Consider the following 141812-nt stretch of genomic DNA (forward strand, 5'->3'; position numbering starts at 1 on the left):
GCTGTGGATTGCCATTTCCTCCCCTAGGAGATCTCCTGGATCCAGGGATCTATCCTGGGTCTATCCACGTCTCCTTCATTGCAAGCGGATTCTTTACTGCTGAGTCACCGGCCCTGACCAGGGATCAAACTGGTAACCCCAGATTGGAAGATGAAGTCTTAACCACTGGACCACCAGGGAAGTGATAGTTGTGGCGTACATGGGTGGGCCCCATGTGCCATCACAAATGTCCTTCTAAGAGACAGGCAGATGGAGATGAGGAGCTTGGAGGAGAAAACAGCGAAGATGGAGCAGAAAGGGATAGGGCCACAAGCCGAGGAGTGCTGACAGGCACCAAAAGCTGGGAGAGACGAGGGCTGGACTCTCTCCCTGAGCTTCTGGGAGAGGATGGCCCTGCCAACACTTTGGTTTCAGCCTTTTGGCCTCCAGAACTGTAAGAGGATATACTTCTATTGCTTGAAGCCACACAGTTCATGGTAACTTGTTACAGCACTCCCAGGAAATTAAGACACAAGATTTCATTTAATCCTCTTGCTTTCAATATAGTACCTCTGCCCTAAAATGTGCTGGGGTCCCCACCCCCAGACCCTCTGTTTTACTGCCCCCAAAGAAGAAACTGCCAGGCTTTTGCTGAAGCAGGTGCCCAGTCACCTAGAGTTGGGTAGGGGCTGGGAGGATCTGCAAATTTGACTGCTTCTTAAACAGACTTCTGGGCGATTTCTTTGATTTCCCAGCCTCCACCCTGAGGCCCACTCCCCTGCCCATTCAATTTTACTTTCAGAGTTACCTGGTGCCACCAACTCATGACCCTTTGGGAGGAATTTCTAGGGGTAAATCAGGTTGGCCTTGACTTTTCCCAATGCTGCCTGACGATTGGGTCTTCTCAATTCTGCTGATTAATCTACGTACTTTCTCTTCTCCAAAATGTTCTCACTCTTGTCTCCTCTCCTGTTCTCCAGTCCTTAAGGGTTAAAACAAACAAACCAACCCTTTATTGTCAACCTAGAGGAGTCAAGGGGTATAGCAAAAGTAGGAATCCAGCGGCTTCCCTGGTGGTGCAGGGGCTAAAACTCTAAGTTCCCAGTGCAGGGGCCCAAGTTCTATCCCTGGTTAGGAGAGTAGATCCTGCATGCTGCAGCTGAAGATCTCACATGCCAAAACATCCTGTGTGCAGCAAGTAAGAAAGACCTAGTGCCGCCAAAAAAAAAATGCAGAAGTCTGCGCTTAGTTGGCCCTTTTTCCCCAAGTCTCAGTGGGTTAACGTCCAGATGCTGCTCTGAACACCTGCTGAAATCCCACTTCCTCCTTCCTTAGAGATCCAAGCCTGACTCATCTCTCTGTTCCCCATGCCAAGAGTGGGGCCCGCCACATGGTAAGCACAGGGATTTTTTTTAAAAAAACAGGATCATCCCCAGCATTTGTTACCAAGTGTGATTATCGTAAGAAATTCTGGAAGGGGATGTCTAAGTTTCCCCAGGTACAGAAGTGGAGAACTAAGATTGGGAAAACAAAGAAGTCAGTATAGGTATGTTGTCTGTCAATTACAGCTCAGTTAAAAAAAAATACATATATATATTTTAAAGTCTATAGGGAGAACATCAACAGTCTTAATTTTAGGACTCTGAAATCAACATGGTTGTAAACTTCGCAGACACAGAAAACAAATCTGTGGTTACCGATGGGGGAAGGAAGGAGGGATAAATGAGGAGAAAAACAGATACACGCCACTGAATATAAATAGATAAGCAACAAGGATTTACTCTATAGCACAGGAAACTGCCCCAGGTGGCACTAATGGTAAAGAACCCGCCTGCCAATGCAGGAGACCTGGGTTTGATCCCTGGATTGGGAAGATCCCCTGGAGAAGGGCATGGCAACCCCCTCCAGTATTCTTGCCTGGAGAATCCCAAGGACCAGAGGAGGCTGGCGGGCTACAGTCCATAGTGTCACAAAGAGTCAGACACGACTGAAGTGACTTACCATGCGTGCACAGGGAACTATGTTGAATATCCTATAATTACCTATCAATGCGGTTCATTCGCTCAGTCGTGTCTGAGGCTTTGCAACCCCATGGACTGCAGCACACCAGGCTTCCCAGTCCATCACCAAGTCCTGGAGCTTGCTCAAACTCACGTCCATTGAGTCAGTGATGCCATCCAACCATCTCATCCTCTGTCGTCCCCTTTGCCTGTCTTCAGTCTTTCCCAATATCGGAGTCTTTTCCAATGAGTCAGTTCTTCGCCTCAGGTGGCCAAAGTATTGGAGCTTCAGCTTCAACATCAGTCTTTCCAATGAATATTTAGGACTGATTTCCTTTAGGATGGACTGGTTTGATCTTCTTGAAGTCCAAGGGACTCTCAAGAATCTTCTCCAACACCACAGTTCAAAAGCATCAATTCTTCGGTGCTCAGCTTTCTTTATAGTCCAACTCTCACATCCATACATGGCTACTGGAAAAACCATTGCTTTGACTAGACAGACCTTTGTTGACAAAGAAATGTCTCTGATTTTTAATATGCTGTCTAGGTTGGTCATAGCTCTTCTTCCAAGGAGCAAGCGTCTTTTAATTTCATGGCTGCAGTCACCATCTGCAGTGATTTTGGAGCCCAAAAAAATAGTCTCCACTGTTTCCCATCTATTTGCCATGAAGTGATAAGACCAGATGCATGATCTTAGATTTCTGAATGTTCAGTTTTAAACCAACTTTTTCACTCTCCTGTTTCACTTTCATCAAGAGGCTCTATAGTTCTTTACTTTCTGCTCCAAGGGTGGTATCATCTGCATATCTGAGGTTATTGATATTTCTCCGGGCAGTCTTGATTCCAGCTTGTGCTTCATCCAGCCCGGCATTTCGCATGATGTACTCTGCATTTAAGTTAAGTAAGTGGGGTGACAATATACAGCCTTGATGTACTCCTTTCCCAATTTGGAACCAGTCTGTTGTTCCATATCCGGTTCTGTTGCTTCTTGACCTGCATACAGATTTCTCAGGAGGCAGGTCAGGTGGTCTGGTATTCCCATCTCTCTCAGAATTTTCCACAGTTTGCTGTGATCCACACAGTCAAAGGCTTTGGCGTAGTCAATAAAGCAGAAGCAGATGTTTTTCTCAAACTCTCTTGCTTTTTCTATGATCCAATGGATGTTGGCAATTTGATCTCTGATTCCTCTGCCTTTTCTAAATCCAGCTTGAATATCTGGAAGTTCTCAGTTCACATACTGTTGAAGCCTGACTTGGAGAGTTTTGAGCATTACTTTACTAGCGTGTGGGATAAGAGCAATTGTTCAGTAGTTTGAGCATTCTTTGGCATTGCCTTTCTTTGGGATTGGAATGAAAACTGACCTTTTCCAGTCCTGTAGCCACTGCTGAGTTCTCCAAATTTGCTGGCATATTGAGTGCAGCACTTTCACAGCATCATCTTCTAATAACCTATAATGAAGAATAATCTGAAAAAATACATATAACTGAATCACTTTGCTGTATACCTGAAACTAACACAATACTGTGTATCAAGGACACTTCAAATATGATTGTATACGTGTTCAGAGTCCCATTTATAAGTTGCATTTTAAAAGTATATAATTTTTATTAAACTAGGGAGAAAGGTATTTGGGGCATTGTCTATTATACAGAATGTTAATGTTTATCAAAGGTATTCTTTCATTTCTTATGTATTGAAAACCTTCTTAGGTCTAAAAACCTAATTAAATGTATATAGAATTTAAATAATCTGAATTACTATAGGCACATCAATATTTTTACTCTGAAAGCAAAAAATAAATTTTATTGTTTCTCTCTGTACGTCACAAAAATTATTCATGAATTAGGCAATGAACTAAATCTCTGTGAAGCCATAAAAGCAGAACATGTTTAGTATATACTACTGGGTATAACAAAATTAGAAATGAATAACAAAAGTTACTCAGTAAGGACAAAATTCTAAAATACCTCCTTGAGTAAGTCTTGTCTCAAAGAAGAAACCCCAAAGAGAATCATGGGTCAAAACTCATGCGATATCCTCAAAGCAGGTTTTCAAAACAGAGTAAACTCCTGGACATTTATATCATCCAAGAATAAATATGTAAACACACACACAGAGAGTCTCCCTTGGTATCCTTAGGGGGACTGGCTCTAGGATCCTCACGAATACCAAAATCCATAGATTCTCAAGTCCCTTGCGTAACATGATGTCGTATCTGCACATAACCAAGGACACCCTCGGCATACCTTAAATCATCTCTAGATTACTTTGATACCTAGCACAATATATTAAATAAACACTAGGTACGTACTTTCCAGTGCACAACAAATTCAAGTTTTGCTTTTGCAACTTTCTGGAATCTTTCTTTTCGATATTTTTGAGCTGCAGTTGGTTGAATCCGAGGAGGCAGAACCCGCGATATGAAGGTGGGCTGGCTCTGGGTGCCTGTGTGTGTTCTAGTGGGTCACCACTGTGGGCAGCTTAATCCCACTGGAGGATTCCGGGACACTAGAATATAACCTCAGATTTGTCTTACCCGAGGGGCAAAGGAGTGAGGGTGTTTATCCTCCAGCTCTTTCCATTCACTGGTTGAGGGCTGCTCTGGGACCATCAGCTGCCCGACACAGCTGGATTGAGTTGTGCTGAGAGGAAGCCATTAGGCTGCAGAAGGCCTCTCCAAGATGTTACGAGCAGGCACTGGCAGAGTCTGAGAAGAGCTGGGGAGAGCCAAGAAATTCAGGTTCCCAGGCTCCAGCCCAAGATCCAGCGGTCCGTGACAGAACTGGAATCTACCTTTTCACCACATCTTAAGCATACCTGTTGCACCTGACTTTACTGAATTCTACAAGCACAGTGTTTTCATTTGTGCCTGGTAACTCTAGTGCTTACTAAATGCTAAGTGGCCAGGGCCAGATTAAAACACTGATGTCAGCAGGCTTTAAGAAATTATCCACAACTCTCTCCCCAGTGTGTAAATGAATGTGAAATAATACCACATAGTAAAAAAAAAAAATTACAGGGAAAGCCAACACAGAACTTAATTTTCCATGGCATGGTAGGCAGAATAATACCTCCCAAAGATGTCCACGTGCTAATTCCTGGCCCCTGTGAATGTATTATGTCACATGACAAGGGGCAATTAAGGTGGTTAAATCTGTTAACCTGGAGATGGGGAGATCCTTCCAGATTATCTGGGTGGACTCAATGTAAACACAAAAGGAGAGCGGGCAGGAGAGCCAGAGTCAGAAATGAAGTGATGACCGTGGCCTCGTGGGGCATTTTTTTGTTTGTTTTTTGGCTGCATCTCATGGCATGAAGGATCTTAATTCCCCGACCTGGGATGGAATCTGCACCCCCTGAGTTGGAAGCACAGACTACGGGACAGCCAGGGAAATCCCCCCATGACACTTCTAACCCACAGAGTTATAATAAATCTGTGCTGTTTGCAGAAACTTCCTTACACTAAATCCCTTAACGAATATTTCCTATTTGTTCTGCTTCTCTGATTGAAACTCAACTGATAACCATTTGGTGGTAATTACTTTGATTTCCTTTCTTTTGACCAAAAAAACCCAACTTTTCCCTGGTACCTCAGTTTCGTTGACAGCTTCAGCATTTTCTAAACTCTGGGAACAGAGTGATGAGTAAGACTTCAGGTTTCCACATGTGTGAAATTGGGTAGCATGAGTGTACTTCATGGGGTTATCGAGTGGACTAAATAAATCACTGAGCATAACGCACTGGGAATAATGCCTGGTACAGAGTAGGTGTTCAAGAAATGTTAGGAGAGCTAGAGGTCAGAAGAAAGACGGGAGAGACTACAAACAATAAATGCCGGAGAAGGTGTGGGGAAAAGGGACCCCTCTTACACTGTTGGCGGGGGTGCAGACTAGTAGAGCCACTCTGGAGAACAGTGTGGAGATTTCTTACAAAACTGGAAATAGAACTGCCTTATGACCCAGCAATCCCACTGCTGGGCATACACACCAAGGAAACCAGAACTGAAAGAGACACGTGTACCCCAAAGTTCACTGCAGCGCTGTTTACAATACCTAGGACGCAGAAGCAACCAAGAAGTACATCGGCGGACAAATGGATGAGAAAGCAGTGGTACATATACGCAATGGAATATTACTCAGCCATTAAAAAGAACGCATTAGAGTCAGTTCTAATGAGGTGGATGATACTGGAGCCTATTATACAGAGTGAAGTAAGCCAGAAAGAAAAACACCACTACTGTATATTGACACATATATATGGAATTTAGAAGGATGGTCACGATGACCCTATATGTGAGACAGCAAAAGAGACACAGATATAAAGAACAGACTTTTGGACTCTGGGAGAAGGTGAGGGTGAGATGATTTGACAGAACAGCATTGAAACATGTATATTACCATATGTAAAATAGATGACCAGCTCAAGTTCGATGCATGAAACAGGGCCCCCAGAGCTGGTGCTCTGGGACAACTCAGAGGGATGGGATGGGGAGGGAGGTGGGAGGGGGGTTTGGAATGGGGAGACACATGTGCCCCCATGGCTGATTCATGTCAATGTATGGCAAAAACCACCACAATATTGTAGAGTAATTAGCCTCCAATTAAAATTAATTTATTAATTAAAGAGATAGTCCAGGGAGTACACACACACACACACACACACAAACTCAGGAAGAAAGGAAGGAAGGGAGGGAGGGAAGAAGGGGGAAAAATACCTGATGGCTATGAGTGTCTCAGAAACACGTTTAAGACTAGACCAGGGTGGGACTTCCCTTGCGGTCCGATGTTTAAGACTCAGTACCTCCAGTGGGGTGGGCAGAGGTTTGGTCCTTGCTAGGGGAACTAGGATCCCACATGCATGGCTGGAAAAAAATAAAAATAAAAACTAGACCGGGGTTGACAGCCCACAGCAGGCCAGATTCCAGTCTGCCAGCTGTTTTTATATGGTCTGTGACTTAAGAATGGTTTCTATATTTTTAAAATATACTTTTAAATAATTTAATCAGTTAATTAATTTGACAGTGCTGGGTCTTCCTTGCTGCGTGGACTCCTCTCCAGTTGTGGCAGGCAGGGATTCCTCTCTCGTTGCAGTTCCCAGACTTACTGCGGCGGCTTCTCTTGCTGAGGATCACAGGCTCTAGAGTATTCAGCCTGCAGTAGTTACAGCACAGGGGCCCAGGAGTTGTGGCTCCCAGGTTCAAGAGTGTGGGGTTAGTAGTTGCCATGCGGAGGCTCAGTTGCTCTGGGGTATGTGGGATCGTCCCAGATAAGGGATCGAACCCGTGTCTCCTGCATTGGCAGGCAGATTCTTTACCTCTCAGCTACCAGAGAAGTCTGCTTTCTACATTTTTAAATGGTAGGAAAAAATAGTAAGAATAGTTCATGACATGTGAAAGTCACAAGAAATTCAAATTTCAGTATCTATAGAGTTTTGCTGGAACACAGCCATGCCTATTTAAACTGGAGATCGCTGCTTTCCCACTGTGATGGCAGGGTTGAGTTGTTGCCACAAAGCAGAATGCCCACAAAGCTTAAAACATTTACTGTCTGGTTCTTTAGCCAAAAAAGTTTGCTGACCCCTGCTTTAGACTGGTCAGGGAGGGCCTCCCTGAGGAGGCGACATTTGAGCTGAGACCTAAACAGCCAAGAAAGATTAGGGGTAAGAGGGCACAGAGAACCAAGGCGAGAGTTTTCTCCCCGATCTTACAACATTCCAAAGAGGGGCTCTGTCCAAAACTAGGACCTTGAGGCTCTGAGGGTGTTGGGCGGGTCTCAGGGTTATGAAACCAACAAGTCCTGAGTTGGAGTGGAAAGCCAGGGCTGCCTGACCCCGGAGCCTGCCCTCGCTCTGCTGACATGGGACAGGAAACCAGAATTACGTGCTGAAAGGCTTTATTTACCTTCCTGAGGGCAGTGACCGGAGATTTTAGATTCATTCCCAGGAATTGTGAGAAGCACCTGGGATTGGCCCACAGTCCTGAGAACGGCCTCCCAGTTGGCAGTAGGTCCGTGACTGGCACGAAGCCTGGATCTGGCCCTGAGAGCAGGACCTGTGGCAAGAGCAGTGGGTGGCATGGTGACTATTGGGTTGGCCCAAAAGTTCATTCAGGCTTTTCCGTAAGATGTTACAGGAAAAAACAAAACAAAACAGGCAGCCCTCGATGAGTTCAGAGCCCTGTGTTCATTGTGACTGGCCCACAGCCTGCAGCCTGATGCAAAGAAACCTACCTCCAGCCCTCGGGAGCCCAAATCCCACCAGGTGGGGTTTTCTGGGGCTAGAAGAAAAGTGACAGCCTTGAGGTCTCAGCTAATAAATGTGACTCAGAGAGATCACTGGCTCAATGGACATGAGGTTGAGCAGGCTTGGCTCCGAGAGTTGGTGATGGACAGGGAAGCCTGGCGTGCTGCAGCCCATGGGGCTGCAAAGAGTCGGACACGACTCAGCGACTGAAATGAGCTGAGCTGAGCTGACCTGAATCCCAGCTCAGTATTTGCTAGCTGTGTGACTTTAGGCAAGTAGCTTGATGTCTCTGTGCTTTGCTGATAATACATGCCTGAAAGAAAAGTAAGGAATCGAGGAAACGATAGTCCAGCACCACACCCACAGGAAGGACAGCAAACGTCGGCTGATCATGAGCCCATTCTCTCAGTCAGCTCGGACAACAAGCGTCAAGAGAGCTTAAATCCTTTTGGCAGAGAATTTGAGCCAGATAGATAGATCTTTTCTCCACCCAGTTCAAGTGCCAAAAACTTGACATCATCCTTGACTCCTTTCTTTCTCCGAAGTCCATCCACAAATCCTGCCTTCAATACCCACCCGCAGCCCAATCATTCCTGCCATACCCACGGTATCACCTTAGTTTAAAGCGCCACCAGCTCTCGCCCAGATTATTGCAAAGGCCTCCTGGTTGAGATCGTCCACCTTTCCCCCCCTTCCCTGCCCCTGACTCTTCACAGCACTCCTCTTTTCAAATCCCTTCTGTTTCCTAACAGTTCTGGAGTTAACAAACTTTATTTTTGGAGTATAGTTGATTTACAATGTTGTGTTAGTTTCAGGTGTACAGCAAAGTGAATCAATTCTACGTATACACGTATCCACTCTTTTTTTCAAATCATCTACTTATTTGGCTGTGTTGGGCTCAGTAGTTGCAGTGTGGGCTTAGTTGCTCTGAGGCATGTGGAATCTTACTTCCCCAATCAGGGATTGAACCTGCATCCTCTGTACAAGGCGGATTCTTAACCACTAGACTACTAGGAAAGTCCCTCCACTCTTTTTTTAAGATTCTTCTGGTGGCTCAGAGGTTAAAGCGTCTGCCTCTAATGTGGAGGACGTGGGTTTGATACCTGGGTCAGGAAGATCCCCTGGAGAAGGAAATAGTAACCCACTCCAGTATTCTTGCCTAGAGAATCCCATGGACAGAGAAGCCTGGTAGGCTACAGTCCACGGGGTCACAAAGAGTCGGACACAACTGAGCGACTTCACTTTCACTCTTCACTTTTCCTCTATAGGCTGTTATCGAATATCTATGCAGCTAGTTCTTACTAGTTATCTATTTTACAAATAGTTGTGTATATATGTCGATTCCAATCTCCTAATTTATCCCTCCCCTACTTATCCCCTGGTAACCGTAAGTTTGTTTTCATCACCTGTGACTCTACTTCTGTCTTGTAAATAATTTCATTTGTATCTTTTTTTTAAGATTCCACATATAAGTGATATTACGTTTGGTTTTCTGTGTCTGACTTCACTCACTATGACAATCTGTGTTGCTGCAAATGGCATCACTTTGTGCTTTTATGGCTGAGTAACCCTGATGCTCAGAAAGATTGAAGGCGGGAGAAGAAGGGGACGATAGAGGATGAGATGGTTGGATGGCATCACTGACTCAGTGGACATGAGTTTGAGTAAAGTCCGGAAGTTGGTGATGGGCAGGAAGGCCTTGTGTGCTACAGTCTATGGGGTCGCAAAGAGTCAGACATGACTGAGCGACTGAACTGAACTGAATATTCCATTGTGTATATATATGTACCATGTCTTCTTTATCCATTCCTCCACTGATGGACATTTAGTTTGTTTCTATGTCCTGGTTATTGTAAATAATAAGTGAACATCGGGGTGCATGCATCTTTTTGGAACTGTGGTTTTCTCTGGGTATATGACCAGGAATGGCTGTGTCATATAGTAGTTCTATTTTTAGTATAGTGGGTGTACCAATTTACATTCCCATGAAGAGAGTAGGAGGCTTCCCTTTTCTCCGCACTGTCTCCAACATTTATTGTTTGTAGATTTTTTGATGATGGCCATTTTTATAGCACATGGTAACACCTCACTGCAGTTTTGATTTGCTTTTCTCTAATCTTTAATTCATTCCAATCCCCAAAAAAGGAAATGCCAAAGAATGCTCAAACTACCACACAATTGCACTCATCTCACACGCTATTGAAGTAATGCTCAAAATTCTCCAAGCCAGGCTTCCACAATACGTGAACCGTGAACTTCCAGATGTTCAAGCTGGTTTTAGAAAAGGCAGAGGAACCAGAGATCAAATTGCCAACATCCGCTGGATCATGGAAAAAGCAAGAGAGTTCCAGAAAAACATCTACTTCTGCTTTATTGACTATGCCAAGGCCTTTGACTGTGTGGATCACAATAAACTGTGGAAAATTCTGAGAGAGATGGGAATACCAGACCACCTGACCTGCCTCCTGAGAAACCTATATGCAGGTCAGGAAGCAACAGTTAGAACAGGACATGGAACAACAGACTGGTTCCAAATGGGAAAAGGAGTACGTCAAAGCTGTATATTGTCACCCTGCTTATTTAACTTATACACAGAGTACATCATGAGAAACACTGGACTGGAAGAAGAAGCACAAGCTGGAATTAAGATTGCCAGGAGAAATATCAATAAGCTCAGATATGCAGATGACACCACCCTTATGACAGAAAGTGAAGAGGAACTAAAAAGCCTCTTGATGAAAGTGAAAGAGGAGAATGAAACAGTTGGCTTGAGGCTCAACATTCAGAAAACGAAGATCATGGCATCCAGTCCCATCACGTCATGGGAAATAGATGGGGAAACAGTGGAAACAGTGGCAGACTTTATTTTGGGGGGCTCCAAAATCACTGCAGATGGTGACTGCAGCCATGAAATCAAAAGATGCTTACTCCTTGGAAGGAAAGTTATGACCAACCTAGATAGCATATTGAAAAGCAGAGACATTACTTTGCCGACTAAGGTCCGTCTAGTCAAGGCTATGGTTTTTCCAGTGGTCATGTATGGATGTGACAGTTGGACTGTGAAGAAAGCTGAGCATCAAAGAATTGATGCTTTTGAACTGTGGTGTTGGAAAAGATTCTTGAGAGTCCCTTGGATTGCAAGGAGATTCAACCAGTCCATCCTAAAGGAGATCAGTCCTGGGTGTTCATTGGAAGGACTGATGCTGAAGCTGAAACTCCAATACTTTGGCTACCTCATGCGAAGAGCTGACTCATTGGAAAAGACCCTGATGCTGGGAGAGATTGGGGGCAGGAGGAGAAGGGGACGACAGAGGATGAGACGGCTGGATGGCATCACTGACTCGATGGACATGAGTTCGGGTAAACTCCAGGAGTGGATGATGGACAGGGAGGCCTGGTGTGCTGCGATTCATGGGGTCACAAAGAGTCAGAGAGGACTGAGCAACTGAACTGAACTGAATCTTTAATGATGTTGAACATGCACTTTTTAGTCATCTTATGTTTTCTTTTGGCCATCTTTATGTCCTGAATATTTATTAGAAGGACTAATGATGAAGCTGAAGCTCCAATGCTTTGGCCACGTGATGCGAAGAACTGACTCTTTGGAAAAGACCCGTATGCTGGGAAAGACTGAAGCAGGAAAAGGGGGCGACAGAGGATGAAATGGTTGGATAGCATCACTGACTTAATGGACATGAGTTTGAACAAACTCTGGGAGATGGTGAAGGACAGGGAAGCCTGGCGTGCTGCAGTCCATTGGGTTGCGGAGTCAGACATGACAAATAGACTGAACAACAACGTCTCCTTTAGAACTTCTGCCCATTTTTTGATTTGGTTATGTGTTTTGCTTTTTTTTTATATTAAGCTGCATAAGCCATTTGTATATTTTGGAGATTAATCCCTGGTTGGTTGCTTCATTTGCAAATATTTTCTCCTATTCCGAGAATGAAATTAGAACACTCTTTAACGCCATACCCCAAAATAAACTCAAAATGGATTATTTGTTCATTTTTAAATTAAATTAAATTACTTTTGGCTACGCCAGTACATGTGGAATCTTAGTTCCCTGAGCAGGGATCAAACTCTCGGCCCCTGCATTGGAAGTGCAGAGTCATAACCACTGGAGGATCAGGGAAGTCTCAAGGTCATCTTTCTCTCTAGTTGCTACTTTATGCCAGGTAGTAGTCTAGGTACTTAAAAGAGAACAAAACTTTGCCATTCAGAAGTTTATGTTCTCATGGAGAGAAGAACAATAAATGAACATATAAGTAAAACATATAATATGTTCAGGGTTATGGAGGAAAAGAATGCAGAGAAGGGAAGAGCACTTGGATTTTAGACAGGTTGGTCAGGGAAGGCATATTGGACAAGAGAACGGTAAACAGAAAGTGGGAAAGGTGGGTGTCAAGAAGCAACCTAGGAGCTGAGTATTCTTTTTTAAAAGGTTTTATTGATTTGGCTGCACCAGGTCTCAGTTGCAGCATGTGGGATGCAGTTCTCTCACCAGGGCTGGAACCCCAGCTGCCCGCAGTGAGAGCGCAGTCTTAGCCACTGGGCCACCAGGGAAGTCCCAGGGCTGAGGATTCTTGACCAAGGGCCTGGCCAGTGCAGAGGTAGAATTGATCCTGGTTTGTTTCAGGTGCCCCCAAGGAAGTCACTGTGACCACAGTGGAAAATCTGAGTAGGAGGGAGGGGATTGACCTCACAAGGCAGAGGGGGCAGGGTTGAGTCCTGGAGCTTCTCCACCTTTTTTCCCCTCTGACTGAGACTGGAAGCGAGGGTACCTTTTAAGCAGGGGAGTGACTGAAGTTTAAAAGGGCCTCTGTTGTGCGTGTTTAGTTCCTCCGCTGTGGGAAAAGCTTAAGGAAGAATAGCAGAGTCAGAAAAAGGGTTTAAACAGCTATCACAGCTGCTGAGCTACGATGGTTTCCACCAGGGAGGGAAGTAGCCTCAGAGCTGGCATCAAAGCCAAAGGCCTCACAAGAAGGTACCAGCTCTCCAGGTGGGGGCCTTCCTACCCCTCCAACTTCACTTTGTTCTTTCCTGTTTCCCCAACCCCACAGATCACTGCTAACTGTGGTTTCCCAAGGACAAAAGAACAGACAAAAAACAAAAACAAAAAACCCAACAAAAAAACAACCAAGGGGGGCCTTGGAAATAAACTTTATTCTCCTTTCATTCTGCCTGGTGTCTGGAAATTCTTTTCTAACCCACACAGACCAGGACACTAACCACGCGCCTGCATGCTCAGTCCTGTCTGACCCTTCGCGACCCTCATGGACTGTAGCTCACCAGCCTCCTCTGTCCATGGGATTCTCCAGGCAAGAATATTGCCCTTTCCTCCTCCAGGTGATATTCCCCACCCAGTGATCAAACCGGTGTCTCTTGTGTCTCCTGCATTGGCAGGCGGATTCTTTATCACTGAGCCACCTGGAACCACGTATAGGCGTCTGATTATTTGTTGAGACAATGAACAAATGAATGAAGGATTCATTCTTAAGATCATCATCCTCTATTTTAAAGACAGGAATACAGTCAGAACTCAATATATGTTTACAGATAAAATACTGCACAATTCTGCAAAACCCAGGTGGCTAGTCCTCTTTCGGGCTGGGGAAAACTGAGACTGGGCGGGTATACCCGTGGGGTCCCTCTGCTCAGCTTACTCTAGAAGCTTCCGTCCCACTTTAACTATGGTCAATTCCTGGACACCGGGAGGAAAGCGCGCGCTTTCAGGATGAGTCACAGTCAACTCAGGAGTTTCCCCTAAACGTCCCAACCCTGTGGAAGGGAACAGCCGGAACTTCGCAGGGCCAGAGGGGCCAAAAGAAGTGTGGCCACACACCCTGAAAGTTCCCCGGGGTCCTCCCACGCGCATCCTCCCACCCTCCGGCCATAGAGACGAAGGGACAGAAATGCCGGCCTCGTGCAGCCGAGACTCCGCCCCGCTGCCGGTCGGCCCGCCCGCGCCTCCAGCGGAAGCCGGAAGCAAAAGCGGGCCCTGCTAGCCCCGCGCTCGGTGGTCTCGGAGGCTCCGCGGGATTGGGGAGAAGATGGCGGAAGAGGAGTGAGTGGGCTTTTTCCTGGGCGGCTGAGGCGGCAGGGCTGGGCCCGGTCGGGTGACAGCGAGCCCTTCAGGCCGCCCTCCGGCCCCAGAAGGAGGAGCTCCTCGCGCGGGTTGGCCGGGACTGACCGTGCTGGCGCCTGCGAGCCGGGGGAGGGGCGGGCCTGGGCCGCGCAGCCCCCTTGAGGTTGGACCCTCTGCCTAGGTATCGGCCGTTGGTCGTAGATCTCGGAAGCTGCCTTGCGGAAACCGCAGCCCAGATTTCACTTTCCAATTTTTCGGGCATCTGCTGATTACGCAGCGCTCCGCCGCCTCCAGAAAGTCCTCCCCCCCCCTCCCCCTTACGTAGCCAGTCCCCTCCTCCGTTGTAACGATCATGTTTTCTTGTTTCCTTCAATGAAATCCATTTATTCGTTAAACTGGTGGCCATCTACTGTCGATCAGGCCCTGGTCACATGGTAGAGAGGGAGACCGACCCGGAGCCCCTCTCAAGGAGCTTTCGTTTTAGTGGAAAGAGAAGACCATAAATAGACAAAATAATTTCAGTGTTCTGAAGGAAGCGGAATGGTACTGGGGTGGAGGAGGCTTCTCAGGAACAGGTGACGTGCCGGATGAAGCCTTAGAGGCCAAAAGGAGGAATAGGAGAGGGAAGACAGGTGCAAGAAAGAGCTTAGTGCCTTTTGACACTAAGGACAGAAAAAAGGGAAGGCTGGAGTGTAGAGAGCAAGGGAGCTGGCTGTGTAAGATAAAGGGAGTGAGGTGTCTCCGTCCTTCAGTTGCCTCGGGAAGGACCACTCTTAGTCTTTTCTGCATACCTGCCCGGCACAGTCTGCTGCATGTTACAGAAGCCCGTCTTCCTGGAAGGAGTGTATGAAAATTAACAAGGAACCAAGCCAACAGTTGAAATTTGACTCCCTCGCCTGACAACTTTTCTAAATGTCTTTTAGCCTAGTGGTCATTTCATTTAGTTAGCTTACTTACTGAGCATCTTGGCTGTCACAGACACTAAACTGGGCCTCAGCAGCACAAAGGAAAAGAGGTGGTATGGCTCAGTGATTTCAAGTTTGGATTCAAATTTCGCTTGCTTCTGCCACTGACTTACTGAGATACTAGCCACGTTAAGCCAGCAGGCATAACAAAAGGGTCTCTGAGCCTGTTATTCACAGGTAAGAAAGAGAAAGTAGCAGTGTCCACCTCAGGCTTGTTAATGCCTGTTAAATGCAGGTTTGTATGTTACCTGGTCCCCAGAATGAGGCTGTACTCAAAAAACATCAGTTGTTACAATCACAGCTGCAATGGTTATTATGTCATTATCACACTAGTTTACAATCCCAACACAATGTGAGGAGATAGCTGTGAGGAACATAGTGGTGGGGTGGAGTGGGGGTGTTACAGAGGGGATTATTTTGGGGCCATTGAACTGAGGTTGTAAAGTAGGGTAGGGAATTCAGACTTAATCAACAATTGAGTAAAATCAGTGGCTTCTTGCACATTCGATCTAAGGAAAAGAATGTAAACTGGAGAAGTAAAGGTGGTTAGTAAATGATGTTGGAACTTGGAATGTGATGAGACTCCAGTTTGCCTCCCTTTGTGCTGTGCTTAGTCCTTAAATCCCCCATTAAGGCAGCATTTGGTTCTACACTGGCCCTGACTCCCCCTTGTCCCTGACCTCTAAGTGGTTGTGTTCGGTGCACCTGAGGCCACCCGTACCCTCGTGCAGCAGCAGGCAGGAATCTTCCTAACCAGTTTCTCTCCAAGGCTTGCCTCTTGGTTGCAAGCCTTGTGAATGCCATAGAGCTCCAGGCCAAAGTTCTCTTTCTGGTTTGTGTATGGGTTGATAACTCAGGGCCCTCTTTCCTTTGTCTAATTCAGCTGCTTTTTATGTTCTCCAACAGGTTCCCCAACACGACTCATGAAGGTTTCAATGTCACCCTGCACACCACCCTGGTGGTCACTACGAAACTGGTGCTCCCGACCCCTGCCAAGCCCATCCTCCCGGTGCAGACAGGGGAGCAAGCTCAGCAGGAAGAGCAGTCGAGCGGCATGACCATTTTCTTCAGCCTCCTCGTCCTAGGTGAATGCAGGTCTTTGGGGAATGTTCTCAGAAACACCATCCCCTGGCATTTTGAGCGTCTGTGTGTGCTATCTGTATGGTCAAACCCGGGTCAGCTGCTGTTGACTTTGTCAAGTCTGCCTCTCATTTGGCTTTCAGTTCATACACGGAGGGTCACTGATCAGTTCATGATGCTCTAACTGTTTCGTCTCATAGTCCTCTTTCTTTATAAAATCATTGAGCTTAGTCATTCTGAAGAACGTCTTTATCATAGGTGTCCTTTGAAACAAAGACAGAGAATTCTTGATCTGGAAAGAGCCTTGAACATCTTCTAGTTCAGTGTATTTCAGATTCTGCTCATGAGTCTCTGTGTGTGTCTGTGTGACGGTGTGGCTGGGGGTTGGGGGTCACACGGCAAAGCATCTGACTTTCTGACCAGAGCTGCATTTTGTCTCTTGTGTCCATTCAGCTTCCATGTAAACGTTCACTTAGTTAAGAGTTTTGCTGTGAGTGGAAGACCAGACCCCCTCGTGTTTGCACACTGTTTTCTTTAACCTCTGTTGTTCCCGCTAACTGTGGTCATGGCTTTTGCCATGTCTGTGTACCGCCTGTGCCGCTGTTTGCTGCTACTGCTAAGTCGCTACAGTCGTATCCGACTGTGCGACCCCAGAGATTGTCAGCCCACCAGACTCCCCTGCCCCTGGGATTCTCCAGGCAAGAACACTGGAGTGGGTTGCCATTTCCTTCTCCAATACAGGAAAGTGAAAAGTGAAAATGAAATCGCTCAGTCGTGTCCGACTCTTTGCAACCCCATGGACTGTAGTCCACCAGGCTCCTCCGTCCATGGGATTTTCCAGGCAAGAGTACTAGAGTGGGGTGCCATTGCCTTCTCTGTGCCGCTGTTTACTCACGTGATATTTTTCTTTAAAGAGATTCACTCTCTCAAACTTAAGATCTCATTTTATTCAACCTCCTTATTTCACAGGTGAAGAAATTTAGGCCCATAGAGTTTAAATTAATTGACAGATCTGTTTTAGGGGAGACTAGAGGCTAATTTTCAGGTTGCCAGACATCGGTCAGGAAGTTTAGATAAAAGGCAATTTGTTAGCTGCCTTGCAGACACTATGGACAGTAGACAAGTGTCTTAGACCAGAAAACCCAGTTAAAACTGCGCAACCACTTTGGATCAGCTAAGAAAGAAAGAACTTCGAATAGGATTCTCCAAACTTGTTTGTAAAGTGAAGTTGGCACGTTTACATTTTATGCTCCTCTTTAATTATATTGAGTCATATTTCTAGTTAGATCTTTTCAGAAGAACGGAAGATACAGAAAATATAAGAGTGCAGAGTATTTCTCTGATGGCTATTAGGATTGTTTTTGGTTTATTTTTTCGCAGAAAAGTGTAACTTCTTTCACATTTGTATTTAGACTGTTAGTTAAGTAATTTTACTACATAATTTTATTTAATTTAAAATCTCAGAACTCATCCTTGTCTTTTATAGGTTTTTAAAAACTTTTCTTTTTTGCCATGCAGCGTGGTTTGTGGGATCTTAATTCCTGACCAAGGATCAAACCCAAGCCCTTGGTCTCACTGCAGAGTCTTCTCCACTGGATTGCCAGGGAATTCCCGTATAGTTTTAAAAAAGCTTTTTTCCAAAAAAGTACACAAACCACAAGTGCACGGTGTCTGTTTAGATTGGATATGCCCAAGTAATTTTTTACTCTGTCAAGGTAATTCTGCTTCTCAGGGATTACTTCAACAATCAAGGACTCTTGTTTTCTTTCTTCCCCCTTTTGTTACAGTACTTGAATACTAAGAAGAAAAGCAGTTGTTTTCTTGACCAAGAAGTCTTTAGTACCGAATCCTTAATCCTGAAGGAGTATTGTTAGTCAGTTTACACTGTTGTCAGCATGATATGTTAAGGGATATAAAAGGCAAGCCTTGGGAAAAAAACTTCCGTTTTGTGATCACCTTTTTCACTGGAGGGTGAGAAATAAGACGTTCAAAGTAACTTTCAGGGTGTGGAGCATCTCGGATTAGCTTGTGCCAGCGATCACAAAGCAGGTTTTCATAATGTGCTTTTTAATCCAGATAAAATGCTGCCCAGTGTTTGTACATCTTTGAGGCCAAAAAGGGCGGAGCTGTATTTAGCAGTGCTGCGTATTTCTCTTGCATTGTCTTCTCTACAAACCCATCATAAGCCTCTGACATTGGTCAGGTGGTTTCTGTTTCCCCTAATCGGTTGACGACTTGGTATCTTCACTTTGCACGGGTAGATTAGCATGTGTTAGCGGAATGGAATGCTTTCTATGTAAATTTGAAGGGAGGTTTTCCCTCTCTTGTATATCAACAAATTATTACGTATCTTGTATATTTATTCCTGATTATATGTCCACACAATGTAAATCTGATAAGGAAAAAAAATGTCTGTTAATAGATAACTAGCCAGATCACTTAATGCATAGACTAGTGAATTGAGGGAAATAGTCCATCAGTTATTCTAGACTTCAGGAGTTCCTAACCTGGAACAGATTCACCACTTTTGTTTACTGTTGTAGTCAAGTCAGATGAGATTGTGACTTGTATGTGCAAAGGATGCCAAAATTCTAATTTTGACTTCAAGAAGTTTGAGGTCAGTTGACCTACACTTTTCCTTTGCTGATCTTTGACTCCACAGTGAACAGTGGTGAGTCACTGTTACTGATTTACACTAGAGTTAACTATTAGCATCATTCGACACATTTTATGGGCCATAAAATTTAATGGAGTTGTTAAAATTGACATGTCTTATGTTTCAATGTATTTTCCATAATTAAAACTTCAGGCATGAAAAATTGGAAATACAGGAATTTGTGGTGCTCATGCCATCCGTATCACACAGAAGGTTTTGTCCCTCCTTGCTCTGTATTTTCTCAAGTGTACTTGAAAGTGTGTGCTCGGATGTGTATGTATACATATGCGCATTCATAAGCACACAGGCAGCGATAGGCACATACTGTCCGGAGTTTGTTTTAACGTAAGAGGGGTCCTATAGCTCGGCTTTTCTTCTCACAGAATGGCTTGGAGATCTTTCCATGTTAGTGCTTTTTGCATATAACTTTCCTTGGGTTTTTTTTTTTAAAGACAAAAATCTGTGTGTGTGTAGTAAAATAGACATCAAGTTTACCATTTCGAAGTGTATGATTTAGTGGCATTCATTACATTCACAGTAATGTAATCTGAATCTGGGCAGCCATCACCATGATCTAGTTCTGGAACATTTTCGGCACCCCTGAAGGAAACCCAGTTCCTGTTAAAAGCAGCCACTCCCCATTCTGCCTCCCCGCGGTCTCTGGTAAACACTGTTCTGCTGTCTCTAGGAATTTGCCTGCTGAGGGTATTTCATACAAATGGGACCATACAGTGTGTGGCCTTTTATGTCTGGCTTCTTTCATGTAACACAATGTCTTCAGGGTTCATCCGTGTTGTGGCGTGTGTCAGAATCCCCTTCCTTTCTATGACTGAATAATCGTCCGTGTGTTTATCCATTCATCAGCTGATGGGCATTTGGATTGTTTCCACCTTTTGGCTATTGTGAATAGTGCTGTTATGAACACTTTTGTTAAGTTCTTATGTGGGCATATAAAAACCCATTTCTCTTGGATATATGTACTTAGGAATGGGATTGCTGGGTTGAGTGGTTACTCTGTGAGGAGCTTTCTCGGAAACTGCCGAACTTTCCCGCCGTAGCTGCGGGCTCCGGTTGCTCTCCATCCTTGTTACCATCCTAAAGGCTGTGAAGTTGTGTCTCATTGTGGTTTTGATTTGCATTTTTCTAATGATTAACGAAGATGAGTACCTTTTCATGTGCTTATTGACCATTTGCATATCTTCTTTAGAGGAATGTCTAAAATATCTTTTGCCCGTTTTAAAAGCGTGTTGTCTCTTTGTTCTTCTTTATATACTGTGGACACTAGACCCTTATCAGACATATGACCAACAAATGTTTTCTGTCATTCTGTGGGGTGTCTTTGCAGATCTCCTCTTTATCTCTGAAGACCATTCTGCGGCATTGCTCGTCCTTACATGCAGCTCTCTCTGCTGATAGACAGCTTTTCTTTTGCTCTTGTTTTGGGGTGGGGGTGCTGCACCAGGTCTTAGTTGCTGCACGCTGCAGGACCTCCGTTCCCCGACCAGGGATGGAGCCCAGCCCCCTGCATTGCGTGTGCAGAGTCTCCATCATTGGACCACCAAGGGAGTCCCTCTTTTCCTCTGTAGCTTCAGATAGTTATCTGATTTACGAGCAGAAGCTTTTAAATTTTGTCATCCAGATTGGTGCAAAGAAAGAGCAGCAACTGATTCAACTCCTTAGATCTATATATTTCTGTCTACTTATGTGCTCGTGTGTCTACATTTTTATACAGTAGGCATTCTCACTGGTTCCATGTTGAGCTTATGCATTGGAACTTCTTTCTTGCTCTTAGTATTTAATGGAGGACTTTTCTAACTAGGCTAAATATTTATAATGAAATCACACCACAGATTGATAGTTTAAAGCACAGAATGAAAGGAGGACACAATTTCCATATTTACAGCTGTTTCCTTTCTCTGGCCACCTGGTGCTTTCTGGTGGGACTAAAGATAACCTAATTTGTCAGCGTAGGCTCTGAGGGTGGCCGGTTCACAGTCATGCAGATTGTTTGAACATTTACTTTTACAAAAAAAGGCAACTCATTTATTTTTAATACTATAATACTCTGATGAGATGGCATACCACCCAGGTGCCTGGTAAAAGAAAATGCACAGTAATACTTGGGCCTTGAAATTACATTCAGGAGTTATTTATGTGAAAGTGTGCTTTTTTTGGTCTGAAAAACCTATTCCTTTCTAACAGTTTTACATCTTTTTGGATCTTTTCTTTCATGACAACACCCCTGTGAGGAAAGTCAGACATTATTCTCATTTTCCTGGTTGAGGATGAAGGCCTCCAGTAGTGGGTGGTGGGTGCCAAGGATTAAGGGGACAGGGTTGGACTTGAGCTTGGGCCAGTGGCACCCAGCGGTGGTGTGACCTCGCTCCGCCTCAGCTTTCTTATCTTTAATCAAAGGAGGCAGAGGTGATGCCAGCTCATTCAGAGGGGGTGTTGATGGTCAGCTGAGAGAGCACTTGGGAAGTGCGCAGGGCCTCCCCTGGCTCATGGGGAGCCCTCAACCGGTGGAAGTCCCAGTACCCAGCTGGGAAGCAGGCACCCCATCTCTAGGTCTCTCTGTTCTTATCACCAGATTAGGATTAACTTTGTCCTGTTTGTAAAACACCCTGACTTCCTTCTGTGTTGAAAGAGAACACATCACAAGGCTGCAAAATACTTGCTGTCAACATATATTCTGTTGTAGCTGTCTTTGCATAAAACTGATTGAGGTCATTGACTTCTTCCTCACTGTTGAGGATCATTTCTCAGAATAAGGGAAATTTGAATAATTTTAAATGGTTGTATGAGATTTCATCACTCAGAAGAAAGATAGGTGTCTGTTGCTCTTTCAACAACTGGAAAGCAGCAGCTAGTTCAAGCGTGTAAAGAAATAATGTAAAATGTAGTGAAGTACCTCCAGATTCAGAAATAAGAAATTGAAAAGACAGCTGAAGTTTACTGTTTCACTGCCAGTTGTCCATTTCCCTGGCGGCCTCCCAGAAATAACTGCTGCCTTGGGCTTGGTGTTTCCATTCAAAGTTGGGTTGTTTTAACAGTGTCTTATTTTTTCCCACAGCTATCTGCATCATATTGGTGCATTTACTGATCCGATACAGATTACATTTCTTGCCAGAGAGTGTTGCTGTGGTCTCATTAGGTAAGTGCTTAATGGTGATCCTATACTTAAAGCAGTAGCAGTACCGTTTTTTGAGTGCCTCCCAAGTGCTCCTAAGCACACGAGATGTGGTTTACACCTGAGCTCATTTCATCTTCTCTGCCAACTGCCCTGAGGGTGTTATGATTCTGTTTTACACATGAGTATACCGAGGGCTCAGAGAGTAGTGATGACCTCCTAAAAGTCACATGGAAGCCCCACTATATGTTTAAGAGCCCTTTCTACTTCTGAAACCAGGGCACATCCAAGGCTCTCATCAATTTATTATATTGTGGTTACTTTATTTCTAGTTTCCAGTAGCCTGCTGCTGATATCTGTGTCTTACCACCACTGCTTTATAAGTTAATTTTATGTGTATATTTCTACATGACAGGCTTCCCAGTGGCACAGTGAGAAAGAATCTGCCTGCCAGTGCGGCAGACGCCAGAGACATGGGTTCAATCCCTGGGTTGGGAAGATCCCCTGGAGTAGGAAATAGCAACCCACTCTAGTATTCTTGCCTGGGAAATCCCATGGACAGAGGAGCCTGGCGGGTTACAGGCCATGGGGTCCCAAAGAGGTGGACACGACTGAGCATCTGAATACACATGCACACACAGTTGTATGTGCTTTATAAGCTTTCTTTGCCTTGTAGATCTGGTTTAGTATATTCAGAAATTCTTTTCCGATGCAGCATTGGTTTAGGTTAGGTTTGGAAATAAGCATTCACACTGTTCACTCTAAGGCCTACTGCTAGGCTGTGCTGTCACTCCACTGAGGCGAGTAATTGACACTTAATTCATAGAATCACTGAATTTTACAGCCAGAAGAGACTCTCACTTTCAGGTTTAACGTTAGTCGCATCTGAAGTCGTCAGAGGGCATTCCCTTCTACCTCACTTACATTTCCCTCTTTTGTTTCCTGTGGCAACTTATTGAAAGGTAATTAGCCTCAACTTAGAGTGTTGAATCAGTGTAATAACAGTTGAGCTCACATGTGAGTTCATTGAAGTGTTGAAGAAGGAAGAAGGAAGAAGGAGCGGCCTCACTCTTCAGTAAGTGTTAAAGTCAAGATGTGGGTGGGGAGGCTTCAGTTCAGTTCAGTTCAGTCGCTCAGTTGTGTCCAACTCTTTGCGACCCCATGAATCGCAGCACACCAGGCCTCCCTGTCCATCACCATCTCCCGGAATTCACTCAAACTCACGTCCGTTGAGTTGGTGATGCCATCCAGCCATCTCATCCTCTGTCGTCCCCTCTTCCTCCTGCCCCCAATTCCTCCCAGCATCAAAGTCTTTTCCAATGAGTCAACTCTTCGCGTGAGATGGCCAAAGTACTGGAGTTTCAGCTTTAGCATCATTCCTTCCAAAGAACACCCAGGGCTGATCTCCTTTAGAATGGACTGGTTGGATCTCAGGCTTACAGGATAGTAAATAGGGTTTCACTAAGGTTAGCTAAAGGTTAGTAGTCAGCTTACTTCGTTGTCGTTACTTTCACTAATTTCCACTTGCCTACTGATGATATTTAATACTGCCTTGTCACCTTTAGTCCTCTGTAAGTTAATTTCCCTTGCCTTAGATCTGGTTTAGAATCCACCTGCAATGTGGGAGACCTGGGTTCAATCCCTGGGTTGGGAAGATCCCCTGGAGGAGGGCATGGTGACCCACTCCAGTATTCTTACCTGGAGAATCCCCATGGACAGAGGAGCCTGGCAGGCTACAGCCCATGGGGCTGCAAAGAGTTGGACAGGACTGAGCGACTAAGCATAGCACAGCACAGGTTAACTTTAGAAATGAATGATCAAGGACTCCCTGAAGGTCCAGTGGTTAAAGATTTTGCCTTCCAGTACAAGGGATGCGAGTTTGTTCCCTGGTCAGGGAGCTGAGGAGCCCACATGCCTTGAGGCCAAAAAACCAAAACAAAACAGAAGCAATATTGTAACAAATTCAGTAAAGACTTTAAAAATGGCCCACATCACGAATATCTCTAAATAAACTGAATGATCAGACTCTGTCCATTCTTCCCCCGCCAGCAGTCCCACAACTCTGGTTGAGCCCTTCCTTTGTCTTCCCTGGACTTCATGGTACCTTCAGTGCCAGGTTCTGGGCTATGAGCTTTCACAGTGTCATCTCATTTAAGCCCCATAGCCCCAGGTGATGTCATATTTTAAGGAAGAGGTACCACTAGAAAGTTTTGATCTTCAGTAAAGAGTTAGAAACAGGTTTTACTCAGAGAGTTCCTGTTCTGTATTGAACAGGCTCTTCATATGCACATCCTGGCAGATTCTAACTTCGCTAACAGGAGCCTTCGGACTCTAAGAAGAGGAAGATCATTCATTAACATTCCTTTCCTGATATTGGGCGTGTTGAAAATAACCTATTTAGCTAATACCTGTTATTCTTGGGCATCCAGTAAAGACGTAAAAAACCACTCAAGGAAGTTACAGTTTTGTGTGCAGTTTACATAGTTTCTTACGAATAAGAACCAACCATAGTTGCCGTGTATCTGGCATGGTGCACATGGCAATTAAAGTGGTGGTTCATATGATTTGGTTTGGGATGTCAGGGTCCTGACCTTTGAATGTTTGAGAGACAGGGGATTGTTGAGCGCCAGCGCCTGTAAGAGGACTTTGAGAGGTGGTGTTAGGGGCCTGCCCAGAGCCACCCCCGTGGAAACAGAGTCCTCGTTTTGAACCTAGTGTCTTGCCACAGTACACTTAAGGAAGGTAGGCCCCTCCGAGTCAAGATTGGGCTTTGCCATCATGAAAATTGTGTTATCTTTTACCAGTGATTGAGAGGGGTGGAGGCAGTGGGCAGTGTGAGACCCAGTTCTGGCCAGTGAGATTGAAGGGAAATAGGCCGGGGTGATGAGTTTTGGAAAACTTTTTTCTCTCTGGTAAAAAGAAATCTCTCCTCCCTTCGATACTGCTGTATGAAGATGTGATGTCTGGAGCACTGGCAGCCACCTTGCAGTCATCGTGGCTCGAAGACAGAGCCAGAATGCTAGGGCTTGCCAAGGGGACAGATGGAAAGCCCAGACTCTCAGCTGCACTGTTGTTCTGTTGAATTGATAGCCCTGAAACCACCTATCTCAGAGCTGCCTGTTATATGAGATAATAAACATCTATTGTTTAAGCCATTTTTAGTCAGGTGTTCTTTTACTTGCAGAGGAAAACATCTTAACTGATACAGGACTCTTTCCATTCTGTGGACAATATCAATTCAAAAAGGGTCAAAGAACACAAATTGGTGGGGGTGTGGTTGCACACGCATTGGCTCAGGGCACGAGAAGAGCTACAGGCGGTGCCAGCGTCAGACTCCACTGGATCAAGTCTCCTGGACTTCCTCCGGTTCTCAACAGCGCTTCTCTTGCTTAGGCTTCCCCGTCAGGCTCTCTCCACGTGGCGAGCCTCTACAGCTTCAGGCTCACTCTCCGTGCAGTGGCAGTCACAGGGGTGAGGTGCCCTGCTCTCCTCCCAGGTCCCACCAGAAGCTGTAAGAGGAACTCACCAGATGGCCACCCAGAACCGGACATGGAGTGGAGTGATGGTGGGGGCCAGCCAAGGCTGTTCGGCCACGGAGTTTATGTCTTCGCTGATGTTACATAAATAACTGTAGCCAGAAGAGCCAGGTCTTAGGATAGAAAGTCCATCTTACTTTCAGTACTCATTTTCTAACTCAGGTGATTGGAATGCTAAAAGCTCTTCTAGGGATCCTGCTGGGGTCCAGAAAGTAGTTTTTGTTATATTAGAGGACATTTGGATAGAATTTAGAAATGCTGACAAAGCTTTCAAAATAGTCCTGTAATTCATAAAGCTATGTAGATGAGAGGAAAATTCTTTTCTCCTACTGGAGCAAAGTGTAACAAAATACTGAGATAGCCACCATTTCAAGAGTTTCCAATTTTTGTGCCAAAACAGCTGCCAAAGAAAATGAGGTTTTCATTCTCTCAGGAATACGTTTTCCTAGCCTACTTCTTCTAACCAGAAGTTACTTTTTAGTCCATAGTCATTTAGAGATATTGTTGACCTTTTGTGTTCAGCATTCAGAGCTCCTAAGAAACTGTTGGTATGGACAAGGACTGTCTGGAGACCTCTGGTGGTCCAGTGGCTAAGACTCTGCTCCCAATGCAAGGGGCCTGGATCAGGGCACTGGATCCCACATGCTGCAACTAAGACCTGGTGCAGGCAAAGAAATAGATTTTAAAATATTGAAAAGAGAAAAGGACTATCTATACTCTAAACAGCACATTTCTACTCTTCTATTTTATTATATTTTCAAGTGAATCCTGAGACTTTCATTCTTTATAAAGACATAATATCAGCGTAAAGTTCTGAAGATATTTCCTTGACCCTTGTTCACAGCTTTCAGATACTTTCTATACTTAGGGAATTCTGTAGTTTGGGCCTTTTTAAGTAAATTTTTTTTCTTTTTTTTGACAACCAGCTCCTCTTATAATGTCTCTTTCTCTCCAAACTACGGTTGGAAGTACACATATCCATCAGATGACTTGACTTGGTTTGAGTTGATACTATTTTTTTGTGTTCTTTACTTTTTCCTGTTCTTTCCATGTATTAGTAAAGTTCACATATTTGTTTTTATATTTGGGACTGAAATTGATAAAGAGTGAAAATAAATAATTATCCTGTCCACTGTTCTGATAACTATAGCAGAAACAGGAGTAGATTTTTTTTCTTAGTCATACTTTACTGTAGAGTGAGGAAACGCCAGAATAGGTTTAAGAGTGGAAATTTGACTACATGTTCCAGGGTTTAGCCTAAATACTGCTGCTGCTGCTAAGTCGCTTCAGTCATGTCCGACTCTGTGCGACCCCCACCAGGCTCCGCCGTCCCTGGGATTCTCCAGGCAAGAATACTGGAGTCGGTTGCCATTTCCTTCTCCAATGCATGAAAGTGAAAAGTGAAAGTAAAGTCGCTCAGTCGCGTCCGACTCTTTACAGCTCCATGGACTGCAGCCCACCAGGCTCCTCCGTCCGTGGGATTTTCCAGGCAAGAGTACTGGAGTGGGGTGCCATTGCTTTCTCCGGGCCTAAATGCTACTGACAGACAAATCAAGTTTTTACTTGTAACTGATTTGATTGAATCATTGAGTAAATAGAAATGCACAAATGTGCTTCCTTGTCACAGTCTTCTTAACTTTGTGCTTTTAGTTATGTTGACTCCTTTAGTTATGTTAAGACTGTAATTTTTTAAGAGTAGGGCTCTTTTTGTCTATGGAAGATTTCAGTGGAAGTTGAAAAAATATCACTCAGTTCCTGCTTTGTTGACCCTGAGTAATTCTGAAAATAGCATATACAGTGATTGTAGTTCTAATTTTACTTAAGGTTTTTTTGCGGGGGGAGGGGGAGGATAAACAGTCTTTATTTCACCAGCAAATAAATTCAGGTCATCTCAGGTTTAGTAACCAAATGGATCATAAAAAAACATGTTTGCCCTCAGATTTTTTAAATTGTAAAATTAAAAAAGGGATTGTAGACATATATATATACACACATAGGCCTTAGAAATTTATATAAGTATAAATGTATAAATAGATATCTTTGTTGTTTAGTCACTAAGTCTTGTCTAACTGTTTGATACCCCATGGAGCATCGCCCGCTAGACTCCTCTGTCCATGGGCTTTCCCAGGCAAGAATATTGGAGTGGGTTGCTATTTCCTTTTCCATCTAATTTTACTTAAGTTCTAAAAAAAGTTTTGTTTTTTTAAAGAAAACTTAAAGCAAGAATCCCGACTGTAATTGTTAACAGCTTTAATGAGCGTTTGACGGTGATGCAACTTGAACTGTCCCATGGGTAAACTCTCCCTGAACCTTAGATACTTTGATTTATGTTAGAGAAAGAACAGGCGTTCATTTGTTGGCATTAAAGTAGCTGTCTTAGAGGTAAGAGGCCAAAATTGGTTGTCAAATTGACAAAATGATCGCATTAGAGTCTCAAGATTTTCCAGGCTGTTGCATTCCAAGAAGACTTCTAACCTCTGTGTTTCTGGAAACATGGATCAGAGGTGACAGTTTATTCTTGGAGCGCCTTGTTGCTCTTTCACTGCCATTAGCGCAGTGGAATACTTGCCCTTCTGCCTGGACTCTTGCTCCTAGTTTTCTGACCATCTTCTCTTGGCTCAGCATTTTTTCCATCTTAAGTTACATTTTACACTTAAATCTTTCAGATATGTCAGAATAGTGAAGTAGTCTCAACTTTAGAAGAGAAACGTTACTAAAGGATTGCATTTTGAAACGTGCTTTTCTGGGCTGACTTCTAGACATTTCCTCTTTGATCACATACATGCTCTCAGTGGGTTAGAGAGGAATAACGTTCCACTGAGGAAGTGCCTTTAAATATATATGTGTACAGGGCTCCCTGGTGGCTCAGTGGTTAAAAAAAAAACCCACCTGCCAGTGCAGGAGACATGAGTTCCATCCCTGGTCTGGGAAGAGCCCTCAGAGGCAGCTGAGCCCCTGTGCCCCAGCTACTGAGCGGGTACTCTAGAGCCCGGGAGCCAGGACTGCCAAGCCCACTTGCCGCAACCCCTGAAGCCCCCGTGCCCTAGAGCCCGTGCCCTGCGACAAGAGAAGCCACCGCAATGCGAAACCTGCACCCCGCAACTAGAGAGTAGCCCTCGCTTGTTACAACTAGGAGAGCAAATCTAGGCACAGCAACAAAGACCCAGCACAGCCAAAAACAAACAAGACCTGTATCAACAGCACTTCCCCAGAAAACAGACAGACGGCCCTGAGGCCCTGACTCTCCTCTCTCTGGTGAATCTCTGTCTTTCAGAATACTATCTTTGGAGTAGCTATTTTAGTATAGGTGGCAGCATCAAGGACAGGAATTTCAAAATTAACCTTATTATAGGATAAGTAGTTCTATGATTATAGCTGACAAAATGTGCTAACAGTATTTTAAAAGATCGTTTGTGGTTAAAAACATATTGCCTCAGTAATTGTATTATTTTCCACTCGTTTATGTAGTGGCCAGACCTGTCTCCTCATGGTGATCAGCCTCAGTCACCCCTGCCAGTGTGGGAGGTTTCCAGGCCTGATGGTCTGTAGGCACAAAGAGCCCAAACTGATGAGGCAGTTTCTGAGGTTAACTCTTACTGTGTGAACCCTGGTAGCCACATCCCCTTCTGGGAGCCAGGTCCTTTCAACACACCGAGCCTAAAGTTTCAGGCTAAGGGAAGTAGAAACCCTCCAAGTGGGAATCTCCACTCCGAAGGGAGTCCCTGAGGGTGGTGTCGGGTTGTGCTCCCGCTGTGTGCTGGACCCACGCTTGCCTGTTGGGTATGTAACCCCCTGTAGTGGCTTAAGAAGTACAGTGCATCTTAGAGGAGGGCTCCGTTCCTCACAGATGTCATCTCTAAGCTGGTGCCTCAGGTTCGTCTTGAAGAGGCCGCTGGCCACTCCAGCTGGTAGCTTCGGGATAGGACCGTGTGACGTCCACGGCTGCAGCCCACTTCTGCACCTCCTTTGTCACAGAGCGAGTCTCTTGGTTTGACGTGTGGTTGTGCAGTACCCCAGTACTTGTACCTTGTGGACCCACACGAGTTTGGTCTTTAATGTCATCTTAAAGTGGGTTGTTCCTGGGCCTGTCTGGCCTCATAACTCGGTAGATGTGGCATCCCAGCTTGTGAAGGATGGTTCTGGCTGTGTGGGCACTTGATGCCGCATACTTAGGGGCTCTGTCTCTGCCACGGCCCAAGAACATGCCAGGAGCTGTTGAGGTTCTTTCCCCTAGGGGGTTTTCCGAGGGGTGTATGGTTCTCTTCTGCATGTGGCGTGACCTTGCTCTAGAACCCCAGGGATCTGTGCTGAGAGACCCTCCCCTGGGGGCTTGCCGGCCTCCCTTTCTAGCAGATACTTCGGTCCCTTGGAGTCAGCCGGATGGTATGGTGGAAGCGGCAGAGCTGCTGGAGCTGCGGCCGGTGGTGGTTGCCTCACTCAAAACCATCGGCCCCTTAAACACCAGTGAATGGGTGGGAGTAGTTTTCTCAAGTGTGGGATGTGTTGCCTCCAAAACCTGGGGGAGGCCTCCCAAGCACTGTGCTTCTTTATTAGAGTAGAAGTTACTGACCTTGTCCTTTACTTGGAGGCAGCGTCTTGGTGTGCTCCAGGCCACTTGATCCCCGAAAACTTCCCAGATGGGCAGGCCCCCAAAAGTCTCCATCCTCTGAAGCATCTGTGTCTTACCAAGACATCTCCTTGCCACGTTGTGCTTATCAGATTAGCATGAGGTCAGTAGTGGACCCGTGTGTTGTCCTGAACACCCGAATGGTCTGTGTCCATGGGGGCTGTATTATGACAGGAAGCAGGAATTAGCCTAAGGCCTCATTTGGGGACATCTGTGTAATCTTGAAGTAGCCTGGGAACTCTGTATTCCAGCAGGGTGGTGGGGCCACTTCTGGAAGGTTCTGGAAGGTCCACAGGAACCTGCAGGTTAAAGGTGCTTGTGTGCATCTCCAGGCTCCCCAACCCACACGTCTGACCCCACTTCTCCCGTATCGGAGCCCTGCTCCAAGAAGGTGTGGGAGGTGTGTCTTCCTGAGTCCACCTTTCTCTGAAGGTCTGCCACTCTTGCGGTTCAGACTTGCCCGGTCTTCAGCTCTGGAGACTGTCCGACTGCAGGAGATGAGGGTCGATGTCAGTGCTGCCAAGGCGGCCCTCTGACTCTCACCCTTTGCTTGAGGTTGGTGATTGTTTCAGCCTTTCGTGTTCTCTTTTCAGAGCATCAGTGGCACTCAGCAACAACCGCAGTTCCTCTCTTTGTCTTTGTTTTTTGGCTGCTCTGCAGCGTGTGGGATCTCAGATCCCCATCCAGGGATGAAACCTGTGCCCCCTGCATTGGAAGTGTGGAGTCTTAACCACTGGACCACCGGGGAAGTCCCACTACTTTTCTTACAGTTATTATTTCAGCCATAACCTCTTTAACACCAGAGATGTGACTTGAGCCCCTGCCTCTTCCAGCAGCCATGACCCAGTCCACCACAAGTGAAAGTCTCAGCAGTGGCCCTGCTACCCTCGGTGAGGGACGAGCAGGGTTCTGCCTCCAGTGTTGGGGCCCTTTGCTGGGCAGCTGTGGAGGGGTCCAACTCCAGAATCCCGTTCTTCGAGTGTGCTTCCCGCGACCACCCCACTCCGAGAACTGGTGGTCCCAGGTGGCTCCCTAAATGCAGAATCTGAGACGGGCTTGGGGACAGGCCATGTATTGCGGGGTGCTCTTTAGGAGTAAGTCTGTAAGGAGGGGCAGGCTGGGCAGGGAGCGCGCCAGACGGTGGGTGTGACCTCAGCGTAGCGCTTGCCTGGCCTCGGTACACAGCTCTGGGGCAAGTCTGCCCGGCAGCCTCTGTCTTTCCTTCAGGCAAAAGGGTGGGACTTCTCTACCCCCATCAGGTCGTCAGTGGCTGTGAGCGAGTGTGGGGCGGGGACAGCTTCCAAGATGAGGTGCCTCGCGGCAGCTAAGGGCAGTTTTCTGGACAAGGGGACAGCTGTGAGCCCTTAGGAGCCACACAGCTGGTCCCAGTGCAGGGAACTGGGCTGGCCCCATGGCCCGGGGTTTACCATGGTAAGCTCTTTACGACATTTAAAATGCCTGGACGCTTGACCCAGCAACCCCCATTTCAGGGGTTTTGCCTGTGGATACCCTTACACATGGGAAACGATGTGTTTGCTCAGATGGGAATGGCAGTGAGAGCGAAGCCTGGAAGACACCTGTGTGTCCATTCCGAGGGGCGGATCACTGGATGGCACAGTGGAAGGCCCTGCAGCCACTGAAAACGCAGAAAGCCTGAGGAAGCTCTGTGTGTTGATATGAGTAGTTTCTAAGAGGTAGTGGTAAGTTAAAAAGGTTGGTACCGTACTACCATTTAACCTAAAATTTGTGTCACACGTGAATGCCTGTGCGCGTATATGATTTGGTTTGATTTTAAAATTCTGTTCCTTTCTGGCTGTGCTGGGTCTCTCTTGCTGCACAGGCTTTTCTCTCCTTGTGGCAAGCGCGGCACTGTCCTCTAGTTGCGCGGCTTGGGCTTCTCACTGCCGTGGCCTCTTGTTTCGGAACACGGGCTCCAGGGCACGCGGGCCTCAGTAGTTGCGGCACGTGGGCCCAGTAGTTGCGGCACGTGGGCCTAGTCGTTGCATCTCCTGGACACAGAGCACAGGCCCAGTGGGTGTGACGCACAGGCTCAGTTGCTCCATGTGTGTGGGATCTTCCTGGATCAGGGATCAAACCTGTGCCTCCTGCATTGGAAGGTGGATTTTTTTTTTAACCACTGAGCAACTAGGGAAGCCTCTCGCATGTGTGTGGTTTTAAATGTACAGACGCTCAGCAGAAATGTATAGTATAACCAAGAAACTGGTAACATTGGTGGCCTCCAAAAAGGAGAAAAGAAGCCAGGATAGGACAGAGACTTAAGTTTTCACTGCGGACTCTCTTGGAGCTTTCAAGTTTTAACACAAGTCTAGACCTGCTCTTTACTGGCTGGGTGGTGCTGGCCCTTGGCCTTTGGTTTCCTTTTCTGTAAAATGCAGGTGACAGTGCCTTTACCTCATAGGCTGAGGACACTGAGCAGGGCAAGGCGTAGGAGTCACTTAGTCTAACGCCTACGTGCTGAGTAGTCAGTAACTGTTACGCGCTGTTATTAATATCTATCATTCATGTTATTATGGTCTATTACCTTGTAGGGTAATGATGAGAATGAGCTGAAGTAATATACATTGTACACTGTAGGACAGTGCCTAACACCGCAGTGTGTGTGTGTTTCTTTTTAACACAATGCAAATAAATACGTGTGTGTGCATCTATATACATAATACATTTCTACTTTTTTAAGGGAACTGGGATCATGTCCTACATCCTGCTTTGTAACCTGATTGTTATACTTGATATATTTTAAGCATTTTCCGATAATGCTCATATTCAAGAGCACTCGTGGTCTACAGTGGTGATGGTAGAGCAGCAGTGCACCCTGGGAGAGAGAAGGCGGGGTGTTAGTCTGTGGCAGCAGGGCAGGTGGGCTGCCGTGGTGCGGTCTGCCCGTGTCTCAGCCTCAGGAGGTGGTAGAATGCACCCGGGAGCCAGCGTCCACTGTCACTCGCTGGCCCTGAGCTGTCAGAAAAGCTGGGTGAACTCTCTGAGCCTTCCTGCCTGAAGCATTCTCTCGAGGATTAAAAATGACTTAAAGTGGAGACTTCCATGGTGGTCCAGTGGCTAAGACTCCGCACTCACTGTGCAGGGGCCTGGGTTCGATCCCTGGCCAGGGGGCTAGATCCTGTATGCCACAGCCAAGATCGAAGATCCTGCGTGCTGCTACTAAGGCCTGGTGTAGCCAAACAATTTTTTTTTTTAAAGGATAATTTAAAGCAACAAACCTGGGAGAAGGGGCTCAACAAATAATTATGAATTGCTCCTGATCCTTTGAATTAATCTAGTGGTATCCATAATCAGGTGTATGTATGAAGATTCATTGGGGCAAAAGGAGATATTAGAACTTACATTTCTATTTAACTTGAATCTCTTTCACAGTCTCTACTTCTGGTGTTATTTTATTTATTTATTTTTGGCTGCACTGCACAGCTTGTGAGATCTTAGTTTCCCAGACCAGGGGTTGAACCTGGGCCCTCGGCAGTGAAAGTGCAGAGTCCTAACCACTGGACTGCCACGGAATTCCTGTGTTATTTTAAAATACAGTGATGAAGTAGCACTTTTTTAGTAATCTTCCTTCCTTATTGCTCAGTTGTGTCCAACTCTTTGCAACCCCATGGACTGTAGCCTACCAGGCTCCTCCCTCCATGGGATTCTCCAGGCAAGAGAACTGGAGTGAGTTGCCATTTCCTTCTCCAGGGGATCTTCCCGACCCAGGGATTGAACCCAGGTCTCCCGCATTCCAGGCAGACGCTTTAACCTCTGAGCCACCAGGGAAGCCCTTTTTAGTAATAATAAAATAAAAATTTGTAACTTGGAGATGCATGCTCAAATTCTTTTTACTGATAGGGATGTACAAAATTGCAGCTAGGGTTTATTTCTAGGGTGTCTGGTTGTGTGATATAAATTAATTTCTTCTGTATGCTAGATTGATTTGACCTAACTTTGAACCTCAATCTCAAAAGGTAAAGGAGGAGTTGGCCAATTTGATGCTACACCGTAGTTAAGTCCTAAGACACCTCAAAGGATTACTCGTGTAATAGTATTAGTAGTAATAATAATTTCATACTGTATTTTACAAAGCTTCCAGTTCCTCATAAATAGTAATACAGAAACAAGCTTAGGCATTGGAATAATCACTGATTCTCAGATGTGATTGCTTCATATGTAATTACAAAAGCATTTATTGTAAGTGTTAAAGTTTGGTATACATTTACAAGGGAAAAAGAAAATTGAGGTTTTAATAGCAACAACAACAGAAAAAACACTGGTTTTGAAAATCAAGTCTGAAATCATGGAAAAAGGATCAGTTTCCCTTGTAATCAGGAACAGTTGCTGAGTGCAGAATGCGCTGTAAATGCAGAATGAAGCCTTAAAAGTACGGTTTCTCACCTGTCTCATTGGCAGAAGAGGCCGATGATTTTCCAGGGTTGGTGAGGATGCTTTGGAGCAGGGGTTTAAATCCTCATAACCACTTTGGAGGATAGTTTGGCAACAGTTTCAGAGATAAAAATGCTCATGCCATTCGTTGTCTCTGGATCTGCGCTAGGGAAATAAATACTCACAAAGAGCCGTGTATATGCGTGCTCACTGCAGCTGTTAATGGTCAACAGCTGGAGATAGCCATCATGGGAGGAAACTTTCAAAAAATACAGGGGGAGGGATAAATTAGAAGATTGGGGTTAACACACACTAGTATAAATAAAGTGAATAGCCAACAAGGACCTGCCGTATAGCCTAGGAAACTATACTCAGTATTTTATAATAACCTGTAAGGGAAAAGAATCTGAAAAACAATATATATGTGTATAACTGAATCACGTGCTATACACCTGAAAATAACATGACATTGTATATCAACTCTGCTTCCATAAAATTAAAAAAAATTTAAAGTAGAATTTACATACCATAACTTTCAAAGTGTACAGTTCAGTGCTTTTAAGTATATCCACAGGGTTGCACAACCTCACTACTATCTTCCTTAATTCCAGAACATTTCTGTCCCCTCAAAAAGATACCCTCTGAGGCTTCCCTGGCGCCTCCGTGGTGAAGAGCCTGCCTGCCAGTGCAGGAGGCACGGGTTCGATCCCTGATCTGAAAAGATCCCACATGCCCCAGGGCAGCTAAGCCCGTGCCCCACAGCTGTGGAGCCTGCGTTCTGGAGCTCGGGAGACACAGGTGCTGAGCCCCTGGTCCGCAGTAGGAGAAGCCACTGCAGTGAGAGGCCCGTGCAGCAGCAAACACCCAACACAGCCAACAAGAAATACGTTTATTAAAAAAAAAACACTCCCTACACATTAGCAGTCACTCCTCATTTTCCCCTTGCCTTGTCCCCTGGCAACCGCTAACCTCCCTCCTATCTCTACATTTGTCTGTTCTAGACATTTCATATGAATTGGAACCGTGGGAATTATAGGTATTAGAATCTGGCTTTTGGGGGGTGGGGAAGGGGTAATCATTTTATGAGAGATAGTTCACCATACAAGTTACTCATCAAATGTAACCTTTATTTAAATGTAACCTTTAAGTCCTATAAAAGTTCAGGGATTTAGCATAATATATTCACAGAGTTGTGCAACCATTACAGCAATTTTAGGACATTGCTTCATCCCCCAAAGAAATCCCATACCCTTTAGCTGTCATCCCTAATACTGTCCAGGAAAACATTTCTGTCTCTGTAGATTTGCCTGTTCTGAATATTTCATATAAGCGGATCATAAAAGATGTCTCTTGTGTCTGGCTTCTTTTACTTGGCATGTTTTCAGGATTCATCCACATGGCAGCATGTATCGGTAGTTTATTCCTCTGTGTCGCCAGATAACATTCCATTTGTGGATATACTACATCTTGTGTATCCACTCATCAGCTGGTGGACATTTGGGTGGCTCCCCTCTTTGGGCTAAGAATGCTGTTAGGAACATCCAAGTTTTCTGTTCTCTAGGGTGGAATTGCTGGGTCATATGGTGCCTTTGACTGAGGAATTGCCAAACTTTTCTATAGCAATTGTGCCGTTTTTACATGCCTGCCATCGATATATCAATATTAAGTGTCCCAATTTCTCTACATCCTTGCCGACGCTTGTTATTTTTCCATTTTTTAAACAATGCTAGCCATCCTAGTCGGTATGAACTGACAAATCACTGTGGTTTTCATTTGCATCTCCCTGATGACTAACGATGTGAGGTGTCTTTCCTTGTGCTTATTGGCCATTTGTGTACCTTCTTTGGAGAAGTGTCTATTCAGCCTCTGGCGTGTTTATGCTATGCTGTAGAGCTGTTAAAAAGGAATGAGGCAGATCTGTGTGTAGTAACCCCTGATCCTAACACTTAGCAAAATAGCAGATAGCAGAAAGATACAGTACATTTTATATAAATACTCACAGGTGTGCCTTGTGTGTGCAGATACACACACACTGTAGAGCTGTGTGGTTAATGTAAATATGTAAGAGGGTGGAGAAAGGGTCTGCTGGAATATTCCCCAGACTTATCAAGACAGTTGGTTACCTTGGAACGGGAGACAGAGAGCTAGACGGGGTGGGATTTCTTTCTTTTTTCTTATTTATAACGTCTTACAAAGGATTCATAAACTATCTGGTTAATAAAAAAATTTGTGTGAAAACTCCTTAAAATATATACACAATTTAAAAAGATAAGAAAAAGGAAGCAACTGGGGAACTCTGAGAAAGATTAGAATAGGTGCTTTCATACCACGTGGCAAGTGAGTGCCTGATTGGAAGTGGAGGTGATAGTTGCTCGGTCGTGTCCGACTCTTTGAGACCCCGTGGACTGTAGCCCGCCCGGCCCCTCTGTCCAGGATTCTCCAGGCGAGAACACTGGAGGGGGTTGCCGTCTCCTCCTCCAGGGGATCTTCCCGACCCAGGGACAACCCAGGTTCCCTGCATCGCAGGCAGATTCTTTCCTGTCTGAGCCACCAGGGAAGCCCCTAGGAATGTATGGTTACTGTCCTAAAAATGTCATTGATCATTATTCCCTTTATAGCGCAAATCTATCAGATTTTCTCTTACTCCATTTGATCAAAAGTTTTATTGTTGTTTTATTAACACATAACAATGTGCAAATAGTACAGAGATTTATAAACTTAAAATGAACTTATTTCTTCTCTTCGCCTCAAACCCCTCCTTCCCCATGACAGTTAACATTTGTGCAGCTTCTTCTCCTAATAAAACTGTGTTCTCATATTTTCTCCTCACCCCCACCCAATAAGGTATGTTTCTTCAGCTCTCTGTTGTTGATGGAGAAAAGCTTCTTCCTCTAGGAAAAAGAAAAGTCTTTCTTATTTATTTTTTGGCCACAAGGCATATGGGATCTTAGTTCCCTGTCCAGGGATCCACCTTGCATTGGAAGCGTGGAGTCCTAACCACTGGGCCACGAGGGAAGTCTTTAAGTGTCTGAGACGGTGGTCTTCAGCCTTACTTTGTATCCCCTGTACCAGAGATGGTGGTATGGCAGGTCCCGAGTTCTACTCAGATGTCTTTACTTTATAAAATTTCCCCTGCTGATTCTATTCTGATGTGCCTAAGGGGTCAAGAATCATTTATCTAGTGAGGGACAGAGCAGTCATAAGTTGTATCTGTGACGCTTCTTCGAGAATTGGTTTTGGTGGGTTCTTTATGAGAGAGCAGTGAGCTTTGTGGAGACATGCCTGAACTTAGATGGTCTGTTTTATTCCAGGAATTTCACAGAACCTTTCCTTTAGGTTATTTTCAGCATTAGGACTTTATCTCTAACTAAGTACTCTACATGGCGCTGCCATCTGAGCCTGAGAATGTGATCTTTAATTCCTTTGTGAAAATGATAGGAATAAGCAATAACAGGGCAAATTTAGGTTTCTGCCATTTTACATTGAAAATGAGCGGATAAAGCAAAAATGAGCAGTGTTAAGTCTTCCATGCCAGGCAAACTACCCTTTGGTCTTGTTTTATAAAGCTTTTTTTGCCCCTCTCCGCCCCCTCCTCCCCACCCCCAGATTTTTATAGACTTTGTTATGGGAAGTTTGCCTGAGATGCAGGTGGGAAACTCATATGATTCGTAAAACTCCATACTAATTTCCATTCTTATGTTTTCAGACACAAAACTTACAGAAATTCATAAAAGCTACTGAGAGACGTAATAGTAATCGGTTTCTTTAGAATAATAAACTGAAGAAATCTATCTTATAGCTTTAATTTTCTGTTAATCTTTACATTTTCTCTTCTAGGTATTCTCATGGGAGCAGTTATAAAAATTATAGAGTTTAAAAAACTGGCAAATTGGAAGGTAGGTTTACCCAACTGTTCTTTTTTTAACATAAGTACAATTTTGATTGGTTCTTAGTTTTAGTGACAGTGAAGGTTATGGTGGCCTTCTTATCATTACTTGACTGTCTATGAAGTTTATATTGTCCCATTGATTTTAGTAGGTTAGGGTTGATATCTTTACATCTGAGTTTTCTGAAAAAGCATAAATCTCTGTTTTGAGTTAAGAAGCATTCAATGCCATGTTTTGTTATTTGTGTGCATTTTCACAGTCTTACGATTACCTTGCTGTATGCTCGTCACTCAATCATGTCTGACTCTTTGTGACCCCATGGACTATAGCCCGCAAGGCTTCTCTGTCCATAGAATTCTCCAGGCAAGAATACTGAAATGGGTGACCATTCCCTTCTCCAGAGGACCTTCCCAGCCCAGGGGTCGAACCCAGGCCTCTTGCATGGCAGGCGGGTTCTTTACCGTCTGAGCCGCCAGCTGAACCGCCATCTGAGCTTCCAGCGGAGCTGCCAGCAAAGCCCTTGCTGTATAGAGCCCTCTAACCAGCGTTAAATGCTGAACAGTGTTTGTTTCTCCTGATTTTGTTCTAACAACTGCAGCTAATGAGGCTTAGCTATCCAGCGCTGTAGACCTTAGAGAATGCTCTACACACCCGCTCCTGTCATCCTCATGACAGCCGTGGAGTTGGATGGGCCTCACATTATCTCCATCCTCACAGGTGAAGAAGGTGACCTCCGGGGGTCGGGACGTGTCCGGCGTTGCAGAGCTGGAGAGCAGTGGAGCCGGCCCTTGCATCCAGGCCCCCTGGGCTGCGTGCTCTGTATTTTCTCCTCCACACCCCGCTGCCATCACTTGGTGGATGTTCATACCCTTCTGTTCCCTCAGGGGTTATTAGCACGTGACCATCGTCTGTGGGCCACGGACTGACTGAAACTTGAGTAGGAAGTTTAGCAAAACTGGTTTTGTGAAGGGAAAGAAGGTCCATTTCAAAATATTAAAAGAATTGTATGATAAAAATATACATTTGAGCCGCCCCTACTTTGAGCCAGCTCTTAGGTGTGACGATAAATTTACTTGTGGAACTATAGAGTATAAAATTTGCAAAATGAGCCTCATAATCTGAGGGAAAATGCAGTTTGAAACTGTAATAAATAATAGTATCCTGTAATAATCTATAATGGAAAAGAATGTGAAAAATAATATATATATGCATATATATGTAAAATTGAGTCAGTTTACATCAGAATCAAACACAATGTTGTACATCAACTTACTCCAATAAGAAAGAGAAAGGCTACATTTATAAAATAATAATAGTATTCAGGACATATTGTATGTGTTAAACGAATTCCCAGTGTGTGTATTGAGCTCGGAATATTTCTAGAACTCCCCTCCGCCTGGGAAGGGACTGGGCAGGCCCCACTGGAGCGCGTTGTGTATAAAGCTTGGCCTTCCTGCAGCTGGTTCACTTTAACCTCCTCACAGTGGCTCATTCTCGGGCAGGGAGCACAGACCGTACACCCTTTCTCTGCTCTTACCCTGGATAGAGCCTGATGTGTAATACCACCCCCGATACATTTTGTTTGATTTAAAATCAGTTGATCAAAATTGGAATCAATTTAAAACCAGCTTTAAAAAATCATTAGTTTTCTTTTAAATATTATTAATCTATATAAAATTCTAGAAATTTCATGTAAAGATGTGAATTTCTGGCGTCTCTGGAAGAAACGGAAGCTCTTTCACCCCCCGGCCCACGCTCTTCCCCGCTGAGTGCAGCTGCTCCCTAGGGGCTGCGCGGTAGCCCAGGGAAGTCTGTGAGGGAGTGGGCCTGCTCTGAGCAGGACGAGGAGAAGAGTTATCTTTGAATTTTCTATGCTTCAGAGTTGTTAAATATATTTTTCAGTGGGGGTTGGTTTTCAAGTTAAAGAATAGTAACGTATTTAATAGTATAGACAAGTGAACCACATTCAGGCAGCCAGTGCTTGACCTCAGAAGAGGGTGAGGTTGTTAGGCTAAGGCAGTAATTGTGGAAAGCCGCAGTAGGAAGCAGGGCCTGTTTGGAAACCTGGTGCTGGGGGGAGCGGTGGGAGGGAAGAAGAACAGTGATGGAGCGGTGTTTTCTTCCCGTGTTGTTCTGTTTCCAAACTCTCCTGCTGGCGGGCCTTCTACCTTTGTTGTCATATGCTTAATATATTTCTTTAAGTCAGCCTGCTTGTTTGTGTACATGCATTTTTACAGCAGTTTTTTAAAAGCTTTTATTGTGGTAAAATGAGAACATAAAATTTAGCATTTGAGCGATTTTTAAGTATACAGTTCAGTGGCATTAAATACATTCACAGTGTTATTTAATCGTCACCACTGTTTATTTCCAGAGCATTTTTCATCATCCCAGAAACCTTACCCATTAAACAATTCCCCATTCCTCTTTACCTGCTTTGTGTTCCACTTTCTGTTTGTCTGTGTTTTTTTTTTAACATTTTCTGTTTTTTTAGTGGCCCCTATTCCACTTTCTGTGTTTATGAACTTAACTATTCTAGAACCTCAAATAAGTGGAATCATGCAATATTTGTCCTTTTGCATCTAGCTTATTTTCTTTACCGTGATGTTTTTAAAGTTCATCCACGCTGTAACCTGTAGCATCACTTCTTTCCTTTTTATGGCTGAATAATACTCCACATACCACACTTTGTTTATCCATCCATCTGTGGATGGGCCTGGGTTTGTTTCCACCCTCTGACTGTCGTGAATAATGCTGCTATGAACATTGGTGAATGTTTATTTTAAATAAGGAAACTTTATAATACTGTTTGAAGTGGGAAACCAAAATTGTTTTTATAAATTTAAAAACAGAGTAGTACATTTGCTTGCTGAAGCCTCTGAGGCCAAGCCTGCCCTCTTTGTCAAAAAGAGGAATCAGCACATTGGAGAGAGGCTTAACACCGCAGCCTCAGACTGATGCGTCTGACTTAATTGGGATTCACAAAGAGTCAGAAAGGGCTGACTTGCTCAGTCTGTGGGGTCGGTGGTATTTGACACACATTGCTCAAGTGCCACCTCAGACCACTTTAGGGGAGACGTTGCTCAAAGGAACCCGGGGTCTTTTCGTAACACTGTTCCCCATCAGGTGGCGTGTGTGTTTCCTATGGCTTCTGTAACAGATTACCACAGATTGAGTGGCTTGAAACAGCAGAGATTGTTCAGGCATAGTTCTAGAGGCCGGAAGTCTGGAATCAAGGTGTTGGCAGGGCCACACTCCCTCAAGGAAGCGAATCCAGGCCCTCGGGGAGAATTGCTCTTCGCCTCTTGCAGCTTCTGGTGGCCCCGGGCATTCCTTGGCTGTGGCAGCTTAACTCCTCTCTCTGCCTCAGTCTGTCCTCACGTGCCTGCATCTCTGTGTCTAAGTGTCATTTTCTGTCTCTTTTAAGGACACTCTCATTGGATTCAAGGGCCCACCTAATCCAGCAAGATCTCAACTGGATTCTGCCCTTAATTCCATCTGCAAAGACCCTATTTTCCAATCAGGTCGTATTCGGAGGTTCCAGGTGGACATGACCTGGGGACCAAGGATGCTGTGAGCCTACTGCAGGTGGGCTCTCCTTTCTCCCAGGAGAAGTGTAGTTTCTGAAACTCCAAGAGTCTCTGCTGTGGTCCTACCACACAGAGCCTGCAAGTAGGGTGCCCCACAAATCACAGAGGTTGGCCCATTTCTTTCACATGGCCCCAGTCTGAGTTGTGAGCTTGTTACACAGGCTGTTATTTTAAGACTTAATAAGACATTTTCACCTCTTTCCCTTTGGCACACCACTGAAGATCCTGGTGTCGCCATGGGCCACCGCCCCGCCCGGTGTTACCGGTATTGTAAGAATAAGCCATACACAAAGTCCCGCTTCTGCCGAGGTGTCCCTGATGGCTAAGATTCGCATCTTCGACTTGGGGCGTAAGAAGGCCAAAGTGGATGAGTTCCCACTCTGTGGCCACATGGTGTCAGATGAGTATGAGCAGCTCTCCTCTGAAGCCCTGGAGGCTGCCCATATTTGTGCCAGCAAGTACATGGTGAAAAGCTGTGGCAAAGATGGTTTTCACATCCGAGTGCGGCTCCACCCCTTCCATGTCATCCGCATCAACAAGATGTTGTCTTGCGCTGGAGCTGATAGACTCCAGACAGGTATGCGCGGTGCCTTTGGAAAGCCCCAGGGCACAGTGGCCAGGGTCCACCTTGGCCAGGTCGTAATGTCCATCCGCACCAAGCTGCAGAAAGGAACATGTGATTGAAGCCCTCCGCTGGGCCAAGTTCAAGTTCCCTGGCCGCCAGAAGATCCACATCTCTAAGAAGTGCGGATTTACCAAAGTCAACGCGGATGAATTTGAGAACATGGTGGCAGAGAAGCGACTCACCCCAGATGGCTGTGGGGTCAAATACATCCCTAATCGTGGTCCCCTGGACAAATGGCGGGCCCTGCACTCATGAGCATCAGCGCTGTCCCCTCCTTAATCATGCTCACCAATAAATGCTATTTCCTGTCCAAAAAAAAAAAAAAACAGACATTTTCAGACGTCGTCATTTGCTTCTATTTTGAGCCTTTTTCGAATGTCATTTTAAGTCTTTATGGTAACAGCCATACATTTGTAAGGGTACATTTATCATTCTTTTGACTAGGGATTTTGACAAGAAATCAGACTGTCAAGATTGTGGCTTGGGAATTTTCTTTTGAAAAGGTCCTGATTTTGCAGTTTTAAATAGGCTGTATTACCTGTCATCATTTGGGTTTAAGAACCAGTGTGTATTTTACCTCCAATCGGCCACAGTTGGAGCTTCTTTCCTTCCTTTGTCCCTTCCTTCCTTCTTTCCATAGGTTTGTAAGAAGAGAGCTGTATTAATACAGAAGATGAAATTATTATTTCATCCCCCCAAAGTTACAGTAACTTTGCCCCTGAAGACATTCATATTCTCAAAATATATTTCATAATGGTACTTAATATTTGAATCTGAAAGCATGGCAAGGGGCTCACTTTATAGCCATGTCCCAAGTTGCAGGGGCATCAGGTGAGAACTGTTTCATCACAGTCAGATTTAGGAACATGGCATAGTTGTCTGTGATAAGCAGAGAAAAGGCAGGGCTGTTTTAAACATGAGTGGGGTTTACCCTCCCTCTGAGTGAATTGTTTTAGGGCTTTTACCTTTTCCCTGGAGGAATTCCAATTTGTGGACTTGATTTTGAAAATGTTCTTTTTGAATTGAAATGTTTTCTATATTAAAATTAATTTACTTTCCTTAGTACAATGAAGAGCCTACTGCTGTACATTTGGAAGCAGTTCATTCCGCTGTTTATTTTTCTGGGCACCTTTAAAAATTATTTGTTCTACATTTTTAAATATAGGTTTTCTTTTGAGGTCTTTGTTAGTTTGTTTGTTTTGTTACTGCTTTTGTTTGCTTTTATCATCAGGTGGTGATTTAAACTTTGTATGTTTCCACTGGGCCAGGTTCCAAGAGAAGAATGACTTTGGCTCTTCACTGATGGATTTATTTCTTAATCCCATGCCTCTGAAAATACCCATTTTATGTTTACAGGAGGAAGAAATGTTTCGTCCAAATATGTTTTTCCTCCTCTTGCTTCCACCTATTATATTTGAGTCAGGATATTCATTGCACAAGGTAAGACTTGGGCATGCATTAGTGCTTTTGGTCTGGGTGACTCCCTGTGTTTCCCTAGAAGCTTGGGTGTTAATTTAGCAGCGGTGGCTCTGTGTGAACAGCCTGGGATATGAGGTGGAAGCTGGACCATCACGCCTGACTTGTGAAGAGGAGCAGACAAGATCAGTGGGCTGCTTTTGTGGTTTCAGGCAGTGTGGCTTACTAGTGTTTTCCTTAGAGGGGTTCTTTGCTTAGAGATGACCAAAGTGATTTTTTTAGAAATATGTGTTTATTTGGCCGCGCCAGCCCTTAGTTGCTGCACGTGGGATTGTCATTGTGGCACGTGGGTCTTTCCTGGCGGTGCACCGGCTTCTTTCTAGTTGACGCTCAGTAGTTGCAGCACAAAGACTTAGTTACCCCGAGGTCTGTGGGATCTTGGCTCCCCGAGCAGGGATCGAACCCACATCCCCTGCATTGGAAGGTGGGTTTCTATACACTGGACCACAAGAAAAGTCTTCCAAAGTGATTTTAATGCCTGTGGCTGTTATACTGACTCCTCTTGGAGGTAGAGTGACCCATGTTAAAAAGTCAGACTGTGTCCTGAGATGACAGGATGGGTGCCCCGGGTCTGCTGGTTCTCTCCCGCTCCTGTTTCTCCCTCTCTCGCACCTTGGGCCCACCCCCCCTTCAGACGCCCACCTTAAGCCCCCATCCCGTTCCTTCCCACCCCCTCCCTGGCCCTGCTTCTCCTCTCCAGAGGAGAGTGCGACCTTCCCCCGAGGCTTCCACCTGACTCCCACAGTCGCTGTGCCCATTCTTGGCTCCCGACCCTGCAGCGCAGCATCTGGCCCTGCCCGGTTCTGTGCTTTGGTCTGACATTTCTGGTCTCTGTCCTCCAGCTTCCGTGGGGCTCTTTCTGCCTGGGCAGGAGCTTCTCACTTTGTGTACCCTAGGCTTTTCTTTGTGAGTTCTTTTAAAGTATTCGTATATTTAAGTTTTGAAATAAGGTGATTCAACTTAAAATGCTAGTAGTACAACAGTTATTTTGTAAATGTGATTTTTAAAAAATTTGAGGGTTGGAAGGGCTTGAGGTTTGGCCTGTCCTTGGAGAGGGGAAGAGCCTGGATTTTGGACCCAGAGACCCAGGTCTAGTCATGCGCTGCCCCCTGTGGGTTCCTTTTGAGTAGCGCCTGTGTGCTAAGTTGCTTCAGTCGTATCCGACTGCGACCCCGTGGACTGTAGCCCGCCAGGCTCCTCTGTCCATGGGATTCTCCAGGCAAGAATACTGGAGTGGGTTGTCATCCTGGAGATCTCCTCCAGGAGATAATCCTGACCCAGAGTTCAAACCCACGGCTCCTGCACTGCCGGTGGAGTCTTTGCTGCTGAGCCACGGGGGATGCCCTGTTTTGAGTAGAGTAGAAATTTTAAAATAACAAACAAAAAGATCCCCAAAACCCTACCTCCTAGGTTGCTTTGAGATTTACATTAGATGAAAGAATGTCAGCAACTCACCACTCACCACATTAAATAATTGGCAGTGCTTCTTGTATTATCTGTTATAACCTGACTGACTCTTTGGAGAAGGAAATGGCAACCCAGTCCCGTATTCTTCCCTGGGAAATCCTATAGACAGAGGAGCCTGGTGAGCTTCAATCCAGGAAATCAAAAAGAGTCAGAGCCTCTAGGCAATGTTATTATTAATAAGAATTTAATAGGGGATATATTTATGCATACAGCTGTTTCACTTTGTTCAGCAGAAACTAACACAACATTGTAAAGCAATTATACTCCAATTAAAAATAAATAAAAATTAAATAATGTTTATAACATCATAAACTTGAGAATTAAATTTCTCATGAGAGTTTTGATAGAAACATACAAATTAAATCTTTAGTTTTCCTCCTGAATAGTAAAGCAAAATTAAGATGGTCAGTACAGATTTTTTTAGTTACCATTTTACTGTGTATTAACCAAAAGAAAAAAAAGAAAAAGAAATTTAACGTTTAAAAAAATCCTATATCTTATAAAACTGACATCAGATAATTGTTAGAAAAATAAGCAAGAAGGATTTGAAGGTCAGTGTCTTTTACTCTTTAATTTTGTGGACAACTCTTGGAAGAACTGAGAGCAGAATGTGAAAGTACTTCACAACAGTACTGGAGAAAGCGATGTGCATATTATATTCTTTTTAGTGTGCTGCTTGGTGTGGGGGATTTTAGTTTCCCGACCAGGGATTGAACCTGAGCCCTTGGCAGTGAGACATGGAGTCCTAACCGCTGAACTGGAACTCCCGAAAATGATTGTTTGATTTAAAACCATGACACTGGTTATTATATTAGCACATATAAAGTTTTTATCTTTTAATTTTTTTGGAGTAGAGGGAAATAAACTTACTCAGAATTTGAGGAAAATAGTTTCTTGAGAGAAAAATTCTTTGAAGATGACTTTCCAGCAGAAAATGTGACAGTTTATGTGAAAGGGACTAATGTGAGTTGAAAGTGTGAATTTAGAGACTTCTGTCCACTGCCTGCACTTTTCCCTAAAGAACAGGAAGCTGACTTTGTTTTATTTTAATATTGCTGTATTTGCCGGTGTGAATTTGGGTTTGGACTAAAAATCTCCATACAATTATCATTGGTTGATATGCATTAGGTAGGCAGCTATTTGGTTCTTTGAATTATTAGTATCATATAAAGAATAGAACATTAATTATATCAGAAAGAAGCAGATGAATTTGCCTTATGTAGCAAAGGGAAGTTTTTATAGTGGGGTAAATTGAATTTTGGTAAATTTTTAATATCCAGATTAATATTAGCCAACTACATAAGTTATAGCAGAATTATATCCTTGTAAACAGACAAAAGTGTTAGTCGCTCAGTCATGTCTGACTTTTTGCAGCCACATGGACAGTAACCCACCAGGCTTCTCTGTCCCCATGGACCATAGCATGCCAGGCTCCTCTGTCCATGGAATTCTCCAGGCAAGAATACTGGATTGGGTACCCATTCCCTTCTCCAGAGGATCTTCCTGACCCAGGGATCGAACCTGGGTCTCCTGCCTTGCAGGTGGATTCTTTACCATCTGAGCCACCAGGGAAGCACCAGGAAAAGACCCTGATGCTGGGAAAGATTAAGGACAAGAGGAGAAGGGGGTGACACAAGATGAAATGGTTGGATGACATCATCGACTCAATGGACATGAATTTGAGCAAACTCCGGAAGATAGTGAAGGACAGGGAAGCCTGGGTGCTGCAGTCCATGGGGTCACAGAGTTAGACATGACTTAGCAACTAAACATGCACAAACAGACCAAGAGTTAGTGTAATCTGTTCTTAAAAAAAAAAAACAGCTCTTTGCAAAGAAAAACTCATAGATGAAAGTCTTTTGTTTAGGAGAGAACCCAATCATTGTGTTTGCCTTAAGTTATTTTAAAGTTCTTTGTGTGCTAAAGATTGATATGCCAAAGTAATTGAATGTCAGATCGTGGGCAGCCAAATCAAAATTGCAAAAAATGAAGCAAAGATACTTCCTGAAGGACATAGGCTTAGTGGGCTCTCCGTGTGGAGTGAGGACAGTCTGTAGAAGTTAGATTTAAAGTATCAGTCCAGCCGTTAGGACTCGGTGCTGTCACTGCCAAGGACCAGGCTCAGTCCCCCGCCAGAGAACTAAGAGCCTACAAGCTGAATGATGTGGCCAGAAAAAAAGTATCAGTTCCTTTTGTCTGTGGCTTGACAATTTCTAACTAAAAAAAAAAAGGGGGATTCCTTGCTCAGGCCCACAGTCAAAGGCCATCAAGATTCCCTGGCCTTGTCCCTAAGTAGAGTCCACAGGATTCTAATAAACAGCTTGTTTTTCTTAACTTTAATGGATATGTGAAAGATGTTACTACTGCTTGGACTCAGTTATTTTCTCTTAAATGCTGTAAAGTATAGATGGGAATATATTCGTCATATTTATTTCACTCTATTTCACTAATGCTGCTGCTGCTGCTGCTAAGTCGCTTCAGTCGTGTCCGACTCTGTGCGACCCCATAGACGGCAGCTCACCAGGCTCCCCTGTCCCTGGGATTCTCCAGGCAAAAATACTGGAGTGGGCTGCCATTTCCTTCTCCAATGCATGAAAGTGAAAAGTGAAAGTGAAGTCGCTCAGTCGTGTCCAATTCTTCACAACCCCATGGACTGCAGCCTACCAGGCTCCTCCGTCCATGGGATTTTCCAGGCAAGAGTACTGGAGTGGAGTGCCATTGCCTTCTGCGATTTCAGTAATAGAATGGAATAAAATTGCTTAAAAGACGTGGACAGCAGAAAGGAGTTTCTGATAGTATAACCTGTTATCTTGATATTCTTTATAGTAATGTACCTCTTCTTAATTAATTGAAAAAATTATCGTTATATAGACTTTGGACTTTGATCAGACATGAAACACAGTTAGTTCCTTCAGTACCTGTTCACTGGGCATCATCCATCTGATAGGCATATGCCAGTGACTGTGTCGTACCGGAGCAGATGTGATCGTTGTCCCCCGCCCCCCGAGCCTGCAGCCTAGTAGGCAGGACAGATAGCAGTCAGGTAATGACGTAAGTAAATGTCACATTTCAGCCGCATCAAGTGCTACCAGGAGAAGAGGCGTTGTGCATCGAGAACTTAGGCTGCGATCTGACTTGGCAGAGGGATCAGAGAAGGCTTCCCTCAGGGAAAGTAAAAAATGTCCTGAAGTCTTTGGATGATGAAAGTTCACTAGGCAGAGGGGAAGGAAGAGTGGTCCAAGCCCAGAGAGTATGACGATGTATTTGAAGGACAAAAAGCTCCCAGTGAGGAGATTTCCCTGGTGGCCCAGGGGCTCAGATCCCGAGCTCCCAGCGCAGGGGGCCCAGGTTCCGTCCCTTGGTCAGAGAACTAGATCCCTCATGCTGCAACTAAAGATCCTGCGTGCCTCAACAGAGATCTAAGATCCCGTGTGCGGCAGCTAAGACCTGGCACAGCCAGATTGAAAAAATTAGGGAAAAAAAGGTACCAGTGTGACTGGAAACCCAGAGAACACAGGGGAAGTTGGAGACTTTGAAGGGGTCGAACCATCCAGGCTTTGTTTGCGTTTTATGTGTGTTTTCAGTGGAAACGGGGGTCAGAATGAAGGCAGCACTGTCAGATTTATCTTTTGCAAAGATCGTTCTGGAAGCCCTTGAAGAGCAGAGGGCAAGGCCAGGGATGGTTGAGACTTCTTATAAACAGAAGTTGTGCAGTAGTCCAGGGGAGAGATGATGGTCGCTGGCAGGGGCAGTGGAGACAAGCAGAGAGACGTGAGTGACGTGGGGAAGGCAGATGCTGCGGGACTGACTGCACTGCAGGTGGGGGTGAGGGAGGGCGCCCAGGTTTCCAGCTTGCCCACCCCGCGAGGTGATGGTGCCCTTTACAGAGATTCAAGCATATAAGGAGGGCCAGTTGTGGGGTCCATGACCTCACTGAGCCTTTCTAATCATTTCTCTCATCTCTGCTCTTTCAAACAGGGTAATTTCTTTCAAAATATTGGCTCCATCACCCTATTTGCTGTTTTTGGAACAGCAATTTCCGCTTTTGTAGTAGGTGGAGGAATTTACTTTCTGGGTCAGGTAAGGAAAATATCTTTGAAAAACCTTGAAAACCTTACATTCTTAGAGCTCATGCAGGGAAGTGGGGTAGGGACACCTGATGGGACCTGGGTTTCCAGTCGCGGTAAATGCTCTCCTGCCAAGAAATCCAGAGTCAAACTGGCACAGTAAAGGCATGCTCAAGTGGTTTCTCAGCGTCCTCGGGAAGCTTTGCTGTCTGGAATTGAGTGAATCTTTTCCATAATCCCCCAAAGTATTTGATTATATTTGCAAACCAATATTGTCTTAATTGGAATACCTAAAAATAAAACAGAATATATACCATCAAGATCTTCAAATTATAACAATATCAATTGTTATCAGACTGAAGCAAAGTTAAATTTCTGTTTCTTTAATAAAAATTTGCATTTTAAAAATCAAAAATGGTTGTGAATGTGTTCACTCCATTCCAAACTGTCCTGTAGAATTATTTTCCCTGGATTCTCCACCATTCCTAAAGCAGTTCTCAGTGTCATCAGTTGAGTGCTTTGTATCTTGAGTTCAGATTAATTTGAACTAATTCTGACCTGCCTAGGAAGGTAGTGTCTGTGACTTTGCCTTGTTCACGTCTATGGCACGTCCCAGTTCTTTCCAGCACGGTCAGTTGTAGAAAGTTCATCGGCCCCAGTTCTGCGAATGCAGTTTGAGGCTCAGGCCTTGGGCTGACTGCAGATTTCTTCTATGTGTGTCAGATGTGTTTGCTTCTTTTGATGGCTCCGTCTGATTTTCACCTTTACCGCTGCCTCGATGGCACCAGAATAAGTCTGTCTGTCATGCAGCCTTCATTGCTCAGCTTCTAGCATCAGAGGGGAATAAACTTTAGAGAAGAAAACTAGTTAATTTTGCTTGACAAATGTAGCATTCTCTGTCATACTTTTGACGTATGATGATCAGATGCATGCCTAAACTAAAATTTAGGAGTTTTCTGTATTTTTCAAGTGGTTTGGGGACTGAAGATTAATGTCCTTATTAGTCTGTAATAAAATACTAATGGACATTTTAATCTTCTTGGCTGTTCTCCAGGGGTTTTTTTTTGTGTGTGTCTGTGTGTTTGTGTGTTTTATTTTACAGGCTGATGTAATCTCTAAACTCAACATGACAGACAGGTAAACCTTTCATCCTGTAACACCCGTGTGGCTATACTTTTTTACTGGGGAAAGTTTTCTCCGTATTGATTCCTGACTTCTCTATTGTGTCTCATTGTTTGGCTGATGATTTCTGCTGTAGAATCTATTCTGAATTAATGTGTATCTCCAAAATGAATCAAATCTATCTTGAAGAATTTTGAAGATCTCCAGTCAGAGAGTTGCTGATGGGAATGATTTAGTTTCCGCTTTCAAGGGAATAACTCTTGGGTCATTAACTGGCCCCCTCACACACACACACACACTGCAGGCTACACATTTGTCCTTTTATTATTAAAGATCGCCTGCAGCTCATTTCTAAAGCTTTTCAGTGGCCATAATGGAAACTTGTCTCCTTGACAGGTTGGGGATGGAGTCAGGGGTGAGGTGTCAGCCTTTACTCTGGGATTCCCACTAAGGGAGCAGGGAGGGGGTGGTGGAAGCCAACAGGGCTGGGGCCTCTTGTGGGCACCCTCCCCGGGCTGAAGCTACTCCGTGGGACACTCAGAGCTGCTGCCTAGGAGCCCAATCCAGGAATTTCCATAATCGGCTTAGCAGGAGGCAACCTAGGCAGCTGTCTCTTGGAAGGTACCAGATCTAGTGCTAAAAAAGTACACACACAGAGTGTGACCTGGTTTCCCCTCGCTGAGACAGCCAGTGAGTCTGCAGCCCATCTCTGTTTCTCTGCCAAGAACACTGGTTTCTGTCCTCTGGCCCGGCTGGGGTGCTTGGAAGTTGGACCCAGTGCTCAGCCCCGGGGTCCCTTTCACTGGACCGGCGGGAGCTTACATCCTCTACAGCAGCACCTTGGAGCCCTTTTCGTGAGAAATGTGCCTTCAGTAACATTAAGTCCAATCTTGTTTTCTCTACAAGGACATAGATTTCAAAGCTTTTGTTGTAAGATAGTCTCGATGTATAAACAAGTAGAGAAAGATGCATTCTTGATTCACAGGGAGCCGGAAGCAGAGCAGAACTGACAGTCTGTATTTTGTAGGTATTTTGCAACTGAAAAGAAACGCTCAAAACCCAGTGGCTGTGAAGGCAGATGTCACAGCATTCAGTCCTTCAGCCTGTTTAGGGACAGCTAATTAGAGATACAAAAAAATGCTTGATAAATCCTTGTGAAATTGAATGGAACCGGTGGATGGGACGTTCAGGAAGCAAGGAGTAAAAGAACTGGCCCTTAGACAAGCAGGGTAAGACCCAGGTGGAGTTTCTCTGTGGGCAGACACTTCCTTTCCTGTTAGAAAGTGACTGTCGCAGAGATTGCAGGGGGTGGGAGGGGGTGTCCTCTGGGGGAAATTAGCCAGCAGTTGTAAACCACACAGCTGCAGGGCCTGGCGGAACCCTTCACGGAAGGAAGCTGGCCAGGTGTGTGTCTAGAGCTGGTGGTGGTGGTGAACCAGGGAGCCCACTCTGTCTGAAGGGACCGCCACCTCTTAGCTGCAAACGGTAATTACTGTGTAGAAACGTGGGCCCAGAATGACCAGATACCTAATTGTTTAATTCAGAAGAGGCCAAGTTTCTAGATTCTAGTAGGGAATATTTCCAGTTTTAAACGTTGACAGCTTAATCCAGTTTAAAACACCATGCAGGTCAAGCATGGACCTCTGCACTGTAGAAAACATGAAAATAACTTTGTTGCACAGATTTTACTTTATGGGTATTTCTACCAGAAAGCTAGTTCCCTCGTAGATACACGCTGTATTATTTCACCACCCCAGTCCATTTTCTTTCTGTTTTGTGAAGCTTGCTATCTTCAGGGACGACAGACTCAAGAAACGCATTGTTTAGTTGAACTTCCGGCTCCTGGCCTTTGACAGACTGGGTTGTAAGGTGTGAAGTGGAGCAGCTGAGGGCAAGGTTCAGTGGCCGCTCAGAGGCAGAGCCCTCTGTGATCCAGACAGCTCGTAGTTCAGCCTTTCCGTGCTCTCTGTCAGAAACACTGTGCCCTAGTTTAGATTCACAACCAAAGCCACGTGTGCTGTCTGTGCCGAGCGCGTCGCCCCTGACTTCTTACAGGAATGTCAGACACATGGGAAGGGGAGGCACGGCGCGCACACGACCCCCTGGATTCCGCAGTCACTGTTTAGCTAGATTTGCTCTAACACAGGTCTTGCCACCTCTCCATCTCTCTGTCGATTCATCAGTCCGTCTTCTCATTCCCGCTCTTGGATTTCCAGGTCAGGATGCCATGGGGAGTGTTAGAAAGAGCAGCAGTCAGTCCTCTTTAGTGCAACTGAAACCCGGCACGAACTCATTTTAGCAAAAAAAAAAAAAAAAAAAGGAGTTTGTTGACTCATAGAACTGAAGTGTCCCCAGAGTCACGGCTTCCTGCACGACAGCCTCTGGGGACCTGGTGTCCGGAACCCCTCCTCTAACTGTCTTGGCTCAGCCTCTCCCTGGTCAGCCTCACCATGGGCGTGCTCACCCCGGTTGGCAGCACCAGTGGCTCCGGGCTCACAGTGCCCCTCACTTCAGCTACCCCTGCCAGAAGGGCCAGCCTGATGCCCAGTGACCTGTTAAAATGCCTGGTGACGGTCCTCTGACCAGGCCTGGGTCCCCTGCCTACTCCTCGCACCCCATACAACTCCGAAGCTGGAGAGTGGAGGGGGCCGGGCTCCACAAAGGAAAATTGAAGGTCACTGGATCTGGGGCTGTGGTGCTCCCTGAGAAGCATGAGGAGGGGCCGGCCGAGCCACACAGAGTCAGTGCCTGACGCACGACCCGCCATGGCTCCCAGGTCTCCATCCCACTTCGGGAAGTACTTTGCTTTTTTAAAATTTTGGCTGCAACTCACTGCTTTCAGAATCTTAGTTCCCCAACCAGGGATTGAACTCAGGCCTCTTCAGTGAAGTTGAAGCGTCCTAACCACTGGACCGCCAAGGAAGTCCCCAGGATGTATTTTTTAGACACTGGTCTTCCTTCAAGGCCCCTTTTATGTGCTATGGGTGAGGAGAGTGGGACTAAAAGAGAGAATCTCAGTGGGTTCCAGAGCAAGGGCCTCAAGGCCAGCCACCAGCAGGTCGCAGCCTCCCGGGTTGTTGGAATCCCCTCTCCCTCCCTCCCGCCTGCCTGCCTTCCCCAAATAGCAGCACTGACCCTGAGAACACCCATGACTAAAACATGGTACCCACCGCCTGGGCGCTCCCGGTGGGGCGAGAGGTAAGGTCACAGCTCACAAAGTGCATGACCGTCTGTGGGGACAGGGCAAGTCTGCGAACTGCAGTCTGAGCTGAGAGTGTCCCAGGGCACTGTCATGAAAACCAGAAGGCCAGGTTATTGATTTATGAAGAGTTCTGGAGCTGGCCAGGCAGCCAGGAGTCCCCTCCTCCAGCACTCCTCTCCCTGAGCTCAGAGCTGGATGATCATGGAAGCTGCTGGGGACATCCAGGGGACAGCACGCCGTGGTCCCCAGGCCAAGTAGCCCCTCTTCCCTCCCAGAAGGGAGGATGGGAAGTGGGTGGATGGGCTCCGGCTTACGTCTCTACCTGAGACTTGCCGCATGACAGCTGCAGGAAAACAGTGCCAGGTGTGGCCTTTGGAGGGAATCGAAGCCTTGCAAGAACTCTCGGGAAAAAGACAAATGGGTGCGAGGATGATCGTCCCAATTCCTTAGGCAGTCCCCAGGGGTGACCTGGCCTGCCTCCCTCCCAGCCTCCACATCTCCAGCCACTCTGGTTCACTACCCTGCTGCCAGGCTCACTGTTTTGGCTCTCAGGCAACCAAGCTTGCTCTGCCTCCACAGGGGCTTACTCTGGTCACTGCCCCCAGTGCCTTGGCTTGGCCATCTGCTTCTTGTCACGTAGGCCCTTGTTTCAGTGACCCTCATCTCTTCAGAGAGGCCTTTCCTGACCACCCGATCTAAGTGGTCCCCACCCACACCATCCTGCCACGTTCCTCTGTCATCACCCTGACTTCCTGTGTAGCACTGGCCGTTTCCTGAGCTGGTCTCGGCCTCTGGGCATCGCTGTGTCCAGCGCAGTGGGTGAGGTCCTCCGCTGCGAGTCAGCTGGCCTGTGTTTGGATCCTGCTGGGCAGGTTCCTTAACCTCACTGTCCCTTGGTTTTCTCCTGTGTAAGCGGGGCAGTATGAGATGCAAACCAGTTTCACACGGTTGCTGTGTGGATTATTGAGTCACTATCTGTAAAGCGCTTAAGACAGTACCTGGGACATGGTAAGTACCACATACGTATTTGCTGTTATTATTAGCCTCAGCGCTTGAAACATACTAGGCGATTAATGCATGTGTGTTGGAGGAATTCGGCCTTCACGGGTGCTGGGGTGAGCGCACTGGCCTGGTCAGAGGCAGCCCTGGTTTTGATGTCTGCCACCCAAGCCGCCCAGCCCCTGGAGCACGCTGGAGGTGCTGCTGACTTCCAGCACTTCCTTAGATGTTGCAAATCTGAGTGGAGGCTGGCAGCAGTCACAGATGGCACTCCGGTGGCCTGGTGACAAGGGGCAGAGCACAGGTCAGACCCAGGAGCACATGGGCCCTTTGGGCATCACGGCTCCAGCTGCCCTGACCCAGAAGGCTGGGATGTCTGTCATGTATTTAAGCAGAAGCCTTCCCTCCGTCACTGCTCAAGATGAAGTCTTGGTACTTGCGGTGGAAAACCAGGCCATTCCTAACAGCTCCTTGTAGAGTGGGCCTTTCACTGCTCCACCCACAGTGTCAATCAGCAGGTATTTTAAGTGGAAAGCAAGACACCATCTTCTGTAGCTCTTCAGCTGCAGGGTGTCCTGTTACGTTACACTAAACAGTTTTTGACTTTGTTTCACCCTCTGGACCAGGGGTCAAGCATTACAGAGTTGCCCCTTCCTTTTCTCTTCCTGACAGTTTTGCGTTTGGCTCCCTGATTTCTGCTGTTGACCCAGTGGCCACTATTGCTATTTTCAACGCCCTTCATGTGGACCCAGTGCTCAACATGCTGGTGTTTGGAGAGAGCATTCTCAATGACGCAGTCTCCATTGTCCTGACCAAGTAAGTGTGCTTTCCTCAAGCGACGGAACTAAAGGGCCTCATATCAGACGCAGATATCCCCATGCAGCTGCACGTACAGCTGCTCGTCCTGTGGGTGATTGGTTCACCGCTTGTCCATCCTTCTGTCCCGACAAACCTTGATGTGCCTCAGGAATATTGTCAAGGCCCAGGGTGATTAGAGGAGAATCCGCCCTGTAGGACCTACCTCTTAGCAATGCTTTTATTTATTTAGGCTGGGCCACACAGCATGGGGGATCTTAGCTCCCCGACCAGGGATTGAACCCGTGCCTTCTGCATTGAAAGCACAGAGTCTGAACTACTGGACTGCCAGGGAAGTCCTTAGCAGTGCTTTTAAATTAAGTCCAGCTTGTCATCAACATCACTGGGGTGCTTATTAAAGGTCGCATTGCCAGGCGGCACCCTCAGAGCTCCTGATTCAGTAGGTCTGGGGTGAGCCCCGGAGGAGAGCTGAGCAGCCAGTTGAGGGATCAGTATTTGGACAGGATTATTCCAGACGAAAGCAGTCAGCAGAGGCCCTGTTCTCCCACTTATGAGCCGGTTCAGGGCACCCTCCTTTTTGCCACCGTAAGATAAGGTAATGATACTGATGGACATCCTGCCTTAAGCTGCTCTAGTGTGAAGGCTGCTTTGGAAACTGCGGGTCTTTTTCAGTTGCTCATTGGTATTACTGCCCATGTTGACAGCAGCTGAGAAATTAAAGGTGTGTCATGAAATGTCAGGAAGTCACTGTGCGTACTTCCCTGGTGGTCCAGTGGCTGAGACTCCTTGCTTCCAAGGCAGGAGGCCTGGGTTCAGTCCCTGGTCAAGGGAACTAGATCCCACATGCGCTAACTAAAGATTCTGGATGCCACGCTTAAGACCCAGCACAGCCGAATAAATAATAATAATTTTTTTTTTTAAGTCCTTGGGCAAAGGAAGTGAGTCTGAGTTCATCTCAGATGCATTTCTTGGATGCAGGGCTGTCTCCTTGCCCTTGCATTCTGCAGCTGTGGTGTTTGTTAACAGGTCCTGCCAGGAGGGCCCGACAGTTCTGCCAGAAAACAGCAAAGGCACAGACAGAGCAGCCGTCAGAGCGGGCGTCAGAGACGAGTGAGGAGCGTTCGAGGGGCCGCTATGTGTTCTGTTAGAGTAGCTTCTCCTGTCTCTGATTTTGGACTTGCTTTCTTTGCTGTGGGATTCCTTGCAAGGCATAACCACTCTGGTTTTCTTAAAAGCCCCGTTATAGACTACATTCACAATTATTGTTGGAATAAAAGAATATTTTTATAGTGGAAAGAGCCCAGATCTTGGAGTCAGACTGACCTGGGTTCCAGTGATGGCTACTCATAGCTATTTGACCCTGGGTCAGCTCTTTCACCTCTTTGAGCCACTGGTGTCTCAATATTAAAGTGAGGGTGATAATGCCTCAGCGTAGGATTTGATTTGGGAGGTGACTAGGTACATACACTATGTGAAAAGCATCTGCCATTAGGGGACTTCCCTGGTGATCCAGTGGTTAAGAGTCTGCCTTCCAACACAGGGGATGCGGGTTTGATTCCTGATTGGGGAACTAAGGTCCCACATAACACAGGGTAACAAAGCCTGTGTGCCCACACACCACCGCTAGAGAGAAGCTAAGAGCCAATGCAGCCATAAATAAATAAATAAATATTTTTTAAAAACAGAAGCATTTGCCGTCAGCTAATGTGAGACCCTTTCATCTTCTCCTCCTGTCCCCCAGCTGCTGTTTCTTATTTGTCCCTTTTTGTTCTCCTTTTGCAGGAAGAACTTAGCAAATGTTGTTTAATTGAAAGAGGGGCTCACCAGACCTTAAAACAAAAATATATGTATATATTCTAAAATAATACAAACATTCTGCATATAAAGTTTATAAAACTCCAAAAGGAAGAAGAAAAAAGAAAAGAAAACAATACATGCATTGTAACTCCCAAGAGATAATTACAGTTGACGGTTTGGTAGATGTATACATGTATTTTATTTAGATGGGAATATACTGTATTGTAACGTTTCCATTGAGCAGAGTTGATAAAATAGTCTTCTATAACATCATTTTATCAGTTGTAGAGTATTCCTTCTATGGATTTACCGTGCTCTCTTTGACCAGTTCCCTGTTGTTGGCTTTTTTACCTTTCTCTTAAAACTTTTTATAGCTTTATTAGGAGAGCATCATATATCATGCTGTAAGACCTTTAAAAAATAATCTGATGGCAATCATTTTTTTTTTTTAAGATCTGCTTTGGAAACTTCTTAGCTTTCGGGTCTTCCTTTGATCTGGTGTCCTGGCTGTGCATTTGAACATTGTGATAAAGGGTTTTGCTGAAGGGCTTCCCTGGTCTGGTAGGTAAGGATCCACCTTCCCGTGCAGGACACGTGGGTTCGATCCCTGGTCAGGGAACCAAGATCCCACATACTAAGGAGCACGTGCACCGCAGCAGAGAGCCCGTGTGCCACAGCTGAGACCTGACGCAGCCATGAATGAGTCACTTTTTATAAAAAAAGAATTTTGCCTAAATTGGAGGTGACGTCAGGAGTTATTTTTATAGATTAGGAGCTAAACTCAACTGATTTATCTCTGATTTTTTTTTTCCCTAAATCTCTCGATTTCCTAAATCTTGGTTCTGAGCTTTTCCAGGTCTCTTGGCCACAAAAAAAGGCCAAAGCGTAGGAGATACTTTCTTTTTTTAAATGAGAAAGGATGGAGTTACTGTAACTAGCCACACATTCTTTCTGGAAAAGTACTTTTGAAGGCCAGGATCACCTCTGATGACAGTTCCCAAAATTGGATCCGTGGGCCACGTACATTTTCCAGCCTTCACCTCCTCTAATGCTGGTACACAGGCTGGGGCGGGCGTCATTAAGTCAGCCCCTCTCACTCAGAACGGTTATTCTGTGAGCCCGTTGGCATTTTCAGGTAGAAGAGGGAGGTAGGGGAGTGGGGGGCGTGGCAGGCCTGCCTTGTGTTTGCCGTATAGGAGGGAGGTGTTGTCAGCTTTCCTTGGTTACAAGGAAGAATCACATCTTGTTTTAAGTCACTTCATAAATGACTGTTTTCAAAGTGATCTGATGATCATCCGTTTATCTTTGTAACTGAAGATGTTAACGAACTACCCCCTTTTTTTAATGTTTTCACTTTCATAAATGCCAGAAAAGCTAAGTATCTTCTGTTTTCTTCGTTAAGCTTCATTAAATTATTTTTAGCTTTGATTTGTTGCTGTGACAGTCTATTCTTGAAATAATTGCTGTAGAAACCTTTTGCTGTCTCCAGCTGCAGCTAAAGCTCATGAAAGGGATCCTGAATCAGTATTATTGTTTGTTCTTTAAGGTGTGAGAAACATGGCCTAAAGAAAAATAAAACGCACAAAGGCTCCAGGCCAGAAGAGGTCTGAATCCTCCCTTCATCCTGAGTTCAGGAACCACTGGCCTTAGCCCGGGGTCTGCTGTTAACCATTGTTGTGCCCTCACCCATTAGCCTCTGTCTTTGGACCTCAGCCTCCTTTGCGTGAAAAGAAAGCAGTGACGCCAGCCAGCGTCCTAGCTGTGGTCATGAAATGGGGTGAGGGCGGGACGCTACTCAGGTCATCCGCGGGTCCATTTGAGGGCTGGAGGTGCCCTTCGCTTTCAAGAGCACTTTCCTAATAAGAACCCTGTTGGTTCCCAGTGTTCCCCTGGGTGGGATGTTAACCCATGATCTGCTAGTAAAGAACAGCAATGGGGGCGATTGGAGTGAGTTTGGAAAACATTTATGTGAGAAAAGTTAGTTTTCTTTTTTTCAGGACTTTTTAAAACCTTTTCTATGTTATATTGCGCTGTGAATCAGCACAAAAGGCTGAGGTTATCTGACCAAGCCATCCTTTTTGGCTGTACCACACAGCTTGTGGGATTTTAGTTCCCTGATCAGGGGTCGAGCCCTAGGCCCTCAGCAGTGAGGGCCCGGAGTCCTGGCCACTGGGCCGCCAGGGAATTCCTGAGATGATCCTGCTTTAAAGGCATACCAGTGTGGGGCTTCCTTAGTGGCTCAGTGGTAAAGAAAGTGCCGCCAGTGCAGGATACGCAGGTTCAATCCATGGTCTGGGAGGCCGTGTGCCCCAGAGCCTGTGTTCCGCACTGGAGGGCCGCCCCAGCTCGGTGTAGCTAGAGAAGAGCCCCACAGCAGCGAAGACCCAGCACAGCCAGCAAAACAAAGAACTGCCCCCCACCAAAAAATTATACCAGCTCTGGACTTCCCTGGGGGTCCAGGGGTCAAGAATCCGCCTGCCAGTGCAGAGGACACGGGTTCGATCCCTGGTCCGGGAAGATCGCCCATGCTGCAGGGCAGCTCAAGCCCATGCACCACAACTACTGAAGCCCACTCACCCTAGAGCCCAGGCTCTACAGCAAGAGAAGCCACGCAGTGAGAAGCCTGCACACCACGACTAGAGAGGCGTCCCTGCTCACACGGCCAAAAATAAATAAATTAAAAAAAAAAAACAAAACCCGATACCAGTTCATGAAACACTGATTAATGAGGCCGAATGTTACTCTAGACAAGTCTTTGTTTTGTTTACTGATTCAGCAAAAGTTTGTTGAGTACCTTCTGTGTCCTGGGTTCTGCCCTAGGCCCTGGACATACGGCAGCGAGTAAGGTGGGTGCAGGCAGGGTCCTCATGGGATGATTCACTAGTTCTGAGTGCTGTGCAGGGGAAGTTAGGCACCAGGAGAGCCTGTAAGTGGGCTGGCCTGTGTGAAGGTAGATGTCCCTGAGGGAGGGTCACTGACTGGGTTCTGAGAAGAAACCGCAGTCGGCTGGAGCCCGAAGAATGGCAGGTGACCTGCAGGGAGGTGGTGGTGGGGACCAGCCTGAATAGGAGATGGGTGAGAGGTGTGGTGGGAGGATCAGGGTCAGACTGGGTTTCCTCTTAAACACAGCAGGAAACTGAGGATGGGGTTTGACAGGGCTGATAACCTGATCGGGGCTTCCCAGGCAGCTCACCAGGAAAGAATCCCTCTGCAGTGCAGGAGACCAGGTTCGATCCCTGGGTCAGGAAGATCCCCTGGAGAACAGAATGGCAATCACTCCAGTGTTCTTGCCTGGAATCCCATGGACAGAGAGGAGCGTGGTGGGCTACAGTCCTTGGGGTTGTAAAGAGTGGGACTTGACTGATGACTGACACACAGAGTAACCTGATCAGATATGCATTTTCAAGGGATCATTCAGGCCCCTGAGTGTTGGGTTCTAGAAAGAGCAGGGTGTTTATATGCAAAGATCGGAGAGGCAGAAGCCCTGGACTGGAGGAGGATAGCGGAGGGAGGGAGAGAAGTGGATGGATTTGAGAGAAGGTATAATCAGCAGGAGGAAGATACTTAAGGAGAATAAATATTTTAATGGTAAAATGGTTTTACCTTTGGGGATGAAACCAACAATTGCATTTAACGGCTGCTGACATTTTACTTTGCTGTCTAACAGTGAGAGGAAAGTCCTTTCCATTCTTCCTTCTAAAGCCTTCCAGTTCTCACTCTGGGCCTTACCCACACACATGTCTTCTTGAGGCGGCTCCATTCTACCTGGCTTTATGCCGAAGCCTCAGTTTCAGATGTGCATCTTACAGGAGCCCCACTCCCCCACCCCCACTCCATCCTGAAAACACTCCCCGTGACTCCTCCGGGCCTTCCGGATAAAAGACTGGCTCCTTAGCTGGGTTTATCAACAGCCTTTCACAGTCTCGGCCTGCCTGCTGCTCTGGCCTCACCTCTTAACATTGTCCTCCCCATGGACCCCTCCCCCACATCCTGTTCCTGTGTTTTATCTGCAGTCATCTGTGTGATTGCAACGTGCTGCTGGGCTTCCCTGGTGGCTCAGACGGTAATGAATCTGCCTGCAACACAAGAGACCTGGGTTTGATTCCTGGGTCGGTAAGATTCCCCTGGAGGAGGGCACGGCAACCCACTCCAGTATTCTTGCCTGGAGAATCCCATGGACAGAGGAGCCTGACGGGCTAGTCCTTGGGGGTTGCAGAGTCGGACACAGCTGAGAGACTAGGCATAGCGCAGCACTTGGGTGCTGCTAGTACCTAGAGGCGCCGTGCCTCCGCACATGCCATTCCCTCTGCCCTGAGTGCGTTCCCTCATTTCTTCACCTGGCTAGCTCTTCTTTAGCCTAAGCCGAAACCCAGCCTGTGTGTCATAAAGAGCCTGCTTCTGCCCCCACCTGTCTGAGTTAGATGCCTCCACGTGTTTCCTCTGCTCTTTCCTGATGTTGACTGAAAATGATGCACAGCCTGAGAGTTGCGAGTTCAGTTTTATTTGGAGCAAAATGAGGACTGCAGCCTGGGAGACGGCACCTCGGCCAGCTCTAAGAAACTGCTCCAAAGAGGTAGCGGAAGAAGAAAAAAGCTCAAAAGAGAGGCGTGGGGGGAAGGTCAGCTGATGTGATTTTGGTGAAGGGAGCACTCAGTGCAGTCAAGCACTTACTTGACAAAAGGTTTTCTGCTAGTCACGAGGAGCTGATGTCATCAGGAAGGGATTTAGTGCTCTAGATACGAGGAGATGCAAGGATTGGGACCATGCAGTCAGTTCCTGTAAATAACTATCTGAAGACCTGTTCCACCAGTTTCCCTGGAGCACAGAGTGCACTCTCCACCCTGAAGTCCCTGCAGGGGATGTGTGTTGATGGCCAGCAGTACAGGGCTCAGTCCGCACAGAGGCATATGGCAAAGGCCCTTGGCAAGCGCCCGCTTGTCGTTGGCACGGAGATGGCCCTAGTTCCCGTCTGTGTGTGCATGTGTCTGTGTCGTCTCACTTTGGGCCATGCTGGGTATTAGTTTGTATTCATGGGATCTCTCCTGCAGTGTGAGAACTCTTAGTTGAATCTAGTTCCCTAACCAGGGATCAAACCCACGTTCCCTGCATTGGGAGCTTGGAGTCTTAGCCACTGATCCACTAGGAAAGTGCCCCCATCTGTTTTTCTCCCTTGTTAGACTACAGGACTCCCTTAGGGCAGGGACCTGCTCTCATCTCCGGACCCCTAGAAACTAACACGGTGCCTAGAACAAAGCAGGTGAACAAATAAATGTTTGGCTAACAGGTTGAATGATAGAATGAATGAATGAGAAATTAAGCAAGAAGTTAAGTTTTGAGTCCTAAGTTAATTTCTGATAACTTTGTCTATAACATTTTAACTTCTTTGTGTTTTTTCTTTTCTTTCCTAGCACAGCTGAAGGTTTAACAAGAAAAAATATGTCAGATGTCAGTGGGTGGCAGACGTTTTTACAAGCCCTTGGCTACTTCCTCAAAATGTTCTTTGGCTCCGCGGCACTCGGCACCCTCACTGGCTTAATATCTGCATTGATATCCTTTTAATATGATGAACACGCGTGGCCAGAACGATTATTCCTAATTACATCCATCTCTCATCATTTTCTCCAGTTCCTTAAGGGGAACCAGTGGTAGTCTAAAGTCATATTTAAGGAGGATTTTTATGCCTAGTTTTGGTTTGAAGAGCACTTTAAACTCAAGGATTTTAAAATTTAACCTGTGAAATGTAGCATGTCACTTTTCAAAGCTTAAAAAACATGTACACGGTTGAATATCAGGTCTGATTTTAGGGTCTTCTCAGTTCCCAGAGTATGAACACCACATTCAGATGAATTTCATTTTCTGCTGTCTCACTTTTCACATTAAGAAAATTGGAAATTAATTTCCTTTGAAAATGTCAAATTGAGCAAATCTCTACCCCACTGAAAGTATTTATTTGGATGAATCAGGAAAGAGGCTTTCAAAATGAGCTCCATCTAAGTTATTCGCACTGATTTTGTGGCTTAATGACCCACAAGCTCTTCCAGCCAGAGAAACAAAGAAACTTGTTAAGGCCGCTGACACCTTTATTGCTGTAGAAAATGCCATGTTTAAGACAGGAACAGGCACCAGACCATTTCTGTGTGCGCCTGAGCGAGGGAGATGGCCACCTGGCCTTCCTCCACGAGCAGTCTGTCTAGCAGACGGCCAGAAGGGCTGCTTCTGCCTCAGACAGGCACGCGTGTCTGCCGTCCTGTTGAATTTTCTCTTCAGTTCCTACGTCCAGAAGTCTCAAGGTGGTGTTGAGTCAGCTGACAGCTTCTCATATTGTACCAATAAACAGAATGGAGAAGAAGACTTTTTCCAGTTCAGTATTTCCTCTGCATTTATCTCTTTCTTTAGAAGGGTAGAGGAGGGGGGAGAGCCTCTGCCTTAATGAAGGCCTGCGGACGGCAGAAGCGCACGTAGAAGACTCTCCCTTCACAGGAGCATGGGTCTATAGAGGTCCAGGGACAGGAGAGAAGGTCCTGCAGTAGCGCACTGATCCCCACGCTTCTGGAAACCGCGTAGTGACCTCGTTTGATGGAGGAGGAGGCGTGGAAGGGGGATGCGGCCCTGGAAGCAGGCTGGCAGGGTGGGCTGTGCTCAGGCATCTGCCGGCCCAGCTCTGCCCCCGCTGCTCCCGGGCCCTCCAAGTCAGCGTTTCCAAGTGAATTGACCTGGGTGGCTTTAATGCTCCCCGTTGCCTGTCTCAGGAATTTACATCTTTCAGTATTTTGTCAGATTCCCTTCCTTAAAACAAGAGTCCTCCCTACAGAGGAAAAGGTCCGTAATGACAGATTTTTCACTCGTTCCCTTGGCTGTTCCCGCATCTTTGTACCCAGTGTTTACCCTTTCTGTGTGGAAGGCCGTGGGTCTGTGGCTTCTCTAGCTCACCCATAAGGGTCCTCGGGTTCTCCTCCTTGACGGCTGTCGTTCACGTGCTGAAGCACGTTGACTTGAGGAAGACGCCTTCCTTGGAGTTCGGCATGATGATCATCTTTGCCTACCTTCCATATGGGCTCGCAGAAGGGACCTCACTGTCGGGTAAGTGACAGGGAGTGTCGACACCCGGGGTGGACAGCACGCTGTCCTGCCTGGTGAGAGAGCTGCCGTCGCTTGGGTCACTCTCAGTCACACGGCTGAGAGCCCGAGCTCAGAAGAGCCCAGGCAGTGAGCAGGGCGCCCTGGACCTCTAGGGCGCGTCTGGATTTAGGCCTGGCTGGGTGCAGGGACTCGGTTCCCCCGGCCGCCTTTTTCTCTACCGTCTGTAGCAGAGATCAAAATATGTCTTCCAAGGTTGCCTCTTTGTCAAAGCAAGCCCTCTGCAAGGCCTTCACTCGGAGCATGGGGTCTGACTGCCAAGGGCAGTCACCGGGCACCGTCACCCACTGATCTGCATTCTTTCACTATGCCTTTGCCTTTTCCAGAATATAAATGTCATATGAAGGGAGTCATGTAGTATCTAGTCTTTTGTGACTTATTTTTTTCAGCTATCATAATGTTCTTGAGAGACACCACATTTTTGCTGTATCCATAGTTTATACATTCTTACTGAGCTGTTTTTTCCATTCACCATCCGAAGGACATTTGGGGTTTTCCAGATTTTGACTGTTAATGTGTATATGTCCATTAATCTTGGATAAACACGTAGAAGTAAAGCTGCCTGGTTTTACGGTAGGTGTATTCTCTACTTTATCAGAAACTGTGAGGTGTTTTACAGAGCAACTGGGCCATTTTGCATTCCCACCAGAGTGTATGGAAGAGTTTCAGCTGCTTCACATCCTCACCAGCACTTTAGTTTAATTTGGAAAGCTAGCCATGTTGATACAGGTATGTGGCAGTTTGATTTTGATGTGCCTCGACAGTTTGCCTCCTGTTCCTCTCGGGGTTTCTTGAACTTCATGGGTTTATAGTTTATGTAAAGTCTATGGCTTTTATCAAATGTAGTACATGGCTGTTGGCTTCTTGAAATTTTTTCTGTTCCTCCTCTGCTGTTGAACAGAATCCTCTTTCCTTTGGGTCGCTGTCTGGTGTCATACATGGGTTCTCTGTGAGAAGGTCTTGCCAAGGAGGAAGAAGAGAGAGAGGACTCTGGCCGTTTTCGCTGGAGAAGCTTGTGAACCTCAGGGTCTCATTTGTTTTGAACCCCAAGCCAGTTCTCTTGGATAACTCCATCCCAGCCTCTGCCGTCCCATGCCTCTCTTATCTTTTGGCTCTTAAATGAACACTACCTGTGAGTCACTTGGCCCTAGTGACTGTGTTTACATGGGTTTTTCTAAATCGTGTCCCACCCTCCTTGAGGGGAACACTGAGTGCCTGTTGGCAAACGTACATTTCATGCGTCCTTTGGAAATTTGTGATTAAAACAAGGGGATGTTTTTCTTGTCCTTTCTTCAGAGAGGCAGTGTTTTCTGTTTGTAGGGGTTTCGTTTCCTTAGGAACTTATGCTCTGCACGCTAATGGGGCCAAAGAGAGCCCATGCAAGCCAAGAACATGCTCGTTCACCTCTGAGTAACAGGCTGGCTCTGCCCACGCTCTGTGGGTGGGATGTTTGTCACGCAGGGTTTTCAGAGAAGAGGGGCTCGGCCTGTTACTATAAAAGCAGCAGTGGAAAGGGTGACTTCAGTGCTGCCCCCCACCCCCCCGCACCTTTCTCTTTGTGCTCTGCTTTTCCTGTCGCCGAGGTCACCAGGACCACCAAACAGCACACGCCCCCTGTGTAAATCTGTGTGTTCAGAACACAGCACCAGACAGACCTGGTTGGAATGCTGCCCCCACCTCTCATTAGCTGTGTGATTTCAGACAGCAGGCAGGAAGTGGACATGAGAATACAGGTGCCCCCCGGACCTCCCTGGTGGCGCAGGAGGTAAGAATCCGCCTGCTAACTCAGGACGCGGGTTCAGTCCCTGGTCCAGGAAGATTCCGCACGCCTCAGAGCAGCTAAGCCCGTGTGCCACAGGTACTGAACCCGAGCTCTAGAACCCGTGAGCTGCAAACTGCTGAGCTCGAGTTCCACAACTACTGAAGCCCGGATGCTCTAGGGCCTGTGAGCTGCAGCTGCTGAAGCCCAAGCACCAGGAGCCTGTGCACGCAGCGAGGAGTCGTCCCCGCTCCCTGCAAGCAGAGAGAACCCGAGCGAAGGAGCGGAGACCCAGTGCAGCCATGGATCAGTACCTTTCTAAAGAGAAATGATGTGAAAAAGAGAAATCAGAGTAACATAATAGAGCAGCAGGGGGGACAGGAGCATCCTGAGGCGGGAGGTCAGGAAGCTGTCCTCGAAGTGGTGCCGTGGGGCTGAGACCCACATGGCAAGAGGGAGCTGGCTGCCAGGGAGGCCACAGGAGGTGCCAGGGAAGGCAGGGTCGGCAGCAGATGCTGAGGGACCCAGGTGGGGGGGCGGAGGGGAGCTGGACTCGGTCCAGGAAGAGCAGGAAGACGGGCTGGGCCAAAGGGGCAAAGGCCCCGACCCGCACAGGGTTCTTAGACCTGGAAATGAGTTGGGACTCTTGTTACACAGGCAGAGCTAAGTGTTGAAGGACTTTTTAAAAACCACTGTGCTAGGAGTCCATGCCGTATCTGTAATACGACCCTGTTTGTTACTTTTTAGAGATGGATAAACTCTACAGCAGCACTTGCAGTAAAAGAGCTGGCAGTCTGCACGTCCAGCTGTTACTAGTAGTTGCCTGTGGGCAGGCGGTGTGAATGGAGAGTCTGCTTTACTGTTTTACCTCTGAGTCCAGATGTTATAGTGCAGTATGTTTCTGATTGGGTCATTAGCAAAACTGGCTAGGGCTTGACTCGGCCTTAGCCTTCAAGAAGCGCAGTGTGTTTCACCCGCAGTAAAGGTCAGTGCAGTGGAAATTACACACGGAACTCTTTCAACTTCTGCCTTTTGGACTTGAATCCCTGTATTCCTCAATTACAGTCGAAGCCGTGGGTTTAACTGAGACTAGAAATGGATTTCCTCCCGCCTCCCTCTCTCCTTCCCTTCTGTGAGGCTGATCATTTGCTGCACTGCGGTCCACTTCCTTAAATGCTGCCTTCTGAAAGAAGTGAACATGTCGGGATTCTTCATTCCAGGTCATGTTTTAAGTTCTCAGGTCTTTTATCTCCAGGACAGAGACTGCTGGCATCATCTTCCCCTTCAGTATCTTTGAGCAGCTGCAGTGGGTGAGGGTTTTCTGGGTGGTGACCTCATCCAGGCTTAGAGAGGGTGTGTGAGCTGACCCTGGGGCTTTGGCACCCACTGCTGACCCTGACTCTCCGTCAGCCCCCAGAACTTGGGAGTTCCCCTGACTCCAGACTGGATTGGCATGGGTCATGCATGGCTGGCTGTCCACTCTTTTCTTGGCCAGAGAGCCCATTTCTATATGGTCCAAATTCGGCCCCCAAATGGGGTTTATCTGTTCAGAAAGTTTTAAACATTGGAGTTAGTTGCTGTCATTAAAAGTTGGACGATTTCTGGGATTTCCTGGAGGTCCAGTGGTTAGGACCCAGTGTTTTCACTGCAGGGGTGTGGGTTTCAATACCCGGTTGGAGAACTAGATCCACAGGCTGTACGGTGCAGCCCAAGAAGGAAGACGCTGGAAGGTTTCCTAAGAAGCAGATTTCTGGCATCTCTCAAAAACCAGAAGGAAAGGAAGACTGGTCGGCACTCGGCCCCCACCCACAGAGCTGTTGTCATCCCTTTGCAGATGGGCCTCTGCCTTCTCTCCACACGTGCCGCACACCCACTTACTGTTTTTATCTTTGTTTTTATTGTCTGGCCCCTGAATTAGGGTTTCCAACCCCTGGCCTAGTGCACCAGACTCATGCGGCCAGCCTGACCCCTTCTGCACTGAGCCTGTCTCCTTGTTTCCCAGGGGGCAGTGGCCTCAGTCCCAAGGGAGCTTCCACATTTCGCTGTCGGCTCTGACTTCCTGGAGCCTTGGACTTTCTGCAAAGTGAAAGTATTAGTCGCTCAGTTCAGTTCAGTCGCTCAGTCTTGTCCTACTCTTTGCCACCCCATGAACCGCAGCACGCCAGGCCTCCCTGTCCATCACCAACTGCTGGAGTCTACCCAAACCCATGTCTGTTGAGTCAGTGATGCCATCCAACCATCTCATCCTCTGTCGTCCCTTTCTCCTCCTGCCCCCAATCTTTCCCAGCATCAGGGTCTTTTCCAATGAGTCAGCTCTTCACATCAGGTGGCCAAAGTATTGGAGTTTCAGCTTCAACATCAGTCCTTCCAATGAACACCCAGAACTGATCTCCTTTAGGATGGACTGGTTGGATCTCCTTGCAGTCCAAGGGACTCTCAAGAGTCTTCTCCAATACCACAGTCCAAAAGCGTCAGTTCTTCGGCGCTCAGCTTTCTTTATAGTCCAACTCTCACATCCGTACATGACCACTGGAAAAACCATAGCCTTGACTAGACAGACCTTTGTTGGCAAAGTAATGTCTCTGCTTTTTGATATGCTGTCTAGGTTGGTCATAACTCTCCTTCCAAGAAGTAAGTGTCTTTTAATTTCATGGCTGCAGTCACCATCTGCAGTGATTTTTGAGCCCCAAAAAGTAAAGTGTCACTGTTTCCACTGTTTCCCCATCTATTAGTCGCTCAGTTGTCTCCAGCTCTACAATCCCATGGACTGTAGCTCACCAGGCTCCTCTGTCCATGGAATTCTCCAGGCAAGAATACTGGAGTGGGTAGTCATTCCCTTTTCCAGGGGATCTTCCTGATCCATGGATCAGATCCAGGTCTCCTGCACTGCAGGCAGACTCTTTACCATCTGAGCCACCAGGGAAGCCTGAGTCAGGGGCTTTCTGGAGTGGCTATTTAATGTCAGGCCTCCCGAGGGCTGTGACAACCTTTGTCTGTGGGCAGAATGACAATATGGGCAGAAGCCCACTCCTGTCACAATTTACGTGGTTGAGATTCACAGCTTACATGGTTCAGGCTCCTCTGGGGTTGATTTTTCGTTCAGGGTAAGAACCCCCAAGTCTCAGCTTTGCAGTGAATTTGCAATGAACCCTTCTTGAAGCTGGCGAGCGAAACAAAGCCCTTTGAGAGCCCAGACCAGAACCATGTAGCACTGGATTGTGCTGAAGAAAAAGAGGCCCTTGGGAGCAGCTCCACAGAACGGAAGTGAGCTGTGCCATCTGCCTCCCCAGCCCTGCGGCTCTGGGCTGTCCCTCTGTCACCTCACATTGCCTGTGGCGTCCATGGTTTGGGTGCAGAGCCAGGAAGAAGCTCTCCAGGTGGTCGCCTGCAGGAACTTACCAAGAGGAGCAGATGAATCGAGGGGATAGTCAGAGGTTTGAGGTCCTGTTTTATCTAGTGGAGCAAAGGCAGAATGGTTCCTGACTGCCAGAGGCTCGTCGCTGCTCTGAAGTCGCCTGTAAGGAAGTCTGCTGCCCTCTCCTCTCCCTTCTCCAAGCTCATCAGGTGTGGCTCATGGGCAACGTTGCTGGAATTTCCCAGCCCGGCCTCCTCTTGGAGCAAAAAGGAAAAAGCAGACAAGAATGTGCTGTTTTCCTAAAAGGGCCAGGGGATTAAATGTTCCAGCTTGTGCTATCTCTCCGGCCAGTAAATACCTTTTCGATGCCACGAAGAGTGGGGTTTTCCTATATTTTGTAAAGTATCATTTATATATCAAGCTTACCAGTTGAAACATCTCTAGTGCAGTTCCGTGTTTTTCACTTATTTTTAACTGGAAAGTTAGCTGCTAATCTGTTTCTACAAAATGGCAGAAGTGAGTTAAGTTTTTGCATGTAGACTTTGATTTGGAATTCATGTATCTTGGCAGCTTGTTTAAAGGCTTTGTAAAAATCTCAGCTTCTTTACATGAAATAAAGACCTCTTTGCTGCTGCTTCACCAAGAAAACACAGAGAGGAAACCCTGTGTTAAGTGGCTTCAGCAGTGATTAGGGCAGTGGACAAAAGCTGAAACTCACATGCTCAGAGCACAAGAAAAGTTGCAGATGCTCTCATGGAGACCATTAAAGAAAAAACACGTCACTTAGGGAAAAAAAAGAAAAACATCTTTCTTTTGATATATAAGGTTGACTCATGGTGACTGTGGGAAAACTAAAAATTACAGTGCGACAAGGACTGCCCTGGTAGTCAGTGGTTAAGAATCTGCCTTGCAGTGCGGGAGACCTGGGTTCGATCCCTGATTGGGGAAGTTACATCCCACGTGCCACTAAGCACCTGAGCCCGTGCACCGCAAGTACTGAGCCTGCATGCCTTAACTTGAGGGTCTTTGTGCCCCAACAGAAGGGCCACACGATGCACTGACGGTACTAGGGCCACAGCTAAGACCCGATGCAGCCAAATAAATACATGCTTTTTAAAAAATTAAAGTACAGCAACGTAAAAATCCACCCATTTTTGTACCCAGATTCTTATGTCCCCTTTCTGCCCCCAAGAATGATACCTGCCCCCCTTCTATCCACTGATGACGATGATGGTTCACACCTGCTCTGCCCTGGTCTCGTGAGGGGCACTTGACATGGCTTCTCTTCATTACCCTCCTAAGAGTTCCGTGGGCAGGTACTGTTAGTCCCACTGTACAGTAAACACTGAGGCTTGGGGAGGGGAAGAAACTTGACCCAAGGTCACCCAGCTGGTAATGAAGCTGCCAGAGAGCTGGGCCCGTAACATTTCTCTGGGAAGCCTCAGGTATTACTTCTTCTTTTTCTTGAAGCACCTAATGCTAGAGGCCGCGGGGACTGTAGGAAGCATGAGATGGGATTTGCGTGTCACGTGGAGGTGCCTCTCTGCTCTGCTCATGGCTGTGCGCTTCGCCCCTCTGTCCCTCTGCAGGCATCATGGCCATCCTCTTCTCCGGCATCGTGATGTCTCACTACACGCACCACAACCTGTCCCCGGTCACCCAGATCCTCATGCAGCAAACCCTGCGGACCGTGGCCTTCTTGTGCGGTGAGTTCGGCCTCTGCGGTCCCGTGGGGGCCTCCCAGAGCTGCTGTTCTTCCTTCCTCTCTTCTAGGAGTCCCTTGAGATCTTCCCTGGCAGAAGAGGCAGCAGAATCCCTCAGGGCCGGATACCGCACTCCCTTATCTTTCTTTAGTTCCTCTGGCTTTCACATTCCATAAAGAGTTCTAATATGTAACGAGTGGAACTTTTGATTCCTATAACTTTAAAACCAAAAATAATGAGAACTGCTATAATTACGAACATTTGAGACGCGTACATTTACAATATGTGAAAGTGACATTTCCAAAAATCTGTTCCTTGGAACTGAGATTGATGAGTTCAGTGAAAAAAAGACTCCATGGGGCTTCTGTGGTGGTCCAGTGGTTAAGACCCCATGCTTCCACTACACGGGACGAGGTTCGATCCCTGGTCGGGGAAGTTCCACGTGCTTCGAGGTACAGCCAAAAAATGAAAAAAAAGAGTTTGGGAAATCCTGGGGTAAATACAGTTTAACAGGGACTTCCCTAGTGGCTCAGTCCACCTTCCAGTGCAGGGGACTTGGGTGAGATCCCTGGTCGAGGAACTAAGATCTTCACGTCGCCCGGCAGCTCAGTCGATACACCGCAACTAGAGAGCTCGTGCACCGCAACTCAGGATCCTGCATGATGCAGTGAGGAGCTCACGTGCCACAGCTGAGACTTGACACAGCCAGAGAAATAAATACATAAATAAGTATTTTGAAAAAATAAAGTTTAACAAGTTTCCGAACTGTGAGACTTTCCAGCTAACATGCATTGTGAATTTCTAAGAGAGAGTTAGAGCATTTCCCAAAATGTCCCAAGCAGAGCATTTCCCAAAATGTCCCAAGCATTTAAGTCTCTTGAAGGACATGTCGGGCTGATCCTGCATTAGAGGAGGCGGTCAGGGCCACACTGACGTTTCTCTCAAGCAGTCTCAGTGCGGCACCAAACTCTGATGAAACCTGGACACCCCCCCCGCCCCCCGCCCCCACCCCCCGCCAAGTTTATACCCGGGAGTGAAGGCCCCCAAGTGACTCCCTTGCTTATCATCGTCAGCACCACCCCTGGCATTTCTATGGGCTGTCTCATATCCAAGCGGTAATTCCACACTGTCACAGGCTAGGGGTCAGGGGCAAACTGTGCAGAGACTTCATTCCACAGACAGAGAAGCTCAGGTCCAGTGGCTTGAGCACTGTCTTGTAGCTAAGAAGTGAGTCTGGAAGCTGGTCTGTCCTTTCCTAGCCCAGCGGGTATTGTTTGCACAGCACCTTTCTCGGAAAGTCATGGCCAACAACTCTGAGTCTCACCACAAAGAAATGTAAAGCAAAACATCCGTCAGATTCTATTTTGAACCCATCAGATTTTAAATTTGGTGATTCCCCACTTCTGGCATGAATGTATAGAAAATAGGCCCTGTTGATGGGCATGTACATTGTTGCCATCTTTTCAGGAGAGCCGTTTGCAGCATCAGTCAGAATTTCAGAGGCACACGTTCTTTGGACCCAGTGATTCTACCATCAGGAATTTAGCTTGTGCACAGGGGTGTTTGCAGTTGCTTTTTCTTTGGGGAAGGTCGAGGGAGGTGCGCCCAGGAGTATGGGATCCTAGTTCCCAATCAGGCATGGAACCTGAGCCCCTGCATTTGAAGCATGGAGTCAACCATGGTCTGGCAGGGAAGTCCCTGTTGTAGACTAGAATTTCTGAATACTAGAAATAAAATCAATCTAAATATCCATCACAGATTCATTTTTAACTATGACTTATCCACATAATTGTATTCATGCTACCGGAGAACAGCATTACCTAGATTGGAACGTTTTTAAATGAGCTGATTTCAAAAGGTGACCAAAATATTTGATAAGAAAAACATTCAAGCAGGAGAAGGATATGTATACTGTCCAGCTTGTAGACTTGTTCGAAAGGGATACACATTTGAAGAAGGAAAAAAAAAGACACCATTGCTAAAATGTTTTAAAACAGCCTTGATGTTTTATGATGTTCAGCTTTTAAAATAGAGTCTTTGTCTCCCTGGCTCCAGCGCTCTTCTGGAGGATGTCACAATCTAAGCAGGGAGCCTAGTGCTAGAAATTTATAAGGTGCTTTTTCTTAGGATACACAAGTGGCTGCTTGTACGGCAAGAGTAAATGTCAGCTTCTCTTGGATTTGTGGAGGGGAGCCAAGAGTTGAAACATATCTCTTCCTGCAAATCCTGCAGGGTGTAAGCCTTCTAAACTTGTGGTGGCATTAAATATGTTAAGTCAGTGGGCTTTGTCCGCTCTGGCAAAGAAGTTGACAAAGGGCCCTTTCACACTGGTCATGTGGTGTCTGCAGCCACTTTGCTCTGAATTTCTGCCAGTTTGCCGCAGTCAGGATCCTTGCTAATCACAGTGTTCAGCAAATGGACAGATTCATATATTTATCCTTGTCCCCGGGTGGGAAAGTATTTATTTGCATGGGTATTTGACAGCTGGCTCATTAAATTAAGAGATTCTGAATAGGAAGCACATGTTGCTTGTTGTGATAGAAAAAAAAATGAGAGACTCAAAGGACAAGCTTGACCAAGATTTTCCAGCAAATAAGCAAAGTGTTATACTGGATTCTGATTGACATCTGAAATGTTTGTTTGCATAACGAGCCCATCCTGTCTTGGAAGAAAATAGTTGAGGCTGAATAATCCATTCTTTGGTTTGTTTCAGAAACATGTGTGTTTGCATTTCTTGGCCTGTCCATTTTTAGTTTCCCTCACAAGTTTGAAATTTCCTTTGTCATCTGGTGCATAGTAAGTATTTTCCTTGTTTTTTATTTAATGACTTATTTGTAGATCAATAACCACATATTGTAGATTCATTTATGTAACTGTTAACTGGTCATAGTCAACAGCTACATAGACAACCTCTGTTGCAAGTTTCTTTTTGTTAAAAAATCATAAACATACAATAAATGGGAAAGGGTGAAATCAAATGAATATCCCAAGAACAGAATTTTTGCTTGGTTTTTAATTTTACGTGACCTGTTGCATTGTATAGTTGCTAAGTCGTGTCAGACTCTTTGCAACCCCACGGACTGTTAGCTTGCCAGGCTCTTCTGTCCATGGAATTTCCCAGGCAAGAACTGGAGTGGGCTGCCATTTCCTTCTCCAGGGGCTTTTTCTGAACCAGGGATCAAAGCTGGGTCTCCTGCATTGGCAGGTGATTTTTACCATCTGAGCCACCAGGGAAGCCCTGAATTGGTACAGTCTTCTTCAGAAATTATCAGTTCTTTGGGGTCTTCCCTGATAGCCCAGTGGTTAAGACTGCATGCTCCCACCGCAGGGGGCACGGGTTTGATCCCTGGTTGGGGAACTGAGATCCCACGTGCTGGGGGTGTGGGACACATGTGTGCACACATACACAAATGCCAGTTTTTAATGTTCGATGGCAAAAGCAGATTTCAGAATCGAATGTGTAATTGATTATGACCATGTAAAAGCAGTATGCCTAGAAAAAAAATCTGTAAGAAAATACACCACATATTCACAGTGGTTGGCAAACTGGGCATGATTTTCTTTTCACATTTTTTTGGATGATTGTAATGAATATACCAAATTCTTACTATGGTTGCCTTCTAATGTGTCCATTTATAAGAGTGACTTTGGACAGTTGTTCAAGGTAAAGATTCCAGGGCCCTTCCGTCCTCTGGAGATTCATCCTGAGGCATCATCATCCCCAGTGATTCTTACCATCAAGTAGACTTGGGAAAGTGTTATAACTGGACAGGAGAGGGGTGCTGGCAGCAGAAAACGAATTAAGATACGCCTTTAAGAGAGGAAAACGGAAGTTTAGTGATTTGAATTAAAATCAGATTTGGGAAACGGGAGAAAAACAAATGTTTCAGCATTTGAAAGAAAGGTCCGGCTTGCTCAGGCATCTGATGAAAGTGGCGTGGGTGGGGAGCATTCAGGCCTCTCGCCTCGTGCCCCAGGCCCCTCGCCTGTGGCCCCCTGTGTCTCTGCTCTCTCCGTGTGAACCCAGGGTCCTCCTGCTGAGTCATACTCCCGGCCCAAATTGGGTCTCTGTGTTGTCTTTTAGATCCTGTTAAGACACTTGCAAAGCACACCTTGTTGAGTTACTGTAATTCATCCTGAGTTAACTTTTATTACCAACTCCACTTAACAAGACACAGCTATTGAGAGGCAGGCCTTTTTTTTTTTCTAAATCACCGTCACCTACCATGTACAGACCATGAGGCCTTCTTCCTGTTTGGCATATGGGGAACCTGAGGCATAGAGGATAAGGATCCCGCAGAAGAAAGATGTTTTTCTTTTTGCAGTCTGGGAGCTTCTGCCTTAGTCAGCACGACCTCGTGGCTTTTGTTATTGTTATCTGTCCTCCAGACACAGGACAAGAGAACAGGAGCCCAAGTCTTTTACAGCAAGTCTGATAGCCTGTAATGTGGTCACTGGGTGGAAGAGGCCAGTTTGGTCACACCTGGAACACAGACCTGGGGGTGGAGGACTCGCCCTCAGAGGGTGAAACAGGGACATGGCGATCTCAGCCATGGGCCAGGAGGGAAAGAAAAACGAAGCGGGTGCCTGGGATGGTGACTCAGTTTCCCCCCAGCACCTGGTCAGTCTGGCCCTGCCGCCCCTGGAGGCGGCCTGTGCCACTCAGATGGAACACCTTAGGCTCACTCAGCGGTCAAGGGCTTGGGCACTGGGGACTGAGCCAGGCTTGGGGGACCTGGCTCCACCACTTCCTGCCTGTGTCAGCTTGGACCAGTCACTTCATACTTAACCTCTCTGTCTCGGTTTCCTTGTCTCTAAAACAGAGACAGTAATACCTACCTCATAAGACCTTTGGAAGGATGGAAATTGAACGAGATAATGCATATAAAATGCTTAGAACATTGTCTGGCATGTAAGTGTTAGGTGATTGGGGGCAATTAATGTTAATTTGACTTTCTAGGACACACAGTCCAAAGCACCCTCAATTCATGCTGATTAAAAGGACAAACTTAGACTCCCCATAATATAGCTTATGGCTATATTGTTCTGTTCAAGTTAGTGGTAGTGAGAACCAGGATGAAGAGAAGAAAAGATAATTAATAAGTAGTTCTAAAAAGCCACTTAGATAAGATTTGGACTTTACATAATGCTATATTTTGTTAAAATTGACCTGCCTTTGGAGATGGCTAGGATCTGGCAGGGTGTATGTGACCTCCTGTTAGAACCTACCTGCATATTCCTTGTGCTCAGTGAGCAGCATTTACGGGCATGGGTAGGCCATCTTCCCTCCTTTCCCTGAGGAGTGGGGCCCCGATGGGAGAGGCAGGAACACCTTGTCTGTCTCCCCAGAGCTAGCCCATCCCACAGCCAGGCACCTTCAGAGGAGCCAGGTGGCCCTTAAATGAATCCCTCTTGGTGTTGCTGAAGCCGTCATTGATACCTTGTTAGTCCTCTCTTTCTCACAGTAGACACATAACATCCAGAGCTTTAATCCTTGCCACACGTAGAAACTGGCATCCCCGCGTCTCTGCCCAGCACCAAGTTCATGTCTTTGATGACAAAGGGATGCTGCCTTTATCACGGGGGTGTTAGCAGGTGTGTTCACCTCGATAAGCTTGAAGAACCGGAGGTTTCCATGTAAGACTTCGTCTGTTGCTGTTGGCAGGTGCTTGTGCTGTTTGGCAGAGCCGTGAACATTTTCCCCCTCTCCTACCTCCTGAATTTCTTCCGTGATCATAAAATCACCCCGAAGATGATGTTCATCATGTGGTTCAGTGGTAAGTCCAATCTCAAGTGAGCCGTGGAGGAGACCGTGTCATTAAGGCACAAACTGGCCTTTTGGAGAGTGGACGCAGCTGTCCCCAGAGCCCTTCCAAACTGAAGGGGCCTCATCAGCCCTCAAAATCCACACAAGACCCTTCACGGGCCGCGCCCCTCTCCACAGCGCCACCAGCAGGGGAATGTGTCTGCCCCACAGACAGGGAGACCCAGATCTAAGGGCAGAGGGCTTGCTGGACGTTGAGCAGCCTGGGGGGCAGGGCCCCCACCACCCCCTGTTCCGAGGGGCCCCGAGGGGCAGGGCCGGAGTTTGCCCACCCCTCTCCACCCCCTGTTCCGAGGGGCCCCAGGGGGCAGGGCTGGAGTTTGCCCACCCCTCTCCACCCCCTGTTCCGAGGGGCAGGGCCGGGGTTTGCCCACCCCCTTGTCCCAGGGGCAGCAGCATAGCTGTGCATGGCATCGCTCTGCCTGCACGCTGTCCAGGCTGAAGGGACAAGGGGCTCAAATACTTTGAAGTTAACTTTATTATTTATGTATTTATGTTTTGACCACACTGGGTCTCTGTTGCTGCTCACGGGCTTTCTCTGGTTGCAGCGTGAGGGCTTCTCATTATGGTGGTGTCTCTTGTTGCTGAGCGCAGGCTTTAGGCCTGGCATGTAGGATCTTCCGGGACCTGGGATCAAAACTCAGGTCTCCTGCATTGGCAGGCGGATTCTTAACCACTGAACCACCCAGGAAGTCTAGGAGCTCAAAATTAAAAGGTTAAAGTTCAAACCTTTTTGTACTACAGGCTAGATTTGGATTTTTTTTTTATTCAGTCACTAAGTTCTGATAATTTATTTGACCATTTCAGCCACCATTCAGTCTCATTCCCCTTTAGTAAAGGATGGATAAATAAATCTTTGGCTCCTAAAGCACTGGATCTGTAGACACTTTTTAATTTACTTATTTCTTTGTGGGTTCAGGGTATAGCAATATGCTTTATAGGCTGTTTTCTGTCCAACAGCATATCTGTACATTTTTTGAAGATTTCTTTTTCAAAAGATCTTGTTTAAAGTATATGTGTGTGTGTGTGTGTGGAGGACATGCAGGTAGTTGTGTATTTATGTGTAGATAGTGAAGGATACTTTTTTCTTAAATCTTTTTGCCAGTGAGGGGAAAAAAAATTGTAAGGGAGTTAATTGATCCAAGGTCTTCAAAATCCCCCCATAAAAAAAATCTAAGAAATGTAAGAGGCATTGTCCAGTTATGTGAGCTCTTTGGGGGTAGGGACGCGTGGAGAGAGACCTCTAGAGGATGTGGGGGTGGTTTAAACTGGGAGGCATTCTGGTTCTAGGCATTCTGAGGCCGTCCAGACCTTCTCAGTCTGGGGCTCCTTCCTCCCCAGCCTGTGGTGGCTGAGGCTCCCCGCTTCCCCTCTTCCCTGGGCTCCTTCCTCTCCCCAGGGGTCTCCCCTCTTCCTGCACCAGCACCTCAGTTACATTGGCCCCCACAAGGACTCTGTCTCAGACCTGCCTCATCTCTTGAGCCCTCACAAGCCCACCTGTCCTGTGGTCTCAAATTGCCACCCTCCCCAAGCTGGTTCCTCTGACCCGTCCTTTCCTCTGATCCAGACCACAATGTCTACATCCTCCTTGGGTGTCATGGAGCCCTTGTGAGCTCATTGTCTGGGACTGAACCTACCTTCCTGCCCAGCCTGCTTGTTTACCAGCAGCCCCCTTTCTTCCACAGGAGACAATAACTTGTTTTATACCAGAGGTGTGGCTCCCTCGGTTTGCTGTGTGCACATGCTGTTCTGTGCCAAGGTGCTTCATCCTCAGCCACCGTCAGGGCAGGCCCTGCCACGTCTGGTTCCTTGGCCTGGCCTGGGAGGCTGCGGGGACAGGCGGGGCCGGGCTGAGCCCAGGAGCCAGACTCCTGACCACGTGCCCGGCCCACTGGGCATCCTCCGGGCCCTTCCCTGGTCAGCCACACTTTCCCTCTCCTGGGACCTGCTGCTTCCACTCCCCGTGTCTCTCTGAGATCCACCCTTTGCTCCTCTCTGCTGTGTCCCCATGTCAGGTCCAGGCTGCAGCAGCTGGCCCAGATCGCGCTGTGATGCGCCAGCCACCCATCTGGGTCAGATCCTGTCCCTGTGCTCCGCCCTCCCTCTCCTCCCCGCCCTGCTCCTTAGGGCCCTCACCCTCCCTTGAGTCCTTCTTTGGTGTCTCTGCTCCCAGTCACTGAGGGAGCTCCTGTTCCCTCTCAGGCCCCAGGAACTTTCTAGTGAGAACTTGCCATTTCTCAGCGCATTCATGCCCCAGTCCAGCCAGCAGCCTCCTGGGGACCAAAGTAGGAAATCAGGGGGAGGGTGCGGGGAGGCGCAGCATCCTCGGGCCCAGCAGGCGCTAGATGGCATCCTGGGCTGTTGCCCGTAGGGCACGGGCCCTGGGAGGACATCTTCGCAGCCCCGGGCCCTCTTCTGTGTGCCGTGAGCGTGACAGGACCAGCTCTGAGGGCTCCCTGTGGGGCTCCGATGAGGTTGCGCACACGGAGCACAGCGTCCCCCCCACCCCCCACCACAGGGAGGGCTCGTCTGTACCAGCGTGAGTGCCAGGCGGGATGAATCCCCACCACGACGCACCTGGCGGCTGGGACAGGACCCCTCACCGGGCCCCGCCGCCCGCCCACTGTGGGAAGCGGGGGCGGAGGGGAGCGTCTCCCAGGCCCCGTGTTTGTGCCCCGTCTCCTGGCTGCCCCGCGCCGCACGGGCTGAGGCTGCGCGCTCCGGTGGGTGCGGGAGAGTGTCCAAGCGGCCACAGTGCCGGGCTGGACCCAGAGCCCCCGAGAATCATGGCGCCCCCCGACCCCTTTGTCCCTTCCCTGTCGCCCAGGCCTGCGGGGCGCCATCCCCTACGCCCTGAGCCTCCACCTGGACCTGGAGCCCATGGAGAAGCGGCAGCTCATCGGCACCACCACCATTGTCATCGTGCTCTTCACCATCCTGCTGCTGGGCGGCAGCACCATGCCGCTCATCCGCCTCGTGGACATCGAGGGTGCCAAGGCGCGCCGCAGGGGCCGCAAGGACGTCAACCTCAGCAAGACCGAGAAGATGGTCAGTGCCGGGCGGGCCAGGTGGCGACGGCAGGGGTGGGAACGCGGGGGCGAGACACGCTCTCAGGGTGCACGTGCGCGCATGGCACACACACACTCGAGCTGTGTACACATCAGCTTCCCAAGCCAAGGAGGTTGGACTCAGGGTCTGAAACCTGGCTCTTTGGTGTGGGTTGTCTGCCAGCCTCATGGAAACCTTGCAGGTGGTGATGTGTAGGTTGCAGCCAGACGTGAACCCCCTCTCAGGGCCTCCCAGTAGCACCCCACCTCCACCCCCCGCCAGTAACCACCCCACCCCCTCGGCCAGGACTGGAGGGTGGTTTCAAGGTCACCAAATGACAAAATCACCTCACTCCCCAGCATTTAGTAGAGCCTCCTGTTGGGGCGTGAGAGGAGAAAGGCTCTCACAGTGGTTGGGAGGATCAGATGAGCAGGCACTCTGCCCAGGATAGGAGAGGTCCTGATTTGGGGCTGGGGGTGCTCAGGGCAAGTTGCAATGAGCCCAAGGCCCCCGGACCCCTGCTCGCCCCTGCCTCCTCCAAGCCCCTGTGCCTGGAGTCACTGAGGTGGTGTCTTTCCTGCCTGTGTTTCCCTCAGCCTGGTTGCAGAGTCCTGGTGCGGGGTTTGGGGGGAGTCGGGCCTTCCTGTACCGCCCTCTGCTCTGCACACACATTTCCAGAAATGCAGCATTTTCTAGTTCGCTTATCCCAGGCCGTCAGTAACTTGACTTAGTCATGGAAGGCACAGAAGTCCTCAGCCAGAAGATGGGGAAACGATGTGCCCACTTGTCACTTAACAAAGTCCAGTCCAGTCTGGGGGAACCTTGGCCTCCAGGCTCTGCCCAGGACCTCTACAGCCAGGGCTGTGCCCGGCAGCACCTTAAGGTGACCTCGGGCTCGTGAATGCCCCGAGCTCTCAGCAGCCCTTCGCCCCCACCCCCTCCACCACTGTCTTGTCTGCTTTTAACCAAAGCCTACGTGTAGGTTCTCAGACCTTTCAGCGGGGGTCATAATTGGTGGAGGGCTCCAGGGTCTTGCGGGTCTGGGGCGGGGGCCCAAAGAATTTGCATTTCTAACCCATTGCTAGGAACTGCAGCCGCATTTGGCCAAGCCCAGCTCAAATAGAACCAGGATGTGTGCTCAGAGGGGAAGCAGCTGTCGCGCGGGGCTTGTTTCCTGCGGTGCCTATGCTTTGCTTGGCCTGCCTCGAGCCTCCCTGATAACCTGCAGGAAGCAGGTGGTCACCATTCGTGAGCCCCACTTTGCAGATGAGAGCACTGAGGCACACAGAGACCAGAGCACAGCTGAGGTCCCACAGACTCTTAACCACACTTGCCACCGCAAGTCTTCAAGGTGGGAGTTCCTGGACCAGCCGCATCAGCGGGAGCTCATTAGAAATGCAAACTCTTGGGTCCCGTCCTAGCCCTGCTGAGTCAGGAGCTGCAGGAGGGCCTAGTGGGCGCTGTGTTCTAGGCTCCCGAAGTTCCAGGCGACTCTGGCGGTGGCCCCAGTGTGAGAAGCACTGCGCCCTCCCTCTCTCCCACCTCCTATGCCTGGGGGGCACTGTGCTTGGGGGCAAGGGTGCAAAACTGCCTTTGGTGGCCCCTGCAGAGGGTCGGTGGTCCTTCTGCGCCTCCCTCTCCAGGTCCCATCAGGATTGTTCCTTCTGCCCTCTCTCCACTTGACCAGCAAACTCCCCACAGTGGGCCACTGCAGGCAAAAAGCAACAAAAGCCACCTCCTTGTTCGGTTCACTGGTACAGAGACAGCCCAGAACGGCTCCCTGTCCTGACTGCACACGGCAAGCAGCCAGAGAACTTACAGGCTGAGCCCCAGCCCCGAGCTGCGGACTTAGTCACCATCTGACTTCCCTGGGTGTCCACCGTGTTCCTGCACACTTTCCCGCCACCCTTCGCGCTCCCAGGAGGCCCATGGCCGCTGCAGTTAGGGCTGGAGACCCAGGGACCCGGGGCGCAGGCCTGCGAGCTAGGCTGGGTGGTGTGCTGGCTTCCCAGCAGGGTCAGCTGACGCCGCCTGGGCTGCCTCCGCTCCCCCGCAGGGCAACACCGTTGAGTCGGAGCACTTGTCGGAGCTCACGGAGGAGGAGTACGAGGCCCACTACATCAGACGGCAGGACCTCAAAGGTTTCCTGTGGCTGGACGCCAAGTACCTGAACCCTTTCTTCACGCGGCGGCTGACCCAGGAGGTGGGACGCAGGCCAGGGACCGGAGCAGGGTGGGCAAGAAGGCTGGGTGTCCTCCCACTCAGCTTTTTCTCCTTCCCAGGCTTGAGGGCTGGATACGCTTGTGGGGCTGGGCATCTGCTGTCTCTCCTCTGCTGCCTTACTTAGTGCTAGTTTAATAATAATAGGCTTGTTGACAGTTCAGTTTCCCTGGATGGTAGATTTGGTATATTGACCAGCTTCCGAACCTGGCTGAGGAATCTCAGCCCTGCCGTGGCCCGAGGCTCAGGGCTCCCGCTCCATCCACCCCTCCGGGCACCACTGGCCTCTGGGTGACCGGGAGTGATGCCCGTTTGGGCCAGCTTGGGTCTGCTCTGCTGAAACGGTCATCTGCCCGTGCAGGCCGGGGCTGGGGTTGCCCCTGCGGCGGCTCCGCTCTGGTACTGAGCCCCGCCTTCCTCCTGCAGCGTCAGGGTGCCTTCAGCACGTGAGCTCTCAGTGGGAGCCAGGCGTTCTCCATGATGGCGTCATTTCCGGGAGCGCGGTGCGTGGGTGGTGGGCTGCCCCGCCAGCCCACGCGGCAGACACAGTGAGCTGTCTCACCTGATAGCCAGGGAGGCTGAGGCCCAGAGAGGTGGAGTCCCCGTCCTAGGGTCACACAGCTAGTGCGGGGCAGAGCTGAGAGCAGAGCCCAGGTGTGTCTGATTGCGGAGGCCAGGTTTTTTTTTTTAACATCTCGCCATCCTGCCGCCTCCTCCTGTTCTGAGTGAGACCCTTAACCTCCTGCCCACAGAGAAAAATCTCAGCCTGCCCTTAGTTAACACTTTGAAGTTGCCCGTGCGCCCTGCCTGCCGTCTCCTCCCACAAGGCACAAAGCAGCTGTCCCTCCCTGCCTTGCCCCTGAGCCTGACCCTGACCCACTGACAAGGGCTTGCCCCGTCTCCCGCCCCAGGACCTCCACCACGGGCGCATCCAGATGAAAACGCTGACGAACAAGTGGTATGAAGAGGTGCGCCAGGGCCCCTCGGGCTCGGAGGACGACGAGCAGGAGCTACTGTGACCGAGCGATGCCCGGGACGGACCCCCGCAAGGCGCGCGCACGGGCAGCTCTCCGCTCTTCAGGGCGGACAGAAGGAGGGTGACACCCGGGCCAGGGTCGTCCCAGCCCAGGACTCCGCAGACCCTGGGGGCCGGCCGGCTGCCCTGCAGTGCCCCCTCCCCGCTCCTTACTGGGCCTGACCGCAGACCGGAGGGCCCGCGTGCAGGTAGATCTTTGCTGCTGCTTCCGGAGCCAGGGAGCAGCCATCTGTCCGGTGAGGTGCCCGAGAGCGCGGTGCGCAGTCGCCGCCGTCCCTGGCCGCTGCTTTCATCACGGAGCCCTTCCCTGGCGGGTGGGCGTCAGGACCCACGGGGCCGCAAGCTGGCCGCCACTTGCCTGCTCCTCATCACGGTGCCGCTGGCTTCCTCAGCAGCAGTTCTCATCCAAGCGGCAGGCTCAGAACCCTCGGACCCTCGCCCACCCCTTCGTGATATTGCTTGAGCTCCGTGAGAAGGAGAAACCAAGAGGCCTTTTTTGTTTTACCTCCGACTGGCACCTCACAGGCTGTCTCCCCGGGCGGCAGGCGGCTCCCGCCTTCTCTGGGAATGCTGTGAATGTTTACACGGGAACCGGGCGGGCTCAGCCCCTGGAACCCTGTTGGAAGCTGCGGCCCTGGTTTTGGGGGTGAGTGAGCCTCTCTGCGGGGTCAGAGCGCCCTCTGGAGGGGAAACCTGGAGGCGCGGGATTTATGCGGGCCAGCAAGCAGCTGCTGTCTGAATTCAGTTTAAATTCATGCTCTTTGACGGAGCAGTGAGAGCCTAGCAGTACCTCCCTGACCTGATTCCTCATTCAGTGGTCCTTGTTTGCCCAGGCCCCTTTCCCTGGGCTCCGCCCGCAGTTCACCCGCTGCGCCGTCAGCTCATCAGCATCTCTTCTTTCCTGCTCCCTGTTCTCTGCCGTCTTGGGTCCTCCCTGCAGCCCCTCCCGGGACTCCCGTAGCCGGGAGCCGGGTACATCCGCTCCTCACCTGGACTTACTCGGCCCTTCCACGTGCTCGCTCGCTCGCTCTCACACACACACAACCGTGGTCCAGCTCCTGGGCCATCTCAAGGGGTGAGCTGCCCATCATGACCAGATGACTGGACTTACTGACTTGCCCGCGTCCACTCGCCTCACCGGCCCTTGAACATTTCTCTCTACCTGCTTGCTCTGTGCATCCCCAGGCCAACGGCAATTTCTGTATGTGGCTCAGGGTCCCAGCTGGAGCCTCGGAACTCGGCACCCCCTGGGGTGGTGTAATTCATCACGAGCCCATCCCTGGCTCTGCTGGGCACCCGGTTGGCCGGCGTGAATCTTGGGCTGGCAGCAGAGCTGTCTCCATCTTTTCCGCCCCAGGCAGGGTGGCTCAGGGTGTGAGAAGGGACGGACCTCAGGGCCTTTAAGGACTCACGTGCCCTGCGTGCAAGGCCGGACCCCTGCCTTCACCCCTTCCCTTTCCCCAAAGTATAGGTGTGAAGCCAGGCAGGCAGCCCGTGGCTTCCTTTTTGTGCATGAAAAGTAAATCTGTACTTGATTGCTAAAAGGTGATCACTTCCTTTTGTCACGTCCAACGTTAACCTCATAATTTGAGCCAAATAGGATTATTTGACTTCACCTAATCTCCCCACTGGGAGATTAATGCCAGGCTTGATTCCGGTCTCCATCATTTCCGGTTTCTTTTTAGTGGAAAACTAAAAGATCAAGCGGAGGAGACCTTTGTCCATTCGTAGGGTTGGGGGAGGGCAGCAGGGCTCAGAGACCGGATTGTCCTCTCATTCTTCAGTTCATCAGTAACTTGCTCCCCCCACCCGCCTTGAAATTCAGTCAGATCTTAAGGTGTAAGTTACATTGTAAATTCAGTAGCCTGCCAGAAAATATTTTTTGGCTGTGAGTTCATAGATGATGGAAACAGGTTCTTCTCAGTTCATTGTGCCCTTGTCACCAGGTCTCACCTGGCCTCCCAGTTTTAGCTGAGACCTGAGGAGGACACTAAGTAGAGAAGCACGGGAGGGGCTTGGTGGAAGGTGCCGGGTTTGGCTATGTGGAGGTGCTTGCCGAGGAACCTTTCCTGGTCTGGACGGCACCAGCCTGGGCCTTCCGTGAGCCTCTGCTGCCCTCTGCTGGCCGAGTCGAGGTTTTGCAGTGTGGGAGAGCAGCCCGCCAGGATGCAGGGAACCCGTGTTCCTCAGCTGCTGCCCGTTCACCTTTGCATAGGCCAGAGCCGGTGGAGAGGTTTTTCTGGCGGACTTCTTTCAGCTGTCATTGCCTGAGAATCAAAAACTGCTGTCTACCTTTACTGTTCCTGGGGCTTCCCTGGTGGCTCAGCTGGTAACGAATCCACCTGCAATGGGGGGGACCTGGGTTCGATCCCTGGGTTGGGAAGATCCGTTGGAGAAAGGAACAGGCCACCCACTCCAGTATTCTGGCCTGGAGAATTCCATGGACTGTATGTATAGTATAGTCCATGGGGTCGCAAAGAGTCAGACACAACTGAGCGACTTTGACTTTGTCTTTCCCATTCCTAATAGTTCTGTTTGGGGCAGTAAATGCCTAGAAGATTTTTTAAAGCCCAGCATAACTATAACTTCCTACCTACTTCCTTTCAGGTCCAGGCCATGGGACAGGAGATCTGTAGGACACAGAGAAGGTAATGACTTTAGAGAGAGGTGAAGGCTGCAGTGCGTGAGTGCCTCTGGGGAAGGTAGTCCGCCAGTGAGCTCTGAGGACAGGCTGTCTTGGGGAGTCCTGCAGCAGTAAGCCCACACCCGAAGGCCCCTTGAGCAGCCCTGTGGTTGTAGGACCCCTGGGAACAACCGTACTTGGAGATTTGGGGCGTGAGGCCTTCCAGGGGAAGAAGCTGGCTTTTCCTGAGCCCCCAGAGGTCAAGTTTGGGCTGGGCTGGCGCAAGGCCAGGCGGAAGGTGGCTCAGTCCCGTCATCTAGGGCTCAGACCCTCGGCCCAGGGACCGGCCAAAGGGCCCCCCACCCCCAGGCAAGCCACCTCTTCAGACTAGGGTGCTGGCAGGGCCCTGGCAGCCCCTGCCCACCCCCCGCCCCCCGTCAGGTCGGCCTCATTTGCCTGCAGACTCCTTGTGTGCAGTGGCAAGTGGAAAAATCGCTGAGTGGGGCGCCTTTTCCTTGCAGCCTGCGTCAGAGGTGGCCTCGTGGGGTCTCAGGTCCACACACCCCCAGGGGCCCACACATTTGGCAGAGCCCGAAGCGGGTAGGCCACAGTCAGGATCGTTCTGCTTTATTGAGAAGAGCCAGGGTGGGGTGGGCTGGGGGCGGTGCAAGGCACAGGCCTGGCTGAGGGTAGGTCTGGCCTTGGAGCTGGTCCCCAAGTCTGGCGTGAGGAGGACTCTCAGCAGTGACTGGCCGTCAGTTAGACTTTAAATGCCAAAAAGAGCACCTTCTCGGCTTCCCTGTTCACTGGCTCCGGGACGCAGACGTGTGTGTCTCCTGCTGGGTGGTGGGTAGGAAACCAAATCTGAAAGGTTCCCGATGGAGCAGCCAGCATCATTAAGCAGCTGTTGTACCGGGAGCCCGGTCTCCAAAGCCCCAGACAATATGTGTCAAATGGAAACACCGCAGTCAGAGTGAAGGCTGAGGAGGAACAGGCAGCTCCCTGCCGCTCAGGCTCCCGCCGTCTCTCTCACAAGTGGAGCCGGACCTGCAGGGACTTCCACCGTCTTGCCCTGTGCGACAGGCGAAGGCAGACTTTCTAATGGCCCCGGCCCACCCCACGTCACCGATGCTCACCCCAGATGACATGGTCCCTAATCCCGGCGGGAAACAGAACGCGTGGTGCTTCCTACCCAGAAGCAGGACTTCTCCCAGCTGCTCTGCGGGAGCGTCCTGGCTTCTGGGGGAGAAAGCTGAGTGGTTGGAAAACAGCCACGGGCCCCTGAGTCCTCGGGGCTGACGGGGAGCGTGCCGCTTGGTGGTTGAAAGGGAAAGGCTGCCTGCCGGCGCTGCGGGCCCATCCAAGGAGCTGGCCAGCCACACGTGAGAGCTGCTTCTCCGGGCCCAGCCCTGCTCTGTGGAGCTGAGAAGGCGCCTTACTCGCTGGGCCTCCTCGAGGTGTGTGGCTGTGTGTGTGAACGTGTGTGTTAACGTGTGTGTGCTCAACCATGTCTGATTCTTTGCCACCCCATGACTGTAGCTTCCAGGGTTCCTCTGTCCGTGGAATTTCCCACTCAAGAATACTGGAGTGGGGTGCCATTTCCTCCTCCAGGGGATCTTCCCACCCATGGATCAAACCTGCGTCTCATGAGTCTCCTACATTTGCCAGGCGGATTCTTTGCCACTGCGCCACCTGGGAATGTAGAAAGTTTTCTCCAGTACAGCTCCTGCAAAACTTGGTGTGTTCAAGGTTAATCAGAATTTTGTATTTTTTTGAGTGGTTTTCTTTGTAAAAATGAAGGATTTTCAAAGCACTCTGTTTTGCTAGGACCGTGGGGAGGCCAGCCTTGTTCCTCTGTCCTCCCCCAGGCACTCCCTGTCCTGGTCTCTGAGGAATGATTTGCTGCTCTTGGTGGGGCTGCGGGTTGGGGAGGGGGGAGTCAGAGGTGGAGGGGCCTGTGGCTGCTGCGCTGGAGCCACTGCCTCATCTCATTGGGCCCTTTAAGAGTTCAGAAGTGGATGGAAAACAGTAATGTCACTGGATGCTTCTTTAGAAATAAAGACAAAAGCTGCTGAACCTGAACCACTGTCTGTGTTTGTGTTCCATGGCTTTGCAAAGGCAGGGGTCGTGTGTCCCTAGGCCCAGCTCTGCCAATGTGGCTCGGCTCTCTAGGCCAGAGGTGGGTGCAGAACGTGGGGGGTGATGGGCAGGAGCGTGGGCTCTGGGGGCCCAATTCCTGCCTCTGTCTCTGTGGGCCTGCACCCCACAGGCCCATGAGCCTTGAGACCATCGCCCAGAGGCAGCAGCAGAGACACCGATGGTTTGCTGTGTGTGTGGGTCGCTCAGTCGTGTCCGATTCTTTGTGATCCCATGGCCTGTAGCCCACCAGGCTCCTCTTTCCATGGGATTCTCCAGGCAAGAACACTGGAGTGGGTTGCCCATCCCTTCTCCAGAAGACCTTCCCAACCCAGGGATCGAACCCAGGTCTCCCACACTGCAGGCGGATTCTTTACCCTCTGAGCCACCCGGGAAGGTGTAATGGTTTAGCAGATGGAGGGATCGTACACAAGGGGTCGATACACAAGGTGGAGCGATACCCTACCGTATGTACGGCAGCTGGTGGGCAGAACACAGCAGCGGCCTTCAGTACCCCAGGGAGGAGGCGGCTACCTTTTATAGGTGGGGGCGGGGCGGGGATTGATGTCAGGTGGGGTCAGTTACCAGGATCTGATTAAGCCCTGTAACTAAGAGAACTGGACAATTACGTGAGGGAAGCAGGGGCTGGTCGAACAGGAGATGTACCCAGAGCAAGAGAGCAACCATCTTGAGTGGCCTAAGTGTAGAGTCTCTTTGTGGGAAGGGCTCAGGCCGCGCCCAGCCTCCAGCCAGCCCACGAGTGCTTTCGCATGGATGCAAGGGACACATCCTCACCGGGGGCCCCTGGGGTTGCAGGCCAGCCGCTGGTGGGCCTTTGCCTGGCTGAAACCAGGCTCTGAGTCCACACGGCTGCAAGAGTTGGGTGGACGGTGGAGGCAATGTTTGCTCAGTGGGAAGTCTTGAGGCTCACTTTGCTTTTACCCTCTCGTACTTCCAAAAGGCATCCTAAGCTGCTTATGGTGACAGGCTGTGCGTGTGTGCTGACTCTTAGCGACACGATAGACTGTAGCCCGTCAGGCCCCTCCGTCCATGGGATGCTCCAGGCAAGGAGACTGGAGTGGGTGGCCATCTCCTTCTCCAGGGAACCTTCCCACCCTCGGGGTGGAACCTGTGCTTCCTGAGTCTCCTGCTCTGGCAGGCGGATTCTTGGCCACTGAGCCATCTGGGAAGCCTTTGGTCACAGGTGCAAACAGAAAGCACATGTGAGATAAACAGAACCAGGCGAGAGAACCTGTCCTGACTCCAGGACCAGCCTTCCGGCAGGAGGCCAGGACTGGACCTCTCGGGCCCCCTCGACCCTGCGATGCCTCCCGCTGCTACCCCACCTCTCCCTCCCCTGGCCCCAAAGGAGGCTGCGGAGAAAGCATCTATCACATGCTCGCCCCTTCCGGTTCCTGAACTGCCAGCCGTGTGGCCGATCAATGCCTGCCAGTGTCAGCGGGAAACTTGGTCGGGAGCAGGGTTGGGGGGAGCGCCCATGCCCCTCAGCTCCCGTCCCCCTGTGACAGAGACTGGGCTCAGAGAAGGGGTTCTCCCGCCTAGTGAAACTGCGCGACGGTGATGCCAGTGGGCCCAGGAGCGGTGGGAACTCTGGCAGATAGGAAGCAGGCTCTTCCAGGCCCCGGTGGCTGGGCGGAGGCTGGGAAGTGGAGTTTGCTGAGCCCAGTCAGCCTGGAACAGAGCCCCAGAGTCAGGGTGAGGGGGGCCAGAGTGGCACCTGGGAAAGCCGGGTGTCGACATTCACATTTCAGCCTTCTCATTGTCCAGGAAAGGCACTCGGGGTGACGCGGATGCTTTTGAACTGTGGTGTTGGGGAGGACTCTTGAGAGTCCCTTGGACTGCAAGAAGATCCAACTATGCAATCCTAAAGGAAATCAGTCCTGAATATTCATTGGAAGGACTGATACTGAAGCTGAAACTCCAATACTTTAGCCACCTGATGCGAAGAGCTGACTCATTGGAAAAGACCCTGATGCTGGGAAAGATTGAAGGCGGGAGGAGAAGGGGACGACAGAGGATGAGATGGTTGGATGGTGTCACCGACTCGATGGACATGAGTTTGAGCAAACTCTGGGAGTTGGTTATGGACAGGCAGGCCTGCTGGAGTCCATGGGGTCCCAAAGAGCCGGACACAACTGAGTGACTGAACTGAACAAGGTGAAGGGGAGCAAGCAAGGGAAGAAGGGTTTTCCTTGAGAGGCCGGAAAGCTGCAGGGGAAGGTCACGCACAGAGCTGGAGGCCCCGTGACCAGCACAGGACACCCAGAGGAGCCGAGCAGAGGTAAAGCCGTTCCTGGTCGTTCTGCTGTCTTACCTGAGAAGGCTGAGCAACAGGCCTCTGACCCAGTCCTGGCAGGAGAGGAAAGCAACATCTTCGGGAATTTCCAGCTGTTTCCTCACACTTGAAAACAGTCACTCACAGCAGGGAAGCCCCCTCTTCCCACTGTCTGGCCTTTGTCTCCCATCCCGTGCTGATGCAGTGGACCTGCAGCGGCAACTCTAATGAGGCACGGCCTTGCCGACCTGCTGAGCAGGAAGCCCAGCCTGGTCCGAAGAGGGGATTAACCGGTCCTGGAACTGACCTCCCTGCGGAGCTTGCGGCGGGAGACAGTACACGTTCTGATGCTGTTTGGGTTGGGTTTTACGTCATCTCACAGGGAGAGGACCCAGGGCTCTTTGGAGAAACCTTCAATTCCAGGACTTGGACAGGAAATGTATAAGGTGAACCTGGAGCCCCATTATAACAGATGGTGAGGAAGCAAGTGGGGTTTCAGGGTCAGGTCAAAAGGACTTGGGAGCCAGCCTGAGGAGGTTCCCACTGAGCAAAGATGGGACTTGAAAGTCGATAACATTAATAATGGAGTGGGTTGAAATACTTAAGATATACTGAAATCAATGAGTTCAGAATAATACTTTTTAAAAATCAGTCACTGGATTTAGAGGAGAGTGAATACATGTTATATGTTCAGCTGACTCCCTTCAGTGTTCTGAAGCGAAACTATCACAGCATTGTTAATCGGCTATACCCCAATACAAAATAAGTTTAAAAAGAATCACAGTCACCATTAGGGGATTCTAAGGCACCAGCTCATTATTCTAAGTAAAAATAAAGGGAAAGAAGTAAACATCTATCCTGCTTTTCTTAAACTATATCACTAGTAGCAAAATAGTTGATGAGGGAAGTTTCTTTTTAACTTTTTTTTAAGTCCTAGATTTATAGGAAGTTTACAGAAAGGTTCCATGTACCCTGCAGCCAGTTTCTCTCAGAGGTGACCTCTTGCACAGCTATAGGGGGATATCACAACTGGGAAACTGACTGGCACAACTGGTAAAATGCATGGGCCTTGCTCCACTCACATCAGTTGGACATGCTCTCCTGTGTGTGTGCCCATGTATTCAGTTTTATACAGTTTTGTCCCGGGTAGGGATTCACAGCACCACAGAGAAGTTTCTTTTTATAGAAGTATTCCAGTTGCCAAACGATTAAGGCTACAATTGGAATATCTCCATTTTGCAGTCTCCAGTTAAATAACCGATCTAAGTACTGAGTAACAGCCTTAAAGGCTGTTCATATCCCAAAGGGACAGAACGCGACGCCATGTGCCTCCTGACAAAAAAAGACAACATCTATGAAGTGTTCTTACAACAACAAAAAACCCAACCCACAAATGAGCAAGCCTCAAAAGTCAACTACTGAAAAGAAAGAAAAAAAAAAAAAGTCAGCTACCAGGTGATAGAGCACATAGGATGAAGGACAAGACCACATGGTCATTGCAATTAACGCATAAGAAGTATGCGACAAAATTCAACACACCTTCATGGTAAAAAAAAAAAACAAACTAGGAATGAGAGGAAACCATCTCAACATAATAAAAGCCATATACCAAAACACGTATGCCACAGCCAACTTCATGCTCAGTGGTGAAAGACTGAAAGTTTTTCCTCTAGAAGAGGCCAGGATGCCCTCTCTTCCCTCTTCTATTGAACATTGTGCTGATAATCTTAGCCAGAGCAGTTGGGCTGGAAAAAAATAAAAGGCATTCAAATTGGAAGGAAAGAAGTAAAATTATATCCGTTCTCAGATGACATGATCTTACATGTAGAAAACCCTAAAAATTTTACACACATACACACACCTGTTAGAACTAATATAAGAATTAGTTGCAGGATAATAAATCAACACATTATTCTCTATGATTCATTATTCTATACTCAAATCACGAGCAATCTGAAGAGGAAATTACAAACACAATTCCACTTACAACAGCATCAAAAAGAATAAAATATTTAGGAGTAAGTCTAACCAAGGCAGTGAAGAACGTGTACACCAAAAACTACAAAACATTGCTGAAAGAAATGGAAGAAGACACAAATTAAGGACATCCTGTGTTCACAAGTTGGAAGACTGACTATCATTCAAAGTGTCCATACTATCCAAAACAATCTACTAATTCAATGTAATCCCTATCCAAACCCCAATGGCATTTTTGCACAGATGGGGAAAAAAGTTCCTAAAATTTAAATGGGATCTCAAGGGACCCCGATTAGCCAAAACGATCTTGAAGAACAACAGAAACTCTGGAGGGCTTATACTTCCTGATTTCAAAACACAATACATACAAAGCTACAGTAATCAAAACAGTGTGGTACTGGCATAGAGACAGACACAGAGACCAACAGAACAGAGAGGCCGGAACGAAGCCCTTACGCATGTGATCTGAAGATCTTCCACAAGGATGCCAAGACCACTCAGTGGGGGAAGGACCGTCTCCACAAACGGGTACCAGGAAGACTGGACATCCAAATGCAGACGAATGAAGCTAGACCCTTCCCTTACAGCATACACAAAACCGAAAATGGATTAAAGATCCAAATGTAGTTTTAGTCTGAAACTGAAAAACAGTTCCTAGAAGAAAACGGAAGTTTCATGACGCTGGATTTGGCAGCAATTTCTTGGATTTAATGCCAAAAGCATAGGTAACAAAAGTAGCAGTGGAAAAGAGGGCCAAAGAGGGCCACGGCGGACTTTAAAACTTCTGCACCTTCAAAGGATGCCCCTTCTCTGCCGCTCAGGCAGTCTTACCCACCCCCTCTATGTCCCTGCCCCAACGTGAGAGTCTTGAGTCAGTTTCCCATCCTTCCACCTGCGTCAGCCTCCTTCGGGGGCTCCCCAAAGTCAGCGAGCTAAAGGCGTTACCCAGGAGTCCTAACCCGGAGTCTCTCCAGGCACGGGGTCTTCTCAGAAACAAAGTTCTCTTCTGCAGCTGAATCTCAGTCTCTCGTTCGTTCCCGGCTCACCTGGCTGGGCGCCTGGCCTCACGCACGCACCCCTCTGTAGTCCAAGTGGAGATTTCCTATTTCCTTTGCCTTTTCACTTGATACACATCGGCTGGGCTTGCCCCATGCGCCTGGCTGAAAGCAGAGCCCTGGGGCCAGGCAAGCCGTTGGGGTTTAGCCGTGGCTGCAGCTTGGGTCCTGGTGTTGGTGATCGTGAGGCTGGTCCTGGCTGGACCTGGCCAGAACAGGCCCTGTCCCCACATCCAAGCCCACCGTGGCGGGGATGGGCTGCCACGGGGGCTGGTTCCCTTCCCTGTTGCCACGGGAGCCGGAGGGCTTCAAGAGAGCCAAGCACGCCTTGGCAGAGTCACTCTCGCTGAAGAAAGGGAGCCGCAGCTCTCGCCTCTGCCCCGAGACCCAGGACCTGAGGCGGCTGCAGGTGTGGAGCGCCTTGTGGCCTGGAGGGGGAGCTAGTCCTGATGCTGAAGGTCGTGGGGGCCGCGGCCCACTTGTCCCTGGGGGTTGTCCATGACCAGCCGTTGCACGTGCCGCGCCACGTCTGCCCCGAGCGCCAGGCTTGCATCCTGGCTCGGCCCAGGGCGGGACTGCTGCCCTGGGGGCCGCCTGCACCACTGGCTGCATCTCCAGGAGGCCCAAGGGGTCCCAAGGCTGCCTCGAGGCCTCTGTCCCTTTCAACCCCTTCAGTCTCCTTATAAGGACCTGAGAGGTGTTGCCAGTGGAGACGTGCACGTCTGGAGACCTGGACCCAGCCCTACCCCGTCTGGGACCCTGACCCTCTTTATTCATAAGCCCCAATCCTCCCTTGTGACCTTCTCTCACCCCTTATTGATGGAGCTGCAGAAGAAATGTTTATTTTTCTACTTTTGAACATGTTCAAATAAACAGAAAGGAATCGAAGAAGAAAAGGTCCAACTGCCAATTTTCAGGAGGCTGAGAGAACAGAGGAACTTGATAGACAGCAGCAGGGGCTGCCTACAGCAGAATTCAGACACTGGCAAACTCTAAAGGACAAACAATCCAGTCTCTTCAACAAATACATTCCAAGAGGAATAATTAAAAAAAAAAAGAACGAGAAGTGTCCCTCCGTGGGGACAGCCTTTAGGATAAAGGTGATTTAAAGATCTATCCACTGGAGTGTGAGACCTTATTGGGACCCCAGGGCAAGCAGTTTTTAAAGTGTGCAGTTAGGAGACAACTAGGCCTGGGAACACTGACTTGATATCTGTTGCTTAATTAAGGAATTGTTATAAAAATTTAAATACGGTCAGGGTATTAAAAGTCCTTGTCTTTTAGATACGCAAACTGAAATGTTCCGAAATGAAACAGATGTCTGGAATTTGCTTCCAAGGAATTTAGGAGTTGGGGAAGTGGATGGACAGGTACAGAAAAAATCAGGTTGGCTGGAAGTTGTTAACCATTCAACGACTGAAGCCCTGGGTTCAGTGTACATGTGGCATCATTATTCTAGTCTGGCTTTGTAAATCAAGTTTTCTAAAATGAGCAAATGGAAAAAATAAAAATGTGGGTTTGAGCAAGACAGTAGTTTATTTCTTGCATATAAAATCTGAAGATAGGTGGGGCAGGCCAGGTAAGATGGTGGCTTCCTAAGTGTCAGGAAGCCAGCCCCTTCCAGCCACTTGCCATGCCCCCCATGCCTTGACCTTTGCCTCAGAGTCACACAGAGCTGCTCCATTCCAGCCAGCACGGTCAGGGTGGGAGGCACAAGCTTCTTTCTTTGAAGGACAAGTCACAGCACTTTTCCATCCTATGGACCAGACCTAACCATATGACCGTGCTTGGCTGCAGGAGAGGCTGGGAAAGGCAGTCTTTATCCTGCTGGCCAGATGTCTAAACCTCCGGGTTTCTATTAGCAAGGGAGGGTGGGTGAGCCACTACCAGAGTTTAACTGGCAGTGTCTGCCACGGCTCTATCCCTCTGAGCATGTGGGGTACCACAGGTCGGTGCTCAGAGCTGGCAACAAGGCTCATGGTAATGCTGTACAGCTGGTGGGCCTGGTGATGCTTAAATATGCTTGTCATTTACATATGCAAATCAAGCAAGCTGCTCAGAGTCTCTGCTCCCCTTCAGATAGATACAGGAGCATCAGGAGCGAGTGTCTGGCTTCCTTAGCTCTCCCAGGCTGGGTGTTCATCTCCAGGAAGCCAGGATGGCAGTGCCATTTCCTATGCTGTCGCTAAAATCAAACCCAGCACCTGGGCCTTCGTCTGGCCCAAGGCCTGGATATTTGTTCAGCCACTGAGTGAGCTGGAGAGAACTATTTAGTCTCTTCCTGGACAGCTGAGCAGCCTCATGGGGGCCAAGCCCCCAGAGTGGGCAGCATGGTGGCACAGACACCCCACTAGGGGATAAAGCCAGGACATACCCAGACCACAGCTGCTTTTACACTGCCCTGAAGATTTTTGCCATGTAGGTTAAGTCAACCTTCATTATTTACTTATTATTTTTATTGAAGTTTAGTTGATTTGGCATGTTATATCAGTTTCTGGAAACTTCATTTTAAAAAGAAAGCTTAAATTGATTTTTAAAGTAATCACCTATCATTGCTATAATGGGTAAGTAGTATGGTCTGCCCTGAATAGAGGAGAACTGAAAACCCAAGATTCTGCTAAAGATTCTTGGCCCTGCTTTCTCTTTCTTAGAGATAAGCTAGCATTACACTGACCAGGATCCTCTTGAGGCATTTAAATGAATCAAACATTTTTAAATAGGATTGCTTTTTTTTTTAACACAATACCCTTCACTGTTATTTAATTCCTGTCTGTCACCACTAACAATCATTTCTGCTGGAATCTGCAGTCCCACTCCTAGGAAGTATGGCTGAACTCTGAACATGTTGGTTTCCCCATCTGTAAGATGGGATTTAGGTTATCTTCCAGGAGGATTGAGACTATTACATGAGATCTCAAGTCTCAGCATATAAAATGCCTGGCTTGGCTTCCCTGGTGGCTCAGCGGTAAAGAATCCACCTGCCAATGCGGGGGACACGGGTTTGATCCCTGGCCCAGGAAGATCCCACGTGCCAGGGGACAACTCAGCTCCTGTGCTGCAGAAACAGCCAACCCACCACAGCTACTGAAGCGTGGGCACCGAGAGCCTGTGCTTGGCAAGAAGAGGAGCCAGTGCGATGAGACCGGCGCACCACCACTAGAGCAGCCCCGAACCACCACAGCGAGAGGAGGCCGCGCAGCAGAGGCCGCAGCAACCTGAACACATACACCAATCTTTTTGTTCTTTTTTTAAAGTCTGTCTCACAGAACAAGCACTCAAATGTTGGCTGTTATCATTTGTGAGTTTCATGGAGGAGAAAATGTGAGTCCTGTCACTAAAGAACAAAACATGGTTTGAGCAAAAAACAAACAAAAATAGCAAAAAAACAAACCCAAGCAACCCAAACTTCAGAGCGGCAGAGGAGAAGAGACATAAAAGCCCAAACACTTCATTAACAATGGAAGACACTTTATTATTATTTTTTAAAGCATCTCTCAACATTTCAACTCTTGGTAGAAATCAAATGCAAACATCTGCATTTTTAAATTAGCATCTATTTATCTCAATCACAGCAACCTCATACAATTAAGATACACACCGAGGAGGAGCACGGTCACAGCATTTCCTATTCCAACCCACGAACACAGTGTTTCCGTGATGATAACCCACGCTGGACTTTCTCTTCCAGAACAAGTGGGTTATTCCTGCTTCTGTCTGCTGTGTGAGTTACGTGGCATCACGGTTGGTTAAGAGTTAGTGTAGTGCTAGAGCAGTCTGAAAATGGAAAACTGGAAAAGTCAGGACTGGGACAGGCATTGACACCTCTGAGATGTGAAAAGGAAGGAGGACATCGAAGATGGGTGCCCCCAGTGGGAGGGCCTTAGTAATCAAGTTGGTTGAAACTCAGCTTTATATACACATGGAATATCTACAAGTGATCTACTAGATATACATATATATAAAAAGCCATAGAAGATTTTGAAAACCTTAAAATCTCTCAACTGAGTTGGAAGAACATCAGCAAATTCACAGTGGCCTCAGGATTCAGCCAGATGGAAATGTGCTCAGGAGCTGAATACCTCCTCCCATCACAAAACCCACTGCAGGTCAATCCCCGTAACATTCTGTACATCACCAACACTTATGGCTAAAATATATTATTAGTTCACACGGAAGCAGTTTTATTTTCAGATTCTTGCCCCGCTCCTCCTCTGTAACCCAAAAGGATAATCCGGGGTCAGTTAATTCACATAAGGAGTTTAAGGGGCCTTCGGGTTTGGAAGCGCTGAGGCTCGGCTAAGAATCTCAGGAGGCGCCCGTCTGCTGGGCGCACGCCGACTCCTGCCCACCTCTAGTGCAAAAAGGTCATGTAGGTTACAGAGGAGTCCTGGAAACAGGTGAAGAGGAGAGGACTGAGGTGGAGGGGTGGTGGGGATCCAAACCCTCTTCCTTCTGAACTGAGACTCGAGGAGACTGCAGCGCAAGGCCCACACTCAGCAAGCGGCGAAGACCAGGCTGGAGGTCCGCAGGGTGAGGTTCCCGACTCGTCACTGGGTGGTCACAGTCTGCAGGCGCAGAGACCTCTCAGCCCGGACGAGCCCCCCAAGGTGCGCACTGGAGGTAGGTGTTGAGATTGGTTGCAGGGAAGACAGCGGCTCTCCACGAGCCCAGGGGACATCATCTCTGTTCCTTCTCCAAGCCTGCACGCTCCACTTGAACTTTGGGCGGTGGCGCGCAGAGGCAACAAGGTGGAAGGGCGTGAGCCCCTCCCCTGGAAGACTAAAGAACCTGGGGCATCTTTATAAATAGCTACATCGGTAATGTTTTCACCACTTTGAAACACACGGCAAGTTGAATATTTATTTAAAAATAAATCTCAAAAATATCTATGTACAATACAGGGAGAAGGATGTGCAAACAACAGAAGGGGGGAGGTCAGTGCCGCGGTGGAAGGCCCACACTGCAAAGCGTGAGGGCGAAGTTCACAGACCCCACGGCTGCGCTGAGCTGTGGAGGCAACAGCATGACATTCAGTGAATCCTGGGCTCGGGTCACCGTTGACGCCTAGAGGCAGGGAAGGCAGGCGGGGGCGGGGGGGGGGGGTGGGGAGGGGTTGCGGGGGGGGGGGGGGGGTGCCGGCGGGGGTCCCGGTGTTTGGGGACGGCGGCGGAGGGATGAGCCAGTGGAGGAGGCCCGGTGTGGCAGGAGGGCTCATTTCACAAGCCAACAGGCCTCTAGCTCACCGCTCTAGGTGTGCATCTGGAAGCGACCCGGGGGTGGGGGGGGGGGGGCCCTTCCCAATCCAAGTTGGCTTCGCCATGGGAGTGAGGGACTGAGGGGTCGGCAAGAGTCCCAGAGATAGAAACCATCTTGAAGAAACAAGCCCACCCCCCACCCCCCAAAAAAAGAACAAGGAGTGGAGAGATTAGCAAAAAAGGAATCCCAACGGAAGCGCCACCCTCTCTCCTGCCAGACGACAAAGCAGCCATCAGTTGAAATAATCTGAGTCGGTAAGGGAACTCCCACGTGGGGTGGCCGGCCCCAGGATCTCCCAACACCCGCGTGGTCAAGGGCAGAGCTCTGCTTCTGAGATCTATGCCTTAACACTGCTTCCCCATGATACCAGAAAGGTCGGAGGTGTAGCCCTTGGAGCAGGGAGGCGCGGGGTGGCATCTATCTGTACACGAGATGGGAGAACTGGGTGGACTTGTAGTTCAGCTGGTTGTTGGGCATGAACTTGTGCAGCTCGCTCTTTTTGCAGCAGGGGTCGTAATGGTAGGCGCTGAGGCAGGCGTCGCAGGAGACTTTGGAACACTGGGTGCAGGTGTTGGCGGCCCCCGGGCGGTTGCAGAAGCCACAGCGGGAGGTGGCGGCGGCGGCGGGTGGCTTGGACTTGGAGTGGAGGTGCGGCGGCCGCTCGAGGCCCTGAGTCTGGCCCGCGTACTTCTCCCGCAGGGCGGCCCCGTGGGCCAGGCTGTCGTGGCCAGAGGCTTTGCCGGGGAAGGCGCTGGGCTTGGCGGCCGGGGAGCAGGCCAGCAGGCCGTCGCAGCGCGGGCAGAGGGCGGCGCTGCAGGCCAGGCCGCAGTTCTGGCACTTGGAGAGGGCGGACTCTTTGGCGGGGGGCGAGCGCTTGTGGTAGCCGGGGTGGGCGTCGTTTCTCAGCAGCCAGACGTCGGGCCGCAGGGCGTCCTGCCTCCGGTAGGCAGCCCGGGGCTCCGCGTCCGTGTACAGATCCACGTCGTCCGGGCCAGGCAGGTAGGGGCCGCGGAGCAGGCCGAGCCCGTTGTTGGGAGCGGGGGCCGGCAGGTCGTCGGCGCCGCCGTGCGGGGAGCCGGCCACCGTCAGGTGCGAGGGCGGCGGGCGGACGATCTCGTCCTTGAACTCGTCCCCGGGCTCGGCGGCCGCCGGCTCCTTCCGCAGGCTCAGCGAGGTCTTCAGGGGAGGCTTCCGGCTCTCCCAGTAGCTGTCGTAGGTGTCCACCGACCGCGAGGGCTTGGTCACGCGGGGCTTGTAGTAGTCTTTGGCCGCCCGCTCGCTGGCCGACTTCTGCAGCACCACGCGCGCCATCGAGGCCGACAGCGGCTCGCGGGCCTCGGCGCGCCGCCGCAGGGCCTCTGCGCACCCCCGCGCGTCCTCCGCGCTGCCCCGGCGCTCGCTCACCACGTCCAGCTCCGTGTAGCCCTTGTCCTTGACCTGCGAGTGGATCTCCAGCATCTGCTCGCACTCCACCTTGGCCAGAAAAAGTTCGAAGGAGACCATCTTCACTTGCAGCGTCTCGACCAGCTCTTTGAGCCTGTAGGCGGTCCCCAGCTCGGGCACGTAGCCCATGTAGCTCAGGATGGCTCGGATGTCCTCCTCCAGTAACGTCGACTTGACGTAGTACACGAAGGGGCCGGTGTAGGTCTAGGGGAAGGCAGGGCAGAGGAGCAGAGGTGGGTTCTTCTCTCCCAGACACACCGCGGAGACTGTACCCGGGCGGGGCGCACCCAGTCTGCACACGGGCACGTGGGGAGCGGGGGTCGGGGCAGCAAGTGGAGGCTACTGCTCCCCAACAACTCAGCGCAGGGGTCTGAGGGAAATGACCCCGGTGGGGGGGGGAGGGGGGGGCAGGGAGCAAAGCCACTGGCCTTCCACATGGGCTGCAGGGGCCCTGCTCCTTAGGGAGGTGCAGGGCAAACACTGATGGAGAAAGGAAATTGGGTCAGAGGCAGAAACCCAGGAGCAATGCGAGTACCCTTTCTGGTATTTCGGTGAGACTCAGCCTGACGGGGGTGGGGGGGGGTGGGGGGGGAACTCTCCTGAGCCACTACCGCCTTTGGAATGATTCAGAACTCTCGGTCTCCAGTTCCTCCTCCCCCCTCATCCCTGTCTCCCTCTCGGGGCAGCCTCCTCAAGGCCTCCACGCTGTCTACCTCCCATACAACCACCACGAGTCGTCTTCTCCAGTGGAAACTGGATCCCGGCCCTGCCCGCTTCCCAGCCCCCTTAGAATAAATTCCAGCCCCTACTCTGGGCTCCAAGGCCCTGTGTAACTGGGTGCTGCCCCCCTTTCCAACCTCACAGTTTCAGATGTGAGCTGCCAGGGGTGGGCAACCAGCGAAGAAGGCACTATGCAGGGAGGCCAGGTGGGCAATTCTGGTCCTCATCTCAGAGGCAGCTGGGAAGCCAGGAAGGCCCAAGCAGAGGAAAGAGATTACACGGTCACAAACCCTCTTCCCAAGATGGACAGCAAGGCACAAGAGGGGAGAGCAGCATGCAGGGCCCGTCCCCAGACCTTACCTTGATGCTTCTGAACTCCTTCTTCCAGGGGCAGAGGAAGAGGTTGATGCCCACCGTCTCAAGCACACTAAAGGCGCAGCACAGGGCCCGCAGGCTGGAGGAGCGGAGCGAGCGCAGGGAGCTCTCCACCACCTCATAGAACTGGATCAGCCGGAATCGATGAAAGGGGTCCACCTTGTGCAGGCTGAGCAGGGTGGAGGCTGCCGCCCGCAGGGACTCATCACTGCTGGGGGTGGTGTCCCCTTGGCCCTCGTGGAACTGCACATACTTCCGGAACAAGTCATCCTTGTATTTTGCATCCATTGAACTGGGCTTCCCCATCCAATCCGATCCAGGGACAGGGGCTACCTTATCTCCTCCATGGCTTCTGGCTTAGAGGCAGGGACATTGCCAGAAGCATCAACATGCTGCCTGCCTGGACCCGCAGAATGCTCTGGAAGGGGAAGACCGAGAAGCACGTCATTCCTCGAAATGGTCCACGTCCCATCTGGTGGCTGCCGAGGCCAAACCAGAAGCAGAGCCGGCCTGAGCTACACCAGGGCTTCAACACACTTACCGGACAGGAGTGGAAACAGGACGGGCAAGGTCCTTGATGCTGCTGGAAAGTAGGATTAGGGGCATCGAGCCTGGTTTCACAGGGGTGAGGGAGGGTTAAAAAGCCCCTGAGAAAGTGAGGGTTAGACCCAAAGCGGGAGGTGCTGGCAGGGAGGCAGGCCCCGGGCTAACACTATGAGTGCTTGCCACACGCCAGGTGCACACGCCTCCTAACTCATCCTGTCTTCAACAGCCCTAGGAGGTCAGTGGCATCATTACCCCCATTTCACATATGGGAAAACTGAGACACAGGCACACTAAGAAACGCGCCCAAAGTTATAGGACTATCAGGAAGCAGGGCTAAGGTGAGCGCCCAGGCAGGCTGCTACAAAGTCCATGCCTTTCACCACCACACCCCTTTCCTGAGGCCAGAAAGAAGCTGGCATGTGAACAGCAAGCAGGCTAGTGAGGCTGAAGCAGAGAGAGGAGGAGGGTCACAGGACACAAGGCTGCCCACACCAGCAGGATCCCAGCCCCTGGTCTCAACGAGTCAGACATTTCATTCAAAGAGCCCCGTGGAGCCCCTGAAGGGTTCAAAGCAAGGATAGGAGCATGATCACACCTGTGATCATTAAAAAAAAGGCTATGCTGGCCGTTGACTCTTGGAGAGTCCCTTGATCTGCCTTTGTTTTTCTGCCGGGGGGGAGGGGCGCGTGGGGTGTGGGGTGGTGGTTTTGGCCATGCCCTGTGGCTTCTGGGATATTCGTTCCCCGACAGGGATTGAACCTGTGCCCCCTAAAGTGGAGGCATAAGTCCTAAGCACTGGACCACAAGGGAATCCCACTCCACCTTTGTTTTTTACGGTTCCCTCTTGTGAGAGGACAGAACCTTCTAGGCTGGACGCACAGGATTCACACACTCTCGCCATCTTCCTGGCCACCTGTTAGTAGAGTAGGCACAGATCCATCAGTATTCTTGGCGCTACGATGCTGCAGCACATCCGTATCCATCGAGGGATACTGCCAGGGCCGGGGCGGCAACACGGCCCACAGGGGTCACAGACAGACCTCAAAGCTGGCCTGCCTGGGCGTGAACCCTGGGTCTGCTTCTCCAGGTTACGTGGGCCAAGTACTCAACTCAGTTTTCTCATCTGAAAAACGGGGTTAATAATTCTTACAGTCCAGAGCTGGCAGAAGGATTCTCTGCAGTCAGTACAGAAAGCTCTTCAGGGACTTCCCCAGTGTCCAGTGGTAAAGAACCTGCCCTCCAATGCCGGGAGTGAGGGTTCCATCCCTGGTCAGGGAACTGCAACCCCAGACGCCTCGGGGTAACTAGGGCAGCCTGTGCACCGCCACAAAGAGCCCGCACGCTGCAACGAAGCCCCAGTACAGCCAAGGGAAGGAAAGGAAAAGAACGCTCTCCAGAATGCCAGCTCAGAGTAGGCCCACGAGGCACACCAGCAGACGCTCCCAGTGTTGGGAGGTGCGACACCTACCAAGCGTTCCCAGAGGTGAGATCAGAGTGAGGCAAACATCTCCCACTGGGGTGGGCATGTGCTCTCACACTCATCTGTCCTGCCCTTCCTGCCCACAAGCTCCATGGGTGCAGAGATTGTGACCAAGTGACTGAGGAAAGGTCACAGTGCCAGGGCAGGGCACACGCTTCATAAAAACCTGCCGCTGTCTGAGCGGGTGTGGGGGGGGGGGGTGCGGCTCCTGTTGGCTGTGGGAGATGTTGGGGGCGGGGGGCGGTTCTTGTTGGCTGTGGGAGATGGTGAGGGACCAAAAACAAGCTGCGGTGGGATGGGATGGACCTGCACAGTCCTCCAGCAGCTCTGAGTCCGGCTCAGAAGTCCTAGGTGCCCATCAGCCTGGCGACGATCAGGAAGTCCATAAAATCATGCAGGCGGTAATGGACATTCCTCTGGCTTCTCCAGTTTTGGGGAGACGCCCGGCGGGTAAGACATGCAGGAGAATTAGAGACACAGAGAGGCCACCTTCTCCCACCCACTGCCCTGCCAAGGAAGCCCAAGGCTCAGACCTGAACTGCACCCAGGTGAACAGTGCCACTTGGGATCAGATTCTCCCTCCTACCCAAGGTCGCTGTGGCCCTCAGAACAGCCATCCCTGCCCTTTAAGGTCCACCCACACAGGCCCTTCTGCCAGCTCCTCACGCACATCAAGCCCGTTTTGACCGCAGGACCTCTGCACACGTTGTTCCTTCTGCATGTCCTTCCTGTCGCGGGCTCACTCTCATCATTCAGGTCTCAACTCAACCATCACTCCTCTGAGGCGCTCCCCGACCACCCCAGCTCAGCAAAGCGCACCTGCCTGGCCCTTGTCATCCCATCATCCTGGGGTAATCACCATCTGAAATCATCAACTTTGGGCATCCCGGGCGGGTCCAGTGGTTAAGATTCCACAGCTCACTGCAGGGGGCATGGGTTCGAACCTAGTGGGGAAGTTCTGCATGTTGCTGGGTGTGGCCAAAAAAAAATACTCCGGGAAATTTTTAACTTTATTCATTTACTATCTTCCTGTCTGTCTCCCCTCAATATCCAGTATGTAGTCAACCCTGCAAAGGCAAGGACAATATCTGTTTTGTTCACCATGATGCCTAACACAGCACCTGGCACACAGTAGGTATTTGATAAAACAGGCAAAACACATGATGCTAAGCACGTCAGCATTCACCATGCTTGCGTTTCTCGTTTAGCTCTCCTTAGAGTTCTGGAAGGCCAGCAGGAGAAGGAAGAAAGCAAGGCTCCATGACATGATCTACCACAGGGTTATGTAAGCTCAGGGTTAGGAAAAGGCGGACCCCAGCTTCCAAGCCTGGCCTGAGGACTGGAAAGCTGTGTTCCTCCCGCCACCCCATGATTCCTGAGCTCAGTGATATTCAGGCCTCCATGGTGCCAGGCCCCAGGCTGGTGCAGTTGGGAGGACAGGGCGTAGGCAGGGGACAGGAGGGCACAGCGAGTGAGAAGACAGAGCTCTGCCCTGAATTCTAGCTGAACAGGCTTACTGCTCAGTATCAAAGTATGTGTGTTCGCTTTAAAAATAAAACTGCATTGCAACCTGAGAGAAGACATCACTGTCCTTGCTAAAAAAAAAAAACCCATACGCGTTTACCATTTTTTTTTATTTATCCAAAAGAGGCATCCATCCGGCCTCTGGCCCCAGGGACTGTTTTTTAGTACATCTGAGAACAATTTAGACAGAGCGACATCAAGCCTCCAAAACACTGTTATGATTTTTCTCCAAAGTCAGGCTTGAGCCAATAGAGACTGACTTTTTTTTTTAAAAAACAGAGTCAGCCACCCTCAAGCTCAGCTCAGCGTCTCCTCAGCGCTGTAACCATACCACAGTCCCCACCCTTGTCTGTGGCTGGCAAATAAACAAGCAAAAGGACTGCAAACAGCCCAGTTTGGTATTCAAAGTCCTAAAGTGAAGGGCAGGAAACACGTCTAAGGGGAAATTTGGACCAGCCTACACTGGTGAGGAAACAGGTGAAAGAAAATGCTACAAGACCCTGGAGGAAAGGCGAACAACAATCGTGGTCCTACTGTGCGCTAGGCCTCGGGCTGTCCACTTTGACTGCATCATCCAGTTTAATCCTCACAGTTCTACGAGGAGAGAGACCGAGGCTCTGCCACTAAACAACCTGCTCAACAGAGCCTGAAAAGGTCAGAGCTGGAATTGGAACCTGGGGTGGCCAGCCCCTGGCCTGGAATCTTCCTCCTTTACTTCATCATCTGTGGGTACCATGAGTGCCATTCACCAAGAGGTTAGCACAGAAGGACCCTCTGCTAAGTGCCCCATGAAAATCAACGAAATCCACTCGACAACCCCAAGGTTAAACAAGGAAAAACTGAGGCTCAGAGGGGCCAGCTGGAGGAGGGAATGGCAACCCCTCCAGTATTCCCACGGCCACGGAGAATCCCACGGCCAGAGGAGCCTGGCGGGCCATAGGCCATGGGCTCACAAAGAATCTGACACAACTGAGCGACTCAGCGTGCATGCACAGAGGGGCCAAGTCACTTGCCCTAAGCCATAAGGACAAGGAGAAGGGGCTCAGGGATCTGAACCTGGGTCTGATGCCAAAACCCTGACTCAAGCTCTGAGCTGCACTGCTTTCAGGCACAGCCGTCCAGCTGCTGGACAGCTCTTCTCAGAAGGGCTTGTCTAAGGCAGACGCCCTATGGCAGGGCCAGCAGAGCTGAGTTCTAAAAATTTCGGTGGCAGCAAGACTCCCATCTTCTCACACGGAGCAGGACTGGAAGAGCACAGATCTCTCTATGACGTAAGCTCGAGGGCTGAGAGGGGAGGCTGACCAGCGCCTGGCCAGTGGTAAAGCAGCTGACATCATCCCTCCTGAATTCATTTTCTGAGAATACAGGCTGCATTGTAGCTGGTCATAGCTGATGTCTCTTCTGAGCACAGAGCCAGCAATTTATTCCTAGCACTCTGCAAGAACAACAAAAAACACGCTCTCTGCAAAAACAGCGTGGTTACAGGATACCAAGACAGCACAGTGACAGAAGCCGTTAATTTCTCCAAGCAACCCAAGGACTGGAATGCCAAGACATGCCAGGCTGGTGGCAGAATTAAAAAAAAAAAAAGCATGGTACCATGAACATCCCTAACAGAATCGGGTGGATGTCCAGAGCCAAGAGACCTGGTCAGCACCTTCCTGCACCCACAATCTGGGCCCCCCTTTGAAGAGAGATATTGCAATCGGGGGTGGGGGGAGGGGTGGTGGTGGTATTTCAATTATTTTTTAAACATCTCAGAGGAAAGCTGGATCTGTTTAAAACCTCACTGAACAGAACTGAAATGATTCTGGATAGCAAAGGATGAGCTTGGCTTTACCTCAGCTGGCCCATTCAAGCAGAAACATTCCCCAAGCAGCATCTGAAGGCTTCCTCCTCCCTGCACAGGCAAAAGCTATTTTGGGCCCGGCACTGCCCCAGTCCACAGGTTTACAGATCCCTGGTCTAGCTTTAGGCCGCTCAGAGTTCCCTGGGCCTCCAAACAGCAGCAAGGGGAGTGCCCATCAACCCCCTCCACCTCCACACCCCACTCCTTGGCACTCATCCCCAAGCCCCTGAGACACATCCTAAGCAACCTTCCACTGGCAGTGAAAACACCAAAGGGTCCCCACACCCCAACCCAATCCCAGAGAGATTCAGAGAGAGGGCTTCCCGACCTCTGAAAATAGCCTCAGCCGATGCTGAAATTGGGCTTCCCCAGTGGCAGCTGCCGCTGGCAGAGGGGCTCTGGAGCAAGCAGGCTCCCCTCCCTGCAGCACACAGAAGCTGGCAACTGCTATTCCCAGTCTGGTAATTCTTACAGCCTCTAAGCGCCACATCAGTTGTGCAAAACACCCTAGTCCCAATCTCGGGCCCTCCCCAGGGACTGTGGCCGAATCGACAGCAGCTATCATTTATTGGCGGGGGTGGGGGTGGGGGGCTTCCCTGGTGGCTCAGATGGTAAAGCATCCACCTGCAACGCAGGAGACCCGGGTTCCATCCCTGAGCTGGGAAGATCCACTGGAGGACGGCATGGCAACCCACTCCAGTATCCTTGCCTGGAGAATCCTATGGACAGAGTAGCCTAGCGGGGCTACAGTCCTGTGGGGTCGCAGAGAGTCGGACACGACTGAAGCGACTGAGCACGCACGCATCATTTACTGGAAGGCTGCTGTATGCCAGAGGCTGTGCTTCGTATGCATCTCCCTTCATCCCCACCCCGGCCCCGAGCAGACAGGTTCACTCCCCACTGAACTAACCAGCCAACTGAGACTCAGACGATGGAGTGACTTGTCCAAGGTCACATAATGAGTACAAACCCCGGTCTGCCACCGGAGCCCGGGCTGAGGACCAACTGCGCGGTAACTGCCTGCGGCTGGAATCTGGGTGTTCTGCTGCTGCGGCCGTCGCCGAACAAGGGGTGCTCCTCCTGAGCTGCCCCGAGCCTCCCACCGCCGGTCTCCAGGAGGCTGCAAGGCAGCCCTCGCGGGGAGCCGGGATCCTGAGGAGCAGCCGGGGCCCCGGAGTGCCGGAAACGCGGGTTCGCCCATCGCCCCCTCACCGGCCGCGAAGGGACCCCGCTCCCGAACCGGCCGAGCCCCGCCGAATCGGGCGCCCCCTCCGCCCAGGGAAGCACCAGACGCCGTTTCCGCCCGCGGCCGAACCGCCCTTACCCCGGCACCGCCGCCGAGGACGCCCCGGCCGAGGGGAGCAGGAAGCAGCCGCGGCCGCCGCCGGAGCCGGGCCCGGCTGGGCGCTCGGAGCTCCGGCCGGCTGCGGGAGACAGAGACCAGTACCCTGGGGCCGCGGCGACCCGGAAGCACTCAGTACGGAAGTGACGTCTCGAAGGCGGGCCCAAAGGGAGGCCAGGCCGCGGCTGCGCGCTGGGCCGGGGAGAGGCCGGCACTCGCCGGAGGCGGAGAAGAAGCCGGAGGCAGAAAGGTGAATGAGAAGCGGCGGCGTCCCGCTTCGGAGCCTAAAGGCCCGCCGCCGCAGGGCTGGGGCTGGGACCCGGAAGTAAACGGGCCGGAAGTGACGCACGCCCTCGGTCCCAGGATGGCGGCTGGCCGAGTTGTCATGGGAACCTGACTGGAGCCCGGAGGTGGTAGCTTGGAGCTGTGAGCTCAGATGGAGAAATTCGCGGCTTCCACCTCCCGGTCTTCCCCGTTATCCTTGCGATCTGACCATGAGCTCCCGACCGCGCCAGACTAGAAGCTGACAGTTGGATCCCTCACCCCCATTATGCAGGTGGAAATACCAAGGCTTAAAAAAAAGCAAATGAGATGCCCAGTGTCACGTGAGACTGAATCCAGCCTTGAGGGGACTTGCGGTGTTACAGGCTGTGTCTAAGAGGGGGTTCCAGTTTTGCCTTTACCACTTACGAGCAACATAACCTTGGAATAGTTACTTCTTTGAGCCTCGGCCTTTTCACCTATAAATGCAATAATAATAATATACTGCCTCCTGGGATTCAAGTGAGTATGGAAGCCACTTACTAAAATTATTAAAGTAGTTACATTCAGTTCAGTTGCTCAGTCCCACTCTTTGCGACCCCATGGACTGCAGTACATCAGAGTTCTCTGTCCTTCACTGTCTCCTAGAGTTTGCTCAAATTCATGTCCATTGAGTCGGTGATGTCATCTAACCATCTCATCCTCTGTCCTCTCCTTCAATCCTTTCTTCTCCGCCTTCAGTCTTTCCCAGCATCAGGGTCTTTTCCAGTGAGTCGGTTCTTCGCATCAGGTGGCCAAAGTTTGGAGCTTCAGCTTCAGCATCAGTCCTTCCAGGGAATATTCAGGTCTGATCTCCTTTAGGATGGACTGGTTGGATCTCCTTGCCAGTCCAAGGGACTCTCAAGAGTCTTCTCCAACCCCACAGTAGTTGCATTAGTGTAATAATCTCTAAATACACTGTTTTAAAAATCTGGTTAAGTTGGTAATTCCTTGATGGTCCAGTGTTTAGGTCTCCATGCTTTCACTGCTGAGCGACTGCGTCCAATGCCTGGTAAGGAACTTGAGACCCTGCAAGCTGCATGGCATGGCCAGAAAATAAATGAATAAATAATAAAATATAAAATAAAATCTGGGTAAGTCAAAGGAAATGACTTTCCTCAGCCCTCAAATTCCCTGAATGGAAACCAGCACTGAGGAAGACCAAGCCAAACACTGTCTCCTTGGCTTGTCACTTCACCAGACACCTGCAGTGTAGACTACACTGGCATCAATTCTGGTGGCTTGTCACACTTCACTTCATGGATTTGTCATCCACCCATCACGTTGATGGTTTTCCCAGAGGTGGCTAGTGGTAAAGAACCCACCAACCAGTGCAGTGAGACTTAGGAGACTCGGATTTGATCCCTGTGTCAAGAAGATCCCTTGGAAGAGGAAATGGCATCCACTCAGTATTCTTGCGGAGAAGGCAATGGCACCCCACTCCGGTACTCTTGCCTGGAAAATCCCATGGACAGAGGAGCCTGGTAGGCTGCAGTCCATGGGGTTCCTAAGAGTCGAACACAACTGAGCGACTTCATTTTCACTTTTCACTTTCATGCACTGGAGAAGGAAATGGCAACCCACTCCAGTGTTCTTGCCTGGAGAATCCCAGGGACGGGGGAGCCTGGTGGGCTGCCGTCTATGGGGTCACACAGAGTCGGACACGACTGAAGCGACTCAGCAGCAGCAGCAGCAGCAGCAGTCTTCTTGCCTGGAGAATGCCATGGACGGAGGAGCCTGGTGGGCTACAACCCATAGAGTTGCAAGGAGTCAGACAACTGAAGCTACTTAGCACACACACACACACCATGTTAACTGTGAACTTTGCTTTTGTGGTTCATCACTCGCTGAACCCTTAGTACTTGCAAAGTGTCCAGCACATACGCAAGACTTTGTTGAACACATTCACCACTGAACCCCTCATTCTCTCTAACTCACCCCAGATATTTATTGAAGACTCAGGGCCCACAACATGCCAAGTTCTCTTTCTCCAGCATGGTCTTGGCTCTCTGTACCTGCCATATTCTTCTACCACTTTGGCCTCTGTGCCTGTATGTGCTGTTCACCGGGTATGAATGTTCTTCCTTTCCTCCCTTCCTTGTTTTCTTGACTTCCAGCCCCAACTGAGTCGTCATATCCTTTCTGAAGCTTTCTCTGCTTTCTTCAGGCAAAGACCCACCTTCCCCTGGTTTCCCACCCGACAAGAACATCTTTCATAATTTAAAAAGTTAAAAAAAATTTTTTGGACCTGACACGCGCCACATGGGAATCTTAGTTCCCCAACCAGGGGTAGAACCCTTGCCCTCTACATTGGAAGTGTAGAGTCTTAGCCCCTGGATTACCAGAGAAGTCCCCTGTGTTTCATAATACCTGTGTTTCCCATGAGCGCTGCACATGTCTGATCAGGAGCTGTCCAACAGGTGTTGTGTGAGTGCAGGATTCCCTCTCTAGGCCTTGGTGTCCCCAGCTAAAGTCAGTGGGTCTTGTCTCAGGAGTCAGTGACATGGTGCCTGGAGAGCATTTGGAGAACCAACAACCTGCTATTCAGAGTAGCAGTCACTGTATTTATCTGTTGCTGTCTGAGCATCGCTTTAGATCACTGTGCACCTCTGCTGTCACCAGCTCATGCTTAAGCTCCTGTCTTAATCACTCCTAAGGTGATGGTGTTTATAGGAAGCCCAGCTGAGAAAAACGGTCCCACCCAAACTCCGCCTTTGCAACAACTCAAAACTGTACTTTGGAAACCATTACAAGAGTGCATGAGGCTGTTAATAAGTCCTTTCCAGCTCTGTGGTTTTGTGACAGCCAAAAAGAAAACAAAAGTTTTAAGAAGGCTTTAGTGGTAGGAAACCCTGGTCACTGATTCTCGGTGACATTTTGTATCAGAAAAATACCAAAATCTCTGAAGGGAGACATATTTCTCATCTTGAAAGCAGGGCTGGAGGCCTGAGATTTCTCTGCTTGGTGACGTGTAATCGCAGGAGCATCCTTTGCAGATTTTATTACATAATGGTTAGCGGATTATGTAACAGTCATGTGACAGTGATCAGGCACCTCTACTTTCTAAAAGCCAGCAACATGAACCATCTACCTACTTCTTTCTATTTTTTAGCGTATTTTTTTAAATCACAAAAGTGCTGTATGAATTCTAATGACATAGGCATGTGCAGAACAAAAAATGAAAAAGAAAAGCAAGCCTGTGACCCACCAGTTTGATTTCCTGGAATCTACCAGAGAAAAAGCAGAAGTGCACAAAAAGACCTGTTGCATTATTGTTTGTAACACAAAAACAAAACCCAGAAACTTTCTAAGTGCCCATCATTGGGGAATGGTGTAGCCACACTAATGACTACTATCTATCACTTTAAAAGGGTGATGTAACCCTACATAACTCTGCAAGATATATTTTGGAAGGAAAAAAGAGAGCAATACCCTGAAGTGGAAAACACAACATCAACCAACACTATATATTTTCTAAGGGTGTGTATGTATGAAGCCAACTGGGGACAATAATGCAAATAGAGATCATGTTTTTCAAATCAGTCTACAAATACAAATTATATGATTTTTATGAATATCTTTCTCCCGTAGAAGTCAGTTAACTCTCTAAGGACAAAACTACTATGTCTGTTTTGCTTACAATTTTATTACTACTCCATGCCATGCTACACTATGCTGTACCCATCAGAGAGTTCAGCAGCAACTGTTTTTAACTGAAATTTTCATCGAATGCCTACAATGTGCCAGGACTGATGTTAGATTTAAGGACACAGACCCAAGAAAGACAGATACAGTGCTTGCCCTCAAAGAGTGTACCGTCTCCTTACCAGAAAGAGAAGATTAATAAGTTAGGAGTAAAGAAAGAAAGATGATGAAGTCCCTCAGTTGTGTCCGACTCTTTGTGACCCCATGGACTGTGGCCTAGCACGCTGCTCTGTCCATGGGATCTTCCAGGCAAGAGCACTGGAGTGGCCTTTCTGAACTGAAAACCAGTGATTCAGGAGAGAAGGTGATGAATGTTTTGAGAAGGACAAAGAGCTTAGAGAATGGAGAAGTGACGTCAGAGATGGCACACTGGGGACAGCCCCAAGGAGGAGGTGGCATGGGCTTTGGACATGTAAGGGTATCCAGCTTTCCTTCCAGCTGGAGGGAAGAAAGCAGTTAAAAGTGAGGACTGCTGAAATTCCACTGCCTACAAGTATATACAGTGGGTGTAACTAGCTACTAGAGTACTATCGTCTCATACTACATAGTGCCAGAAATTAGAAGAACTGTCATACAACCTAGTACCTGGCCTGCAGTAGGCATGCAATAAATACTTCACTGAGAAAACAAATGTTGTTGAACCCCTACCATCTGCCAGCTGATTATCGCCAGTTTCCCAGATGATCATGATCCGGCATTCAGGTTTCTGAGGAGAAGCTAGAGGTCCAGCTTTCTAAGTGAAATTTCTCAATTATAAACACCGTACGTAAACATACTTCCTAGGGACTTCCCTGGTGGGCCAGTGGTTAAGAACAGAATCTGCCTGCCAATGCGGGGAACACGGGTCCGATCCCTGGTATAGGAGGATTCCACGTGGCATGGGGCATCTGAGCCCATTCGCCACAACTACTGAAGCCTGCACACCCTAGGGCCTGTGCTCCACAACAAGAGAAACCCCAGCAAGCAGAAGCTTGTGGATCACCATTAGAGAGTAGCCCCCACTTAAAAGAAAAAAAAATATATATATATATATATACTTCCTAGTTCTGCCAACAAAGGGTGCCTATGAGAAATGACACCACTGTAAAAAAAAAAAAAAAAAGAATTCCCTGGAGTTTGAGTGGTTAGGACTCTGCGCTTCCACTGCAGGAACACAGGTTTGATCCCTGGTCAGGGAACTAAGATTCCGCATGCCACGTGGTGCAGCCAAAAAGAAATCAACAACAACAATAAAGTGGAAACAACCCAAGTGAAAGTGTTTCGATAAATGTGTCTGACTCTTTGCAACCCCGTGGACTGTAGCCTGCCAGGCTCCTCTGTCCACGGAATTCTCCAGACAAGAATACTGGAGTGGGTAGCCATGTCCTTCTCCAGATCTTCCCGACCCAGGGATCGAAACCGGTTTCCCACATTGCAGTCTGAGCCACCAGGGAGGCCCCAAGTGTCTATCAACTTATGAGTGGATATACAAAACGTGGTATTTCCACACAATGGGATATTATTCAGCCATTCAAAAGGAATGAAGTTGTGATGAATGCTACACCATGAATTAACCTTGAAAACACTGTGCTAAGTGAAAGAAGCAAGTCACAGAAGGACAAACATTGTTTGATTCCACTTACCAGAAATGCCTATTATAGGCAAATTCAAAGAGACAGAAAGGAGAATAGACATTCCCAGGGGCAACCATAATATCTACTTTTCAGTTATAGTCATTATCAGATCTTGCTGGGTTAATGTTGTTTGTACTTCATTGCACGGCTTGATATAATACAAATTGCAAAATGCTGTGCAAAAGTGGTGAGCTGGTGGAGTGACTGATGAACAACAATATTCTGGAAGCAGCCTTTTTATGTGGTCATCCTCCTGTGTCTTTCCTTTTTATAGCTGAATCATTCACTGCCCAAATTCCACCACCTCTCAGGATACCTGACACACAGAAGTTATTAAATAGACCTTTTACATGCCAGTGTCACTCATGTTAAAAGTCCTTGCAATCCAAGACTGTGTTCTTTTTTTATTTTTCCAGTATTTTCTTCCTTTTGGTTTTTATTTCCATCCTACGTTGTTGCTGTTCAGTTGCTCAGTCATGTCTGACTCTCTGTGACCCCATGGACTGCAGTATGTCAGAGTTCCCTGTCCCTCACTGTCTCCTGGAGTTTGCTCAAATGCATGTCCGTTGAGTCGGTGATGCCATCCAACCATCTCATCCTCTGTCATCTCCTGCCTTCAATGTTTCCCAGCATCAGGGTCTTTTTCAGTGGGTCAGTTCTTCATATCAGGTGGCCAAAGTATTGGAGCTTCAGCTTCAGCATCAGTCCTTGCACTGAATATTCAGGGTCGATTTTCTTTAGGATTGACTGGTTTGATCTCCTTGCTGTCCAAGGGACTCTCAAGAGTCTTCTCCAGCACCACAGTTCAAAAGCATCAATTCTCTGGTGCTCAGCCTTCTCTATGGTCCAGCTCTCACATCCATACATGACTACTGGAAACACTATAGTTTTGACTAGACAGACCTTTGTAGCAAAGTGATGTCTCTGCTTTTTAATACTCTGTCTAGGTTTGTCATAGCTTTTCTTCCAAGGAGCAAGCATCTTTAATTTCATGGCTGCGGTCACCATCCACAGTGATTTTGGAGCCTAAGAAAATAAAGTCTGTCACTGTTTCCATTTTCTTCCCCATCTATTTGCCATGAGTAAGCTATAAGGGATAGGAGTAGTCAACATTTAAGCAACTGGGAAGATTTAAGCACAAGGGAAGCCTTGTTCCACCTAGTTGGGCCAGGTGTGGCGAGCCTGTGAAATACTCGTTTGCCCCCTAGTGGTGCACGTGGGAATTCCTACCGCTTTCTGTTAGCAATTTGGCAGTCTTGAAGAACTGCTGACATTGAGATGAAATTACCTACCCACAGATTAATAAATGTAGAAATGCATAATGGTGTAAGTTCTACCTACTTTAGATAAGCATAGTAATAAATACATTTTACATGTGACCTGAGGTTGAGAGATAAGACTCGGAGAGTTACTTGATTTCAGGGCTAGGAACCACCTGTGCTAGACTCTCAGCTGCCTCGGTGGTAAAGAAGCCGCCTGCCAGCATAGAAGACATAAGAGACACGGGTTTGATCTCTGGGTCAGGAAGATCCCCTGGAGTAGGAAAATGACAACCCACTCTAGTACTCTTGCCCGGAAAATCCCATGGACAGAGGAGCCTGGTGGACTATGGGGTCCCATGAGTCCATGGGGTCCCAAAGAGTCGGACACAAGTGAGCAACAACAACAGAAACATTGACTGGGGCGGGGTGTGGGGTATAACGTAGGCTGCTGCTGCTGCTAAGTCGCTTCAGTTGTGTCCGACTCTGTGCGGCCCCATAGACGGCAGCCCACCAGGCTCCCCCGTCCCTGGGATTCTCCAGGCAAGAACACTGGAGTGGGTTGCCATTTCCTTCTCCAATGCAGGAAAGTGAAAAGTGAAAGTGAAGTCGCTCAGTCATGTCCAACTCTTATCGACCTCATGGACTGCAGCCCACCAGGCTCCTCCGTCCATGGGATTTTCCAGACAAGAATACTGGAGTGGGGTGCCATTGCCTTCTCTGATAATGTAGGTTAATGGTTCGCAAAGTGCAGCCCCTACCAGCAGCACCCGCACCACCTGGAGAAAATGTTAGAAAGGCAGATCCTTGGGCCACGCTCTAGATTTACTGACCAGATGAATTCAAAACTCTGGGTGGCTGCCCCCAGCAACTCTTATTTTCAGAATCTCCCCCCAGGTGACTGCAATGTACACTAGAGTTTGAGAGCAACTGGCACTCCTTTGTGGTTGTTTTTTACTTTTAAAAAATTTTAGCCCCACCCTGTGGCATATGGGCCTTTAGTTCCCCTTGGTCCCGCTGTATTAGAAGTTTAGCCACTGGATTGCTGGGGAAAATCCTGACTCCTGTGTTCCATCTGTGTTAAAAGGTGATTTAATACCTCTGTGCATCTATTTGCGTGATTGTAAAATGCAAATTGGCTTCCCAGATAGCTCAGTGGTAAAGAATTCCCCTGCTGAGGCAGGAGACACAGGAGACGCTGGTTCTATGCCTGGGTCAGGAAGATTCCCTGAAGGAGGAAATGGCAACCCACTCCAGTGTTCTTGCCTGGGAAATCCCACGCACAGAGGAGCCTGGTGGGTTACAGTCCATGGGGTCTCAGAGTTGGACGAGACTAAGCACACACACAAAATGCAAATAGTAGAACTTGTCACAGCTTGCTGTGAGGATTCATGTAAAGTGCTTAGAATAATAAGCACCCCTAAGTTCACTATTAATATACTATTATTTCAACCCTGTCCTCTTCTCTTTCACTGTTGTAGCTCAGTCACTCAGTCGTGACTGCGACCCCATGGACTGCAGACACACCAGGCTTCCCTGTCCTTCACTACCTCCCAGAGCTTGCTCAAATTCATGTCCGTTGAGTCGGTGATGCCATCCAACCATCTCATCCTCGGTCACCCCCTTCTCCTGCCTTCAACCTTTCCCAGAATCAGAGGCTTTTCCAATGAGTCAGCTCTTCACATCAGGTGGCCAAAGTATTGGAGCTTCACCTTCAGCATCAGTCCTTCCACTGAATATTCAGGGTCAATTTCCTTTAGGATTGACTGGTTTGATCTCCTTGCTGTCCAAGGGACTCTCAAGAGTCTTCTCCAGCACCACAGTTCAAAAGCATCAGTTCTCTGGTGCTCAGCCTTCTTTATGGTCCAACTCTCACATCCATACATGACTACTGGAAAAACCATAGCTTTTACTATACAGACCTTTGTCAGCAAAATAATGTCTCTGCTTTTTAATACTCTGTCTAGGTTTGTAATAGCTTTTCTTCCAAGGAGTAAGCATCTTTTAAGTTCATGGCTGCAGTCACTGTCCTCAGTGATCTTGGGGCCCAGGAAAATAAGGTCTGTCACCGTTTCCATTTTTCCCCTTTTTGCCATGAAGTGATGGGACCAGATGCCATTATCTTCATTTTTTGAATGTGGAGTTTTAAGCCAGCTTTTTCACTCTCTTCTTTCACCTGCATCAGGAGATTCTTTAGTTCCTCTTTGCTTTCTGCCATTAGGGTAGTATCATTTGCACACCTGAGGTTATTGATATTTCTCCCGGCAATATTGATTCCAGCTTGTGCTTCATCCAGCCCAGCATTTCACATGATGTACTCTGCATATAAGCAGAGTAACACTATACAGCCTTGATGTACTCCTTTCCCAATTTTGAACCAGTCCGTTGTCCCATACCCAGCTCTAATTGTACAGGTTTCTCAAGAGGCAGGTAAGGTATGTATGAATTTATGGAAAGTTCATTTCAAGAGCTGAAACTGGAGGCGCTCAGTGGATTTGAAGCCTGAGTCTGGGACTCCCCTTCCCTCACTACCCTCCCTGCTCACAGCACAGTCTGGCGGCAGTTACAAGGCCAAAACAAAAGCTTATAAACACCTACAACACATCTCTGCTGCCACAGAAGCACCCCCATTCCTGAAGGGGAGACAGGGCACTTTTGGGCCAGAGAGATGTCAGATGCACAGTGCCTGTCATCGGAACAAGAAAAAGAAATGGTAAATTGGAAGCATTGGCTTTCTTGGGCTGCTGCCTACACACCAAGTTACTGGTTAGTGAAAAGATGGCCCACATGGCTAGTTAAAAATAATCCTCCTGCTGCCAGCAGGTCAAGCAGAATCAATCCAGAGGACTGGGAATGGCCCAAATGAGGCGCAAATTTGCATTCAGTTAACCTGGTTTAGCAAACTGATTTATTTGTCTTGTGCAGACTCCTTACTGTGAGGCCTCTGTGGCCTTACAGGATAGAGTTTAATTGATCATTGACTTTCCTGGTTAAGAAAACCACATAGACCTGTTAGCAAAGCTGGCCTTAAAAAAAAAAAAGTAGCTTCCGTTATAACAGGCTGTATATGAGAGTCAGCTGGGTACAGTGGGAAGTAAAGGAAGATGAGATTCAGAACGTCTGGGTTCTAGGCCTGCTTCTTTCAAGATTGAGGTTTAGTCTCTCTCTCCAAACCCCAGGCTCCCCATCTTCTACAGAGCTAGAGTTGGACCCCGTGGCCAGGAGGCACGTGAAGACAATACTAAGTAATTTTATCACTTCTGCTTTCACTAGGAAGTCTCAATGTGGTGATAGCCTGTCTTCAACACCTCTCTAATCACGCTTAATCTCCCTTTTCTACGTCAACTGTATCCGGCACGAATTCATAAGACTATACAGTTTCTATCGTATTTGTTCCCCGTGCCTTGTGGAAATAAAGTGGTGTTGATTTTCTATTTGTAGCTTGGGAGTGATATGAAATCTCCCTGTAAAATTTGTTTGCTGAAACTCGACTGAAGAGAAATATTAAAGAATAGTGCATACGTAAATATTAAGTAATGGTACCAACCATTTAAATTTTGGGCAAAAGTGTCTGAAGCACAATCCCTCCTCCCCTCATACCAGTCTCTGGATCCGGGTCTGCCCTTTTCCCTAGCGTCTGAGGGGCCGGGAGGCGTGACCAGCCCGCTGGCCCCGCCCCAATCCCGGCATACGTTCCATAAGCCCCGCCCCGAGCGTCCCTCACCGCTCTCGCTCCGCCCCTTCGCCTCTTCCGCGGCCGCTGAGGCGCGGAGCTCCGCGGCGGCAAGATGGCGGCGCAGGCGCAGCCCCAGGCCCGTGATGGTGGTGCGCAGCTGGCAGGACCCGCGGCGGAGGCCGACCCCCTGGGCCGCTTCACGTGTCCCGTGTGCCTGGAGGTGTACGAGAAGCCGGTGCAGGTCCCCTGCGGACACGTGTAAGTGGCGGGCTGGGGCCCGATAGGGGTGGTGGTGGGCAGGGGGGAGGAAAATGGAGCTGAGGAGAGAGGCCCCAGCAGGAAGGGTCTCCGGCGGGAGCGGCAGGCCTGGCCTCGAGGCGCGTCTCCGCGGGGCTCCCGGGGGCCCGTGGACGTCGGCGGGGCGCTCTTCTCTTTCGCCCCGCTTCCTCCCCAGCGTCCGGCTCTTCGGTTGAGCGTCCGCTGTGTCCCGGGCCCCCTCCGACGCGTGATGGCGGAGTGGCGCCCTGCCGAGGGCTTGGTGGAGCCCGAGCCCCGCCGGGTGCCCGCGAACAGGCTGCCCGTAGCCCCTCAGGTATGCCGTGTCCTGTGTCCGGCTCTGCCCGGCAGTTCAGTGTGCTCGGAAGTGGGAGACACGCTCGACTGGACCAAAAGGACAAAGGGGGAGTCCTGAAGGAGACCTGACCCGTCTGCCCTTCACGGGGAGGAGGTCGGGGGCTGGCAGGTAGCGGTGGTCCGCATTCCCGCAGGCGTGCGGGGCGTGTTGCGCTGTGTTTGAAATTCAGAGCCTCCATGTGCTAGTAGAATGCTTGGGAGGACGGAAGGAGCTTGTGTGAGAATGTGCAGTAACAGGCTCTGGGGTGGGCTGTGAGGTTGGCCAGATTTGAATGGAAGCCTTGCTCCATCAGACCCGCAAAACGGCTGAGTGGAAAGAATTGTCGCCTTTTGCCGCTGGGGGTTGGATTTTGCTCTGTGGCCTCCCGCAGCGCTTATCACCGCGGGCATCGCCTGGGGTTGGTGTTAGGACCCCTCCGCTGGTCTGGAGGCACAGAAGGCGCCTGCTGGGCGTTCTTGCTCCTGAAGCAGTCCTGTGGGGACAGAGACGTGGCAGCCATTTTGCAGGTGAGGGCACCGAGGCTCCCTCAGGGCTGGCTCACCATTGCCTGCCCTTCCCCGATGGACCGGGTGTCTGTTTGCCTGGCAAGGGCTCCTCAGCCACCCGGACGCTCTTTCCAGCTTCAGGCTGTTCCTGCTTGCAGTTCGGTTAGCCTGGAAGTCTTCTTGCCCCTTCAGCCCCTCTCCTGTCACCGCTCCAAATCCTTTTCAGACTTCAAGACCCAGTTCTAGTAACCTCCCTTGTCAGTCTCCCCATTTCAGTTACCTCCCTGCTTCTCCCCGGGGCACTCCTCCTCCTGCCTTTCAGAGAGCAAAACTTAGGGCTCATGAGGGCAGTGTTTTGCACCTCTTTCTGTCCCAAGTGCCCAGTGTAGTGTTTGAGCAACCACCTTCCAATCTTATATTCAACTAGCTAAAAATACTTGTATACACACTATGTGCCAGGTTGGCGAACATCCTAAGAAACAAGACGATTCTGCCCTCAAAGTTCACAGTCCACTGAATTGATGATAAATAAGTACTAGCAGTGTTCAGCTAGTCAGTCAAACTCATTGTCCACTGGGAAAGTATCACAGAGATAAAGCCCGTATGAGTGGGAGATGGGGGAGTGATCGGGCAAAGGCCGCACAAACTAAGAAACTGGTGAAGGCACACTTTGTGAGAGTTGAAGTTGCCCCTGGGTAGCTTTCCAGTTGAATTCTCTTCTCTGTGAATCAGCCCTCATTAGGGTTACTTAATTTTGGATTACTTCACTGGATTTAATTTACATTTAACGCTTATAAATAGGCTTGACCCAGCCCAGGTTACCAACTAAAGAGCAGCAAAATTTGAGGTTTCCTTGAGCCAGGTGGACCTTTCCAAGGTCAGAGGTCAAGGGGCAGTACTGATATGCAAACCTTGGCTCTTGTCTGTACTCGCCATACTAGCTCCACGTGTTCATCGGTTCGATGCTGATTCAAAACAGATGGCAGGATCTCTGTGAGGGCCCCCACATCTCCCTTAACTCCCACCGAGTGCGTTTTGCTCTGCCTGGTTGCTTTTTGCTAGCTCTTGTGCTTGAAAACAGCATCACTGCAGCTCTAGCCGCATGGGGCATTGGGTTCTTATAAAACTTGTTTCAAGCCCTGACTTTTACATCCCTCTCCACATTAGTGGAACAGCTGGAGGCTGGCAGGTGGCTGGGTGCCCAGGACGACTTGTCTGCAGAGAATTGTAACAGGAAGGGTGGGGCATCTAGAAGACTGAAAAAGGCCCATCAGTAGGAAATGGAAACTGAAAGCCAGACCAACACTGTTCACTCTCTAAGTCCTTTGCGACTCTGCGACCGTATAGACTGTAGCCTGCCAGGCGCCTCATCCATGGGGTTTCCCAGGCAAGAATACTGGAGTGAGTTGCCATTTCCTTCTCTAGGTGATCTTTCCGGCCCAGGGATCGAACCTGTGTCTCCTGGATTGGCAGGCAGATTCTTTACCACTGAGCCACCAGGGAAGCCCGTCCAAGATACAGGGGCCATTTAAAAGCAGGCTTGTTTTTAGGTGTGACAGGCACAGAGTGGCTTGTGAACATTGATCTCTGAGTCACAGCTATAAAAAGCAGCATTGACGTCCAGCTAAAGGACAAAAAGGAGAAAAATGTTAGAGACAGTAAAGAACAAACGTGCAGATTACCTTGGATTACATATCCAGAGCTCTTCCTGGCAGATCTTGCTGTCTTGCCTTAGATCTCTGAGGTTGCAGATGCAGCTGGGGTGCTTTCATGCCTCATTATTCCTTCTTTCTCTGTACCTTATCTCAGCATCCCCACCAGTCTAGGCTTCAGATATACAGAAAGTTGGTCATCTTTAACTTCTTTTCTTTTCCAAATTTAGTAAATTGCCAAGTCCTCCTGAATCCATCCCCAAATCATTTCCTGAATTCTTTATTGCCTCAGTCAGGCCCTCATGATCTCTTGCCTTTGGCCATCTATTTGGTTTCTTTTCTCATCTGAAAAAAAAAATTTTAAACTGACAACTCTATTGTCCATGCTAATCCCAGAATTATTTTTCTAAAACTCGATTTTGGTTTGGTTGGTACCTTGCTTTAAGTACCTGGGGCTTATGAGGCAGAGTGGTAAACATGCACAATGCATGTAAAGAAATAGAAGTCTAGGGGCCTGGAATATTCTTCCCCTCCTCTGCCACTGAACTCTTCTAAGCTCTTTCGTGTATGCTGTCTGCAGTCTAACCACTGCTGTCTTTCTCGGGTTACAGCTGGCTGCTCTTGACTGTGTTTCCATAGCGCTTTGCATTCACCTCTGTTGATGGCTGCTCCTGCTTATGGTGCATTTCATACGTGCTAGACACTGTCCTCGGAGTCCACTGTACGTAACCCATCGTCCCTAGATTCTCGAGGCAGGCACTGCGGTCTCCACTTCAGAGAAGAGAAGCTGAAGTTCGGCAAAGCCCAGCAGGATCCCTCGGTGGCCAGGGCTAAGGACTGAAGACTGTGCCATGGCACCTTCTGCCATGTGTCGTGGTAGTTTGCGTTCATTTCTGTCGTTGGACCTGTGTGTCCTTTGCAAGGAACACTGCCCACCTACCGCCACCATTCTTGCCCAGAAGGACTGAATCGAGAGCAGAGATCGAGTAGTTTTTAATTCATTATCCATTGATGTCATTTTGAAAAGTTTATCCATTTTTGTTGTCTTGTCTCCACGATGCATGACGCAGGTTCTCTGTATGTCTTGTTCTAGCTTTTGCTCTGCATGCCTGCAGGAATGTCTGAAGCCGAAGAAGCCTGTCTGTGGCGTGTGTCGCAGCGCTCTGGCGCCTGGCGTCCGAGCCGTGGAGCTCGAGCGGCAGATTGAGAGCACAGAGACTTCCTGCCACGGCTGCCGTAAAAATGTATGTGGGAGTGGGGCGGAGCAATCGGCCTCTGTAAGATGGGTAACACAGGCTTGCCGCCTTGCTTCGGAACTTAGAGCGTGGCTTAGTGACGCGCAGCACGTGTGCATGCTGGCTGGCCGTGGCCGTGCTGTTGCATTTTGGTAACCTGATTGGTTGTGTGGTTTGTTTTTTTCTTTTAAAGAATTGGTTTAGCATATTACATAGCTTAGCTTTGAAAACCATAGAAATCAGTTATCCCAGTTTTTTTTCTGTAAAAGACCCATTTTTCCCAAAGCAGCATACACAGATTTAATTAGAATATGACAAAGTGATATTTCTCCATTTTTTAAAGTATAAAATGAAGTCAATGCCTCAAAGTTACCTGCTGCAGTGAGTTTGAGGGGAAATTTTGTGATGTATTTTACTACAGATGTAAAACTTGTTCAGCTTTTGGCATTTGGCAAGGAGGAATTATAGTACAAAGGTCAGTATGAGGACATTTGATAATAGCGGTGTCCAGTATTTGAAATGCATCTATGTTCTTTTTTTGTATGACCATATTAGAGTCAAGAATATTTATTTTAAAATAATTATAACTACACAGGAGAAATACTATTATTTTCAAAAGTGATATATACAGAATTACTGGGTTTTAAATAATTGTGATTTCATTAATTCCCGACAGCACAAAAATATAAATTAATGTAGGCTTGTTCCCCACTCCAGAGATTACCTTTTTAAAAATACTTCAATTTAGAAGGCTGCAAAACATTTTCCTGCTCTCTGACACAGGTGTGGGTTTTATATAAACAGATGTAGGATTTTTACAAAATAGGATCCTACTATAATATGTATTTCTACAACTTCTTTGCACTTTTGAAAACTTCTTTCACTCCATGACTTACCGGACACCCTTGCATGTCAGTCTCTTCAGTTTAAACCTTAGTGAGAGCAGGCATGGACTGGGTGTCCCTTTACCCTTCCTCCTTTCAGAGGATTTGGCGCTACGGGTACACAGTGGCTATAGTTGTGAGTAGAGCTAGTTCCCATCCCCTTTAACCTGGAGCTCTTTGACTGGCAGCTTGAAGTCAAGTTCTTTAGTGATAAGACAGAAGCATCATGATAAGCCAGAGCGCAAGTACTGAAACATATTTTTCCTTCTAGTTTCTTTTGATTTAGAAACTCAAGATATTGAAGTAAAATTTTGTCTTTCTGTCTTGCAAAGACTAGATTTTATTAATTAGGTAGAATTCAGAATCTGATTTTTCTTTTTTTTGGTAATTTCATTTATCACAATCTGGTGACAGAATATTATTATTTAACTAGGATTACTGGCCTTTATCCCTTTTATGTAAATCATCACTTGTCTCTGCTGCACTTAGAATATGGTTCTTGGCATGCTGAAAGGAGACTTAATTTTAAGTGCTGGGGTAGAAAACTTTAGACACTTCACTGGGTTTGGAGTGTCTCTGTGAGCAGAGAGCATATCATGAATGAAACAAACCTCTCCAAGAGTGATTTTAAAGTGGAAGCAGATATCCTGGTTTGCTCAAGTAAAACATCCGCCTTGATACTAATAGAAACACTGCAGAAAGTCAGAGTTTCAGTCCCTTCAGTGGAGCCAGGAGTCTCGTGAGCTTCTTTGCCTCCCCAGGGCAGTATAGGTCTAGTTTACATCTTGCCTTTGCTTTGGCACTGTGTTGGATTGGGTACAAGGTCCCAGCTAACTTGTGGGCTCTGATCCTTCCCACCTAAGTTCTTCCTGTCCAAGATCCGGGCACATGTGGCTACCTGTTCCAAATACCAGAATTACATCATGGAAGGTGTGAAGGCCACCACCAAGGACGCGTCTCGTCAGCCAAGGTAAATGGTTCTGTCACTCTCTCCGGTCGATGTCTGTCTTCATGAGTTTTGGAAAACAGAGGTGTAGTTGTTAGGCTGGCTAAAGCTGGTGTAAGTTTTTGTTTTCGGGTGGTTATGGAGGACTCGCATGTTCGCTTCAAATGCGGGCTAGACTTTAGGGTTACTTTCAAAACATTTGACCTGACTCAGAAGTGATCACCAGAATCCCTGTCCTAACGCATTTAGTGAACTTTGCTACTTTGGGGAGGGGCCAGTGGTTGAAATTGTGTGGAAAGGTGTCCACAGAGAACTTTCTTCTTTTTTCCTGCCTTCATCTTCCAGAAGTGTCCCAAACCGGTACACTTTCCCTTGTCCTTACTGTCCTGAGAAGAATTTCGATCAAGAAGGACTTGTGGAACACTGCAAGTTATCCCATAGCACGGACACCAGATCTGTGGTGAGAGAAGCTTGAGTTTTTTTGTTTTGTGGGTTTTGTTGTTTAAATTCTTATGGGGGGAAAAGTCAGACTTTACAAAAAGTTACAGGATTAGTTAATGAACTCTAATGTACCCTTCACCTGGACTCACAGATTAAGATTTTACCGTATTCGCTTAACCATGCTCTGTGTACATATTTTGTGCTAGCCATTTGAAAGTAGATTACAGATACCGTGATCCTTTGCCCCTAAATACTGCAACACGTATCTCCTAGGAAGAAGTGTACCTTCTTAGAAAACCACATTTTTTGTGTGTTTTAATTTTCACACTCAGGAATTGTCACATCGATACAAGCCAATACCCGATCTGCAACTCACATTAAAATTTTAACAGTTGAAATGTCCTTCAAGTCAGTTTTCCCCAGCCTGCAGATCCTGGATCTGTGTTATATTTGAATGTTAAGTCCCTTTAGTCCTCAGTTTTTCTTTCTTTCATGACCTTGACATTTTTTAAAGAGGGTGGGCCACTTGTTTTGTAGCTTGTCCTTCAATTTGGGTTTGTCTGTTTCTTCATGATTACACACGTGGGTGCTCTGTCCTCTGCGTACACATCAGGGGAGTCAAGTGACCTCTGTTGCTCCCACTGTTGGTAATGTTAATTTGGATATCCTGGTGTCTGCCAAGTTTCTACATGAAGTTACTGTTTTCCGTTTGAATAGCTTCTTCATAGTTGTGGAGAAAGAGAATTTAGATGGAAGTATTAGGAAAGTGCTTATCAGTCTTTGACATTTAATTTAAATATCAAGGCTGACGTGGTTTTCTTTAAAAAAAAAAAGTTCGAATTTGGTCCATCTCAGCAGTGTTACCCTACCCTCTTAACGTGATTGACAGACAGGGTCTTAATACAACTTTCTCTCTAGTTTCATTTCTATTTTCCCGTTTATCTTACACCCCAAAGCCAAGTTTTCAGCTGCTGCTTCAAGATGTTTTAGTTACAGTTCTTAATAACTAATTACTGATTGAAAGAGCAAGTGAGCTTAGACACAGAGACAGACAGCTACCACCACCTGCCCCCACTACCCATTTCCATTTTAAAGTTAGCCAGGTAAACTTACCTATGTTGCTAATTATGAAAACTAAAATGGATGTTAAATCAAATGACAGAGATACTTTCATTCATTTCCTGCCACCATCTTCCCTGCACTCATTTCTGGAAGCCTACAAATGGTACCCACGCTAAGCAGATGAAGCTGGTTCATGCAAAATCAGTACTGGAACCCGGCAGTATCCTAGCACTTAAACCAGTTCTGCCTTCAAGGCATCAGAGGCACCTCTGTTGGCTGCCCGTTGGCCTCTGAGTAGTGCTCACTCTGTGTGTGGAAAGTACAAAATGTGTCACCCAGGGACATTTCTAGCTTTTGATCGGAAATATGATTCATGCATGTCCTCCTTTTCTTGTCCCCCTTTTGATGCCAGTGACAGCGCATTCTGCACACTGTAACCGGCGTCGCTGACACTGGTTTCATGTCAGTACCTGTGGATCGGATTCTTGTTTTAATGAGCTGCCAGTTTTCCATTACTGGTCTATACCATGATTTTAACTGGTCCCTTATTGACGAATGTCAGTGTTACTTCTGACAGTATCTAAAAATCTAAGGACTGGATATTAATTGCTACTAAAACATGGTTGATTGATTGGTGAGAAAATAAGTAATATTGTAAAGGAAACACATTTTTAGGACTGTTCTGAAAGAGTTAAGGGTGAATTGTTTTATCTTATTTTTAAATGCTTCATCTTTTGCTGAAGAAAGTGTGCCACACTTAAATCTAGGCATTGGGGATAACGAATAGTTTATTAAAGTATTATTTCCTATAGTTGTGAAGTTTTTCATGGTGCATTTGAAAAGCCTGCCATGGATTTTGAGATACCTTCACCTGTATTTTTTTATGTCTGTGAAGCAAAGTCTTGAACTGACGCCAGTTAAGCCGACTGTGCTCCTTTCTCTGGGGCCTGGCGTGCAGTGACCACAGACAGCATCCTCCCTGATAGTGTGTGCAACCTGTTGCCTGGATGGGTTGCCCTAAGGGACCTTGGAGACAGGCTTTTTCCACGGACATTCCTGTCTGGCCTCATGCTGTTCCCAGTCTAGGCTCCAGACCGGGATGTAGGGTGCCTTTGGAAAGCCCCAAGGCACAGTGGCCTGGGCCCACATTGGCCAAGTCATAATGTCCATCTGCACCAAGCTGCTGAACAAGGAACGTGTGAGTGAAGCCCTCTTCAAGGCCAAGCTCAAGTTCCCCTGGCCACCAGAAGATCCATATCTTCAAGAAGTAGGGATTTGCTAAGTTTAATGCAGATGAATTTGAAAACCTGGGGGCTGAAAAGTAGGCCCATCCCAAATGGCTCTAGGGTCAGCTTCATCCCTAATCAAGGCCCCTGGACAAGGCCTTATCCCTTCCTCAGTCAAGGCCATCAGTAAATTCTACTTCTGACCAAAAGAAAAACCTTATTCTTAGTAAAGTCTTAGATATGGATTAATTTGGTCAAAGGTTAACTATATTCATAATCTTGATAGGTATTGCTAAACTCCTCTGTGGTATCTGATACTACAGCTTAGTTTTCTCCTTTTCCCCCTTCCTTTGTCTTCCTGAAATCCCTCTGATTACTTTGTTTCTTTAAAGCCCCTGCCCCTCCCCATTCGGCCCTCCTGCAGAACTCCGTAAGGGTCAGTGTTTGAGCCCTGCCCTTCAGAAGTCTCCTCCTCAGACTCTGGTCCTGACCGTGCTCTGCTCCATAGCACCAGCTCTTCCACTCGAGGAGCTGCCCATCATGTCACATTGTTCTCATGTCAACCCCCTCTGTCACCGTATCTTCCTTGTAAAGTAAATGGTGACATGCCATCGCCAGTCCAGCCCACTTAGGCCTTGGTCTCCCTGTTCCCACTCCTCTCGGCTTCTCTCCAGGAATTTTCCACTCTAGCCACACTGACTGGCTGTTTGCCATGTACTCTTTGTCTTTCCAATACCTCCGACTCTTCAAAGCAGGAATCAGCCTCTTGTGTGAAGGCTTTTCCCCCTGAACCCCTTCATCTGAACGTTTACTTTATAAAAATAGCATGTAAGACTGTGTTTCTTCCTTGGGACGTTGCTCACCTGTCATTTCCTTGGTTTTCTTTGTGCTTTTATTATCATTTTGCCCACTGGGTTGGAAGGCTCCGTCTGGGCCCCTCCTGGTCTGACACACTGACACCCTGCTCTCTCCTCAGTAGGGGATTAGAAATGGGTGGTGTCATGCCTTAAGCCTTTACCCACCACCCACACCCTGCCCTGCCTGTCCGTTAGGAGATTGATGTCTTCTGGGATGTGGATGTGACCTTGAGGGTATGACCAGGTGCTGCGCCGGGAGTCAGGAAAGCTGTCCTGGAGGAAAGGTGGCCAGACACAGTCCCCAGAGGGCTGGGGTCTGCTCAGGCGCCAAGTACCTAAGCCATCCCTGACACCATGCTTCTGTGTCGGAAGGTGTGTCCCATATGCGCCTCGATGCCCTGGGGAGACCCCAACTACCGCAGCGCCAACTTCATCGAGCACCTCCAGCGCCGGCACCAGTTCTCCTACGACACCTTTGTGGTGAGTCTGCAGCCCGGGCGCTGATTCCTGGCCGCCCCCTCCCTCCCCTCACCCGAGAACTGCAGGCCCCCGGGGGGTTTGTCACTGACGTGATGTGCTCCCTGAAATGACAGCTCTGTGGCGTTTAAGGAAGGGAACTGGCCAGCCATCGAGACTGAGACAGAGTGAGCTTCCTTTTATGTTTTCCAAGATTTTTATCCACTTTCTTTCATATATGGCTTCTAGCTGTTACAGAACCTGGTTTGGGATCCTTAAGCCCAGAAGCGCATGGGTCCGGCAAGTCATGGAAGTGATTGTCCTGGGGAATTGCAAGCTGGACAGTGTGTATGACTCATCATGCTGCCAGCGGCTCCAGCTGATGGGGGCGGAGCCGGGCACTGTGTTGCCAGGTTCCTTCCTGCCCTGATACCAAGGAGCTGGAAATGCAGAATTTCATGTGAAGTTCATGGGGTAACAGAGTCGGGCACGACTGAGCGACTGAACTGAACTGTCCCATATTTATTTCTTAAAGTACTTCAGGTCAAATCAAACACTCTGGGACTTCCCTGGGAGTCCAGTGGCTACGACTCCATGCTCCCAGTGCAGGGTGCCTGGGTTTGATCCCTGATCAGGAACTAGATTTCTCATGCCACAACTGAATACTCTGTGTGCCGTAATGAAGACCCGGTGCAGCCAAATTTTTTTTCAATTTAAAAATTAAAAAAAAGAGCCAAACGTGGTCATTAAGTTTGCACCCTTCCCCTGGAGCTGAGTGGTTTGAAGGGCGCACTGTTGTCTTGGCATTATGGTGGCAGATCCAGCTAGTTGTCTCAGGTAAACCTTTTATTTACATATGTAGGTGTCAGGTTAGGATTTGAGAATAGCATTCCGTCTCAATGGTGTGTTTCAGGACCTAAGATGGAAAGCATGACTCTTACCTGAGTTGTCCTAAAGAGTAATTTACTCTTGTCCTAATGAGAGTATCTGAAATTCAGACTTCAAGATTAGCATCTTTTTGTTAAAGATGAATACAGTTGCCAAGACAGGCCAAAGTAGATAGCTTTGCCTCAGTGAACCAGAGAGGCTGTTTTCACCCCGGGCACTCCAGCTCTGAGTGCCTGGTCTGTGCCAGGCTTCACGCAGGTGCCCACCCGTCTGAGGGTGCCGTGGGCATGTTCACGGTCAGGGTGAGGCAGCTGCAGCCTGGAAATCGAGCAGCTGCCCAGGCTCAGGCAGCTGGCTTTGCAGACTGTGCAGCTGGGCCCTGGCCCTCCTCCAGAGCTCTGCTCAGACGCCCTCCTCCTCCGCCCCACAGTGAGTCCCTCAGCTGCACGCGGTTGCTGAGCGTCTGTGTTGTCCGCAGGATTACGACGTGGATGAAGAGGACATAATGAACCAGGTGCTGCAGCGCTCCATCATCGACCAGTGAGCAGGCGCCCGGCTGCGCCCGGCCTCAGCTCCGTGTGGAGGATGGAACTCGCCCCCCGAGTGTGCAGCGGGCCTGGTGTTTGGGCAGGGTCACTCGCACAGGGAGCGGGCCCGCCCTCCCTGGGGGCTCCGCTCACCTGCGTGTCTCCCATCTGCTCTCGTCCTGCTCCTCAGCCGCCCGGAGGAGCCTCTGTCCCGTCTCCGGAAGGGAGCCCAGCTGCCCCCGTGTCCGTGCATCACGCTCGCGCCTCCTGTCCTGTCCCGTGTTGATCTCTTAGGTCCTCTGAGCCAGCCAGGACCTTTTCTGGGTCATGAATAGCGCAGGTGAGACCAGCGTCTCCTCTCCTTGCCCCCGGGCGGTGTGGGCTCTGGCGGTCAGGCGTCTCGTGGGTGATGGAGCTGCTCCTGTGCTGTGCGAGTTCCTGTTTGTTGGCTGTTGGCAGCAGCCGCCGGAAGCTGGAGTCGCCTCATGGGAAACGGTTCATGAGTCCCGTGGGAGTAGGTGTCCTGAGCTTGCCGTGGTCTGATCCTGGAAGTTCTGATGAGCGTTGTTTCCCTCCCATTCCTGCACACCCTTAGGATTAACTGGTTCAACTTTAAATGCCTGCATGGTGCCTTCTTAGGGTAAGGTGTAACCACATATTTTTAGTGAAAAGAAGTGTTTCTGACTTAGGAAACTTAAACTCCATTTATTCCTAAGCAAGGAGAAGGGTCAACTTAAGTGAGGTGGGAGGGCCACAGCTTTGGGTTCTGATTTTTTTCAAACCAGCGAGTTATTTTCCAATGATTTATTCATGTTTGCCTCTCTCTTTGGGAACCTGCTTACATTCTTGTCCTCGAAGCACAAAGAGGGGTCCTCAGATGAATAAGAAGTTCTGGGGCCCCAGTGGGTACTAGTTCTTTCATCTCTTATTTGGCAACTTAGATTAACCTGAGGGTTGCTTTCCTATCACAAATTTTTTCCTTATAAAACTGGTTTCAACACATAAATCAGTGTGTGAAGACCTGCCTTCGAGGCGGAGGAGTTAGGGGAAGTCAGCCTCCCCGCCTGCTGTCTCTCTGACGAGACCTGCAGGTCAGGAGGTACGGCACACCTCTGGGAGCAGTTGGTCGTGGAAGCTGTCCGCCGGAAACTTGCTTTGCTAACAGCTCAAGAAGCTTCACGTTCACCCTGTTTCACCAATGTTAACAAATAAGGCCATGGGCTGTATCATCTGGAGGAGCAGAACCTCTGGTAGACCAGAAGGCTCCCTATTTAGGTTCATTTTTCCCTATTAGACCTCCCGTCTGAATGGGGATATTTTTGTTGGTTAGTGGCTGAAGTTGCAGGTGACCCAGGGCTCTGGGCCTGGACACCGCTGCTTGGGGCCTCACTCTCCCTGCCACTGAGATCGCACGTGCTCAGGAACGGCAGGGACCGGGTCCTGTGGGGCAAAGTAACTTTTTCTGATGTGCTGTCGCTTGGGAGGGCCCAGGTGTTGTTAACAGCTTCTTCACTGTAATTTCTGGAAAAAGTTCGCTCTGATCCCCCTGAATTGAGATCATCTCAGCCTAGGTTTAGAGGGAAATTTAACAAAACCTTCATTTGAGGGAACCTGATGGTGGTCTCACAATGGTACCAAGAAACGAATTTCATTGTATTAAGTGCACTTCATGTATTTCTAATAAGATGACTTTCCAGAAAGTGACGTTTGTTATGTTCTGGCTTTTAAAGTGAAATATAAATAAATCTCATGATTTATCCAACTGGTACCCTGTAATGCCTGTTTTTATAACCTCAGTTTGCTGAAGCCTGGGCTTGGGGAGCCTCCAGAAGACTGTTGTGCTTTTTAAGGGGAAGTTCTTGTCTGTCACGAGGGAGTCCCATCTGGCTCTGATATCAGCTCTGACCCTTCAACAGCTGGCCTTACCGAGCCTGTCTTCTCTGGAGAACAGACCCACCTCCCTGCCACCCCTGTCCCCACTGTCCTCCACCACAGACACACACGTTTGGGAGCTCCAGTGAGGCAAGAAGTGACCCTGTTCCATGAAACAAGACCTCAGGTGCCTTAGCAACAGCCCTGAAACATCGCAGTAGCGGGTTCCACACGCGGAGGTCTGAGGTCATGGGCCTGTCGCGGTTCTGCACTTGGCCTCTGGCTGTGGGACGTCTGGAAAGTGCTTCCCCTTCTGAGCTAAAGAGGCTCACGTGGGATCCTTCTGCCTGTGCGGCTTCGCTGGCGGCTCAGTTAAAGAAGGCACCTGCGGTGCAGGGGACCCGTGTTCCATCCCTGGATCGGGAAGATCCCCTGGAGGAGGGCATGGCAACCCACTCCAGTATTCTTGCCTGGAGAATCCTGTGGATGAGGAGCCTGGTGAGTTATGGTCCACGGGGTTGCAAAGAGATTGCAGGCAGATTCTTCACTGCCTGAGCCACCAGGGAAGCCGTCCTTAGGCTAGTGTAGGAAATTCTGTCTTATAAGACGGGCTAGTCTTAGAACACATCTGTTGGCTGTTGGGGTAGGGCAGCCACTCCGTTGTTGGTTAGAATTGGTTGGGCAAGCTCAGTTCTTAAAGGTTGCAAGACTTTAATGATACCTTTTCTGCTTATAAAAATCATCTAGACTGTTTGGTCTCAAATGATCACCCCTCAAATTATTTACAAAGGAAAAGTCACTAACTTTGGCACTTCCTGGTGCCCCAGTGGTTAAGACTCCATGCTCCCAAGGCAGGGGGCGCAGGTTCAACCCCTGTTCAGGGAACCAGATCCCACACGCCACAACTAAGAGTTTGAATACCACAACTAAAGATCTTACGTGCCACAACTAAGACAGCTCAGCAAAATAAGTAAAAGTAAATACTGAAAATTAGTAACTTAGCAGTGGAGAAACCTAGCAGACTCCTCCTTTACCAAGGGATCAGAATTAATATCACTGATAATGGGACAAGTCACGGGTGACTTGATGGGACACAGTGGAGAATGCAGCACTTCTGAGAGTCCCGACAGAAAAACATTTAACTAGAGTCTAATTGTAAGGAACAGCTTTCCAAGTGGCACTAGTAAAGAATCCGCCTGCCAATGCAGGAGACCTGGGTTTGATCCCTGGATCAGGAAGATCCCCTGGAGAAGGAAATGGCAACCCACTCCAGTGTTCTTGCCTGGAGAATCCCATGGACAGAGGAGCCGGGAAGATTACGATCCTTGGAGTCACAGAGTCAGACATGACTGAGCGCGCACACACACACCGTTGTAAGGAAACGTCAGGCAACTCATCCAAACTGGGAGGCAGGCTACGAAACAGCTCCACCTCTTCCAAAATGTCAAGGTCGAAAAAGACCAGAGAGGCTGCAACCAGCTGCAAAGCTGCGTGATCCTGGCTTGGATCCTTGACGTTACGGGGGTTCCTCTAAAGGGTGTTCATGGACCAATTGCTAACAATTGAATAAGGATTGTGGAACAAGGAACAGTATTTTATCAGTGTGAGATTTTCTAATTCTGAGTTACACCACAGTCACATAAGAGAATGTCCTTGCTCTTAGGAGATAGACGTGGAAGAGTTTAAAGGACGTGATGGGACTTCCCTGGTGGTCCAGGAGTCAAGACTCCTTGCTTCCACTGCATGGGACACAGGTTCAGTCCCTGGTCAGGGAACTAGGATCCTGCATGCCACGAGGAGCAGCCACCCCAAAATGATATAAGTAAAGGACATGATGTCTCCAAGTTACTCTCAGATGGTTCAGGAAAAAATGCCCTTGTGTATAAATACATAAAATGATAAAGAGCAAATATGTACGATGTTAAAAACTAATGCGTGCTCAGTTGCTTCAATTGTGTCTGACAGTTTGTGACCTGAGGGACGGTAGCCCGCTAGGCTCCTCTCTCCATGGGATTCTCCAGGCAGGAATACTGGAGAGGGTTGCCATGCCCTCCTCCAGGGGATCTTCCTGACCCAGGGATTGAACCTGCATCTCCAGCATCTCCTGCGTTGCAGGCAGATTCTTAACCACTGAGTCACCAGGGTCCCCTTAAACAAACAACTCTAATGCTTATTGTTTAGAAAATAGCAGAAGACAGGTAAAGCAGAAAAACAAAAAAGTGGAAACCACTCCTCATCCCACCCCGCAGACAATCAGTGATCATTTAGTAATGAAATACATGTCCTTGGGTCATAGTTTTGGTTGAAACTTAAAATAAGTGAATGCTTTACTTCTTGTCTATATTATAACCTGCATTTTTCACTCCATGATTTATCTCTCAACATCTTTCCTGTCATTGTGGTGGTATTTTTAACGCTTGCCTGACCCTCCTGGTGAGGATGGACCTTACTTTTATTTATCAATGAGTATTTAGGTTTCCAGTTTGACTCTGTTAACCTAAAACAATAACACAATCGGTTGTTGTTGATTTTAACTAATAAAATGAGTTTATTCAGGAACAGCAAAGAATTTCAACTCGAGACATGCACAGGTGGCAAACTCAATGCGAGTCCAGTAAAATAAAGGAGAGGAAACTCAGAGAGAAGGGGAAGTTGGGAGAGGCTGTTGTAAACACAAAGGCCCTTGGAGGGAACTGGGAGTTTGAAGGACAGTGCCTTCTCATTGGCTGCATGGTGACAGTCTCTCAGTGGCCAAGCTGTTGACGGGTAAGGAGGAAATCTTTCTTATTACTGTTGGCAGTAGTGAAATAGTGTCCCTTCCTACCGCAGATGCGAGGGACATCTCCTGTCGGGGTCTGTGTTGACTTCTAGTGGTCTATGCGTGAGAGCTCCCCTTTCTGGCCTCCCAACTCCATTTTAGTGAGGTTTGGCCAACTCATGTGAAGAGCCAACTCATTGGGGAAAACCTCAATGCTGGGAAAGATTGAAGGCAAAAGGAGAAGAGGGCGGCAGAGGAGGAGATGGTTAGATGGCATCACTGACTCAATGGACATAAACTTGAGCAAACCCCAGGAGATAGCGCAGGACAGAGAAGCCTGGTGTGCTGCGGTCCATGAAGCTGCAAAGAGACTAATCATTCAGATTTAGCAACTGAACAACAATAACCCTTTATTAATTTTCACAACTATGTTATGGGCCGTGCTACAGCAAACATCCTTCCAAATATATCTTTGCCCACCCATCTAAGTACTTTATATACAGGACTTCCCCGGCCATCCAGTGGTTAAGAATCTACCTGTTGATGCAGGGGGACACGGGTTGGATGCCTCGTCAGGCAACTCAGATCCCACATGCCGTGGAGCAGCTAAACCTTCCCACCGAAACGAGAGAGTTCAGGGGCCACAACGAAAAGATCTTGTGTGCAACGAAGATTCCTTGAGCTGCAACTAAAACCCGATGCAGCCAAATTAATTTCTTTTTAATTCAAAGCTTTGCATGAAGCAGGGCACCAAAGCCAGTGCTCTGGGACAACCCTGAGGGATAGGGTGAGGAGGGAAGCTGGGGGTGGTTTCAGGATGAGAGGACACGTGTGTACCGGTGACCAATTCATGTTGATGTATGGCAAAAATCATGACAATATTGTCAAGTAATCCTTCAATTAAAACATTAATTTTAAAATAATGGTTTTAATTCCCTTATAAAAATTAAAAACATCTAAGTATTTTATATAGAGAGGTGCTGTGTCAAATGAGAAGTTGAGAGAGGCAGAAATATAGAGAAAGACTAGGAGAGACTGAGACAGAGTCCAGGGAGACAGAAACGTACACGAGGTGAGACAGAAAAATAGAGTCAGAGACACCCAGAGAGAGTGAAAGAGAGATGGAGAGAGACAAGGAGAAAGCGCAAGGTCGAGGGATAGCCTGAGAGAGAGAAGGTGGCTGCTGTCGGGGGAGATGGAGCGGGTCTAAGGCGTAGACGCCCTGACATTCTGGCCACAGGAATCCAGGCAGAGAGTGACTAAGCGACTTTGAGGAACACACCCTAGAGATACAATTGTAGACGAGGTCAGTGCCCTTTGTGCAAGGATTTTCCTGGGACTATGGTTCCCGGTAAGCAGAAGATGAGAAGTAAGTCACCAGTGGGGGACTGGTTAGGGACTGTACTCTGAGTGCTGCAGCGCCAGCCGCTAAGCAGGGCTGCCAGATTTAGCAAATAAAAATGCGAGCCCTTTGTGCTTGTGTATGCTCATGCTCAGCTGTGTCTGACTCTTGGCGGCCCCATGGACTCTAGCCCACCAGGCTCCTCTGTCCATGAGATTTCCCAGGCAAGAATACGCGAGTGGGTAGTCATTCCCCTCTCCAGGGGATCTTCCCGACCCGGGGATCAAACCCAGCTCTTTTGCATCTCCTCCGTTGCAGGTGCATATCACCACTGAGCTATTGGGGAAGCCCTGAAATACTAGAGGGCCAGTTAACTTTGTATTTCAGATAAAGAAGTCTGTCCCGCGCAGTCTGATACTAAAAGTTTATTGTGGTTATGTGAGATTCTTTTTTTTCACACTTAGAACTTTTTATTTTGATTGGGGTAAAGCTGATTACCAGTGTTGTGGTAGTTGCAGATGAACATTGAAGGGACTCGGCCATACACGTACATGTATCCATTCTCCCCCAGACCCTCCTCCCATCCAGCCTGCCATTTAACGTTGAGCAGAGTTCCATCTGGTATACAGTAGGTCCTTGTAATTTATCCATTTTGATTATAGCAGTGTGTGCATAACCATCCTAGACCCCCTAAATTCTGGTTTCAGTGGATATCTGCATTTTGTTTGGCAACCCTATCTCTAGAATCAATGAGAACAGCAAGGTGAAGTCAAAATAGAGGGTATGTGTGTCTGTGTACACGTGCCTTCAGGGAGGGCTTCTGAGATGGCTTGTTCAGGTTTTAGCTCCCGGTCTACGTGGTGGTTGTAGTTCTAAAGAAGGGATCTATTCAGGATTATACAATCACAGGTGGTAGGGCTAGGCAGGACCCTAGCTTTGTGCTCTGCAGAGATGTGTGTACATGTCTTTAAAGTGTTAACATATTAAATACAAACATTAGAAACACAACAGTTTGTTTTTTTTTTTAAGTATTTATTTGCACTGGGTCTTAGTTGCAACACGCAGGATTGTCAATCTTCACGGCAGCACAAAACTTAGTTGCAGTGTGAGGGATCTGGTTCCCTGACCAGGGGTGGAACCTGGGCATTGAGAGCGGAGCATCTCAGCTACTGGACCACTGGGGAAGTCCCCAGACCATAGTTTTCTAAACTCTCATTTGGACATTTCTAATTTTAAAAAAAGACTGGCAATCTCAAGAATTGCCAGGGCCACCTGTGGGGAAGTTATTTACAGAATGGGAATATCACATGCAAAGCTGCTGAGGCCGGAGCGTGCCTGCTCTGGCCCACGGTGGCTGGAGCCATCTGGGGGAGTGGGCCCAAGGGGCCTGGGGCTCTTGCATCCTGGAGCACTCAGCTGCCCCCGGGCTTCTTAGTCACGGTGGTCAGCAGTCTCTGCTGCTGGGAATGTCTCCTCACTTCCCTCTCTCACCTGCCCATCCCTGTGATCTCAGTGTGGTGTCCCTTGGGGTCTCACTCTTCTGACGCAGCCGGGTCCCTCAAACTGGCAGATTCCTCCCTCACCTGTGGGCTCCATGGGCACAGGAGTTTGTTTGTGTCTGGCTGGTTTATTATAAAATCCTAACCCACTAAGCCAGGGACATTTCATTGCTTGCTCACTGTAACTTGAGCATGTTGGCATGTCACCTCTCTGAGCCTCGGTTTCTTTATCTGTAAAATGGGGTTGATAATCTTGACTGTTTTACAGAAGAGGATGAGATGGTTAGATAGCCTCACAGACTCAGTGGACATGAATTCGAGCAAACTCCAGGAGATAGTGGAGGACAGAGGAGCCTGGTGGGCTACAGTCTATGGGGTCGCAAAGAATCAGACATGACTTAGTGACCTGAACAACAACCACCTCGCCTAGCACTCAGGGCTTGCTGGGGCGTCCAGATGGGCCAGTGTGGCAGCAGTGGCAAAGGGCGATGACAGGAGCATTTCTGAGGTGACGGATGAGCTGGGAACGGCTCTAGGAAGAGCCAAAAAAGGGCATTCCGGGCAGAGGGAACAGCAAAGGCCAAGGCCTGCTGTGGGACAGAACCTGGGTGAAGAGGGAGCAGGAAGAGGCTGGAGCAGGTGAGCAGTGGGGAGAGAGGGGGAGATGAGCCCCAGGCGAGGTAGCATCTTGTGACAGCCTTTGACCTTAGGACATGGTTGTTCTCACTTTCCCCTCCTTGGCAGTATCTCCCACACATCTTTGTCCAGAGATGCACAAAGTTCTTCAGGTGGGCGCAGGTGGGGAGAGAGGAGGCCCTGGGGCTTTTCCTGGAAACAGGTTCAGCCTTCTGCCCAGAAGTGGAGATAATGGTGCTATCAGCAGTCTGAGGGGCGAGGCTGCCAAAGCAAATCAGTGCTCCAGATACTCTGTGAGATAATGCGTGGCCACCCCCGTGGCAAATGCACGGAGATTAGCCGGGCAAGAAGCGCACTGCACTTTCGCGAGATCCCAGGGACCCGTGTCGGGTCTGGAGCATCAGTGGACCTCCAGGTACGATGCTGGCCCATCAGGTGTAGAGACGTCTACCTTCAGGGCCCCACCCAGTCCCCACACATCCGCCTGCCACCCTCAAGGCTTTGGACGACTGCCTTCTAACCACGGAAATCACCTCTGGTTGCCCAGGAACATCCCAGAGCTTCCGCAGTCCTGGGCAAGCAGGGCCGGCTGGTCACCCTATTTACTATCCTCATTCACTAGATGAAGAAACCAGGTCTCAGCGGCAGACAGTTAAATTTTGCCTGGGTTTTGTGGTTGGATATTTTTCATGAAAAAGTATTTTATTTGAAATGGTGACATGCATCTGAAATAGACATTGAGTCTACAGCCATACCACCCTGAATCTGCCTGATCTTGTCTGAAATAAAACATTCATACCGCTCAGAAATGGTTTGGAGGGATTGGTCCAGTGGTTAAGACTCCATGCTTCCAACACAGGGGGTCGAAGGTTCAATCCCTAATCAGGAAACTAAGAGTCCACATGTCTCATAGCATGGCCAAAAAATAAATAACAATAAGAATGATAAAATAATTTTTAAAAAACCAAAACAGTTTGGAGAAAAAGAAGTCTCCTTCCTACCCCTGTCTGCTTTCCTCCTCAGAAGTAACCAGATTCTTGGGTCTAATTGTACAGTCTGGGCCTACTGTAGATATTATTTATTAACTTCTGCACAACAGGCAGCCTATGAGATATGCTGATCACCTGAATGTTTTGTTTTCACTTAAAAGGTTATATCGGTTCATTCATTCATTCAGCTAATATTAATTGAGCACCTACTGTAAACCAGGCTTAGGTCACAGCAGTGAACCAAACAGATACTTCCTGCCTGGGTAGAGCTTCCTTTCTTCAAATTGATAAAATGTTTGTCTATAAAAGCTGTTCGTGGACCTCCCTGGGTGTCCAGTGGTTTCTTTTCTTTTCTTTTTTTTTTAAAGCTATTTGTAGCACAAGGGCCATAGAGAAATAAACCACAGGTTGAATCTGGCCTGGAGGCTCTTGTTTGCCAGCCTCTGATCTGAAGGACAATCAGCAAAACAAATAAAATACACATGGTGTCAGATATGTGTGGAGTACTGGGGTGGGGGGGTGGGTAAGGAGGCCCTGAGGTGAGGTGAGCCGGGTGGCCGTCTCCGGGGGAGATACTCCACAGAAAGGGAGCATCGCGTGCCAAGTGGCTGAGGCTGGCGGGGTCCGCTGTGGCTGCAGCCTTGTCCTGGAAGTGAGCTCAGAGGGGCCACGAGGGGCCACGAGGGGCCCAGTTCCACACAGCCTCATGGTATCATGAGTATTTTGGCTTTTTCTATGAGAGCGATGGGAGCCTGGGAGGCTCTATATACTCTTAGACAGGATTTGAGATTTTGCCAGCTGCAAAGTATTCCATTGATTGGACTGATGTATTTAACAGATCATCTGTGATGGACAACTTTTGCTACCCTATTAAAAATTAATGAGGTTAATACTTGCAAGTGATTTAAACATTTTTTAAGACACAGGAAAGGGCATGTAACAGACCATCTTCTCCCGCTCCTGCCTGGTTGCCACTCAGATCCCCTCCTCAGAGATAATCCCGGAGACCAGTTTCCAGTCCTCCTGCCAAAGGCTGTTTCTGTGTTTCTAAGAAATACTCACATATTTCTCCCTCTTTTATGCAAATGCCATCACATTGTGCATGCTGTTCTGCACCTGGCTTTTTATCACTTCATGTCTTGATACGATTCCACTCCATTACATCTAGAGTTTTCTCCTTTCTGACAGATGGCTAATCTGTCTGCATTGTAATGTATTAACTGTTCCCCAAGAGTGTCAAATACCACTTGGGGATGCTAACGGGACACCTACGCGGGTGAAGCACAGAACTTGGCACACAGCAGATGCTCAGCAAATGGGAACAAAAAACGCCCATCCATCTTGGAGTCCCCAGCTCTGGGCCACGCCCAACAGACTTGGACCCAGAAACTTCCCTTGAAGCCCTTTCGCATTCTGAGATGGTGACTTTTGATTCTCAGAGGGACTTCTGAGTCAGGCCCAGGGCTGAATCACTGTGTCCAGGCAGGTGGGAGACACTCAAGAGGTTTTGTTTCTTGAAATCAAGGGTAAGGGTGGAGGTTGAGCCTTGATTCATTCATTGAACTTTTCATGGGTAATGTCTTCTTCCCGGCAGAGATGAACTCTCTGATTGATCCACTCAGCGGTTAATGATCTAATCAACAGGGTCAGCTAGCCTAATATACAAAGAGTTTTTATTGACCAAGAAGTTCATCAAATCAGTGACCAAACGACAGAGATGCAGTTCAGGACAGTGAGAAAAGGAAAAGAACACAGGCTGTTAAAACTGCTCCACCCCAATCACGTACATGCAAATTGTAACTAGGAGATCTCACTTTCCCTTTTCAGATGAGGAAAGATCGAAAAAAAAAAGCTGACAACACCCTGCCTCTACCAGGTTTTGAAAAGGGCCCCCAACTCCCTGCTGGTGGAAGTATAATTTAGTTTAACCTTGTTAGAGGACATTTGGACAAATGTATCAACAACTTTTTTTGCCATGTCAAATGACTTGCAGGATCTCAGTTTCCTGACCAGGAATTGAACCCAGACCCTCAGGGCAATGAGAGCAAAGAGTCCTAACCACTGCCAAGGAATTCCCTCAATATTTTTTATGAGATATCTTTGCACTTCAGGTCAAAGATGTGTGTACAAGACATTCACTGAAATTGCCCCCTTGTTTGTAGTAGCAAAAAATTATATTCTAATCTAAATGCCTATCACAAGTCCCCTTGTAAGATAAATTGTGTGATTATGATATAATCCATACAATGAAAGAGTCTGCAGCCCTACAAGGGGTTACTGGAGCTACGTGTAAAGATATGGAACAACTTTCAAGACACGCAGTATAGTTACTTGAGAGGTAAAAGCAAGTAGGCTAAAGTATAGGCTCCCCTTCGTGTTATATAAAAAGAGGTGTACATATTAACATCCACAAATATATATACCTCCTTGT

General features: G+C 48.6%; 3 protein-coding genes and 1 pseudogene across 5 annotated transcripts; 3 read left to right on the forward strand and 1 right to left on the reverse strand.

The window, feature by feature from the left end:
* SLC9A8 (solute carrier family 9 member A8) lies at positions 14024-88522 on the forward strand. 3 transcript variants are annotated; one of them, XR_001919084.1, is made up of 17 exons: positions 14024-14286; positions 16179-16357; positions 22082-22162; positions 38528-38586; positions 44146-44229; positions 49711-49812; positions 50854-50936; positions 55795-55938; positions 63144-63282; positions 64710-64815; positions 71576-71692; positions 74403-74485; positions 77355-77466; positions 80341-80561; positions 82618-82764; positions 83693-84463; positions 86425-88522. XR_001919084.1 is itself a non-coding variant. In XM_018058011.1 (16 exons), the coding sequence occupies exons 1-16, from the start codon at positions 14273-14275 to the stop codon at positions 83798-83800; spliced, it is 1779 nt and encodes a 592-aa protein (XP_017913500.1). In that variant the 5' UTR covers positions 14024-14272; the 3' UTR covers positions 83801-88522. The 3 variants fall into 3 exon arrangements, 2 of the variants coding, with proteins under 2 accessions (XP_017913500.1, XP_017913501.1); XM_018058011.1 differs by having other exon boundaries at positions 83693-88522; XM_018058012.1 differs by having other exon boundaries at positions 14025-14286; positions 50902-50936; positions 83693-88522.
* Positions 42356-43099, forward strand: LOC102190432 (annotated as a pseudogene).
* On the reverse strand, positions 97352-108562 carry SPATA2 (spermatogenesis associated 2). The gene is made up of 3 exons (XM_018058013.1): positions 108422-108562; positions 101684-102116; positions 97352-100807 (listed from the first exon to the last, which is right to left on the reverse strand). Exons 2-3 carry the CDS (start codon positions 102002-102004, stop codon positions 99578-99580), a joined length of 1551 nt encoding a protein of 516 aa, XP_017913502.1. The 5' UTR covers positions 102005-102116; positions 108422-108562; the 3' UTR covers positions 97352-99577.
* On the forward strand, positions 119060-132053 carry RNF114 (ring finger protein 114). The gene is made up of 6 exons (XM_018058014.1): positions 119060-119250; positions 122857-123007; positions 124746-124852; positions 125174-125288; positions 128787-128894; positions 130237-132053. Exons 1-6 carry the CDS (start codon positions 119105-119107, stop codon positions 130300-130302), a joined length of 693 nt encoding a protein of 230 aa, XP_017913503.1. The 5' UTR covers positions 119060-119104; the 3' UTR covers positions 130303-132053.

The sequence above is a fragment of the Capra hircus genome, chromosome 13 (genome assembly GCF_001704415.2).
Source record: "Capra hircus breed San Clemente chromosome 13, ASM170441v1, whole genome shotgun sequence".
Classification (NCBI taxonomy): domain Eukaryota; kingdom Metazoa; phylum Chordata; class Mammalia; order Artiodactyla; family Bovidae; genus Capra; species Capra hircus.

Coding starts and splice junctions, on each gene's coding strand:
- SLC9A8 (XM_018058011.1), top strand. Junction 16,358..22,081: donor CTTCAGCCTCCTCGTCCTAG/GTGAATGCAGGT, acceptor TTTTTCCCACAG/CTATCTGCATCATATTGGTG. Junction 71,693..74,402: donor GACCGTGGCCTTCTTGTGCG/GTGAGTTCGGCC, acceptor GGTTTGTTTCAG/AAACATGTGTGTTTGCATTT.
- SPATA2 (XM_018058013.1), bottom strand. CDS start 102,004: ATGGGGAAGCCCAGTTCAATGGATGCAAAATACAAGGATGACTTGTTC. Junction 100,808..101,683: donor AGGAGTTCAGAAGCATCAAG/GTAAGGTCTGGG, acceptor GCCTTCCCCTAG/ACCTACACCGGCCCCTTCGT.
- RNF114 (XM_018058014.1), top strand. CDS start 119,105: ATGGCGGCGCAGGCGCAGCCCCAGGCCCGTGATGGTGGTGCGCAGCTG. Junction 119,251..122,856: donor CAGGTCCCCTGCGGACACGT/GTAAGTGGCGGG, acceptor GTCTTGTTCTAG/CTTTTGCTCTGCATGCCTGC. Junction 124,853..125,173: donor GACGCGTCTCGTCAGCCAAG/GTAAATGGTTCT, acceptor TTCATCTTCCAG/AAGTGTCCCAAACCGGTACA.